The sequence below is a fragment of the Limanda limanda genome, chromosome 4 (genome assembly GCF_963576545.1).
Source record: "Limanda limanda chromosome 4, fLimLim1.1, whole genome shotgun sequence".
Lineage (NCBI taxonomy): Eukaryota > Metazoa > Chordata > Actinopteri > Pleuronectiformes > Pleuronectidae > Limanda > Limanda limanda.
In genome coordinates, this window is record NC_083639.1 from 13,030,319 (window position 1) to 13,154,997 (window position 124,679).

A 124,679-nucleotide genomic window follows, 5' to 3' on the forward strand; every position below is an offset into this window, starting at 1 on the left:
AATATTACCACGAATGTAACAGAGCTTTTTTTCAACTAATTCAGACCTAACCAACACAGACTGATGAGAGGTCATTCACTGATGCTGTGAGAGGGGGATAACTTTTGGGTTACATAGTGTAGCTGTGACACATGAGGAAGAGGAGGAAGACGCAGGAAGAAGAGGCGAAACATGAAGTCACTAAGGAGGAAAAACATGGATGGGAGAAAGGGAAGATGAAGATCATCCGTTGGGAACCGACACCAGGAGGAAAACCACACCCTTCATACACTTTATGACACACACACACGCGCACACACACACACACACACACACTCACACACACACACACACACACACACACACACACACACACACACACACACACAAACACAATCCTCAAGAAAAGCCAGTGCAACCCTCCCCTCTGTATTATTCCCGAAACTGACATGTCGTAGCAGGGAAATACCAGTGGTGACCTCACATGCCGAACTGCTGGGAAAATCACCTCTCATTTTTCTTGCCATGAATCAATGGGCTTTATATGATTCGGTTATATAATGTTTGTGTGTGTGTGTGCGCACACGTGCGTGTGTGTATGTGTGTGTGGTGGCAGCAAAGCTCAATTGGCATTGGGATCAGGTATTCTCCTGCTGATTGATGCCCCACTAGGAATTCACAAGGACAACCGCTGATAAGAGGGGGATGAGGAAAAATACAGTCCTGCTTGGAAAAATAAATAAATATCCCTTTACACAGCAGAACACTGTCTGGGATTTCACCTCATGTTTTGTTTTTGGTTTTATGGTTTCTTCAGCATAGGTGAATCAGAGCATTTGAACGAGAAACAACCCTGCCTATGATATGGTGGTGAAATCCACTTTGGTTGCAGCTAAATCGTGATTGCTGATGACGTCAATCTTTCGGGCAAGTTCGTTCTCTGATATCAATCCAGCTTTTCACTCATCTCCAAAAAACCCTAATCCCGCCCAAAGTCTGCCACTGTGGACACTGTCCTCATGTCCTGGTCTCGTCTGAAAAAGGATAAGAGACTGCAGGTTTAACAGATGGGAGTGTCAGGACGGCAGAGTGTTAAATACACAGCCATAAAGACAGAGATGGGAGGACCACTCCGCATTGACATTAAACAACCTCACTCGCTTACTGTTATTTCTTCTTTTCAAGGAAAGTGAGGAGCAAGGAGGAAAGAGGAAGGGCGGCAGATTGGAAGAAGAGTGGGAGAGCGGCATGAGAGGGGAGATGGAGAGCCAGGAGAGAAGGAGGAAAAGAGAGGGATAAACTAAAGTGAGAGTAGAGGAAGAGAGAGGAAGAGAGACGGAGAGGCTCAATATGATGAAATGAATGCCAGGGAAAAACAGTTCAGACCCACCAGATGGTTGCTATAGCAACCACATCCCTAGTCTCCCTCTCTGTCTCTCCGTCTCTCGCTCTCTACCTCGTTTCTTTCTAGCTGCTTTAAGTCTGTGGAGGGAAACCAGCGGCTGGGAGAGGCAGCTTTTTGCATTTTGGTGCAGTGTCATCATTGATCCTCATAACCAACTTTACATACTGTTGTTCCTTGTGTACATTCACTGTGCTTTTATTGTGTCTATTTGACAGCTGACTTCTTTTGAATGCGATACGCCAACTATGCCCTGTTTTCATCCCACAGAACAAATCCCGAACAAAATCTTGTGCTACTGGTTTGGAATAATAAGCGAGGCATTACAGTGCAGTGCACCAGTCATGAACAGGTCTGGTGACTCTAATAAATGCCTAGTTTTACCGTTGACCCTGTCCTCACACACAGGCTGAACATCTACTGAACACATACAAATGTTTGTATTGTGAAGCGTGCATTGCTGTAAACTCCGCATACAGATTGAGATGCTAGGAGCGTTCTCCTCAAGCTCAGCAGCAGTGCTCCACACTTTCAGACACAGGATGGGCATCAGACGTCTTCATCGCGTTGGTTTGTCGTCACTGCAACGAGCGAAAACATCCGACTGAAAACACACACAAGGATATGCACACTCACAAATGCTGCCTGGCACCATGCATGCCCTGCACATGCACATACACACAGACACCAGCCGGGGGGAAAAAAATCCCAAACTGGGATGTACCACGAAGGGAAGAGCTCGTAGGCCCCCCAGCAAATCTCATGCATGGAGATCATTTTCAAAACAGTACAAAATGGTGGGCCATCTCTCAGTGGCAGAGTGGGTCTCTGCACGGCCCCCGGGGCGGGATGGCATGTAATTGTGTACGCGTGCCTCCTGAATAAAAGATGCTGACCTAGATGGAAATCCGCCATTGGTCACTCAATTTGTGCGACATGTGTGATTGGCTCGCGCCCAAACACACATAATAGCTGTCCAATGGAATAGAGAGCAAAGACAGTCGTGCTTTTGAGGGAAATGTTAGAAACTTTTGTTCACAGGTTTGTAAAAGAGATTTTAAATGAACATTTTGAAGGTGTTTGGAAATATATAATCAATGTGTCATTCAGTTTTTCACATCAGTGTCTTTGCAGCGTATGATTTTTCTAAAGGCCCCTCCCCCTTATAAAAGCCTTATTCTGGGCTTTATCCTGCATCACAATCACAAAAGAAAACATGAGAAGGATTTTTAGACTCTCCATCATCAACAAGCATTACACAGTTCACTGATGCAGATTGGATTCGTGCAATGTGCCAGCTCTGCACCACGTGGGACTGAACATAGTACATATGTCTGCAGGTCTGTGAGCATCAATGAACCCGACTGAAAGGGTGTTTTGTATCAACACTGTACTGAGCCCTTCTACATTATTGATATGCAATTTGACTGCTTGCCATCAATAAATTATTAAGGAATTGAAAATTGTTGAGCCGCGGCCCGACAGCCTCGCATCTCGTTGGCCGCTGCAGACGGCGGCCGCCCGAGCGTCAATGACTGTTGAGCTCCAAACTGCGCAAGTGGAGAAAAAGTCATCTTTTTTCTTCAGGTTTCTCAAAGAACTTGAGGCTATGTCGCTCCCACCACGTGTTATGCAATGTTCCAGCTGTTTACACAGTGGATTGGTTGGGTTTAGTGATAGCTGGGTCTCCCCTGGAGAAAGGAGGGAGGCTGGATCCAGATGTTTGGAGTTGTCTTGCCAACCTTGGGACTGACGCTGCGTGAGATCCTGCAGGCTCAGCCCAAACACTCTGACTCATCCATCTCGCATTTCGCACATCTTAGCGATAAATCCAACCACATAAACTGAGCTGTGGTGTCACTTGAAACATTTCAAGGGACTCACTGGGGGAATATTCAAATGTGTCTTATTGTTAAGATTCGGGATTCCATGTTGCATGAACCAAGAAGTGGAGACAGGGAGGAGTTTTAAGAGAATTAAAAAAATGATTTGAGGAGAGGATATAATGTGAACACCAGCACGGCAGATTGTCAGTTTTGAGTTTTAGAGGTGAGGTGTGTCTTCTGAGATCCAGAGTCCATAGAGACGCACAAATGTAGAGAGAGAGAGAAAGAAGGGTGAATATGGTGGGTTTATGATCCTGGACACAAACACAAACCTGTATTAACAAGAGATGCAGACAAAATGGGCAGTACAAAAAGAGCAACACTGAAAAGTGACCATCACATGTTTGGCCACAAGGGTTGCATGAAGAGTGTTCTTGGTAAAACCGGTGCTTGTATACAGCTTGGAGGCGTGGTATTTATCATTGACAGAAGTTCAAGTGTAAAGGTGATTTTGGAGGGAATCAGAAACAGGAAACTGTGTCCCTGCCATCGAAACAGGCAGTGACGAGGACGAGAGGGGGACAAACAACACACAAGAGCAGAGGGACAGGGTGGAGGAAACACAAGAAGGAACAGAGCAACAAGTCCAATCCTGACACACATTTCTTAGGAGTAAAGATCTATTGTCGTTGTCAAATATTCTGCATCACATCTGACACTCTGAGACAGAGTTAAGGGTCAAAAACTGCAGATTACAACCTAACATAGGAATCTAGATCTAAATCTATATCTATTCTTTTTCATGATTCATGGTTTTATCTCTCTAGTCCGACTTATTGAACGTAGCGTATTTCTGTGAACGGTTATTTCCTCAAGGGAGATGGTATAAGCTGATTTTGATTAGGTTTGAAGCATTCCTCCTAAAGTTCACATTTCTTAACATTGATGTTATTGACAACATTTTAGTCTTTTTTAATGTTCTCTTTTCTGCTTTTAATATACTATTAAGGTAAAGTAGAAGTAATCACCAGATTTAGTAAATAGAGTAAGTTCAATCTTCCATTAATCCTATAACATCAAGTTTACCCCTGTTAAGTTCCTCTTACGTAACTTTAAGGTGTGTTAAATCATCACAATCCACTTTATCTGACAGTATCCTGCATTGCATGTCATCATTTCCCAGCTCTTTATTGAAGATACATAATGTCTGTACATATTCAGACTACGTGTATTTTTATCACTGCACCATTCCATCAAGTGGAAATATCTGCCATATAGATTATGCATCTGCAAAACTTATACTATATTCACAATAGTTACAATTTCAGTTTGTCATTTTAGATCATAACAAAGACCCATTGTCTTATAAAACGTTTATTAAACTGAAAAACTTTAAAAATACAGATAACATTGGCTTGATTAAACACAGTGTAGTTAGTAAAATAGTCAGGCCTGTAATATAAAGGTTAGCGTCCTCACTCTGACAGCAAGTCGCTCTATCCACATTGAAATTCCTCGGTGATGTCCACTCTGCACCATCAGCCTCTCTGGCTAAGCCTCAGGAATACCAACCAGCTGTCAGCCCCTTACTCTCTCCCTCTCTCTGTCTCTCTTTCCCTCGGCCCTCTCTCATTTTCTCTCTCTCCATATGCTCTCTCTTGTTGACAGCATCACCATTTTAATTCTGGGTGTGCAGGTTCTGTTTCCCCCCCCCCTCCTTTGCTAGAGATGCATGGAGCAAGCAGCGAGGAGCCAGCACAGAGCAAAGGATCAGGGCTATGAATCTTAATGAAGAAGAAAGTACAGGGGGAGAGAGAGGTGAGGTCTGAGGAGAATCCACCCTATCTACCTCTTTCACCCCTTCGCCTGTCCTCTCTCTCTCTCTCTCTCTCTCTCTCTCTCTCTCTCTCTCTCTCTCTCTCTCTCTCTCTCTCTCTCTCTCTCTCTCTCTCTCTCTCTCTCGCTCTCTCACCCTCTCTCTGTGTTAACAGGATTTGTCTCCCTTTGATTCTGATTAATTAGCTGACGATGGACGACAAAGACCCTGAATGCTGCCGAGTTAAAGACAGGAAGAACAAGACGGAGTAGACAGACTCCTATTGCTGCACTTTTATACACACAGGATTTCCATCACTACATAGTAGCAGTAGCACCACCACACTACTCCGATCCACGGAGCCAGGCAAAACTATGGTGCTCCCAATTTAGTGTCGAAGAAGTGAACTGTCTTACACAGAACCTTGCATGGCCTCAACCCCATCCAACACGTTAGAGATGAGCTTGTACGTCATGTAGGAGCCAGGCCTCTTCCCCAAACATCAGGCCGACATGACATCTTCAGATGTATTTTCACTTTACGAAATGTGAAAATGGAATGTTTGGATTGATGTACAGACTTGAAATAAACTTTTATGTGTTTTCTTTTTTGGTGTTGTGCTTTGTATCTTTTAATCCGGCTGCTCAATTAGTGTTTGTCTCCAAACCAAAAGCACAACTGACAAATGGTGAAACGCCCTTTTCAGCCTTTTCCCAATTTAAAACCACCTTGCGACGATGTGTGAAAGATTGAATAAGTTGGATTAATATTTTATATTTGTGTCATGGGGACCATCCAACATGAGATTTACATTACACATGAACATATACTAAAGGGGTAAAGACTTCCAGCAGATAACCTCTATCTTCCAAGTAAATCAAATCATCGCTGCATGCCACACACAACACACACACACACACACACACACACACACACACACACACACACACACACACACACACACACACACACACACACACACACACACGCACACACACACACACACACACAAACACACACACGCACACGCACACACACGCACACGCACACACACAAACACACACAAACACACACACACACACACACACACACACACGCACACACACACACACACACAAACACACACACGCACACGCACACACACGCACACGCACACACACAAACACACACAAACACACACACACACACACACACAAACACACACACACACACACACACACACACGCACGCACACACACACACACAAACACACACACGCACACACACACGCACACACACACACACACACAAACACACACACACACACACACACACACACACACACACACACACAAACACACACACACAAACACACACACACACCTCAATTGACACAAAATAGACAAAAGGGAACTCAAGGTTTAATATTTGGTGTTTTACCTTTTCTGCGTCTTATCCTTTTTTTTTACATTCTGGCTTAACAGTGTTAATTTATTTATTTCTACCCAGGGACAGATCATCTGTTCAAGATGCAGATTCAAGCTCCGTGTGTTCGCAGCTTGATGAAGTGTTACTCTCTGAATATATGGAGAGCACAGGAGAGTGGTTGTATTGGCGGTATAAATGGTGACATACAGTATATGTATGAGTATGGAGTAGTGTTTGAGCGCTCTTACATTTGTGTTTGTGGGCTGAGTGCTTATCTTTGTTCGGTTTGTTCCCACAGAAAACCACGGCCACTCCACTTTGATATCCTCTCTGTCATGTTGAAATGAGTCCTTATGTGGCAACACAAAGTCCTTCTCTCTGTTTCTTCCAAATTCTCTGGAGACCTCAAACCTTACTTTTACTCCTTCAGTTGCCATGGATACCTCCAGCAAGGCAGCTGATTGGAGGCAACAATAAACTCAACTCTTCTTCCAGAGTTTGACAAATTTGTCTCCAAATTGACGACCTGAACAGACTCCCTGTACCCTCTCTCACATACTGACACACATCTGGTGATGCGAGCACGTACACACACACACACACACACGCACACACGCACACACACACACACGTGGATAAACTCTGAGGACTGACGCGCGCACACAGCGGCAGTGAACGTTGACAGCGGAACGGAGATCAATGTAATCTCCTTCAGCACAATCCAAAGCCACTGTCATCATCTATCTATCTATCCCAGTGGAACAGTCGAAATGTGTGAAATCAATTCTGCATTCAATTAAGGAGCAGCCAGCCACAGCAGTCTGGCTCTAGAGGTGACCCCGGGTGCTCCTGCTTGCTCCTTGATGAAGGCCTGCTCCGGTTAATAGCCTGGTCTCCACCACAGCACCATGGAGGGCTTGTTGCACCACTGCACCGACATGGGCCGACACAGGAGGGAACACGTGAGTGAAGACCTTGGTTTCATCAACTGTTTCAGATGAAGAATCTTTGTGCTGCACACTTAAAGACATAGGTTGTCATTCTGGGCAATGCAAATATTCATAATGTAGATGGGAGCATCTCATGTGTGAAGAGTTAAAGTCCATACGGCGTCCTAAATTAAGAAAATCTAGAAACCAGCATCTCTACAATTCCCTCATAAACATGATGTGTCTCATTAGTTTAATCCTTACAGAAGCCAGAGTGTGAGAACAACAAGCTGTGGTCTTAAACAAGGTTTTTCTGTGGGTGATTTCTTGGCCATGGAGCAGTGATTCAAAGGAAGAAATAGTACCAACTCATTATACAATAATTGTGGTTTGTCGTTTTAGGATGACTCTTTAAATGTCTAATCTCAGTATCTCAAAGTCCTCTGAAAGATTTTTAGAAACAATCAGGTTTATTTGATTTTTACATCAGTATGTTTTAGGGAGACCCGGTTTCGTAACTTTTATTAACTTGTATGTAGTTTAGTAATGTGCTAATTTTTTTGGTCAAAGATATACATGCGGCTTGAAAAACTGCAATAATTTATAGTTTCAAATGCATTGTTTAAAGTATGGGATCAAACTTATCTCACTCTGTACTTTTTTTAAACTTTATTAACTAAAAATGTCAGGAACAGACCAGCAATGATAACAACAACTGGAATTCTGAATATGAAAAAATAAATACATAAAGTGTACAAATATTGAAATGTACCAAGAAAAATAAATATATACAAAATATGTTTAAGGAAAACAATAGCACAAACTTAAATCTAAACAATTTGATTTCAATGGGTTCTCTCACTCATTACTGGTTGTAACTGTTTAAACACGAGTATCGTCACAGAAGTTCATTCATGATTCTGTGTTTCATTCATTTTCGTTCAAGGCTAAACAAAAGATTTCACTTAATGTTTACAAAAAATTAAGCATGGTTTATCAGAGAAAAAGTTGGATATGACTCTGTTTGATGCAATGAGGTGAAATAATGAGACATTTCTTAAACCAGGTCATTTATACTGGCAGAGGTCTGGTGCAATTTCTTTTTCCTACTCTGATGTTTTACTAAATCGTGTGTTTTTTAACACAAGGCCATATTGTTGTCACTGAGTGTTGCTCAAAACAGCACTGTATCTGCAAAAACCATTCAGGTGCAGCGTGACGAGTAAAAGAACTTAATCAATACAAACCATCTGTACAAAGCCTGAGGGCTGCCATGAAAACGCCTACTACTCCTACTACAAGATGTTAGCCACCTCATTTGAATGCATCTAATCCAGTACTGTTTCATTTCACCTGCACAAGGGATTCTTCTTTTAAGAAAGAATATTCTTAATGCTGACTTACACGCAGAGTCCTCCGAGAAGGACAGCTTGAAATGGACCTGCCTTCACTGCTAAACTAAAGAGCCGACAAGTGATGCACAGTCGGATCTACAGCTTTTTTGCCTGGTCTGATGCCAATGAAGTAAGCCATCACTGACCCTCTCCTGGACCCCCTGCAGTTTGCCTACAGAGCCAACAGGTCTGTAGACGATGCAGTAAACATGGCCCTTCACTTCATCCTCCAGCACCTGGACTCCTCAGGAACCTACTCCAGGATCCTGTTTGTGGACTGCAGCTCTGCCTTCAACACCATCATTCCGGGTCTGCTACAGTACAAGCTCTCCCAGCTGACTTCCTGTCTGTCAGCAGGCAACACGTGAGGCTGGGGAAGCATGTCTCTGATTCCAGGACCATAAGCACCGGTTCCCCTCGAGGCTGGGTTCTATCCCCTCTACTATTCTCCCTGTATACCAACAGCTGCACCTCCATTCACCATTCCGTCAAACTCCTTAAGTTTGCGGACGACACCACCCTCATTGGGCTCATCTCTGGTGGGGATGAGTCCGCCTACAGGTGGGAGATTGACCATCTTGTGACCTGGTGTGGTCAGAACAAACTGGAGCTCAATGCTCTGAAAACATTTGTGATGGTTGTAGACTTTAGAAAGAACCCAGCTCCACCCACCCCCATCACCCTGAGAGACTCCCCAGTCGTCACTGCGGAGTCCTTCCGCTTCCTGGGCACCATCATCTCCAAGGACCTCAAGTGGGAGCTGAACATCAGCTCCCTCACCAAAAGAGCTCAACAGGGGATGTACTTCCTGCGGCAGCTGTAGAAGTTCAACCTGCCATAGACAATGATGGTGCACTTCTACACCTGCATCACCTCCTCCATCTCCATCTGGTTCGCTGCTGCCACTGCCAACGACAAAGGCAGCCTGCAGCGTATCATCCGTTCTGCTGAGAAGGTGATTGGCTGCAATCTGCCATCTCTACAGGACCTGTTTGCCTCTAGGACCCTGAGGCATGCAGGTAAGATTGTGTCTGATCCTTCTCACCTGGGTCACAAACTCTTCTAGGTTCTTCCCTCCGGCAGGAGGCTGCGGGCCATCAGGACCAAAACCTCAAGCCACAAGACCAGCTTCTTCCCGGCTGCAGTTGGCCTTATCAACAAGGGCCGGGACCCCCACGCCTCAAAGTCTGTGTTACATTAACACCCATTACATTGCACTCCTGTTTTGCATTTTGCATTTTCCCTTTTACTTTACTTTTTATCTTTTATATCTTTTTATATGATTTATTGTTTTTTTTTCTTCTTTGTAGTACTTATTGTGTTTTTATGTTTTATGTTCATTGTATGCACCTATAGATCAAAGCAAATTCCTAAATACATCTTAAATACCTACCTAAATACATCTTGATACTGATTCTGATTCTGATTCTGATTCTGATTTGAAGGAATTCCGATTCCTTAATTTTCAGGAACTCATCATGCTTGAGCACCTTCACATGGTAGGTAATGGCCTGATTCTTGCAGTCTGGAGTAAGATGACGACGTAGTCTCTCGGGGTGAAGATAACCGTAACTATTATGCGTTCAAAAGTACTATGCATGTTGTCACACTCCATTTGTGTGTGCCCTGCAACAAGGTACTTCTGTATAGTACCCCATATTTCCTTGCAAGCTGAGAGAATGCATTCGGCACACATGCATTGCGGTTCTGATAATCGCAACCGTCGCTCCACACTTTGATCTCCCAGAGTTCTAAATGGTCTTTGATTTCACCTTCAAAGGACTCATGGGGTATAGTCTGGATCGCTTCTGGCATCATCATCATCAGATAGGTCCTCTCCATGGTGAGGATGTGTCTGCTTGGCGCCTTAAACCACATCAACGGGAGTTTTTAAGGTAAGGTCCGCTCCATCTGAAACAGAGTCTTGGCCTGGTACTTGTGGTCACTTGTATTAAGCTGCATCTGGGATTCCAGAGGAAACTTTGATTTTTTGATGTAACATCAAAGGAATACTTCGATGTTACTTTGGTGTTACTTTGATGTTATGATTACTATTGTAAAATAGCCTAAGTCACATTGTCTTTTGACTTAGGCCATTATTCCAGAGGGGTAGAATCGCTTGATCTGTTCAACTGACGAGGACCGTGATTTTACCAAAGGTGGCCAGCATCATAACACTAATATGTTAGAGCATATTACCAACAGATTTGGTTATTCTAGAGAGAGAGAGAGAGAGAGAGAGAGAGAGAGAGAGAGAGAGAGAGAGAGAGAGAGAGAGAGAGAGAGAGAGAGAGAGAGAGAGAGAGAGAGAGAGAGAGAGTGTGTGTGTGTGTTTGTGCGCGCGCGCTACTGACAGGTATATGTGTACTGTATTTAACTTTAACAGGGGGGATCCTTTGCTAAACGTTGTGACGCCACCTAGAGGTCCAGCCGAGAATTGTTTCTTAATATTCAACCTTCAATCTGCCGGGTTCTACTAAAATAATTGGAATAAAATGTATGTGTTTAAATTAATTATTAAATGTAACCAATTTGTTCAAATTTGAAATGAAAGACCCTGTTGTACTTTTTGTTCCAGGTGGGAACTTTCACGGCACTGGGAACTATTATCACTTGGCCTTTCCTCCCCGGACAAGTGAGTGGTTGCAAAAGTACCTAGAATCGGTGTCGGCACGCCATTGTGGACCACAGTTACTTTCACATTACTGACTCCGCAGTCCGTGCTCGCTTTTATCGTTGAATTATCCCGAGTGCAGTAGGAAGAAGAAGAAACTGACCCACGATGGCGACGGACTCCTGGGCCCAGGCGGTGGATGAACAAGAAGCCGCGGCGGAATCGGTAAATCCCAACTTACGCAACACAAGCTAACGTGTTGTTAGCTGCTCGGAGGATGCACTGGCCTGGTCTCACACAATGTTGACCAAACCCTATCGCTTCACTTTACATTTCACGTTTGAAAACGTGTTACTCAAACACTCCCAGTGAATAGACGGGGCCCCGCGGCAGCTCGTATCGTATTTTTGTTTATGTGATTAAAATCGAAACTACCGGTTGGTCCCGGTTCGGCTACAAAGCTACAACAAGTTAGCTAGATCCGATATGCTGCGTGCTGCCGTGTTACTAGCGTTAGCACGTATTTAGCTAACAAGTATCTGACGCAAGAGGCTCTTTAATGGCTCAGCTGAACGTGTTGGTGTCTCAATGTTTATCACCAGAGACACAGACTTAACCAAACTTTCTGATGTTCCTCCTTTCAGATCGGTAACCTCCATATTACAAAAAAAACAGAAGAGAATGGTGAGTGCATAAAGCTGCAATACGTGTGAGACTCAATGGTGAGATACGTGCTTGTCCAGTACATCCATTCAAGTCTAAATACAAGTTTGTAAACATTGCAGGCACCGCAGCACACTTAACAGAGTCGACCCCCGCAGCTGCGAAGTCAGAAGGTGAAGGCGAAGGCGAGGTCAAGTCAAATGAGGACGATGTCGATGGCAAAGGTAACTTATTACGATCACATGTATTCCCCTGTCTGACCCCCCCCCCCCCCCTCCAGTGTCTTAAACGAAGACACTCTCTAGAGTCGTGACAGCTATTGTAACTTTTCCTCTTTCAGATGACAAAGCGGCACAATCGTTGCTCAACAAGCTGATCAGGAGTAATCTAGTCAACAATACGAACACAGTGGAAGTTCTTCAGAAAGATCCAAACTCTCCACTCTACTCTGTCAAGTCTTTTGAGGAGTTGCGACTGTAAGTATATCTTCTTTTTTTCGAATGAATATAATTGAGTGTCGCTGTGGTTTTCACTTGTCACCAATAATTCCAGAAGTCTGTCTGACTGCCGCTTGCAAATCTAAAGATGAATTCATCTTAACAGCTCCACTTTTGACATGTGTATTGTTAAAGGCCCAAGGAAATGCAGTGTCAAATTTGGTGCAATTTAGACAAGTGATTCGTCAACATTAATAAACTTTGATTAAACAGACGACCAGAGCTCTGTAGCAGCGGTGGCTGGGGCTTATCAACACAAGTGAAGTAGTTGATCACGACAACTGAGCGTTGGCCACTTCAGGTTTCTGAGTCATGCAGGAGGTGTTTATTGGCAGCAGGTGAATCACTGCAGGTCACTTTTACAATTTCAAAAAGAAAGCTGCAACAAGAGCACTGGCAGGTTTAGAACGGTCACTGCACTCGTCATTATTAGTTTGTCAGCTATTGTGCTTTGTATTTGACAGCTGTGTGTAGTTATTGAGGGTTGTGTAGTGTTTACACCCTCCCTTAAATGTGTGTACACAAACTCTGCTGATTATGTGTATGTTTTTCTTTCGTGTGTAGCAAACCTCAGCTGCTTGAGGGCGTGTACAGCATGGGCTTCAATCGGCCATCTAAAATCCAGGAAACTGCCTTACCTATGATGCTGGCTGAACCGTGAGTATTTTGGGTATAACTTGAAAAATAATTTAAATATCATTGTTTTTATGTCAAGAAAGGTGATAAGCCCAAAATCATTTTTTTACCATTAGTGTCTGTGAGCTAATTCCCTTATTTCCTCCAGTCCACAGAATCTCATTGCCCAGTCGCAGTCGGGAACAGGGAAGACAGCTGCCTTTGTCCTGGCCATGCTCAGCCACGTCGACCCCAACAACAGATATCCCCAGGTCAGTTCTCACTTCTCTCACTGTTTTAGAAAGACTTGATTTGTTAATATGACTGAGCATTTCGATGTATATGCTTTTCACGCCCCATTTCTATTGATTTAATTCTTTCTTCCTCCCAAATTAGTTAAAGCCAATGACATGTTGATCAATCGAAATAAACTAGCATTAATTCTTAAAATTTCCCCCCATCAGTGCCTGTGTGTGTCACCCACCTATGAACTGGCACTTCAGACTGGTAAGGTGATCGAGCAGATGGGCAAACACTATCCTGAAGTCAAACTGGTCTACGCCATCAGAGGAAATAAATGTAAGGAGTCCTTTCTTTTAACAGTGCCTGTGTGCAATGACCTAACGGTTCCTTTTGATGAAAACATGCATTCCTGCCCCTGAGAGATATCTTTGTGTGTTAGTAATTCTCTTGTTTCTTGTGAATTTTGCAGTGCAACGTGGCCACAAGTTGCAGGAACAGGTAGTTATTGGCACACCTGGTACGATGCTGGACTGGTGCAGTAAGTTCAAGTTCATAGACCCCAAGAAGATCATGGTGTTTGTGCTGGACGAGGCTGACGTCATGATCGCCACCCAGGGTCACCAGGACCAGAGTATCCGCATACAGAGGTTAGTTGAAATAAACCAAATTTAAATTAAAATACTCAACTGTTTAGGGCTGCAACTAACGACTATTCTGATAGTCGATTATTGAAACGATTAATCGACTAATCGGATTATGAATGACTAAAATTCTCAATAGCTATTATTTAGCAAGCAGCTTTTAAATTTAGCTTGAGGTTGTTCAAGGCATGTGATGACTGAAAATAAAGACAATAAAGATAGATACTTCATTATAAAAAATGTCTTTTAATAAACTTTGCTGCATATAAGGGTACTGTTGACACAAAAGCAAAGAAAAATCAAGTTTTTGTCCATTTAAAACCAAGGACAGGCAAAGTGCTAATAAAAAAAATTAATTTAAATTTAAGTTTCCCTTTTTACTGTGAACCAAGAACAGGCCAAGTGCTGGTACTAAAAATAAATTAAAAATCAAGAATCCATTTTTCGTGTTAACAAAAAAGGACAGGGAAAATAACATTAATAAAAACATCAACAAAAGAAACTACAGTCTTCTTCGGACTAAATCATTTTGATTAAAACAAGACGTTTGTCAGGCAATAGGATAACATAAAGCTTTTAAACTCGTTAATTAAAAGTTTAAACCATATTTTTGTAATGGATGCTAGAATCCTGCGCGCAGGTATAAACGTGTATATATAACATCTGACAGAGGCGAGTCCGCATCGTCTCCGTTACGAAGTCACACGTGACTCCTCCTCCTCACATGCGCGTGTCCTGCTGCCCTGGAGAGCAGGTCCTCTGTACAGATACTGCATGTAGTTTTTCTCGGGCTGTTAAGAGTGAAGTTCTCCCGAACTTTTTACTTCCTGGTGCGCGACTGCGCGCGGCAGCGGACGCCGACATTGGTCCATGTTTCGTCGCTATTGCACATGCGCGACTTTCAGAGATAGGAAGGGAGCGAGATGGCTCACTCCTCAGCTGCTTTCATCAGCACCTCCGGTAAAACAACGTTTAGTTCCGCTGCGTGGCACGAGAAACACGCGCTATGACGTCACCAACGAATCATCGACGGGTAAATTCGTCGGCGACTATTTTGGTCATCGATTTGTCGACGACGTCGACTAATCATTGCACCCCTACAACTGTTAAAAGCTTGAAAAAGCACACAAGCCTATGAACAATGTCATGAAACCATGATGGATGTGTTCCTGATCTATCAACAGTTATATTTATCTTGTAAAGTAACCTTTTTCAAGCTTCCCGATCTACAACTGCTGATTGGTTGTCTCCTCTCTGCCCTGCCACACAGGATGCTGCCTAAAAACTGCCAAATGTTGCTGTTTTCGGCCACATTTGAAGAAACCGTGTGGAATTTCGCCCAGCGCATTGTGCCTGACCCCAACGTCATCAAACTGAAGCGAGAGGAGGAGACGCTGGACACCATCAAACAGTACTATGTGTTGTGCAACTGCAAAGAGGAGAAGTTCCAGGCCCTCTGTAACATCTACGGAACCATCACTATCGCCCAGGCCATGATCTTCTGCCATGTGAGTTCACAGAAGTTTGACCCTGGTGTTTTACTCCAGTCGACCACGAAGACAGGTTGCTTTTTCTCTAGTGGTATTAGAAGTGGAGTGTTGTTATACCTCCATGCCTGTAAGAGCTGAGACCCCAGGCATCGTGTTTTCCGGTTAATCTATCCGTCCCTTCCATTCTCTTGAACACGATATCGTTTTTGGCAGCAAACCTTCCCTTGGACCCAATGATGAACAAAGTGTATCGTGATTGTCCAAGCGGATATCACTGTGATATCATAAAAAACATTTTGTTATTATTGCACCCTTGCTTTCTTTCTCTTTCTTTAAATCAACTGCTACTGCCAAGTTATTTTTTTACATTTTGTCCTTTGCTACACATGCACCTCGTTGGCTGTTTAATAACCAACAAACTCTACTCTGTGTGATTCAGACTAGGAAGACTGCAGGCTGGCTGGCAGGTGAGCTGTCTAGAGAAGGACACCAGGTGGCGCTGCTCAGTGGGGAAATGCAGGTTGAGCAGAGGGCTGCTGTCATTGATCGCTTCAGGGAGGGCAAGGAGAAGGTCTTGGTTACGACAAACGTTTGTGCTCGAGGTAAGGACCATGTGGGAATGGGAAGAAGAAACATGGCATCATCATGACCTTTATTTGACTGTTACTTGAATATTTTCTGTGGCCAACTGTTGGAGAGTTGGTACAGTAAAAACCACGGAACTGTGTGTGTTCCTATGGTTAGCTCTCATAGGGTTTCTTTTGCAAAGCTTTAGCATAACCATAATGCACTGTTTCCACCTGGTTGTGGACTTTATGTACTTTAATCAAAGATGAAGAGTGGAGCCACGTCTGTTTTTCTGTTAGTGGAAAATCCCTCTATTGAAACTAACTGAACTGTTATTGACAGTATTGATTAAAAATCGTTGAACTTGCTTCTCTTATTTTCAGGCATTGATGTGGAGCAGGTTTCTGTGGTGATCAACTTTGACTTACCAGTGGACAAGGACGGGAACCCAGACAACGAGACCTACCTGCACCGGATCGGCCGCACAGGTCGATTTGGCAAACGGGGCCTGGCGATCAACATGGTGGACAGCAAGCAGAGCATGAACATCCTCCAACAGATCCAGGAGCATTTCAGTAAGTTGGACAGCAGCTACACACACCTGTCTTTCTCCTAACAATAGGTCAATGATGCAGTGAAGTTGTGGTGGAGTGTTCATGCGCTTGTAGAAATGATATAATAACATTAGTACTTTGAGTATTATGCTTCGTCTTAAATGTATTTTTTCATTATTTTGGCGAGATGGTTATTGTCAGGCTGCTGATCATCCATGATCCGAACCGTCATCCGTGTCTTTCCTCCACAGATAAGAAAATTGAGAAACTAGACACAGACGATCTGGATGAAATTGAGAGAATCTCCGGCTAAAGAAAACGTGTGCGCTCCCATGAAGGACTTCAAACCAACCCAACCCACCCCTGCTCTCTTAAAGACTGTACACTCCTACAGTGTTTTATGCTTTTAATTTTTAGCTGTCAGAGGGATGACCAGAACCACAAACACAGCATAAGTTTACTCGTGGATATGTCTCCTCTCAGACAAGTGTTTTGTACGTCTCTGGAACATACCCCATTTCACTCTTTTTACTGCTGTGAATAAAGTCTATGAGTTTATCGCTGTGTTTATAATGATGCTGCAGGAGTAGTCTACTGTTTGGCTGAACACAAGTGGATTTAAAAACACTTATTGGCTGTAGTGGTGGCATGATACAAGCTTTTCTATTAAAAAGATTCACAAAAAAAACATAATGGCGATTTGCCATTTCCATGTGCCACAAAGTTATCTTTGATTTTTAAAGAACAAAAATAAAATTGAATGTAAAAATATCATGTTCAACTCCTACAGCTTCTATTGTGCTTTGTTATATCAACTAAAATCAGTACAAAGGGTGAAGTTGGGTATGTTGCTCCAAGTGGTAGATATATATCAGTAAGATTATGTTATTGAGATGGTGATGGTTGAGTTTCAAAGGGTCTATGCAAACTTATCAACCTGTGATAGTTATCAAATACTATCAACCTGTATTTACATGACACAGATTATTCATGAATTAACCTCAGCTTTAGCATCAGGGTTTGTAGTCGAATGCCAAAAAAAGGCTTCATAGCGAACATACACAACTAACTCCAAGTCATGCACATAAAGATGTTTCTGTGTTTTCACCAGTAATCGATCATCAGCCAACCACAAAGGTCACGTGTTATTTTGTCATTTTAAAAACCTATCACGGCCATTATCAAAGAACCAGCTCGGCTCTATCGCTGAGCATTGATAATAAGTCGTCTTTTTCCCCTCATATGTCTCATAAAAAAAACTGAATTTAATTCCAGACGTGGCCGTTAAGGCCGGATTTGTTCAGTTTCTGTTTGTCATTCACTGTCCCTCAATCTTTTTAATCAGGGTCTCTCATGTTTGACTTGAGCTCAGCTACATTCTTCATCCAGGCTGTGCTGTTTAGGATAGTGAGTTAAAAGAATACACAATGCCTTCCTCAAGTGCATTATATATACATATGATTTTGTTACTGACATTCTAAGACATTGGGCTTAATATTCTGACTAACACTTGAAATTTTGATGATATTGAATTATGAGCGTCTTCAGGATGTGTGAATTATCTTTTTTGAAACCAAATGCTGAATTGACTTGAGGATCAGAGGACCTATGCCAATCAGATTCACCGTGTTGTTCCAACATGGTCGCAGGAGTATCAAACATGTACTTGTGTACATATTTAAAATTTAAGACAGTGTGTCACTTCTAAGAAGTGCGACAACATTCCTCATGAGGTTCACTTTTAACAGACTCAGCACTTAGAAATGCAGTGAGCTTAAAGTCAGTTAACCTTGAAAGAAATTAAGGAGAACAGTGTGGTGTCTGGTGTGTTTGATGGATGCGCTGGATCATTAAGGGCAGTGATTGGTCAGTCTGAACCTTCTGCAAACCTCATCTGGCTCCCACCGGCGACTTGCCGGTGGTGGTCCGGTTTTTAATGGACTGTTTACGGACAACTTGCTGAAAACCCCTCGACTCAGTGAGCAGATTCTGCCAAAAGTAAAAGCAAGCGAGTGTGCTGAAAATCCACCAGAACGCTCTGTCTAGACTTCCTGGGTAAAGAAGCAGTGTATGCAGTTTTATTTGGACATTTGGATGTATACATTATCAGTGAGTGTGTGCGTGCACTTTGTCGATGTGTAATGTAATGCCACTGTATAAGAGCCATGGACACACAAAGCAGTTTTGAACTTAACACTCTTCTCCACATGTTGTATACTTTGATTGTGAGAACCTACAAAACCCAGTTCATACATGCGCATATACACACTTACACGCACACACACACAGGAGTAATACTGCCTAGCCAGGCTTGAAACAAGTCGTCTGTTTAAACCTGAAGGCCGTGTGTAGACAATGATAGGTTCAAGGTGTGTGGTATTCTGTAACAGCTGCATTCATGGACACAGTTATGTCTTCTTAATATGTTGAATTAAAAGAGCATAAAGATGTCTATCTGTTTTTAGTCTAATGATTGTGTGGAAATCAATTTGTTAAATCCCCGGTTAGAGGTCACTGACAAGAAGTTAAGCTGATGTGTTTTATGGGTACAGACAAAACTATACATAGAAACATAAAATCTTTATTTTGCATGAATTATTATAGAAATACATCAACATGAATGAATTGTTCAAGTAGAATTAATCCGCTGAGTTTCAAGTGGAGGGAAGATGTTCCTCTGAAGTCTGTTGGGAAAACTGCAGGTCTAGAGTGGTGAAGAGAAAACGAACAGAATGTCACTAACTGAAATTCATCAAGCTACGCCAAATTCCAGTTCACTAAACATGCCTGATTTTATCATCAAAATCCTTGAAATTCTCCCTGGGAAATTGGTGACGAGTCAAAAAATGCTCTCTCATAACAGAGAGGCACCAAGAAACATGAACAGTAAAATTTACCAAATAGCAAAATCAAGAGCTAAACTAAAAGCATTAGGAATAAATACAGTACATGAAATCATATGTTAAGCAAATAAATAAACAAACGCAGAAAAGATAACTGGGTAAATAAGGTACAATAAAACTGAGGGGAGCTTTAGATTGTTCTCTGTGTTATTCCATGTAGAAATTAACGGGCTCCTGCAATGTCACCCTGACGTTTGAGTGTGTTTGACATAACACTGGAATCTTACAATGAAAGGATGAAAAATAATGAATTTGAATTAACAATCACATCGGTTATATTTCAATTTCCTCTTGTTTGTACCAAATCACACCCACTGTGTAAGAGTCCCATTGAGCTGAAAAACAGGTAGCTGTTAGTGTGACATTTAAATGATACAGATTGATGTTTGACATGTAGGCGTTTTGCCAATTTAAATTCATCCTGACTCCTTTTCTGGAGGATTTGTTTTCCAGCCTCCTCACCTTCGTCTCTGTAGTTCACTCTGGTGAGGAAGAGGCCGTGAGCTGGGGCAGTCACACCCTGTGGAAAGGCTAAAGAGTCCTGAGCCTCCAATACGTCCTTCAGCTGGGGCACTGACAGCGCCCCCTGGCCCACAGCCACCAGGGCCCCCGTCATCCTCCGCACCTGGAGCACAGAGCCAGAGCAACCACTCGAACGTGTACTGGGAATAACAGTCTCAGTAGGACTCTCTGAGACTTCAATAATAAGAACTCCTTAATTATGATCCATCTTTTTCAAGCACCCCCAGCAGATGGCAACACAATCACACACATTGTTAACAGAAATATAGAAGAGATTTTAAAGACAGTTAAAGTGAACAAACCTGTCTATAGAGAAAAGATCTGCTTGTGAAAGTCAGCTCCCAGAGTGGGATGTTCCTGAGGGAGAGAACAAACAGTGTCAAATGTCACAGAGTGGGCAATGATATGTAAACAGCATACACTGTACAATAGATAGAGCTGGACAACGTGACAGTGACCCACAAGTGAAGCCAACGTGTCTCGATCACCACCTGGAATCCTCTGTGTTAGTGGACAGGACCAAATACACTAGAATGACCCATACCACATCCTTCCACCAAGTATTGTGGTAATCTGTCCTGTAGTTTTGTGTGATCCAGCAAACTAACAAACAAACAACAGACAGGGGTGAGGACCGTGGTAATAATCCAATGTTGCTACAGGAGGAGCATGGGTCAGAATGACACCCGACTTTGGAGAAAAAAGTGACAAAATGAAATTTAAATATTAAAAAGATCTATTCTAGTGGACCTGGTAGGTAGAATAAAAAAATAAAAAAAACAATACAAAATAAAGGATAGAGTCCGGGACCCTCCTGGTGCAAAGATTCCCTTAAACGTCACTTACTACATACGCCACTGCAGCTTAGGCCCAAAAGGATTATGTGTAATGCCATAGAAAATATGAATTGCTTTTCTCTTGCAAAAAATCTGACTGAGTTGATATTTTGGGGGAGAAAAGAGTGAAGTGAGCAAACGGGCTCGCAGGAGGAATTGGGTCAAATGCAAATTTGACTCAGCGCTTGCCGTTTGATTACAGTTGACATGTAAGGAGTGCGCAGACAGATTTATACAGCAGGGACTGTTAGCTCATGGACTCTTGTTAGGGACAATCTGTTTAGCTGAGGCTGCGTCACATGTTGCACAGTCACACACGTGTGCAGCTGTATTTGTGTGTCTCCTCTAACATTTCTTCCCATGGTAATAACAGGGCAGGAATATGTATCACTAAAAAACAAATTAAAAATATTAACATGTTAGTGGATCTACGACAGCATGTAATTGTCATCCTGTATCACCATATACACACAGTGCACTGGGACCATTTCCACCAAATCTCTGACCCACCTTTTGTTTGTCTGCAGCCCGACATCCCTGCAATGCGATTTTAATATACACACAGGACTGAAACCTTTTTCTGTGCATATTGTAAACAAGATTTGTACAAAGCTCAACCTTATTCAATTATGTTTAAGTACTGTACTTTTTAAAAATCTTTTACGAGCATGTGATAATGTCATCCAGTATGTACAATATGTCTTTATACCACACTATATATTATCTCTGCTTATGCATGCTATTTCTGCTTGTGTAACTGCCAAGATGACATCAGAGCCACCAATCTGAGACTGTGCTGGTCTCCCCCCCAACAAGACCTTGAAGAGGCCTTCAGCCTGTGTCTAGTCTTATCTCCTGGGATTGTACTACTAACTTAGTTCACACACACACACACACACACACACACACACACACACACACACACACACACACACACACACACACACACACACACACACACACACACACACACACACACACACACACACGCACGCACGCACACACGCACACACACACACACACACACACACACACACACACACACACACACACACACACACACTTCATTAAGAATCTGCACTCAACCGTTCTTCAGCAACCTCTAGGACATAAAGTCTTTTAATCTCTGTATTGGTACCTCTCGTGTCTACATATACATCATTCATGATTAAGTCATTATTGCATCATTTTGTCTACACAAAATACATTTTTAAAACATCCGATATTTGACTGTTTAAATCATTTATCAAATAACAACAGCAACACTAAGTGTCTTCAGTCATGCAAGCTGCTCTAAGACTAGAGGTCAACACTGTAGGCTGAAATAAATCTACAACAACTGTACTTGTACTGCCCTGAGATTCTGTAAAATGGTCCGATATAATAAAACTGATTTAGCGTGAATGCACAGTATGAATCCCACAGATCTCTGACAATGAGATCAAGTATTTCTGCAGGTTTGAAATATTTTTTTTTCTCCCTGTGTCGAGTAGAGACCGGAGAAGTCCCCCAGCTCCCTGTTTTGGGATCAAAAATTTAGTTCAACCTTTGGCTTCTCAATAATTCACTGCTCCGTTTCTTCCTGTTTTATCCCTTTTACTTAGAATAGTGAACCTCATGAAAAAGTAAACGTGCAGCTCAACTCGCTCGCCTCCTCTGAATCTGACTAACGTTTGCCCACATCTGGACATGCATGGGAGTTCTGCAGAGAAATGGTGAGAATGCGAGCACGGACACTAAAGTGCAGAACTCTACAGAACACATTATGGATCTGTAAGGCTGAAGCTCAGATTGTTAATGCACCACATCGTCATGTCGGGGGTTAAGGGACTGTGTGACATTTAGTTTCAAAGCTGCGGCTCATGTCCATCTCGTGAAGCGTATTTTCAGGAAAATGGATAATGAGCATGAAAATGGTATTGGGCATCCCGAGGGACGCCCTGGGGTGAGTCATCTAACAAACTAAGCCCACATGGTCCCCGTCTTAATCCCACCCCCTTCCCCCATCTCTGCTATGGATATGATATTGGATGTTATTTTAAGTATAACACCCTACAACCACACAGAATATTAATTATCAAAGAGCTTCTACCTGTGGGCTCTAACATGCGTCAGGTTTACGTCTCCTATGATGCGTCTCTCGCTGCTCTAATAGTAAAAACACGTATTTTGCAGTCTTGCGTGTAATATCAGTCAATGAGGAACAAGCTGTTCTGAACAGAATGAGATTAGATGAGAATCTTTCTGACCTGTGATTCACCGCAGAACATCAAACACATCAGTGCGTCTGACGGAAGCTTGAAAGGGAGATGTATTCTGGGCCGAACATGCAGAGCTGGCAGAGTGAAGTGACTGTAAATGATTCAAAAGTTCGACCAACTTCTTGTACAGAAGTTGACGCAAGATTGAGAAACACAAGACTCAGAGTGGAAAATGTATTATGTATGTAATGTATTATGTACATTAATATTTCTTAATTATTTTGTCCCTGATTTGAATTATCAGTTATCTGGTCACTGAGGCTGCAGAAGGTCATGTTCTAACTCATGTTTCACGCTATCCCCTGGACTGCACTCTGTAGTTGCATGGCAATCGAACCACCAGCACGAGACACAAGAAACATACAGTTAAACTGAAGGTACAGCAGGTCGCTCTTAAGCCGATGTGTCATGCACCTCTACATAAAGTCTTTTAATGGAATAGTTTGAAACCATCTTCTGCACCGTATTTACGAGCTAATACCATTTGAGAAGAAAGCTAAGCAAAAAGACTGGAAGTGGAAACAGCTAGACAACGTGTAATTTGAGCTACAGAGGATTTTGTCTGCGGATCTAGTTTGTATTGGACAGAACTGGTCCGGGCTGTTTACCAGTTTTCTCCTGGTACCTGTATTTATTGTAATGTAACCTGACTGCAGCTGATTGTAGCTCAGCAGGAAAGCAAATTAAAGTATTACAACAAATACAATTTTTAATCTGTAAAGCTTTCTACATCTATTTATTTTAAAGCTCCAGCAAAATTAACAATAGATATATTGACAGTGCGTAATGTAAAAGGGATTGTTCATAGAGACTGAAACACAGAAAATCTCCACCTATCTCAGCAGTTCCTCTCAGCTGACTAGGCGCAGCAGTTTAGTATCTTCAGGTCATTGTTTTGGTTTTTGGACTGCAGCGTTCACTCTCACTGCCAAAGGTGGAGGAGGTATGTAGATCTTTTACTCAAATAAAGTTAACAATACAGCTAAAAAACAACATTTATAATATAGTCTTACTATATATGAAATTATCATTTTAATTAAAGGTAAAAGTTCTACATGGAAAAGTTCCACTTAGATACAAGTACAGAAACATTTATTTCAAGTATTAAAGTATACAAGTCAATTTTGTCTGTTTGACAGATTATTCCTATACAGAGATTTTACAGTACTAAGAGCATGTATACTGACTTCAGATCTCATGAGCATCCTTGCTAAAGGAGACAACTGCTTTGAGTGACCATCGCAAAGTGGCAACAAATCTTAATGCAGCTTCAAAGTTGGCGAATATGCAGACTGCTATTAATCCATGTGATCAGTTGTCCTTGAGTATGTTACCTACCTGTGGAAGTGTGTGTGTGAGAAAGAGCTTCCTGGCTGAACGTCGGCCACATCCAGCGTCTTGACGGGGCTTTTAAACGGCATGTCCGAGCTGACCGCCCTGAAGCTGTTGAAGTTGTGAGTCCCAACCAGCAGGGCGGCAGCGGTGCGCATGGCTCCCACATCCAGCTCCCTGGCAGCAGACAGAATGAGGAGATTCTTTACTTTAATAAGTGCTCGTGAAAAATTATGTAGATTCTTTGAGCGTTGAGAACAAACAACAGAGGACAACAGAGTTGTGATAATTCAACTTGGCCTGAAAGTGACCTGCCTCCGAATATAATTCATCATCTATTTGTGAGGCACAGCGCCACATGAGGGAGAAGAGGGTGTCTTGCGAGAGAGAGAGAGAGAGCGAGAGACAGAGACAGAGAGAGAGAGATGAGTGTGCTGAGTAACTCATCAATTAACATCACCAATTGTAAATCTTGAAGCGACAGTACGCCATGAATGAAGATGTGAGCGCTGTAAGAAATGAAGGACTGAACAGCTACACCATGGCCAGAGTCTCCAGTTAACCTAACTCCAATCTGCATGTCTTTGGGAGGAACTACCTGGAGAAAATCCACATTCCAGGGACAACATGCATACTATAAACAGAGAACCCCGGCCGAGCTAGGATTCAAACAGGGAACCTTCTGGCTGTGCTAACACCTGTCAACCAGGCCCCTTCTACTTAGTCGCTTAATTGATCATGGGTGAGTTTTGGGCGTAACATCCTGAATCAATCACAATGCCATCTCCTAAAAGCCAGGTGTGCTTCCACCACTTACAATTGCACAACTGCTTTCACTACATGGAGATGGCACCGCTCACCACACATCATATTCAAACCAACACTCCCACTGGGCAGTGAGAGTGGGACATGAGCAATGGATGGGAAAAGTCCACCTGAAACTAGCAAAGACATTTACCTTGTGCTGAGTGTAAGATAGGGCAGATTGTCTTTAAAGTCCCAGTGAACTTCTCTCTGTATTTAACCAGAACAAGATCTTTCCCTCACCAGCCATGGGCCCCAGGTGGACGAGCTGGGTACAGCTAAAAGAGAACCACGACTGTGCCGGTTTCAGAGTCAGAATAATGCACTTCTAAAAAAAAGGGTTTCTGTACTAAATTCAGCTTTAAAATAAACAGTGGGGATGAATATTCTTTGCAGTGTGAAGGATAAGGAGGGAGCGCTAGATCAAAGAGAGCAGAGAGAACAGAGAGAAGCTGCTGAGGCAGAGACGCTCAGGGCTGGAGGGATGAGATGGATGCTGGAAACGAGAGAGAGAGAGAGAGAGCGAGAGCGAGAGCAAGAGAGAGAGAGAGAGAGAGAGAGAGAGAGAGAGAGAGAGAGAGAGAGAGAGAGAGAGAGAGACTGAGAGAGAGAGAGGGAGAGAGAGAGATAACGAAGTAGAGACAGCAGAGAGAGAAACGAGGAAGGAAAGGAAAAGGCTGGGAGAGGGAAAGAGAGAGTGGAAAAGAAAACCACACAGTCAGGGTAATGTGCGGGGGTGCTGTTCTGCATGTGTATGAGCCCGCAGCTTATCTTGCCCTACTTTCCCCCCCCAAAAAAGTGAAGAGAAGACAAACGCTCAGACGGTCGCTCTCTGATATGTCTCTAAACGCTCCCTCTCGTCCAACCACAGCTAAGAGCACCGTCCGGGCTGTGACACCCCGGCTCTTCCCCTCATTTTATATTCTGTCCATCCTCATCTAGTTCGCCCTCCTTTTCTCTTTGTATGTTTTTAGGGTTGTTGCATCGCATAAAACACCCTGTTTGACTTGCCCTAATTTGCAGCTCTGGCACAGCACGTGTGGATTATTCATGTGTTTAAACGTGCCATTGTTTCTGCAAGGCTTGGCATGAGTTTATTGAGGGTAAGTCTGCTGGTGTGTTTGTGTTTGTGTTTGTTTGTTTCGACTGCGGACGAAGAGAGAGGCGGATAACTCACGTGTTGCGGAGGGACCAGCACAGATCGTGATCTGTGAGGGGAAGCAGGGAGCGGTGGGAGACTCCCAGGGCGATCCGGTAGACGTAGGTCCGAGAGTCGGCACGGAAACGGGCATGGAAGTTGTCCGACACGCGGTGGGCATGGGTGATCCTAGAGGAGCAAGAAAAAAAGAGCAGTTAGGGTGAAAGCTACAATCCATTCAGGCACGATAAAACTTTAAACTCTGAAACTGTAATGAGCAGTGATTTCTAATTTATAGTATTCATTAATACAACATGCAGCTGATGCTCGGGCATAAGAGTGTGCTGCTTTAGTATTGTGGTATAAAAAGCCACTGAAAAAACAGAGACACTGATGTAAACGATTTGAAATGTGGTGGATATTCACACAAAAACCCCAAAAACAAACTGTGTTTCAGACAGACTATTTTCTCCAGACACAGATGGTCTTAATACGAACATCTTGTCCTGCCAGCAAGAAACACTGTGCAGAAGTCATTGTCCAAAATGCCACTGTTGCATCTTCTTACACAAAAGCACGGCCGCTGTCAAAGTGCTGCCAAGAGCCCTGAAGAGCCAAAGGGCTTATGTCCACTCAGTTAGCATCACAGCCTACTGAGAGGCCCAGGCTGTTTGAAGTGATTCCAGCAGGAGTGTGGACACTTCCAGTGGATCCACACACACACACACACACACACACACACACACACACACACACACACACACACACACACACACACACACACACACACACACACACACACACACACACACACACACACACACACACACACACACACACACAGATCATAAAATAACTGTGATACACTCTGATGATTTCCTTCTCGTGATTAAATCAATGTGTGTCCTGATAAATGAGTCTGTGTGATTTCCAGACAGAGGAATGTCACTCTGACACATGGACTTGAATCACTCCTTATGATCTACTTTGTGCAAACACATTTTTCACAAATGGTTTTGACAGAAATGGTTTGACAAATTTATTTTGGTCGCGTTGTAATAGTGAGAAGATTCCAGTGCTGCTCACTGCTTCTGGTCCAAACAATGCAAAGTTAGTAAAAATGTGAAAATGGAACCAGTTCTTAGTATCAGTACTTTGGGATTCAACAACCAAAAAAAACGACTCTTGGCCAGAAAAACTGGCCAAAACTCTGGCACCAACACTTTGCTGGTCTTAGAAAGAACGGCCTACATCATGAAGACCAACCAAAAAAGCCTGTGTCCTGTGTAGGCTCCAAAGAAGATTGAATAATACTAACCGTAATATTAACAGTAGTCCAAAGAGGAAACTTGACCCCATTCAGACATTTTATTAACATGCATCCTGAGAGATCTAATCACAAGTGTTCAGCTCTAAGTTGAACATACCCAAATGCGTTGTGAGATACGATCCCTCTGACCACATTCGGAGTGTGGCCACAATCTTTTTCACTGTGTGAACCCAGATGCATCCTGGGCCAAATACGACGGACCGCCTACTCAGCTGACATCCTCTGACGTGCAGAAACAAACAAACACTCCCATTCACACCTATAAGCAATTTATTATTTCTTTTATTATTTTAATTATTATTTTTAGGAATGTGAGAGGAAGCCCAGAGAAAACCAATCTTAAATGTATAAGAAAAAATCAAAGATTAGATATACACATCATATGTATGTGCACATGCAAGGGCAGTCTGTGAATGTGTGTGGTGTACACAGTGAGAGAAACTGGGTTACGTTTCCAGAGGAGGAGATTGGGTGTGACACGTGGCAGGGGAAACCCTTGCGTCTGCCACCAGCGCTGGCTCCAATGCGAAGTGACAGCCTTTGCCTGGCCCCCAAACAACCCACCCAACCACACACCCACACACTCACACACACACACATAAAATTGTCATAAGCAGTATACAAAGCATGGCCTCCCACAATGAGGAACGGGGCCTTTGTTTGGCGTGGCTCCATTTTACTACTCAGCAGTTTCCCCTTATGGGAAACAGGCTTTTCATTTTAGGCTAATTGAGGTTCATGTTCACTTTATTTTTATTAATTGTCCATGTTGTTATCTGGCTTTGTGTCTCTGTCTCGGGAGGCGGCAGTTCAAAGCTACGAGCCGTGGTACTGATTGATGCCGACACAAAAACTCCCTCATGTTGCATTCAAATTTCACCATAGGTTTCACATAATGATGTCCATTTTTCCAGATGTGTGTGTGTGTTGGTGTGTGTGTGTGTGTGTGTATGAACGGATGCTACAGACCAAAAAACAGAGCAGGGATCATCCTTTCCAACCTTCTCTCTGCAGGTTTAGGGATTAGCGGGATGCTGGGAGCTTCCCTTACCTCCCTCCTCTATTTCCTCTCTCTCACCGACTCTGATTCTCTCTATCCCTCAATCTCTGTCCTTGATCCTCTCTCATGCAGAAAAGCCTCCATCTAACTTTCACAAATTTAGCAGTCTCAGCCAAAGTCGTAAGGAAGTGACTGTGGCTATGAATAAGCAAAGGTGTCTGGTTTTAAATAATAGGAGGCTAAAACAAACACTATGACCCAGGATTTGTAATATTCAAATATGTCCCTATTTCAAAAGACTCAACAAGTGACCTTATAGCATTTTGCTTGAGTTATGTGCTGTTAACTGCTGGAGCAGATGTTGGGCTGAGACACACAGATCTACTGTTGTTCCTGATTCATGACAGGAGGCATGTCCTCATGACGTACATCCAGTGTTGAATAAACATGAGAATACATGTGCAAATTCATGTTTTACTTTATGTAAATGGTCTGTATTTAAATAGCACTTCTAATATTGATGACCAATACTTTATTTCCTCCTGGTATCACAGTTTGACTAATTCAGAACAGCCTCCTCCTGGTTTGATTACTCAGGTTGAATAGTTTAATGTGAAAACATGACAACACTTCAGCTGCTTTCAGAAATAAAAACAGTTATAGAACCATGACAACCAGATAACTAGGGACATCTATCCCTTTTCAAATACGATGAGAGCAAATAATGCAGACTTTTCTAGTGAGTGTCTGAACTTATGGCTTTACTTCAATAAAATATTCAGAAATGTGTTGTTGTATGGTATAAGTGGGTCAGTAGCTGTGATGAAGGACTTGTTCATTATATTAGTTTAGTAGTCACTTGTTTGGGTGGCAGAGAGCAGCCAATCAGAGCCTCGCTATTGGTTCACCTACCATCATGCTTGTAATGTTGGTGAAGTTGTAGATGCCGAGAAAAGTGAATATATCATATAATCTGATAAAGAGTTGACCTACCGTACGCTATCTATGGATACGTGTGTTCAGAAACAGAACCAAACACATAAACACCTGTTGTCATGAGTAAATCTGTTCTTACCTGATTTGTTCGGTTCCGAGGTGAAAATTCAGGGCCTCAACAAGAACGTCCTCAGTGAACGGAGCCTTGTTGTCTCTGCGCTGGAGGTCAAAGTGGGCGGAGTTACAGAGGGCGTGGACGCCTGTGTCTGTCCTGCTGGAGATCGACAGAGACACCGGGTTGATGGGCCTCAGCCTCCTTATGGCATCCTGCTCCATAAAACAGCGAATTCTTATAAATAAGTGTATTATCATAAATGGCCTGTCTCCAAGCACTTAAGACTATAACAGAATACATGCACATGTACCTGTTATGTATAATGATCATGGTCTCACATGATAACATGGTATAAAAATACCTGCTCAGGTTACTGAAGCCACTTTAAAGCAAAGCTCTATTAGATAATACACACATAATGATTTTATAAGCTTGTATAATCTTTACAGGACAAGTAACACGGTGTATTTCAGGTTATGGCAGTATCATCCTTTCATCCACCCTCACCTCTAAATGGTCCTGGATGCCTTTCTTCCACAGCTGATGCGGAGGCACCTTCGCTGCACCACTGCAGAAACAATAACTAGAGTCAAATATGTTCCCAAGGAGGCACGTTAACGTGTAATAACTGAGCAGGCAGGGTATCATACCTGTATCTGGATCCAATGTATTGAAAGAAGATGAGGTAACGTGGGCAGCAGTGCATGTTCTCTCCTGGTGTCTGTCACACCTCTCCGTCATGCTGTTCTTGAACGCAGCAGTGAAACGTTACATTTCAAAATAAAAGCCATGTTTCATTGTCCAACTGTAAAGCTGTGTAGTTACGGTGTGTGTGTGGAGGTCGACCTTTAAATAACTTTCACAACACAGCGTGGACACGAGAAACACTTCCGGCCCGGCTCGTGGTTGGATATGTAGTCCGGAAGTAGAGTCGAGACTCCACTTGTAGGCTCAGCGCGGTAGAAAGGAATGATGAGGTTAGTAAATGATCACTTCAGTCGCTACTTCAATGTTAAAGGTTCGTGTACATACATCAGTGTTTACCATTATCCTACAAGAAAACACAGAATGTGTGGGTTTCGGCGAGATGACTTCTATTCGTTCGTCCCCTTTTATTTGCGTCATACTCTACCTAGGGCGCGTAACCAGTTGTGAAACAGTCTGCATTGAAAACCATTGGGGCTCGTAGTGCAGATGGATCAGAGGTGAGAGGGCGACAGACTCAACACAAGCAGCTCGGACATTCATCCTGTTATTCTTTCATTTCTGCCTGATACTTACACTGATGTCATATAATATACAGGAGTCTGATTTCCTACATTAAAGTCAATATTCAGAGATTCATCTTTGACTATAGTTCTGAAAGCCAACACATTTAAAGTTATCATTCAAAAATGCATTCATAAACCTTTGCTGAAACTATGACTTAAGGTCAAATGTAGACAAAATGATTCAGAACGTTTTCCCTCACTGGGACGTGACACAATTCATCCCCTAAGATTTTATTTTATTAGGCAAGGCAAGATAATTTTTTATGCCTTATGCACATTTCATCAGCAAGGTCAATCAAAGTGGCACGTATAAGGTGTTAAAAGGCATCATGACAAATTGGAACCACAACATAAGGCAATAAAAATAAGAAGCATTTTGAGGTAAATTAAAAAGTTAACAATAAATCATTTTAAAGTTGGATTGCACCTCTTTTGCATACCATATTTTCAAATGTTTCAAAAAATCATGATATTTTTTGTCTTACTGTAAAGTTTGTACAGATAACTGATTATACATGTATGTCCTTTATGGTGATATAGCTCTATTCTAGTTCCGGTCAACTGTTATATATTTCAGGTTTAAAGTTATAAAATATCTGATTATTAAGAAATGTTATAGTAGTCTATTGTTGTGAATGTTCTTCTTCTTCTTCTTCTTCTTCTTCTTCTTCATATTTATATTATTATTATTATTATAATATTATTATTATGATTATTACCACTGTTATTATTATTGCTACTTGTATGGAGTATTGCTGATATGGTTGAGCCTATTCTAGGGCACATTCTTTAAATAAACTGAATAAGATAAATGATTTATACATCATTACATATTTCCCTCCTCCCCTGATTCCTCACATTTGTCCGGAGTTGTGACAGCAGGCTGTAACTAGTGGGCGCTCTCCTCTCTCTTATCAGTTCCCAGGCTGCAGGTTCGCCTCTCGCCTGTCTCGGCAGCGGAGGCAGTAGTGGAGGATCTTGTGTTGTAGTAATCCGCCTCCTCGCATTTAGTGTCACGGTGCCACCGGGAGAGAGGTGACAGACTGCTGCTGCTGCTGCTGCTGCTGCGAACCGGGTTCCACTCCACCTCACCATCCTCAACCAGCCTCACGCCTCATCCCCGCTGCGGGCAATGACATTGGTGGACTGAAGTGGGAAATACACGAGAACACGCAAACATGACGGTGGACTTTGAAGAATGTATAAAAGATTCCCCCAGATTCAGGTAAGGCGGCTTCTCTCCTCACAGCGGTGCGCAAAAATGGCACACCTTCTTTTACGCACGTTTTTTTTTTTTTTTTTTTTTTTTTGAGACGGGGGGGCTCAATGCGTCCTCTCATGCAGAATTTGTGAAGACATCAACAGGGTGAATGAGACAAGATGTGTGTGAATTCATCCATGTGCTCAACGACCGGACTGCGTTCTTTATCGTTTGTCTATTTTTTGCTATATTTGCTCAAATTTGAAGTGTTATTCCTCAGAATTTGTACATGTCGTGATTTGGTTGTTTTTGTGTTATTTTGTGATACGCCTGCATTGGCTGGTAGTCATACGTGTGTCGGTGGTTCCATATGTGACTGTCTGATTTTCTTGGATGAGGCTTGTAGCTCAGTGCATGTGAGAGGAGGGACACTCCATGCCTCCTCGCACAGTGAGGATCCATTTTCTTCAGCGTTAATAACGTGTTTTTTAGGATGTCACGTCTTAATTAACGATTTAATAAAGATCTATATTGTTGTGCGCAGCCACATCTATACGACCCAGTCCATACAACAGGAACAAGTGTTTAGGGATCACTCTGTGTGTGAGGGTGTTGCAGCAGCATGGCACACAGGTTGGGTGCAGTATTCTCATTCGTTCATAGACGAGGCACACTGTGTCTCTGTGGTAGCAGCCAGGAGAGGAGATGTCCTTGCAGCAGCAGCAGCAGCAGCAGCAGCAGCAGCAGCACTAGCAGCAGTAGTAGTATAGTACTGATGGTGGTGGTGGTCTTGCTGACAGGCAGCAGGCAGCAGGGAGAGGAGTACGCTCTCTCTCTAGGGATGGAGCTGGTATCCTGGGCACAAATCCAGCTGCTCGGCCCCTCGCCTGCTGCCCACTGGAGGGTTGTAGTTACACTCAGTCCACGTGCCAGTCTGGCTGCACTCCTGTGCAGGCCGATGGGGAAACCACCAGTGGAGATTCTACCAGCAGCCAGGCCAGGGATCCCCTGTTAATTATGTCAGATAGCTGGGTGGCAGATATGTGCTCAGTGTGTCGCATAGAAGGAGCAGAGTGATGATACATAAGAGACAGTGTTTGTGTTTGCTTGTTTGATTCTTCTGTTTCCATGTGTGCCATTTTGTTGCAACCCTCTTCCTCTGTCTGTCACACGACTTCTCTTGCTTGTTGAGCATTATGCCCGACCGCAGACAAACACACAGCCAGTGATTTGAGTAAGCAAGCAGACAGTGGCAAACAAGGAAGAGACTGAGTGAGTCAGACATTCAGTTTGTTCCTTAAATCCCTTCTCACTCCTCAGCGTTGATGAATGGCTGAGACGGAAGGTCACAGGAAGAGACAGAGTCAGAGCACAGTCATACACTTCCCTCTTTTTATGGCCAGGATCCCTTTCCCATGATCTTTAGAGCAATGCTATTTGGAAAATTCCACCACTGATAAAATGAATTGGACGTCTCATTTGATTGGTTTTTACGAGCTGGAGGGGAAATAAAATGTTGCATAATAGTGTGATCCTTCCACCAAGTTTCATGGAAATCTGTTCAGTAGTTTTTGTTCAATACAAAAATACTCAACCCACTTGGCAGAGGTAGTTATTTTGAAGACATTGTGATCACCTGACTGGAAGAAGTTTCTGAAACAAGACAACACACTGTGTGTCCAAAAGAGAGTTTGTCCTCAAGGTTTACACAGGCAGCCTCAAGAATGGCGTGTTTTTACATGATCATTTATTTCAAAAACTGGAGCCGGTCTGCTGTCAGTGTGCTGTACAGTATAATTAAATGCAGTCATGGCCAGTCCTGCCTGTCTTCCCACACATGGTGCTCACACACACCCTCTCACTGCAGGTCCAAACTTGTGCCCGTGCTCTAAGTGTGTGTGTGCATGACTGGGTGAACATGAAAGAATGTTTAAGGTATGCCTGAGTATCTCTTACAAACACTTTTTTCATTCTCTTCCACACTTTTCTTCTGTTCACTAAACACCTTTGTTTTCCTCACCACTCTGTCTTTTATTCAGCACTCACCTGCTTCTCTCATTCATCCTATAACAAAAGATGAGATGACGCGTGTGCACCTGCCCGTAGTTGTTGTTGGTAAATGGTTGCAATCTGATTCCCTTGAGACACACAGATTTTTTACCACCACCTGTTTAGTTTTCTGCTTGTCCACACTGGTAGTTCATAGATATTATCATTATTATGGTTTCATTGTGATGACGGAGCAGAGCTGTGGTTGCACAAGTTCTCAACAAGGTCCTTATTGTAAAGTGAAACCCATTGACCTGAACTGATTTTGATAAGCAGTGCTGGACATAGCACATGACTCATTGTTTTACTCATCCAATATAAACCCAGTGTAGCTTTTTAATTGAATAATCTTATAGTTACTGGTCTAGTGATCCTAAAGCAACATATTGCATAATCCTAATTATATTTATCTTTTCATTCACTGTGCTGTTAAGTATTGATATGCATATGTGGGTGTGAGCCGTTGCCTAGCAACTGCTCCTATAAGCGAGACCAATGAGCACAGGCAGAGAAGAGAAGAAAAAATGTAAGAATGGGAGAGAAGATGGGTGATTTGCAAAGACAGCTGCATTATATTTGAATTTACCATAAAGGGAATAATTTCATTGTGATGACTAAGTGTTGTCTATAAGAATTTGTCGACTTCCTTCAGCTCAACACTTATTAATATGAGAAGGTTGTTTTAAGGTCTGTCCTCATATTTTCTGTAATGTTTTGTTACATTTGTAAAAGTGAAGTGATCAGCAGTGTAAATAGATAAATCAGACTAAAGTGTAGTTATGTATTACCTGCATGTTGAACTCCTCACTGCCTGATCATTTTTTATATTTCATTGTGATATGCATCAAACAGAATGAAAACACAAATATTGCCTCCAGTTGTCTGAGGTCAATGAGTGTAGGTGTGAACTGATGTGGAGAACCAGCTGCACCTGTCTGCCTATCTCTGTTGTCCCCCCCCACACACACACACACACACTGTGTACATGCAGCATCCGGCGACACAGACAGGTTGTGTAAGTGACTCAACGAGATCCAGAAAAGGACAGGAAGGATCAGACAGGCAAGGCATGGAGTTGTTATTGCGCGGTCCTCAGGGTCAATACTGAAACACAATACGGTTGATTCACAACAACACTAACATGTTCAGATAAACCAAAACCAGTGTCCACGTAGATTGTAATCAGTAATCGTTAGTAGTTAGTCATTTCCAATAGGATAGTGTTACAAGCACTAACCTGTAGATCTGCACTTGAAAGCTGCCAAACCCGCATGCTGGCTTCTTATGATGACAAAATAATCTCTTAGTATTTGTTTTTCATTTCATACGCAGATAATGCATAACTCCTACGAGGCTGAATGAATATAATGGGTTCACCCTTGGGTCGAGCCCAGAGACTGTATGTAAAGATAGACGATATGACAGCTTCCCAAAGTCAAGCCAAACCTTAACCAGCACCTGGTGGCCGGCTGCAGTTTGGGTCATAAGGCCGGCCTCCTCCATGTTAGTAGATGGGTCATGGACCAAACTAAAAAGTTAGATACACTTTGAATACATTAAGTTAGGGTTTGGGTTAGGGTTAGGGTTGGTTGATGCTGGAAAGACGGGGTGAAATATCCTGAATGACAGCTGAGACTGACTGGTCATGTACATGTGTATGATACTGTGGCTCCATCCCCGATCACTGGGCAGACTCCAAATGCACGAGATGGCAGTGTTTGTATTCAGGATATTTTAGTTTAATTTCTGTATAATGGAAGTGACTTGCATCCATCTTTATATGCAGTCTATGGTCATGCCCCTTTCCCGTCATAATATGTCATATAAATCGTTTTATTCGTTTTTTGAGTAGTCCTGCTGAGAGACAGATGGACAAGTGGGAATTAAAAACATAACCTCCCTGGTTGAGGTAATAATAAATGTTGGCGGATGTCTAAATATTGTATTTATCGAATCTTATCTCAGCAGCATGGTTTCCAACCCAGAAGTAATGTTCTGTTTGTTTTCTTTTGCAGCGTGTGAGATCAGCTTTACTCAGGCGTTTTCCTCCTCTGTGGGTGCTATGGTGACCTTCAGGGGAAAAAACTGATGAGAGGTCACAACCTGTCAGCGTTCTTTAATAGAGGTGGCTCTCTAACCCCATATTCTGTGGGAAACGTAAACAAACTAGAGCTTATTATGTTGACTGAACCAAATTGGTCTTTTTTTCCCTTCCCTTCCTCTTCACTTAGATAACAAACAAGGTGTGAATCCTCACGCTGTTTCCCCGGCTCCATTAAGTTGTGCTGTGCTCCATATTAAGTTAACATAAACCCTCTTACTATGAAATTAATTTTAATGAAGTCTGAAGAGAGAGTGAAGAATGTCTGGAGCTTGAATAGGTCTTCAGTAATGGATAAAAGATTTGAAAGCGCTTCATAACAAGAGGCTCAGTCCTCTTATTCCTGGTTCCCTGCATTATTTTTAAAGCACGTCTCTGTTTATTGACGGATTAAAGAGCCATTTGATGCTCCGGATATCCGGCTGGTGCCCTGGTTTCTTTTAACTGTCTGGGTTTTAATTCCCTTACCTGCATCATCATCACCTACAATCCTTTTTTTTTTACACACGTCAAAACCTCGGTTGTCAGAGATAATGGATTCTGTTTCGGTGAAGTTGCCTGGGAAATATGTAAATATCCAGCACCACGCTGCTGTTTCTAGTCATGGGAGGGGAAGTGGAATTGTCGTTGCCATGGGTGATCAGTTGCTCTCATGGGCATGGCGACTGCACATCCTCCTGCCTCGCTCCAGGATGCAGGGGGAGACTAATATCTGTCCACTTCATCGCAGGACCACACACAGCTGTTGGCGGTGTGTGCCAGCGGGCAGGTGTGTGTGCCAGCAGAGAGGGTGAAGGTGTATCTACTCACAGCGAAACATAGAACGGCACACGATGACCTTCAGAGAGTGTCAAGGGTTTTACGGTAGATAATAAATTGTATTAAAGTGATGAACAAAATTAGCTGTTGCCAGAGAAGGTTGACGCTGACGTCCTGTGTGTTTTACTGATGCGATGATGCTTGGAAAGCTTCCCGGGCTGGAGACATTGAAGGATGAAGTGCCAGCTTTCAACTATACACACCCGGTGTCCTTATCAGTTTGTCTTTCACTCATTTTGGAGAAAACCTCTTTCAGAGCCACCGTGACCCACTGAACTTCACCAAAAATAGATCCTAGTCTACAACATCCTCTGCGAAACGTTTAGAAAGATTCCAGACCACTCACATTAAGTTGCTAATGTCAAGACACTCATTCCCAACCACTCTCCCTAATGCACCCATGTACACAGGAGATGTGCTCTCTCTCGGCAAGAGAACGACCCCACGGGCCTGGAATCCCGATCCTCTTACCCTCCATATATGGAGGTTGTCTCCATCCGTTTCAAGGCTTTTTTTAGTTATTGTAAAGATGAAATTGCTCTGCTTGAGGATTCGTTCTTTTCTTTAAACCGCTCTGACCCAGACTCTACATCAGTGTTGGAAAATGCATCATAAAGTGCAAACAAATCTCTGACATTTGGCCCTAATCTTGAGGGATTTGCCCCCTAAGCAATAGATTTTTTTTCTTCAAAGGTATAGAGAGGTCAAACTATTTATTTACGCCCCCACACATGGGGTTTAATATCTCTACGGTGGCTCTAATGGATGAGCAGAAGTATTAACTATATTAAATCTGGACATTGGCGCTGACAGAAAATAATGTAAAGAATTGCTAGATTAATTTTGTAGCATTATTTTTGCACTTTTGACATGTATTTACAGTCAATATAATGTAAATTACAGTTTATAAATCTACACAAGGGCAATGTTGTCTAGACTACTGAATTTGAGCAGATTGAATATAGATATTAAATACTGGACACTTAATTTCTCTATATGAATCTGTAATCCCTGGAAATTATATGGTTCACACAATTTATTTGAGATTCAGACCAAACAAATATAAGGAAAATACTGCTAGCATAACATTTTTAGGGATGTTTAACATGAACATACATGTTTAAATCTATATAGCTATTATTTGTGTCTGTATATGTACAGTATAATAAAACAACTTTCTAGCACAGTAAGTAACCCTATAACATTTTTATAAATTAACACTGCTTAATATTTATGTTAAACTGTTGAAAGGCTTTGTCCCTCCTTGTGCTTAATCTATTTGTTACAGTATGATGCAGTTGTTTTAGATTACTTCAAGTCTTATAGTTGCACACTCTTGCATTAAGGGAAAAAAGCTTTCAAAGCTGGATCTACAGTAGAGGGAGGATCAGGTTGACAGATATACGCTGCTTCGTTTTTGCTAAACTCCGAATGATGCTAGTGGTGAATCCAGTAAATGTCCTTCTCCACAGGAAAGCATCACTTTAACCACAACGTTACCCTTTTAAACTCTATTGACCTACAAATGTCACAATAAGACAATGTAGAACATCAGGGCTTTAAAAATATCTTGACATTTCCCATCAGTTTGCATGAATATTTCAGTTCCCAGTGTGTGTGTGAGAGAGGCCTTGCTGGAAACACGTCTGTCACGTGTAAAGTGTGTAACATTGTGGTGACTGGATATGGTCGTAGTGGTGCTGCAGCATCTGTGCTGCATATTTACAGATTTGTGTCGTTGTCTTTCTCCTGAACAAAGACTATCCATTGTTGAAAGTGGATGGAGCAGGTGAACAGAGGGCAGCCCCTCCCTTGTTTTTCCTGGATGGGTGCATTGAGTTGATGCCCCTAGATAATAAAATGATGTCAGACTACATGAGCGCACCACTTCAGTGAATTAGAGCCAAACTAAGTGGCTAAAAAACGAGGCCTGCGTCCCTGCTCACATGCATCTCACATGAGCTTGGGTTCTTACCAATAAACAGGATCTGAATGCTTAATCCAGTGGCATCACTCAAACAGGAGTCTGACACAGATGTCAAAAGAATAATGACTATACCCAACATGCAGTGTTGGGAAGGATACTTTCAAAACGTATTCCGTTACAGAATACAGAATACATGCCCAAAAATGTAATCTGTAACGTATTCCATTACATTAACTAATCTGAGTAACGTATTCTGAATACTTGGAATACTTCCGGTTTGTATTGCATTTTTTAAGTGTATGATTGCGGCGTTGTTATAGTCAGTGGAGCAGCAGTTTAAACTCTCTCTCCGCAAGATGCGGCGGGCCCGCTGGATGTCCGGCTCCCATCCACTCCCACCTCTGTGCCGGTCCCACCGGAGGCTGAAGTGCAGCGCCAGAGCAAGGCTGCCTCGCGGCGTGCAGCGATCGTTTTGGCGTCGAGTCTATTTTTTGCGCTTGACGCGAGCATATCGCTCCAGGAAACACACTGAAAAATGATTTTAAACGATATTGATGACATATTATATGATATAAATGATAAAGTATGCATCCCATAGTTTGTATTCCCCTTCTGTTGTCCTGGAGTTTTAATTTTACCAATTTTACCGATCACATTATTAAATGCCCCCCTCTGCCCATCCACTACAGACACACAAGCAGTCATAAAGATAAAAAGAGAGGGGGGGGGGGGGGGGGGCGGAGAATACGTAATTTACCCTCGACACCCGACATTGAACGAGCAAACAGCGGAGAAGCTCTTGAAGATGGATGAAATTAAATTGGGACGCTGTTGCAGTTAATGTTGGAGCAACAAGTGACCATATGCTTTTATACTACTGGGTCAACGGGTGATATTATTAGCGCTGCCCGGCGCTTCAGCGTCCGGTGTGAACCCGGCGTGCCTCGCTGGTCTCCTGCAGAGCCATGACAGCGGAGCTCTGGAAGCGCAGGTCGGTCTTCTCTCACCAGGTGCTGGAAGGGCAGCTTGCGGATCAGCAGCTCCGTAGATTTCTGGTAGCGACGGAACTCTCTCAGAGCCTCGGTCCCGGGCCTGTAACGGTCCCGGGCCAGTAGCGGTGAGGCTCCTTCACGCCGCCGGGGTCCGGGCGCTCTTACTGCAGCCCTGGTCTCCAGCTGCTTCCTGGGGGCTTTGCCGCCGGTGAATAAACTCGAGAAGTACCGTCATGTAATCCACTGATTTCAACAATGTAACTGTATTCTGAATACCATCTATTTAATTTGTAACTGTAACGGAATACAGTTACTCATAATTTGTATTCTAAATACGTAACGCCGTTACATGTATTACGTTACTCCCCAACACTGCCAACATGAAGACTTAAGAAGGAATCGTCATTCTCTACCTGAATATAAAACATCATGTAAGAAGAGGTGTTTCACTGGCAGTCAGTGGTGATTGATTGAATTAGCATTACACATTTCTAATACCTGCACATAGATCAAGAAGAGTTTTGTCATGAGCCAAGTTGTTGAGTTGTTTTTGGACGCCGAAGCTGATACAGCCAGTTGATCAGAATACTCATGGAACAATTAAATGGAGAAACTACTGCACGGTGTGTCAGACTGTGCCCTATAATTTAGAGCAGGACTGCTAGTGTGTTTACTAGTTGAGCCTGAATATGACATCATTTAGCATAATATCAGAATTAATTTACCAGATCTTATCTGGGAAACATAATAGAATCAGAAATGGCGTGACCTGTTCTGGGGTTAAATAAAAAATCATCAAGAGATATGATTTACTTTCTGTTATCTGAATTTTAATGGGACCATCCACATGCTCTTACTAAATCTTTTTCCTGGGGATAGTGGATATGAGCACAGAAATGAAGCCTGCATGTGCTTTCTATCAGCTCTCATTGTCCTTATCTGGCTGTGCCACACATGCATGATGTGTGTGTCTGCTGGCTAGCATGTAGGCTAATCATATTCCTGTCGCTGCTGGCATGTGAGGCGTGTGCAGGAGCTTGATGTGCTCATGAGAGAACATCAGTCCAGCACGTGGACACCGAGTCCACGGCGCAGCAGATTTTCTGCCGCTGTGCTGCACGTGTTGCCGGGGGACTTAGTGTGGGACCCATTTATGAAATAGGATTATCAGTAACCACACTCTCTGATTAAATCAACTGGATAGCCTACACACCCTATTACAGCTCACACACTATCAGCCTCTTACCCTGAGAACCTCGATACAATTTCCCATCCTGTTCAGCGCTGGTGCGCAGGATAATGTAGAACTGCAGATATCGGTCCAACACAAATAAGTCTAAGTGCAGTTCAAACGACATGTGCTGCTTCAGTGGGCTGCACAGGCTGGATTTCTGCCCATATTTGTTCAAGATCAGGTTCCACGTAATATATATGTTTTTATCTTTGATATCAATCTGACCTTTATACTGTGAAGCTTGGGCTATTTTAAGACCTGATGGTATAAGCTGATGTCACACATCACATGAAGATACTGAAGCCACAGTGCAGTAGTCTGGTGATTTTTCAAGCAAAAACAGTGTTTGTAATAGATTAGACATTTACAGGTAGTTTATATTTGTACCTTCAAAACGAACTATGTTAGACTGTGTATAAAGCTGAGTGTGTTTCCACTTCATCTCACTGTTCAGGAATGGAGCCGAAATATCTGAATGATGTCATCTTACGCCCATATATTTTGCCTTTTTCTTTAGGTCATCCACCAACCTGGAGGAGGCTTGGTTAATGACATATAGGCAATTGCCATCCTACGAAGTTGTACTCCCACTAAAGCACCAATCACACTGCTTCCACATGACAAAGACCTGCCACGCCCAGTTACAGTTACTAAGCTTTAATTGGACAATCAATTTTTCAAGGGAGGGAGCAACAGACACTTTATTATAACAACTGTAATTCATCTGCGTCTCCATTAAGTTTTCTGTTAATAGCGCAGTGATTGATGTCTCGGTAGACTAAAGGGTAATGGGCAGTTTCTCCTCATTGAAGTAATGACTTTGTCAATAAAGACAAGATCATCAAGAGCACCGTGCACTCTGAAAGGAGCCTGTATACCTTAACATTACTCACCAGTCGATGCAGTTCCAATTCAAGGACACGAGACTGTGTGGAGAGGAGGCTCAGTTTGAAATGACCTCATTGGAAAACAGAACAAGGTGAGCTGTGGATTGTGGCAGATGTAGAAGTCCGACCTCTGACAACGTGATGCTCGGATCAAATTTGATTCTTATCACGAACATCGAGATGAAAAATATGGGACAGTTTGAACCGTTTCACCTCTCTCCTGCTGTCTCACAGTTCATTGTATACAACCTCTCTCTCTGCTGTTACTCAGATCAGGATTTGATAGTTTGTTTTGTCTTCTTTTCTTCTTCCAAGACGCGTTATAGTCAAATCAGAACAATTAAGTAAATTGCCTGCATCTTGTTCCTTGGCTGCTCTCTTCATCTTCGTTTGTCTATCCTTGAGAGTTATGACGATTTTAAACACTTTTCAGACTTTCCCCGGTTTCAAACTCCTCTGTGCCGGTGTGCCGTGCAGTGGCAGTTATATGTTTTGTCATAACCACTGACACAAAAACAAAGAGGGTTTACTTTTGGTTAAGACGTGAAGAGGTTAAGCGCTCATAATGGAAGCCATGTCTGAACTATGAACCCCTAAAATTCACTGTTGAGAGTTCACTCCACAGGAAGTCATTAAATCTCACAGGGGGAAAGAAACAGGACTAGGTGGTATGTAATATGTGGAATGCATCTGTGGTGGCCAGACCTCAGAGCTCACTGCCACACTTTTAGGCATGCATGCATGAATGCACACATAAAAAGCTGTTAAAACATGCAGCAGCATGTGTGTTCGCACGTATGTTACAAAACAGTAAATTGCTGGTATGTATGCAGCATGGGCTGCTTTAGCGTGACCTGACCATTTATACGGTTGTGTTCTGCAGTAGGGAAAGGAACAATCAACTAATAGTTTCCTCAAACTGCAAACCAGCATGGCGCTCAGAAGAGTGCATCCCCCCTATGAACCTACATTTAAATTCACTAGATCAGGATTTCTATTTGGATCTGCACCAAATAGCATGAATATCCATCCCCTAAACAAGCCAAAAATATTTCCACCAAAATCCATGAATTATTCTCCCAGATGTTGAGTTATTTCCTGACTCATATTACATCCAGGTTTCGTGGTAATCTGTCCAGTAGTTTTTTGTGTAATCCTGCTAACTATCCGACAAACTAACGCAGATGAAACCAGATGGGCGCTGTGAGGCCACATACAGCTGCCAAGGCTAACGCCCTTTCTTGCCATATCGCAGCAGTGTTTCCCATTAGACTGTGCCACTCCGCTAAATTCTAGTTGTCCTGCCACAGGTTTGAGTTTTTGCTCCTTTGCGGCATTGTACAGCCGTGTGCAGCACTGTTTGCCACGTGCGTACCTGCAAGCTGTATTCAATCCATTTCTCTCTCTCTTTCTAATACGAGAACTTTCCTTTCACTCTCTAATCTGTGCATCGGTCACTCTGAATCTGCCTCTGCAGAGAAAGGAAAACCAAATTCCTCGATCTGCCCATTTATTCGGATCTTTACCCAAATTGAATGGACTGACCCATGCTCCATAGTTCCACCAAATTTAGAGGTAATGTGTCAGGCAGTTTTTGTGTAATCCTGCAAATGAACACACAAACGAACGCAGATGAAAACTAAAACTAGCTACAGATGGTTTTCAGTAGAACACGGTGTCTGCAAAGACCATGACTTTCAAGTGGCTTTTTGTTTGTTTTGGATTTTTCAAATGCAACTTTGCATTTTTTTATATGGTAGAGTTGAAAGATCAGGAAACAGTTCCTCATCCTGAAGCGTTTCTTGGTCAGAGTAAACCATTCCATGAAATACCAACTGCAGTGCTCATTGCTTACACCCAGCTCACGGCTGGGAAAAGCCTGTTCCACGAGATCATGTCTCCATCACAAACACACTCATACACGCATTCTTCTGTCTTTAATGTGTCTAGTTTTCCAGATTAGGGAGCGTCATAGAAATCCCTGCGTCTGATGCTGGTATGACAAACCATTGTGTTCCAGTAAAAAAGGAGACATTGGGCAAGGAGTGGATATTTGTCACCTACACACTGTGGGAATTACTCTACAGGATGTTGCTAAGCCGTGCTCGCCTTCAAATATCATCCAACGGGTTTAACCAAGTGGTAAAGAAAAGACAGGAAGAGAAAAGGAGTGAATGGTCTTTTGTCAACATTTGTCATCCATCTTTACTCTCAGTGAATCTCTCTCTCACTGCAGCACTTTGTCATCTACCTTAATTTTCTTTTGACATTTATCCAACCAGTTTTTACCTCTCTACCTCTCATCCTCCTCTTCCCACGCATTTTCTTTTCTCTTCTGGTTCATTGTTGCAGATGTGGGATGGATATGAATCAGTGTCAGGGCTGCAGCAGCGAGGCGGATTGGGTTTCTGTAGATTACCTGTGTCTGTCTGTTTTTCTAACTGAATGTGGAGTGGAGGGCTGATGGATGACTGGCATGGTAGCGGAAATAATTGTCGGACAGACGTTCGTAGGAGAAATGGAGCGCAATGACACAACAGTGGGTGGACTGGATGGATTAACAGACTCAGAGGTGTGGACTTAAAGACAGAGGAACGGAAGATGGAAAGTAGAAAGTGGAGAAAGACTAATGGTCTCCATCGTTACTGCGGTGCGGTCTTGTCTTGATATTTCACAGATTTATCCAGTGAATGCGTCACGATGTGTCACGAGTTACATTATCTTCCAGGCACCTTTTAAGCATGAACTTAAACACCACATGAAAAGATTTCCCAGCAAAAGGGAAGTGTGAGAGGACGGAGCTGGAGCCGAGCAGAGGAAGTGGACAGCTGTCTTGTCAAATGGCAGCCGCTGCTCGGACACAGTTTCCCTGAGGTGACAAATTAAATAGTCATGGGGTTTACTCTGGCTCGCAGACGACAAGGAGAGATGGTGTGTGTGTCAGTGTGTGTGTGTGTGTGCGTGCATGCTGACTCTCACTCTCTCACATCTGGGATCCAGTCGAGCAGCTGGTTCCGATTTGGCCCAACTTTCTCTGCCTTTGTCTTAGTTCTGCTCTCTCTCTCTCAGTATTGTGCATTCCGGTTTTTCTTTACATCCTATTATTATTTTCAGCTCCTATATGTTGTTTCTCCCCTCCTCCCACCCTCCTCCCTGTTTACTGTTGTGCCTCTTCCAACTCTCTCAGTCTGTCTCTCGTCCTCCACCCACGTTCCTGTCGCTCCGGGGCACCATGCGATGCAGTGTGGAGGAGGATGGACCAGATTGCATCAGAATTTTGGACCACCGACTGTCACTTCCGGTGTCTTGAGCACCACCACCACTCACCCACTTGATTTGTTGTCACCTCCTCTGCTATTCCCATGTCCTCTCAGCGACAGTGTGTTGAGACATTTCTCATTTATCGCTTCCTCGCAGCTTGTTCACACAGGCTCGCTGGGTGCTTGGCAGTGCACCTTCCCTGACTCACGGAATCCAAACACCCCCCTGCGTGATTGACATGCCAATCTTCTATAGAGACCAGAGGAGAAACTGGAACCCTGATTGCACTCTGCAGAAACCCACGGATTCCCTTTCCCGGTTCTCCATCCTTACATTATTCAGCCTGGATCCCTGCCTCTGATCTCGGTGGAATTCCTTGTAACCAAATGAAAACATTCCCATCTGCCGTGTCAGCAGTCCCGCACTTTCTTGGATCCATCACTCCCACCACCCCCACAAAATCACATATACACATGCGCTCTTTGACTCAGGGAGTGCTCTCTTCCATTTGTCGGATGGATTGCCCATCGCATACAAGCTGACAAAATCTGAACAGCTGAAACATGGTCACCGGTCGATAATGCACGTAATACGTCTTGGGGCAGGAAGGAAGGATGAGCATGCTTGATATACTATTGCTTTGGAATGTGGGCGTAGAGTCATGATGGGAATTACAGAGGGTGTGTGTGTGCGCATACTTTACTGTGGAGTTGACAGATGTAGCTGGCTGAACAGGGAAGTTCTGTAAAATAGATTTTGGCCGGAGAGAAGGGAGATTAAGTCTCAACAGTATGTGAAACAAGCATAACTAAATGTTTCATGGTGACTGCAACTGGCGGTTTACTTTGGACGAATAAAGCAGATCAGAGAGCGGGCTGTCAAGGCTCTACTTTCACTGCAGCCAAACACATTTTCCCAGAACTGTCTTTTTATATACGTGTATGTGAAATTGTATAAGTTGCATAGTAAACTTTATACCTCCTTCAGAATCGGACAAGACTGTAGCACATGTTTTTAACCTTTTGGCGAGATACCACTTGGGTATATTGGTATATTCTGCCCAAAGCGCCAAAGTCAATACTAAGTTTGATAGTTTAGAGTTTAATATGTCTCTAAAATCTGATATCTGTGAAATGTGTTTTGCCCTGAGGCCAACAACAGTTCTTGTAAGTTTCTTATGTCTTGCAGTTGAAAAACCAACAGTTTGATTGTTGTCAGACAAAACCTGCTGATAGTACAACACTCATGTAGGTTTCTAATTCCATTTTAAATTGCTTCTATAAGAAAAACATTGGCAAAAACTTCAGTTTCTTAACAACTTCCTAGAAAGAAACTGATTTGTAGCTTCACATTCAAATAAATGTTCCTGGAAAGGATGATGTAATGTGGGACTGACTATAGAGAAACTAGAGCGAGGGGTCAATTCACCTTGATTAAATCTTGAGTGATCCTCGAGTTTATCACTGAAGCAGGTCGACAAAAGATGTGTACAGGCAGGCAAAAAAAAGAATCGCAACTCCAGTAATAAATCAAGATTTACTTTGGTTTTAGTTGATTTATCAGTTTTCCAGTCTTTAAGATCTTAGCAGCTTCTTTGTAGAAATCCCTCTAAAGATTACAACTGCTTATGAAGTCAATTCAGCTAAATCTAAACTCATCAAATAGAATATTCCCTCGTCATTCATTATTCGCACCACACTTTGTTAATTTGGAAAAATTTGGAAGTTATTGGAAAATGATGAGACCTAGAAGAGAAGGCGTTACTGAATGATTTAAAAAAAAAAAAAGAATGGCACTAGGATTCATCCATTAATCCATCCATCCATTGTCATTACCACTCATCCTTGGAGGTTTGCTCGGGGGAGCTCTAGTCAATCTCAGCTGATAATGGGTTTCACCGTGGACAGGTGGCCAACATACACACCTATGGACAATTTAGAGTCTCCAATTAATCCAACTCCATTCTGCAAGTGGACTGCGCCACACAGGGATAAAATGCAAACTCTACACAGAAACACACCAAAAGGCCCCAAAAAGGATTTCTATTTGTCTCATATATTTTTGTACAGATGTCCACACATTCACATACACCAACTTTGACTGTAACGTCCTACATGTTCCAGGCCGCGGCTCTGAGTCCAGCATGATTTGTTTCTCTAGCTGTCTCTGTGCGCGGGGGTCTTGCGCAAGACCACCCCTCGAGTTAGTGTAAACCTGTCTCTTCATTCTTTCTCCAACCCTGAACCTTCTCTCCGTTTTCCATCTACTCCACTACATGTTGTGACACGTGTGCTGAGAGCCATTACTGTCTGGCTGTGGAAAAGCTGGAGGAGGGGGGGGGGATGTGTCCATTGTCCTCAACTGTGAAATAATCCTCTGGTGTTGGCGGTCACTTCATCCTTAATCCCAACATTCAGTGATAAAGACTCTGGAGTGGATGAAAAGACAAATCCTGGGCCAACAGAAACTGTGCTTTCACAATGATAAATACTAATGGAAATCACAGTATATTCTTTATTTTATATTTGCCGCATGACCGGTCCAAACTAAAGATTGGTAATCGCTCCGTGAGTAAATTCCATTTCCTTTCTTTTATTACTCACATTCACACTAAGATAAGGGAACCATTTGTTTCCACATTATATATTTTAACAGTCATTCATTGGAAAGGTTTGGGTCCGTGTAACGGGTCATTTAGGATTTGGAGATAACAGCCACAGTTTATTTTTGCTGACGAAATCAGAGCATGAGATTCTGTGTTTGTAACAGTTGGGTCGTATTCTCAGTTTTTGGACATTTGAAAGTGTCGTCTGTGCTAAAATGATGACTGACTCCAGACGTGAAAACTCTAACAACCAGTGTTTCAGGAAGTGAGACATTAATAACTGTCAGAGGTCTGATCATGGGTTTTATTTGGATCAAGCTTAAATTCAATGATTAAATATTGTTACAGCCAAACAGAGATGTACATTTACAAGCATCTGACTTGGTGCATCTGGTCACAATCCAGTAAAGACATGATTCGTCTGATTATATACACTTTTAATATGAACTCACCTTTGCTGTTGAAAAACTGTCCATCCATCTATTCTCTAAAGCACAACATCCCATGATAATAACAAGGGGTAACCGCCTGTCCCAGCATGCTTTAGTGAAAACTTACACCCTGGACCGGTGTGTCATTATGAAATCCTCCAACTGACGTGAGAACATTCAATAAGTAAATAAAAAACGTTAGGTTACGTCAGGGTCAGATGGCGACAGTACAAAGTTAAAGAGGATTGAGTTTATATACAGCTGTATAGGGATTTCAGTTCCTGTCCTTTAGATTCACACAGAGTGTATCAGTTTACCAAAGCTGAACCCAGAAAAACAAAACCAGACCTGCAGGTTGATCTGTGGCCAAGATCTGATTGTTCAGATTGCGTGAGTGTGAAGCACGTGTACATGATCAGATAATTACTTAATGCCAACCAGAAAGCCAGAGCGTGTCCCCTCACTGAGTCTTTGGCACCAACACACTGTTCTTAGATGGATAAAAGTATTAAAAGGTGGTAGTTTCCTCTCACATCTGACTCGGGTGTCAACAGGAGACCTATTCGGCTAATGTTGGATCAGTGCTGCCAAAGATAACAGGAGGGAAGCAGGCTGTTGTGCCAAGCTCATATATTTCCTCTGGGTCTCATGGTTCAAAGTAGTATCTATACTATCACATGTCTGCATTAAAACGCACACTCACAAAGACAGACACACACACACACACAGCCATAAATACACACCTAAGCATACATCTTTAGTTTTGATTCTGTAGGTTTTTGTGGGAAGAGGAACAATTAAATATTTAAATAATCTGACTCACTGCTTCACCTGGTTTCAGACCTACACAGTGTCATAAGGAATTTACATAAAGTAATCAATAAATGTATATATTTTTTATCCTTTGGAATTGAATGTACCCCGAAGAGAATGCAAAAGAAACATTTAATTTCTGTCCTGTTTTTCCCAAATATTGTATTTCTCTTCTCTTTTCAGACTCATACACACAGTGGGCTTAATACAAATGTAGAAATTGCTGTATGTCTTTAATTTGTAGGTAATAAGAAACACAGTGTCTCAATACTAGATTTTTATCTCTGCCAAGGAGGTTGTGTTTTCTGTTTGTTTGCCTGTTTGATGAATCGTTGTTTATCAGCAGGATTACGCAAAAACAACACAACAGATTTCCATTAAATTTGGAGGTAGGATGGGACATGAGGCCCAAAAAAAGTGATATCTGTGTAGCTGTCTTTGAAGCCGGTCAGGCCAGTGTAAACACCAGCTGGGGACAAGTTGGGATTTGTGAATTGTGATTTTCATTTGGCAGGATGTTTTAAGCAGAGTTTGTGTTTCCTGTAAATTTAGTAAAACAAGTTTTAACAGCTGTTTTGCGCAGGTGGCTTGAATCCAAATTCTTGTAAATTTGAATCATCACTAGTCATGTTTGCTACTTGACTTGGCTACTGTTGTTATTTTTTCCATCTTGCTGCCATCTCAGTGGAAAGTGTATTTCCTGAAAAGCCAGTTTTGGTGGAAAGGAAAGGGTATTTCAGTATCCTTAAGGACAATGTGCACTTTCATTCTGATTTGAGTTTCTCTTACTGGCTTCCAGCTCCAGGCGAATGGGGTTGTTAGTCCCTGGCGTCACAGTATCAGAATATCTGTTGAGCCCGTAGAATATAGAGGGATCATTGTATGTTAAGAATGTAAAGTATAACGAACTGTAAAAAACTTTGATTATTGAAAATACTTTCAAACTTAAGCAACAAAAGAGTTCATAACAACAGTGACTCTGTGTTTTTCCATTTGTTTGCACATGTTCCTCTGCTCATAAATGAGAGAATGGATTCCTCCAGTGTGAAAATGCTGCAGGATATATATTCAATAGATCAATTCATGGCTCAGCAACAATCGTTTACTTGAGCGTGTGTCAACTGCAGTGTTTACTGATACTGATTCTTTAATGGATCATCAGCCCAAGGGAACTGGATGCTCTCTTTCTATATGTACAATTGACTAATGGAAAGCAAATGTATAGCTACGTACAGTTTTTGTGTGAATATGACAAAAAAGCTTGTTTCTGTATATAATGACAGTAGAAGAGACTGACATATTGTGAGAGGTGGGCTTATTGTGTAATGGTTGCTTCATTCATTTGGATTCTAGAGGGATCATGAAGTGCTGCCTTCATAAATGCAAACAAAAAAACTGATTTTCTGGACTTGGACTGGATATTCTTTTTATTTATATATATATATATGTAGAGAGAGAGAGCGACATCCTGGTGGACCGCCACATCTGTAACCCCCCATGGGTTTCGCTAATTATGTGAAGATGGGTTGGGATGGGAGTCCTTTTACATTGCTTGGGGGTCCATTGTCTTACAATCCGTCCGTGGCTTTGGGACACAGCGATTGACTTCCAGTGTGACTCCATCACTGTCATCCTCCAGCATCACAAGTGGTCACACGAGACGCATTTGGAGTCGCGGTCTAATTCCCGTTGTGCACATGTGATTGGGCCATTGGAGACGGGTTGTTATTGCCAGGATCTGAGTGGGGCCTCTGTTGGCTGTGGGTGGGATGGATGTAAAGAGGACAGAGGCAGAAGAGTCCTGGGAACAAAGTGCTTTCACACCACAGGGGTTCTTCTTCCTCCCCTGCATTTCTCATGCAGCCCGCGTCTGTGTGCGTGTTGGCTGCTGCTTCTACGCCACTCGAAAGGGGGGGTGGGGGGCTTGGGAGTCAGTGGAGGTTAAAGAGGTTGGTGTTTGGGATGAACATGCAGTCTGCCTTTAGGCTGTTGTTTTTTGGCTTCCTGCTGCTTTCAGTCTATCTTTTTATGTTTTACTGAGCCAGTACAGGTTCTCAGCTCAAATCATTGTCTCCATGGCTTGAGTCAGACCTTACGCTGTAATACCCTTTACCTGCTAAGATTAATGTAGCATAGTGTCCAAATCTAGACCACCTTTAGGCAACATCGTTGTAAGCAGGTTGCAGCACACACGCTGCTCAGACGTGTTCACAGCAACACAGACATCTCCAGAGCGTTAAGGTGAGGGCTGGTGCAGCATGTAAGAAATTAGTTCTGCTGCAGAAGTCACGTGTTTCTATTTACGTCACAATGACGCTGGTGTCGGCCCTTGTTGGTAAAAGCTCTTTTACCATCTCTGTCAGTGTATTCTACGTTTCTATGACCCTGCTTTTCATCTTAAGATATCTGTTCAGGGTTCTTTTGTTTGTTTTTTTCATTGTGAAGGAGACAGTGCCTTAGTGTCTTTACATAGGAAGTGTTTAGTGGAGCATATTGAGGGTCATCTATATGACATTTTATGTATGTCTCACACAGGCGTGAGACTTTCTGGCAACAGACTCATTTTTGTCACTTGATGATGATGTAACCAGCAGCGTGACTTCCTGTGGAAAACAGTTCCTCTCAGTCATTTTTTCCCTGTTTAGATCCATGTTCCCTCATGTCCTTACAAAAAGGAGAGAAAATCTTCTGTGCTGTTCCACCTGGCTCCAGTTGCCGTTACAATACATTAGAGGGAAATTATTTCTGTCTGCTTTGCACTCTGAGGCTTCCAACTCACTTCCTGTGGCCTTCTGCTGGAATGTACTCTTGAATGATAAAGTGACGTTAGCACATCCCAGACAATTCCACTACACCAGAAATATTTAGAGCTGTATTGTGTTTATAGAAAGCAGCGTACAGAACCACGGCTTGTGAGTTATGATAACAAGGAGCCATCACACTCTTCTTCTTCAGTGAGGCCAGTGAGCAGGTGGTCTGACAGCTGCTGGGAAGCAGAGACTCGGTATCTTCTCTTTTAGGTTGTGGCAAATGTGCAGATCTTGGACTCTATAAACATATATACTTATAGAGCACATACCTCTGCCAAGTCCCAACAGAGCCCTTAGATTCTCCTCTAAATCTGTCATTTTGATTTTGACATTGAAGATATATACAAACTGTTGTTTCCTTCTGAATCCACAATATGTCACCTACACATTCCAACCCTATTTTTTTTTACCATACAGCAATTAAAAAGAAAAAACACCCAATGTAAAACCACATTTAACTCCAGTAGACCTGGATTTTTATTTGGATTTGCATCAAAATGAGAAAACACTCATAGACATCAGTCCCGCCTGACCTTGGGCTTTTGGAAATTGTAGTGGATGTTTTTTTTACAATTTTATTTATTCAACTTTTTTTCATATATTTTAACATTTTATGAACATGTAACGGCATCTTATAGTCAACACTTTAAAGACTAAACCAACAATCTCTAAATTGAAAACATGCTAAATAATATAATAATCGTCACCTGTATATGTTAAAATGTAAATAAGGATTTGTTTCCAATAACAGTTCAACAAAATACGCCATGGTGGCTGCTTACTTTGTATTTTGTAGCCCAGCTCTGGATCAGCACATTACTTTGTCTCCAGTCAGCTAAGTTGTGTGTATCACCACGAAGCAGAGGCTCCGGGATACAAGCGAGGGGTTGTCCTTTTTGTCCGCGTCATGTTTGGTCTCTTTGTCTCATCAGCCATCGGCGCAGTCAAATGTTTTTTCAGGTGATGAGTGTGGTGTTTGTTGTGTGTTGGGATGGGGGGGCGCAGTGAAGGCAGCTTTGTTAGACGCACATAAGATACTAGTGTTTGGCTCGGCTTGTTATTGGTGTGAAAAGGCGGCCTGTTTAGGCTAATGTGTGTGTGTTTGTGTGTGTGTGTTGGTGTGTGTGTGTGTGTTTGTGAGGATCATTTACTCTTTTAATTGAGTCGGAGCATGAGCGTGTGTATATAGTGGTATGGAGCAAGTGGAGCAGACATCAAATGACAGAGTTAAATTTGACATGTGACTTTTATTTGTGAAAACTGAGATTGTTTTCACAGCTTTAATCTTTTGTCCTGGGTTACATTATTTTCTCTGCCTGAAATGGTTTCAACGGATGCCCCCTCCTGCACTCAGGGTCATTATGCCAACTCTGTGTACAAGGATATAACCTTATCAAATTTTAATGTCCTCCCCATGACTCGAATGAAATTCTGCCTATTACAGACCAATACACAGCGACCACTGTCCAATGATTCGGTTAAATCTGCAGCCGTAGGTGCGGGTAGTGCAAGAAGTCCTGGACAACAGAGCAGCCTGTCGTCATGGTTTCCAGATTAAGCTGCCAGTTATTGTCAACCTGGCAACTGTACACAAATCAATATTTCCCTCCACACCTATAGGGAATCAAGGAGCACTCTGACATACACTCCACAGGGTCTGTAATTACCGAACAGTTAAGTAGACAATACAATAAACTGTTGCCTAAGTAAATGTTCATCAGTTTCTAGTTCATCTTTTGTTCATTCTGGTGTGCTGGCACAGCCTGTCCTCTCTCTCCTCTCTCACTTATACACACACACAAACTGCATACACTCACACACACACACACATATACTGTCCATGCCAATAGCTAATAAAGGACCGTTACAGACAGACAGAGGGAGCAGAAGGAGACGGGCAGAAATGAAACAAAGAAAGAAAGGAGGTGGAGAATGTCTGTGTGTGTAGAGAGATGACGTGGAGAAAAATTGGAGCTAAGCACGGAGACTGTTTGAGAATATGACCACCAAGTCGTAGACAACCCTTTGAAGATGTAGACAGTTTGAATATAAAAGCAGTAAATGTTTGTTTGAGTTGACTAAAACTGGTTTTCATACAGGGATTGTTGGGGATTGGGGGAGAAGAACAAAGAAACGAGGGATGGGCTGCAGTTACTGTCCTCTCCCCAAAACCACCTGCGTCTGCTCACTGTCAGACAAAGCTAATTATCCATACCAGCAAATGACTTCATCTAATGTAATCTGTAAATTTACAATCAGCGACCAGATTTGATAATTTCAGTTTTGTGGTTAATTTCTTGCTGAAGAGGTTTCACAGGAGAATAAGGCAAATTACATTATTAGTTTATGAGAAACATGATTATATTCAATTAACACTTTTAAATCAATATTAAACAATATTTACAGCAGAATTTTCAGGTGTTTTCAAGGAAAATGTTTGCAGCTTGCAGGAGTGACCACAGAGCCTTCTGTAGCTGTTAGGGATCAGCAGGCTCCTCCTGGGCGCTTTGCCTGTGTGGCAGCGGGCACTGCAGCTGCACCGCTGTATCACACTGACCCGACTGTGACACAGACTGTATCAGTAGCTGTCTGTGTTTTGGTTAATGGAGCTGCACGAACACACATCAGTGGAGAACGAGCATTTCATAAAAAAAGAATAATGAATTGGAGATGCACAGGGACAGGCACATCAGACTCGGAGGACAAAATTGGTCAGTAAAAAAAGCGTGAGTAATGCTGATGCCTGTTGCCATGGTGATTGGGGTCAATGAATGGTTGCCATGGAGATCGCTACTTGGAAATCTGGAAAGGGGATATTTTTTTGTGTCTGTGTGTGTGTACAGTCTGAACTTGGTGGGTGGAGCACAGATGAAAATGTATATACATTATAAATGAGTGTACAGTTTGAGTCTGTGTGTACATACAGATCGAGTGGCTTAATGTAATCAACAAGATATCTCTACTGTTTTTGCTTTTATTTTTTATATCTACAATATTATAGATCATGTAATACAACGATGCCAACGACGGTCTGATAGAAACATTAATGAGACAGATCCCACAGTATAAATAGCATGACAAAATCTGACAGTTGACAAATTTGCATATATCTTCATATCATCCACTGCTGTCTGTTCTCAGTGCTTTCACGGTAATTAGTGTCTTATTCACCCACGAGGGCTGAGCGTAATCAGACAAGCATGCGTATAGGAAAACATTAAGTTGTTATGACTAAAGTGAAACACGCCTGATGATGCTCTTAAGTCCACAGTTCTCCACTCACTGCTGTTCACCTTAGAGATGGTCTGAAAATACTCACTTTTGACTTTTTGTTTTTAGACGGTGTTTGTCTGTGTGTGTGTGTGTGTGTACTTGTACCAATATATTTGAGAGGAACATTTTGAGGATAGACCTTATGGAGTGAGGATATGTTTGGAAGTCCTCACTTTTTGAAAGGCTTGTTTGACGGTGAAGACTTGATTTTACGGTTAGGGTTAGAATTGGGGGTTAGTTGTGATGGTTAAGGTTGGGGTAAGGTGCTGGCAAATGCATTATGTCAATGAGTGTCCGCACTAAGATAGAAGAGAGAGAGAGAGAGAGAGAAGAGAGAGAGAGAGAGAGAGTGAGAGAGAGAGAGCGCGAGAGAGAGAGAGAAAAAAGAGAGAGAGAGAGAGAGGGCGTGTGTGTCACAACACTCATCCAACCTGAACTCCTTAGTAAATCTGACACTGTTGATTTTAATCTGTAATTAGTCCAAAATGTCTGTCACACTATACTTTACGTGTATTTTAGGTCAGTGGATCAGATTAGGAAGCAACAGGACAGGAAGTCCTATTAAATCTAATCCAATACACTCTCACACACGTGTTGCACTGATGCTCCTACATCATCATCATCAAAACTGATGAGATGCGGCTATTTTGGTTAAAAGATGAGAATCTTAGCTTGTTCTCTGCTGCTCCACTTCCCTTGTTTCAGGGTCTACAGGTCTACAGGTCAACAGGTCTGATTTTGATTCTCTTTAGTCACGTCTGTTTTACTGAAGGCGCATTGTGTGTAACAGTATCATGTCAATTCCAGTGAATATCTGTGCTAATGTCTCACATGATGTGAGTGTTTCAGCCATTGGGTCGGGGCCTGTCTGGTATCAGAGGACTGTTCCCTGTGCCGCTGTCGTTCTGATCCAACTGATGCTGATGTGAATGTGATGTTGTGCGACACATCGAGTCTGGAAGACATGGGGGCCCGGATATGGCTCTGGGCTCCAAGCATTACTTTGAGCATGTGTGTGTGTGTGTGTGTTGTGTGCATGTGTGAGTGCACATTGCTCTCGTGTGAGGAGATTGGAGAGGATAGCCACGCGAGCTTCATGCTAGAGTACACTAAAATGCGTGGAGGACAGGAATAGACTCTGAGCACTAGTGTAGATGCTTGTTGGGGCTGATGGGAGTACACGTGGAGCAAGTGCACGTGAGGATCCCCTCCCCCCCTCACTGATGACGTCAGACCCTGTAAAGTATGTTGCCAGTGGCAGCAAGTATGAGCCCATCCCCCGCTCCTACATCATCATCATCATCATTCCAGCTTTGGGGATTTTTTTCCAGTGTTTGAGACACACACACACTCACACTCACACTCACACTCACACGCACAAACACACACACACACACACACACACACACACTGACCGCACCAAGGAAGTGGGCATCACTGAGACACAGTTTGAAACACACACTCACAAACACACATGCGCATACAGGTGTAAAACGTCTATCATCTTCATCCTCAATACTGTGGCATCCTCATGCAGCGGTTGTGTCTTGCAGCATTACTCATAATCCTCCTTGGGACTCAATCTTACTCCATTTCACTTTAATCCCATAACTCTCTGGTGCATTCAGTTGGAGGAAATGAATAGCCAAGATAATGTACACCACTGAAGGGAGCAAATAAGGACAAACATGCATTGTCAAGCTCACACATGCTCTCAGAGACACACACCTTTATCTATGCAGTTCTGCTTTTTGTTTTTTTTAACGTCGACATACTTGGCAACCACATAATGTTTTGATTCTCCCAAAGCACAAACAACCTGCGACACAAATCACCAGAACCTCAGTCAGTTTACCTCTGTAAGTCTGTGTTGAACTTGGAGACTTTGATCAGTAGAGTATCAGCCGACCTCAGTGTCGTCCTTATAATCAAATGTCAGTGAGTGCTTGTTGGCAGCACGTGCCGCCAGAGACACGACACGCTTGTAATGAGCTTATCCACTGCATTGAACAGCTGTTTGACATTGAATGTGTTTGGTTCAGAGTGAGTGAATGGAGAACATGATGCTGCATTGGGTGTGGAGCTTGTTAGTGTGCGTGTTGTATTTCTAATTTAAACACAGCCGAAGAGCAGGAACTACTTAAGCCAGCTGATGGATTGGACTGCACGCCACAGATTGGACAGTAACAACACACACACAAGGGCGGCTGTGGTAGAGTGGTCGTCCTCCAACGTGAAGGTCGGCGGTTCGATCCCCAGTCTGAACCATCTGCATGCCGAAGTGTCCTTGGGCAAGATGCTGAACCCTCAATAGCCCCCCATAGAATAACAAAGTGCTGCAAGTAGATGCACTGTATGAATGGGTGAATGTGAAACTGTACTGTAAAGCGCTTTGAGTGGTCTTCATCAGACTAGAAAAGCGCTATATAAATACAAATCCATTTACCATTTACAAAGTGCCACAAATGCTCCATCACCTCTGTTCCCCAGCGCAGACCACACACATGTTGTAGTTAAGACAAAATGCCATCTTTGTAAACAGTGTTTTGGACGAGGGGAGAAGATGACGAGTGCAAGAAGGACACAAGTCAAGAATAGGCAGGAGCAGAAAGGAATTCTGGGAATGTTGTTCCTCAGAGCAGGTGATGAAGCTCCTGACCCCATCGTGTTCTTCCCTCGCAAAAGCACAAACAGTCCCAACCTTTAGAAAACAACATGGAAAGACTTGTGCCCTCACTTGATTGTTCACATGTTCTGACTCCAGTTTTCTGCTGTGATTTATTAGATCAGCTGTCTGTGTTTTTACAAGCAGACGAGTCAGAGAGGAGGGCGGAGCTGAGGTTTACGTGATGAGCTCATCGGCTCCCACGGTTTCTTCCTGGGTTATGTTCGACATGTTCCAGCACATGCAGGGTGTGACGGTGACTCTTGGCTCATGAGGAATTAGTTTGGATTTATTGACCTGAGGAGACAGTCTGCATTCTTTTGCATTGCGAATTGACTCTTTACAGTATGTAGCAGTTCTCCAGTCTTATCGATTGGTCAAAGCACTTAACAGTACAAGTCAAATTCAGTCATTCAGGCACATATTCCTACAGCGCTTCTATATAAACACACTACTCACACACAGTCATCCGAGACTTGACTTTGGGGGAAATAAAGAAGGAAGAATGATATAGTAGACTAGTGTACAGTATTATTACAGTATGTGCCCATTTAATTAAACACGTCCGTCACACAAATACACATATACTCTATACTTTATGTGTTTTTTAGGTCAGTCGCTCAGATTCGGAAGCAACAGATGAGATGCAACTATTTTGGTTAAAAGCTGAATCCTCAGTTGTAGCTTGTTCGCTGCTGCTCCCCTCCCCTTGTTTAACAGGTCAACATCTCAGATTTCAACTCTAGTTAGATCAAATGTTTGTTTTACTGACAGCCCATTGTGTGTAGCAGACATGTATCAAGTCATTTCCAGTGAATATCTGTGCTAATGCGAGTATTGTAGGCATTGGGTCTGGTATCAGAGGACTGTTCTCTGTGCCGCTGTCCTTCTGGTCCTACCAAGTGTTGCTGATGTGAATGTGATGTTGTGTGACACATAGACCAGACGTCTCATTTTCAGTTTGGCCCAGGAAGGAGGCGAAGGGGTTGCCATAACAACTGACCCTGTAAATGTGGTCATGGGATTCTGTGTGTGCATTTACGTGTGTGTGTGTGTGTGTGTGTGTGTGTGTGTGTGTGTGTGTGTGTGTGTGTGTGTGTGTGTGTGTGTGTGTGTGTGTATGTGTGTGTGTGTGTGTGTGTGTGTGTGTACGTGTGTGTGCTTGCATGCTAATCGAAGACCACCCCCAGGGGAAGCAAGGTAAAAGCTTTTCGCCCACCCAAGAGCCTTCAAGTCCTATTACCTTCATATTTATCTTACATGAAACTTAAAATAGAAATAACACCTCATTTTGGAGACCTTTACTTCGTTTTTTCATTATGATTCAATGCTCAGCAGCTGATATCTTCTCATAAACCCGTCTCTGTTGCTGCTGCTTCTTTCAACAGCTCCCCTTACTGATACTTAAGTAACAGAGTGTGTCTCTGCATGATGTCATTCATTGATTTTGCAGCCCGGCAGTGTGGCCACTAATCTTCCAGAGTGATGCCTTTGTCGATCCAGTCATCAGGACTGATGTTCAACTCGCTCTGATGTGTGGTGACTGATAGCTGTGTGATTTGCAGTATGTTGGGGGGGGGTGAATGATGGTGGATGGTGCGGCATTTGTTTGAATACAGAGAATATTATTCCTCCCTCCTCTCCCCTTTATTCCCATTGTTCTTCTTTACATTTCACAGACGATCATTTCAAATGTAAATCATGTAATTTAGTTATCTGGTATTAGTTACTGTGATATTATGGCTTACCGCTAACATGATAAACATGGATTTGAATCTTTCTGACTGCGACCACAATGGGTTTCGTCTTCATATGTGGCTCCTCTCTTCAGAAATGGTTTTGAACAGAGTCTGGAAAGGCCTGAGGAGCAGATGATTAACTGCGTGGCTTTGTGTTCTCTCTACAGGGCTGGCGTTGACGATGTGGAGACAGATGTGGTGGAGATCGAGGCGAAGCTCGACAAGGTATGAACCATGCAGGCTGCTCATTCAAAATGTCAAACCTGCATATGCTGCATGCGTCCCTATAGAACACTGTACCTCTGTGTTTTAGCGAACATTTTACAAATACCTGGGAGGTGCTCAGACATGGCAATGCTTGTGAGAACAACCGAAAGACTTGCATGTGGCTTTGATTCACACTGTCAAAATGAAAAATGCAGACGGTACTATATTTAGTACCCTGTGAACCTGATCAAATGGCTCACTGTGTCTCTACCTGTCTGCCTCTCTCTATCTGTGTGTGTCTGTGTGTAATTGTGTTTCTCTTTTCATTTGTGTATCTGTTTTTCATCCTCTCACTCTGGGTTATCTAAATGTCAAGGTTATTTAAGCAGGGAAACACTGCAGACATGAGTTATAATATTTAATAGGTTCATGCGCTGCTAGAAACACACACACACACATACACAGAGACACACACAGACACACACACACACATGCTGGTATGGAGCAGCTCCACTGAACAAACCCTGATTAGCTTTTAGAATCTGTCATATGTGATTATCACACAGAGCAGTCTTGCTTCACCACACCCTGCTTACTCCATGCAACATAATAACAAATGATCATTATCATCCTTTTGTGTGACGTTGATTTGGAATAAAGTAACATTCAGCCACCTTGAAATACAAGGTTTCAGTTTCTCTGCAGTGAAATGTGGCTGCACCTTTTTTACAAAAGTGTTGAAGGTTACTGAAAATACAAGAGTCTACTTTATTGATTCAGATATACTATGTTCATATGTAACTATTGTATTGAACTAGCAGTCTGACACAGTTGTAAATGTATTTGTTGATGACAAGTGGGGGAACAGGTTATATAAACAATGTGGGTCAGCTGCTATTATCCCCTTTAAAAACATGACGAAAACTAGAATGGCACTCAGGAGAGCACATACCTCCACCAAGGCCCACCTGTCACCTCGTGAAACCCCATTTAAAGTCACTTGATCCAGACATATATTTGGATCTGCACCAAATTGCACACAATAATAGATAAATATCACTCCGAATTTCTTCAATTAAAATCCACAAATTATTCTCTGTGAAATCAAGGAAATGTAAAAAAAACCTTTGCAATAGAAACAAATTATTGTATCGGCCCCTAATCCAGATTCTCACCAAAATTGAATGAGTTCATCCATCAAGTTTCGTGGTAATCCTTCATGTAAAAATATTGAAACTGGTTAAAGGCAAACAACTGAATGTGGAGAAATGTCTTGGTTGACCACTGTCAGATCTTATTTCTCATTATTATAAGAGATGGATCCAAATTGTGGAGGGCCAGTGGGAATGAATGGAGAACTGTCTCTGGGGAGTCTATGAGATGACATCATGCCTCTGCAGATAAACTAATAGACTTGTGAGTCAGGCAGCATTTAAAGGATGAAATGGTGTTAATGTAGTAAAGCAGTGACCGCACCCTTTTTGGTCTCCTGTCCCCTAGGAATGGACGATATGGCCAAAAATGATATCATCATCGATTGCATTTTTTTACATCAGTTGATGATAATAATCAGAATAAATGTCACCTTTTTTATTTGTTTGAAATTTAAAAACACTTGATAAACAGCAACATTTAACAAATCTGAGGTCAATCTATTATGTATTTTACCTACTCACTGCTCTAACACAATGTATAACATCCATATAAATATTTAACTTTTATTATACTGCTATTGATGAAATTTATATTGCAATAATAATAGATATTGTGTCATTGCTATCTCCTCTCACCTGTTTTTTAAACGCATACATAAGCTAAGACATCCTATTGGACAACTGGCCTCTCTCTCTTGTGTATGTATATCTGTGATGAACAAGCTGTTTAGATAATTGTGACATTTCCTCATTGTTGCAGTCTCTCTCAGGTTTATCAATAGATCCACATAGTCCCAGCCCCCCACTCTAAAAATATTGAACCTTTGACATCCCAAACAAATGTGAATGCCCCCACCCTACCCTAACATCACACACCAAAATACACACATATACACACACACACACAGATTATTTCTGCCCCCGAAAGGTCAGGACTCTCTATTGAACCCTGAGCTCAATTTGAGCGCCACTGAAAGATCACCGTGGCGGGTTCAGAAAGAGAGAGCAAGGGGTTTCAATCAGGGTGATTTGTTCTGTTCAGCAGGGGTCCTCAGGCTGCTCTGTTAGGAGGCTCTGAAGCTGCCTGAGGGATGGACTCAGGGCGTTGAGGGTTCTTAGAGGAGAACAGGCTTGAGATTAATGACGGTTGAACCTGCCTGCAGCGTCCAAATGACTGTTAGAACCAGTGTGTAAACATGCAGTGCTGGGTATACTGATGGTTTCTATTTATTAGATACAAAAATATAAACACAGTTATATTACAATATTATTTATATAATGGGTATATGGATGATTATTTTATTTTTTTTGCAAGAATGTTGCTGCTATTGACCAATTTGCCAAAATCTTAAAACGCCCATCCTTCACCTCAGTGAGCTCCCGGCGTTACCCTCTTACTGGCTCAGTCCGTCTTGTGCTGCCAGATGTGGCGTTTGAAACCGAGTGGACCCCCATGGTTCTTCCAGTCCATTAATCAACACATCCTGACACATACACTGTCCCTCTAATGGCCCTGCTCAGACCCTGAGGGCTCAGTACAGCACACGATGAGATCAGGTTCCGTGCATCAGCCAGTTTGTTGACAGATATGTTGTCCGACCAGCCCGAGAGCAGCAGCAGGCCAGGCATCGCGCTGCCTCGGGTTTTGCATTGGATCCGTACCCGTGTCAGTTGTGTGTACATGAAGGGAAAACATGTACGTTGGGTAATGTGCATCAGATCGATGCAGAGTGTGCACACACTGTACCCAGACGTTTGAAGCCAGCACCTCGTTCCAGCGATGTTCACATACACATTACAGCTGTCACAGATTGTGCAGTTATCAGTCCTCACTGTCTGGTCTCTCATCTGCGGCCTGTGGAGAATAAAGGTATCTCTGTCAGCCACACACACAGACACACACAGACACACAGACACACACAGACACACAGACACACACACACACACACACACACACACACACACACACACACACACACACACACACACACACACACACACACACACCACACTCACACACCATCAACCTTGGGAACCTCTGCACTAAATGAAATAATTAAAGGTTACAGTACTCTCCCTTCTGCACCCCCCCACTCCCACTCCAACCCTGCATACTCCACCCCTCAGCAACCCACACACTCGCATATGTTCTGGTTCGGCAGTATACACAGCTGCGTCAGGACAGTGGTAATGACAGTGTACCACCCTGAAGCTTATCATATTTCCCATAGAGTGGGAAAGTGGAGCGGTTGCCAGTTCATGTGGTCGCCGTGTGTTTAAATGATTAAAAGAGCGCATACCAGTGCTGTGAACTTTCCTGGTGATATAAAGGTTTACAATTAGGTTTCTGCTTTCTGTGTCTGAAATCACTCCCCGTGTGAAGACTTCTAATCTTCAGTTACTCCATCCAATTATTATTAATATTTAACAAATATCTAATGAAACTAATCATTTTTTCTGCGAAACTTACGTGACATGATGCAGTGATTCTTCATTTGCAAGCTCTCTTAGTTGCTTTATTAAAAGACTGGTTTGGTTCTGGAGCTTTTGAAATACACCTATTTACATAATGAATGTTTGTTAAATGTAAGACTACAACTAGTCATTTAGCTTAACTTAACATTAGGTCAGGAAACATGGCTCTGTCTAAGGGGAACCAAATCCAAAATAGTTCAGCTCCTAACCCCTCATAAAGAAGGGGGTCATGTGCCTTTTATACAGTTAAGTCAGAATGTACATGTGTGTGTTTTCCACTGGAAACATGAATAAACATAAGCAAACTCACGTGACAAAATGCACAAATCCTGGACGAAATCATGAGAAATATAAACAATCTTTACCTGACACTGTAGGAACTATGCTTAAAATGGTCCTCATAAAGATATAAGTACAGGAACACACACACACAGTCTATATTTTGTTCTTACGAAACATTTCAGGACCAACTTTCTTGTATCCCAGTTGCATATTTTTAATTTCCCTTCTATTGAACTCTTTATTGATCACACAGAACTCTTTTGGTCCCACCAGCATCAGTCCTGACCGCCCCCGGCCTCGATGCTTCTAAATCTGAGTGTCCTTGTAGATTGTGCATGTGACAATTCTTTTTAGTTTGATTTATGTAATCACTGGATCTATTAATATCCTGCATCACACTGTGTGAACCTAAAATAGCCAGTCTTATTTAAAGGGATGCTTTCTATGTTTGTGTCCCAGCTGGTGAAGCTGTGCAGTGGGATGATCGAGGCGGGCAGGGCCTACGTCAGCGCCAACAAACTCTTTGTTAACGGCATCAAGGACCTGTCCCAGCAGTGCAAGAAGGAGGAGGCCATATCAGTGAGTGGCGGTGACAAAACCTCAGCTGTGCTGGAATCTGTACATCCATAGAGGAATGTCTCGTGGCCAACTTATCAACATCTTTTCTCATCTATCTCTTCCAGTACATTCCAGTGATTCCCCATTGGAATAACAACAGTAACTCAGTATAAACACTATTGTCCAGACACAGAGTCCTTCAGCTTTTTTAAACACCAGAGATGTGACCACATGCAGACAGGAGATGTTTACACTGCTAGTTTACATGGCTGGGAGCAGTGAGATCGGAAACCTGCCTCATGGTTTTCTTTTAGGAAAACATTTCCTGTCAGTGCCAGCGTCACCCTGGAAGCTCAACGATTTAGCAGATGAGACATTAGTGTTTCGACTACAATTACAAGTGAATGTGTCAATAATGTGTTTTAATATGTTTTAATATAGACATATTTTTTAACATATGTGTGTGTATGTGTGCGTCAACATTGCAGGAATGCCTTGAAAAGTGTGGGGAAAGCCTCCAAGAGATCGTCAACTACCACATGGTGAGTTTAACACACACACACACACACACACACACACACACACACAAACATGCGACTGTCAGCCAAAGGCAAGAGGTCGAGGCGGAGCATTGTTCGGACACGCCCTGGTCCTCCTGGCATGTTAACATCTTTCAGACATCCAGTCTCTCCTGGGCCTGACGTTACCAAACACACACACCCTGACTCTAACTGTGACCACACTTTGTAACGGTAAATCTGTGCTTGCTGGACAGTTTGTGTGTGTGTCTGATTCAAGCCACATGCTTCACCAGATGTGTGTATTGCACAAACATTCCCACACACATACATGAACACACACTCACAGGTTTTATTCACATGAGTGAATTTTCCTTATGACTAAGTGTTATTATGACATTTTCCTCTCCATGAATCATGCTGAGACGCTGCTACAGGTTTCAAAGGCAAATCTGCAATTAAAGAGATGAATATGTGGTAGTCATCAATATTTACAGTTACATCTGTGAGACACTTAAACTTCACTGTTTTATGATGACAAGACAATATGCATGTCCACTTTTTACCTTGATTGTGTGTGTAAACAAACACATCTGCCAACAAAGAGGTGAAGTCAGGATTTGTAACAGTTAAAGAAAGAGAGTATGAGGAAAGAGAGGAAAGAGAAAATAGGAGAGGGAAGGGGAAGGGGAAGTGAGCAGGAGAAAAGATGTCCTCTGGAGGGGGGGGAAATGGATACATTTTAAGATTCAGTTGCAGGACACAGGAGACAATAAGCTGTGGCTTTAAAATAAAAACATTGAAGTTATTTTCTCATGTCCATTGTCCATCTGTCCCATTCTTGTGAAAACGATATCTCCTTGATGGAATTTCTTCAAATTTGGTACAAACATCCCCTTTGACTTGAGGATGAACTGATTCGATTTGGGGGGTCAAAGGTCAAAGTGGCCCCACCAAACATTTTTTGGTACTCAGGAAGACCATATCTCAAGTCTGCCTTCAGGGATACAAACCCATTTCTAACAAAAAGTTCATCAGTTTAACTGTTTTGGTGTCATCTGATCTCAACAACACTTGTCTGTTTGCAATGAAGAGAGACCCTCTGATATTAGAGAAGGGATACGTCGACCCCTCCTGAATTAATTCAACAGTGGCTAAAAAAAACAAGTTTTATGAAACTGCCTCTTCTTTCTGTTGGAATGCTGGTGTTGGTGTCATGCAGACTCCTGTGTTGTACTGTGACCTCATCAGAGACCTTTTCCCTTTTTGCTTTTATCATTGCATCATTTTGATTTTTTCATTTCATTATACCCGGAGCTTTTTAAATCAAATCATAACAGTAGATATGATCCATCAGCTGCATCATTCCAATACAATCTTCTCCTCTATCTCTCTTTTTCTATAATGGCTCTCTGTTGTCTCTCTACCTCTATCCAAAACGTGTCCTGACAATTGTCTCCTGTGTTTGGTTTCTGCCTTATCACACAGGCCATGTGATTTGATAGGCCATTTTCCACTGTGATTTTTGTCACCACCTGTTTCTTTTCCTCTTCTTCTCAATCTCCCCTCCATCTACCCTCCGTATCCCCCACTCCTCCTGCCTCCCTCCTGTCTCACCCTTTACCGCAGGCGTCCCACTCCTCCACTCTAACACCCAGGACTTACTCTAATAGCTTGTCTGGCAGACAGTAGGAATGGCGCGACATGGGGAGGAGAGGGGAGGGAGAGACACAGGGAAAGGAAATCTGTATTTGTTCGACCACCCACTGATCCCTATTTTCTGCACTTTCTCTGCTCTCGTCAGGAACAAAATATGGAATTCAAACAGGAGAGAGAATCCTCCCTAGTATCACATGATAGTTAAACGTGTTTACATACAGACATAATCCTTCCATGAATCTGAGCAGGCTGATTTTTGTGACGTTGTAGCTTCTTCATTTATTTATGGTGCAACTCGTCTTGTAAAATCAACATGCTGTTTTGCTCTTTTATTGTTCTCATGTACTATATGTAGGACATTGTAACATCAAAGCGTCACGATCCTAAGAGTATAGGGCGTGTAAACATGAAGAAGTGTTTGTTGGGTCATGCCCAGGACACTGTAATCCAGAGCAGGTTTGGGTGGAACATTTGGATTAGTGCACATGTGCAAGTCTGTCTGGTGGAAATGATTTGGATTTTTTTAAAGGGATTTACTTCTGTTCTGTTGAACTGGCAGATATGTTACACCACTCTGGAAAGTACCAAACCTTCTTTTTTTCTTAAATGAGCCCCAGTCCTGTGACTCATTTGTCATATTTACGTGCTGTATAAACAACTCAATTACAGAAACAAACTCTATGATTGGAGAGATATGTGTCCACCGTATTTACAAATACCTTAAACGCCTTCTGTTTTTCATCTCATCTTAATTTGTCAAATATTATATATATATATTGTATTCCTCATAAGGATTTTGAAATGCACATAGAGATATTTTCAATTTTTAAGGCTGGAAAGAGCCTTAAAACGATAAGAGAACCATTTCTCTGTGACCTATATTAGAGTAGCCCCCCCAAATAGTTCAAACTTGATTAGCCGACAGTATATCTCCCTTAATGGGGATCCGAGACAAATGTAATTTCCGTTCTGTTGGTTTCTCATGTGACCAAATCGGAATGACAAATTTCATTAAAATCTTGTGACGGTGCCAAACAAAGGTTTGATGATTTGACACAGAATGACCCTGAAGGTTCTGACACCAAACTGACCACTTGATGTCCACCATTTAAAATGCTCTTCAGTCAGTGGGGAGCACGACACAGTGTTCTGTTTTCCCACAATGAGCACATTAGACTGGATCTGAGAAAACGAATGAAAACCCACCAAGTTCCAGCCTGTGACGTCATCAGGCTCAGCAGGGACATCATATGGGCGGAGGCATACACACACGCATATATATATATATATATATATAAATATACACAAAGCCTGTAGGCTAATCCTCAATGTGTATGTTTATTAACAAGGGATTGCTATAGAAAGTTTAATCCACAGGCTGATTGTTGTTTGTGCGGTTATGTGGTTGTGTGTGCGCGTCGGTGTGTGTGTCTGTGTGTCCATGAACATTTCCTTCCAAAAGACGGATGCTCTGTTCACCAGCAGCCATTTTATTTCGTATGATCAGAATCGAGAAATGGAAGAAAACTCAAATGTCTAGATGGAGACAAAAGCTGCTGTTCTTACTATGCTCAAGAACCGGATGGAAAATACACAGAGAAGAGGAGGAGGACAATGAAGAGGAGTAGTACTGTAGTAAAGGAGAGTGAGAGGAAGAAGGAGGCAGAGTTAGAAACCCACAGCTAACAGGAAAAGACGTCTGTGAGGCTGAAAATGTGTTGAGGCAGCAGCTCAGTGTGTGCACGTGTGTCTGTCCTCATCCCTCTTCCTCTTCCCCTCCTCTGCCTCTGGCCTCATCTGTTGCTCTGAGTGTAAGGCCTCATGTTGCCATCTTGTGGTGAGATGTGGCCACCTCAGATTTGAAGATTAAATCAATTGATCTCAGCTCCCACCGTTTTTTTGAACTGCTCTGCTCTTGTAATAATGTGTTCATGTTCCCAACTCTCTCGCCGTCTGTGTCCACAGATTCTGTTTGACCAGGCCCAGAGGTCCATCAAACAGCAGCTTCACACCTTCATCAAAGAGTGAGTACTTCATCACATTTAATGGTGATAGTGAATGGTCGCTTCTTCCTGCTGTGATGCATCAATTGTGCGCACATTTTTAAGAGGTGCATAACAGCTCTCATGAGGACTAGCTGGTTGGTTACCTCAAGCCAACAAGGCTATGTTTTTAGCCCTGTCCATTTGTGTGTAACCAATATTACCCACGGACAATATTTCCACAGGACTTGGTGGAAGGATGGAATATCAATGTCTTTTTTACATCTGTGTTTTTTTCTCAGATAATAATTCATGGATCTTAATTGGGGGGGAAAACTAACATCTTTAGGCGAGTAATAAAACTCACAATTTGGTGCGGATTAAAAAAAAATTCTAGTCAATTTAAATGTGTTTTATGAGGGGACTGTTGGGCCTTGTCCGAGGTATACGCTCATCTGAGTGCCCCTCTAGTTGTTGCTTTAATACTGAGGCGGCCCTTCAAGATACTCTTGAGCATGATATTAAACCAATATATATAATCTCTGAGATAAATGTCTTATAGAGAAACATCCATCATTGTTGAATACAGACAGCTGTCCACCTCACTCATATCATTGCCAACCCCCACGTTTAACCCCGATGCTCTTTGCCGTTTTGTGATCATTGGCAGTAAATATGTATGTGATATTCCGACTCTGCTCATGCAATGTCCGTGGTCATGAATGTGCATGAATTGTCAATTGTCTCTTTTCTCTTTTATCAGGGATGTGCGTAAATTCAAGGACACCAAGAAGCAGTTTGACCGGGTGCGTGAGGACATGGAGCTGGCCCAGGTGAAGAACGCCCAGGCACCCAGGAACAAGGTCCACGAGGCCGAGGAGGCAGCACAGGCCCTGGTCCTCAGCCGCAAAGCTTTCAGGCACCTTGCGCTGGACTACGTGCTGCAGGTGAAAACCCATCCGTACTAAGCATAGGCTCGAAATCCAGCTGTGTTACCAGTGTTGTCCAGTAGATGACACTAAAGCCAAATACTTGAGATTGTAGATTAAAAAAGAGACTAACCATATATAATCCTCCTGCTGATCTGAGAAATACAACCTTAATGCAATCCACATTCTGATTTTCCTTCTTTTTTTTTTTTTTTTTTTTTTACAGATTAATGTCCTTCAGGCCAAGAAGAAGTTTGAAATCCTGGATGCAGTGAGTGACCCAGATTTGTCCCTTTAATGACACAATAGCAACTGTTCATTATTATATATGTTCTGTGTGTTAAACATATGTATCCCTGTGCTGTGTGATGTGGAGTAGGGTTATGCACACAGCTGTATTACAGCGTTTCCTCCCTGTGTCTGCTGCAGATGTTGTCCTTCATGAGAGCCCAGTACACCCTGTTCCAACAAGGCTTCAACATCTTAGATGAGATCGACCCTTATATGAAAAAGCTGGCTGCGCAGGTAAAACTAAACAAACCCAAAACAAACAAAGTGCCATGCAGGCTCCGAACAAGGAAGTAAAGCATTTGGCCACTATATTACTGTATTTGCTCAGATTCCTGTGTTTGGGCTCTATGCTTGTTTTCGTCTATTATTACTACATCCGATTTTGTAATCTTTTCTGGAATTGTAGGTTGTTTTACTTTAAGTGCAACTTAAGTACAATAACACAAACACATTAAAAAAATTCAATATAAGTGCAAAGTAGAAGAGACAGATCATACTCAGCAATGCAATAAAACAAAAAACTGAGAAAAGAATATTACAATTCTAAATGAAAACTTTTTAATTAAAATGTTTATCCAGTAAGTTAATGATAAGTGAATAGAAAAGACAATGTTGGGGTTTCGGTTGAAAATGTTTAAACAGTCTAATGTTAAAGCAAGACTATGTAAAAATTGCTCTCGGGTTTTATGTTTGCATTATGTTATGAGTTTATGATAATGAGCAGATGTATGTGTGTGCGTGTGCTGTCTCAGTGACTCTCTCGTTTTCTGCTCTGTGCAGCTGGATCAGCTGGTCATCGACTCGGCCGTGGAGAAGCGAGAGCTGGAGCACAAACACGCCATCATACAGCAGAGAGTGAGACCACAACACAACTTCTTCTCCTACTCTTCTATTCTTCTTTTCTTCCTCTATGCAGAGGAAACTAGTTCAGCTTCTACGTTTCATCTCTTGTCTCCTAGATACACTGGAACTTTTCCTTTCCTTCACAATTAAATAAAAATTACGCTTCTATTGAAGATAAGCAGCAGAATACAGAGAGATATCCCCTCAGCACTGACATGTTCAGTTTATATCATTTCAAAACTTTACTAACATACCAAAACTCATGGAGACACTTCAGGTGATTATCTTCACAAACTAAAGCTGCAGTTATTAGCGTATAAAACCTTTAGACAAGTTTTAAACAAAGATTCAATGAATCTGGCATGTGTCCCAAGTCTAATTTGTCTCAACATCATATCAACACGTTTCACTCTCATTCAGCCTGACAGATTCCTCCTAGCTCACTTGAAGAATGTCAGTGACATTATGTCATCATCAAACACTTCATCTGAAAAACGCCTCGCACGGCAGCTTTGAATTAATTTGATATTTCCTAGTTCCCGACTCTTTCTCTCTCTTTATTTGATTTTAGAATCAATTAGCAAACAAAAAGAAGCCCCTTAAATAATTATAACAAGTGTATGAATGCTGAATAATTTATTTTTTCCTTGATGCTTAAATTTAGATTTTAAAACTAGGAAATCATTTCTCACAAACACGGTTCGATATGTAATGAGTCACTCGGCTGAATAAAGCACTATATGCAAATCCTCATGAACAGATGCACATAAATCATCCATCTGTTAGCTCAGGAGACGCCGGAGGCCACAGGCTGTTATGTGCATGACTGTGCCCATCCCTCTGATGGGTCGAGATGCCAAGTGGAGGCATCCTGACAAACACGTCGCTCTGCTTTTCATCCAACCTAATGACCTTTCAGCAACACATCCTCCCCCTTTTAGTGACATGAGGGAGACTGTTTTCTGGAGGTGTGCCGTTGGTGCTTCAGGAGTCGTCTGAACTAAGATTTTCTGGACACTCACATCGATTATGACACGATATCTCCCAGTAGATCAAACTTTGTTGAACTCTCTGCGGAGTCTACAATCAGGCCGCCATTGATCAAACCACGTGATGTGGCCTGTGTGGTACAATATGTCAAAGTGAAAAATGTATTGTTTGGTCAAGTGGCATCTACAGACAAAATCAAAAGCATTCAAAGTGGCCAAAGTAACTCGAGTCTTCAGGGTTGATGAATCTACGTGTTCACATGTTTTTTTTTCAAATGAATAACTTTTCTCTCTCTCTCTTTACATTGCGTCCTGGCCCAACCACTTTCTTTCACCTCCAGACTCTGATGCAGGTGAGTTTATGTTTATGTTTAGTTTTTTTTATCTGCACCATTAAATTGTATCCTCAGCTTCCATTTTACTTAGGAAACAGTATAATCCTCCTGGCTCAAGAGGAACTGTTGCAAAATGTTATATTACAGTGTTTTTATAATGGTTCAGGAGCAATATGGCAGAGGGCTTAACAACTCCAATAATTCTGCCTGGGTTCCTGTGTGTGTGCGTGTGTGCGTGTGGTAGTTATCTTAGCAGACTCAGTGATTGATGTACAGAGAACAGTTTTATGACCTTCACATGCTGGTTTCTATGGCAGGATGCTCTACCCTCTTCGAAGCAATAGAGCAGAGGGTGATTGTGTTTCTGCAGAAATCACAATCCTTTCATACTTTAACATGTGTGTGTGTGTGTGTGTGAGTGGGTGTGTGTGTTTGTGTTTGGGTGACAGTCTGGAAACATTCCAGGAACATAAGAAGAATGCACTGTCAGTCAAATGAATTTCTTATCTGGTAGCTTGGCTTCCAAGGAACCCTGGCATGTGTTTGTGTGGATTAGACCACATGAACTTGTTTTTCCATAGTTAAGTCCTTTTTCTCAGGTATTTATCCTTTTGTGTGACCTCACCTCCACACCTTTGCTCCACTGAACTTTGGGCTTCATGACTTAGTGTCCATGAAGTGTTGAATTGTTCCACTATCCCCCTGATATCTGTTACAACATCTCGACTGATCTACTTACATCGCACAAACCTTATGAGGTAATATTTGTCTCGCATTCGATGTCGACTTTGTTCTCTTCTTTTAGATCTCTCCTTTTTATTTCTTCTTTTCCTGTTTCTCTCTCACTTACATAGAGGCTGCCGCACACACATTTTTCTTCACCATGCACCTAAACAAACACATGCACACACATCTCACTCTCACTCTCTCTCTCTCTCTCTCTCTCTCTCTCTCTCTCTCTCTCTCTCTCTCTCTCTCTCCCTTCCTGTTTGTTTGTTTCATCTCAGAATGTAACCCTTAAGCACCAGTAAGCCTGTTACAAATAAATGAATGTCTGAGTAGATGCTTAAAAATAGTAGTCATGATGTTTTTCTGTATTGAGACAGTGTTTTCCATCATTACTAAGTTGTAGTTTTAGTAAATTTGAGCCATTGATTTCCTAAGTTCAGACACCGATGCTGCAGCATCAACCCATTTCCTTCTCCGACCCCCGCCAGCTTCAGCCCCAGTCAACAGACGGCATAACTGAGAACAGTGGGGGGGTTAAACATGAAGTTATAGAGCATGCAGACAAAGAGCAGAGGACTAATACAGAGAGGAGACAAGTTTAAGACCCAGGCAGGGACCATGAAGAATAATAGAATTAAAGAGTCACTTCTCAGCTTAACCTCAGTCGTCATAGAATAAATGCTGATTTAAAGAATTAAATCAGTTTATCCCTGCTCACTTGATTATATGTAAGTTTTCTAAATGTAACAGTGTGGCTACCGAATGTAGAAATGAGCTCCATGTGATGGTGCTCTTTATAGTTATGAATCAAAAACTATACTTCCTATAAAATCACTTTAGTTTCATTTACTCTATCTATTATCTATACCGCTTGTCCTTTTGAGGGTCCTGGGGGGGCTGGAGCAAATCCCAGCTTTCATTGGATGAGAGGAGGGGCACAACCTGGACAGGTCACCAATCTTCAATTACCCTAACCCAAATCAGCATGTTTTAGGACTGTGGGAGGCAGCTGGTGTTCCCAGAGAAAACTCGCACAGACACAGGGAGAACCTTTAAAATTCCACACAGAGAGACACCGGCCGAACAGGGGACTATCTTGCTGTGAGGCGACAGTGTTAATCACTGCACCACAATGCTGCTGATGCAACAACATCACAGTTTAAAATGTTGGCCTCTTTTGTGAAACCTGACACACCAGTCAGATGGTTGGATGAAGCCAAGTGGCGATGACACACAGGACAACATGCAAGCTGCTTCGAGTCGAGTGTCTCTTATTCCGATTTTCTTTGTCTTTGCATCTGTGAAAAGAAATTTCTCCAGAAAAAAGGTCTGAAGACAGAAAAAGCCACAGAACATCGAGACACCCAGGAGATGCTGCCCTGAGCCGTTTCTGATATTCTCTTGCGATCAAAGACTTCTTTTTTTAGACTCCCTCCGTATGCAAATGTGTTGCTGCAGGAAGTGAAGACATGAGACTGAGAAGAGTTTGTGAATTATTAATACAATACATTCTTTATTAATATAACATTAAGTAACTGCAGGAGTCATGCTCATAAGAGAATAAAATGTCTTCATCATAAAAGTATAGTTTAGGATACATTTGATGTGGATTGGGTTATTTTTCAGTTTGGAGGAGATGGATACCAGAACAGAATCAGTATAAGATACTGTATGGTAAAAAACAAATTCAAGAAGAAATGTATTAATCTTATAATGGATAAAAAATTATGTGAAATGCATTAGTACAGAAAAGAACAGACAGGTTGAAATGCCTAAAATGTTTATCTTGATGTCCATAGTCGTGATGAAACCAAAGAAATAAACTCTTTATCAGTGAGAGATTGTTTTACACAGATGATAGCTGTACGTTCACCATCTCTCCCTCCTCTTCCCCCTCTCCTGTTTGTGTTGCTCCTGACCTCACCCCTACACTTTCACTGTCCCCCCCCACAACCCATGCATCTCTATACGGCCCTGTCGCACACCACAGATCACACCACAGATCACACACTCCCCCTGTCTCCACTCCACACTCTTTCACAGCGGTGTTTGTGTGCAGGACTTCATTGTGGCTCCCTGGGGGATTGTCGCCTCCAGTCGGCTCCTCCTCCAACTATTGCAGCTTTTTGCTGCAAACAGAGACAGAAAGAGGACGGAAACATGGGGAAAAGTTGGAAAGTATCATGAGGAGAATGTGGTCAATAGGAGAGTAAACATTTAAAATAGGGAGTTTAGTTTATTAGGATCCCCAAAGCTAGAGCATGAGATTATTCAACAACCAAGTATATATGAAAAACCATTACTCAAAACTCACCACTGACATTAATATTTGTTGAAAATCCACCTGTCATAAGATGCTCCGTTTAAACTGAATTATAAATTATTTTACAAATTCTCAACATAATCTCTACAAAAGTAACTTATTTTGGATGATGTTACAATACATACAATTTAGCTCTATTTTATAATTTTTTTTAATTGATTTTATTTAAATGTGTTTTTTCTCCACCTTTTTTAAATTTATGTTATACTCTTTTATTTAACTCGGCAGACCTGTCTTCTTGTCCAAACACTTTTCTTTGTACTGTTGACCATGTGTTAACTTACGTTTGACAATATAACCTGAAACTAAGATTTTAGTCAGTTTCACAGGAATAATATCAGTGCAAATCACTGGGTGTAGACCATAGTCTAGACTGACCATGTCAATAAAATCAACATATTTTGACATGGTATAGCTAAGGATAGTAAAATTTTGAACTTTTTTAAGTCCCTTTAATAAAGGCTGTTGTTGTGCAGCCTCCTGCGCCATTTTGACTCTTGCCGCGCTGCATTCTTCCACTGTGGCGTCTGATTTAAGGTGGGAAGCGGGAGCTCTGAGCTGGTGTTTGGGGAGCAATAACGTCAGCTTGATTAAGCAGGAATAGTGTTGAGAGCCGCAGACAGATGGAGAGCTGACTCCTCCAAAAGTGTGCACTAAACCCGGGGTTGGAGAATAGCGGCGGGGGTTAGAGGAGAGCCTTAATTCCCGGTGTGGGACGGAGGATGGAGGGAAGGAGGGGGTGTCAAGTGAAAGTGTTTGATCTCCGGCAGCCGTGGGGGGGTCAGAGGGTCACGAGCACGCTCTGTGACAGCTGTATGGTAATGAGGGCTCACGGCACATGCATGCGGCCCTGGAGCCGGAGCAGTGTGCAGGCAGGTGGCGTGGAGTGAAGCAGCGGCACGAGCCTGCTGACAGTCTCTCATCTGCACTGGTGTGAGATGTGTCTGTGTGTGTGTGTGTGTGTGTGTGATGTAATTTATCAGTTTATTTAATAACATTAAGTTATTTATTCTTTTACTGTTGAATTGGAGATGTTGTTGGATCTCAGTGTGGTGAGGATGACGATACTTGGCAGACTGGACCACACATTGGTGAGAAACATGTTTCTTCTGTTAATGGCTGTTTTCTCTTGTCAGGAGTCAGTTGTCTCGATACTTTTGTTTGTTTTTTGCTATTGGTATGTAATAGGGCCAGTGTAACTTTAACCAGAAAGTAAGGGGTCATTTGACCACAGTACCACTGTGATGCAGTAAACACCCCAGACCTATTTCCCTCTTATAACTACTCACAGTGTGTTGTGTGGATAGATCACATTGATAGGAAACTTAAATAATAACTTGTGTTTGCCTTAGTGCGATATGCAATACAAATTATACTAAGATCAGAAAAGATTCACGTCAGTCGATATTGAAAAATACCATGATAAATGGAACATTATTATTTCATGTGTCCAGACTTTAATTTGGTCCGGTGAAGGTTGTGGTTTGATAAACAGCAAAACATTTTACACATCTGAGGTAGATCAATAATGTGTTATGGCTCCTCATCTCTGCATAAGGAATGATATTGAACCTTTGATGAAAATTATTTTGAGATTATTACTGATATTGTTTTATCGCCGACTTCTAGTGGGTAGTTCACATTCACTACAAATCGAATACAATAGTTACGTCGGAAAAAAGCCGCTTGACACCATTGTGTGCGTACTCTGATGAAGTCTTCTCTTTTTGTACTTCTCTCTTCTTCTCCACAAAGTTGGTATAAAGTAGCTCTTTCCCTCTAGTGGCCTGTTGCAGAATGTAAGAACGAGGCAGTGTTGGTGTTTACAGGCGTCTCTGTTGTTTCCTGCTGGAAACACCTCACGCTATGAATGTCTCAGAGCCAGGAGACGGACAGTTCTGTTACATCCCACCATGTTAACGTATCACATAGCCTCAATGTTTTCACACAAACCAGCAAAAATCCAACACAAATGGGGCTGAGCAATATGTCAATTTACATTTCATATAGCCCAATACCACAGGTTGCTCTGAATGAAATTTCCACTCTGATCTGCATTAAGCTGCCAAAACGATCAATTTGATTTAAAAGCTTTAGTTAGATTTAATAAGGCTGCTGAATATACTTGATGACGTTTGTGTGACAATAATTTTGGGAAAAACACAGAATTCTTCAGGCTAGGGTAAGTGTCTAGGGAATGTATTATGTCAATGAGTGTCCTCACAATAGAGAGACAAGTGTGTGTGTGTGTGTGTGTGTGTGTGTGTGTGTGTGTGTGTGTGTGTGTGTGTGTGTGTGTGTGTGTGTGTGTGTGCGTGTGTGGTCGCGTGTTAATGCCAGCAGCTTGCCATATGCCTAGTATTCCCTTACACCAAACCAAAGGCCTCCTTAACAATACTGAAACCCAACCTCCCCGTTGACTCTCATGTGAATCAGTATGCTGGTTTTGTTCACCTCGCTGGGCAGGTGGCATGTATCTCAGGAATTTCAGCTCTGATTGGACAAAGCCGGTGAGGTTTCAGCTGACAGGTAGAGAGGTTAGAGAGGCTCCGATTTGATGTCATCTTTGAAGGTAAACTAAAGAACAGATGGTCAGTGAAGAGAGGGCACAGACTTATGTTTGTGGAGGAACACAGACACTTTTTACAAATTTAGAGAAAATGTGTCACAACAGAGGAGGATGTCAGGAGCTTCTGTTTGTGTTTCTGATAAGAGGCTATTTCAGGCTCCTTTTGATATGTTTCCGTGGACTTTAATCACTCCTCAGCATCTCCAGACCTGATCTGTACACAGATGACTGATTAAAGCTGTTCATGTCTGAGCCATCATTCATTTCTGTTATTACTGAATTGTTATCAACAACAAGGTAAAATCCAGTATCTACAGGAACTAGACCATGAAGATGTGGCCTTTTCATTACGTTGATCATAGATAATACATCACTCCCTGACAATAAGAGCAGACAGTGGAGAGGAAGTCAGATCTTAATATTTATGTGTGTTGGTGTTTTCCCTGCAGGACTTTTCCTATGATGACCCCAAGTTGGAATTTAATGTGGACGCTCCCAATGGCGTGGTCATGGAGGGCTACCTCTTCAAGAGGGCCAGCAATGCCTTCAAGACCTGGAACAGGTAAAAAGTGAACTTAAAAAAATAACATATATTAGTATTACTTGTTTTCTTTACTTTGAACACACTTAATGAATTTGCGCATTGCCTATTAAAGTATTATTTCTAATTGGTAAACAAATTTCTATGGGGAAAAGGGGGTTAAATATGTTTCTTTGAGCCCAAAGAACAAGGGCCTGTGCAAAGTTTGGTCTTTAGTTCACATACAGATGTATCTGTATGAACAGTGATGAACAGTGTTTTTAATTGGTAGACATTTGATTATTTATGTCATTATATTAATGTCATACCCTCTCCTCCCTGCAGGCGATGGTTTTCTATACAAAACAGTCAGCTGGTCTATCAGAAGAAACTCAAGGTACAGTTTGATACGTTATTTCCTTACTAAAATCAATGTCAATGACATATTGACAGAGAAGGAAGGAGCCGTGCACTGACTCATCCTTTCCTGCCGGATATGAGGACGTTAACCTGTTCCAGTGTAACTTGCAGAAATAAATCAACCTTGTTGTGAGTGATGTTCCTCTCTGCCAATGACAGGACTCTCTGACAGTGGTGGTTGAGGACCTGAGGTTGTGCTCAGTCAAACCCTGTGAGGATAACGAGAGGAGGTTCTGCTTTGAGGTGGTTTCACCCACCAAGTAAGTCTGTGTGTGTGTGTGTGTGTGTTTGTGTGTGTGTGTGTGTGTGTGTGTGTGTGTGTGTGTGTGTGTGTGTGTGTGTGTGTGTGTGTGTGTGTGTGTGTTACATTACAGTCCATATAATATAGTCTATATCTACTATCATTAATGAACTGAGCGGCTCACTTATAGAATTAACATATAGAATTCTAATATTAGACCATTATGATATTTCTATAACCAGACTTTTATTTTGTAGGAGCTGCATGCTACAAGCTGAGTCTGAGAAGCTGCGACAGGCCTGGATTCAGGCCGTCCAGGCGAGCATCGCCTCTGCTTACAAAGACATCGCTGACAATTACTATATTGAGGTATGAACAAATGCAGGAAAATCCACATTTATTTTAATTACTGAGATTTCCTTGAAATGAGACTTTCTGCCGCTGACCTGTCTGCCCCTTGTCTCTGCAGCGTTTGGACCGGACAGCCTCGCCCTCCACCAGCAGCATCGACTCTGCCAGCGAACCCAGAGAAAGGGGTGATAGAGGGGTGAGGGTGGGGGGGGAGAGTCTCCTCCAGAGGCTGCAGAGCCTGCCAGGCAACGATCTGTGCTGCGACTGTAGCCAGACGGCTCCGTGCTGGGCCTCCATCAACCTGGGAGTGCTGCTGTGCATCGAGTGCTCAGGGATCCACAGGTAGAACTGCACAACACTGAGACTGGGTTTGTTTGTAGAGGGCGGCAACAATATTTGGGATTATTTTAGAACTTATCAATTGGCTTCGTCAGTTTGAAATAAGAATTCACAGCAATTCCAGATAATAAACTCATCCTTTTAGAAAATGCTATTAAAGAAATGATATGTATCAACTCTTCATTTAAATGTCTAAAAATGAAGAGAGACCCCTAGTGGCTGAAGCTTCCTCCTCACACCGTCACTCTCTGCAGAAGTGACATTCATCCTGTTGCTGATGTTTTATTTATGTAACTGTTGCATGGTAAATAATAGAGCTACTAGTTTAACTCAACTTTCATTCAGAAAGTAGAGAAACACAAAAGTGGCACCATATTCTGATCTGTCCCTTCTGGCAGTTTTATTAAAAGTGGCAAGAGTAAAAGATTTTGTAGTAAGATGTAACACTTTATAAAATCTCTTCTCTCCTCTTCTCCATGTGTCTTTCAGGAGTTTAGGCGTCCATTGCTCCAAAGTGCGTTCACTGACGTTAGACTCATGGGAGCCAGAGTTACTCAAGGTGCGTCTCTCCAGCCTGTTCATCACACAAACAGCTTTTTCTCTCTGTGCTGAGCTTTTTTCCCCTATTACACTTGGCTCTCTGGTATTACATTGCAAAAATAACTCTTTTAAATGACTTTCCTGTGTCTTCTTTCCTTCCTATATCACCTTTAGCTGATGTGTGAACTGGGGAACACTGTAATAAACCAGATTTACGAGGGACGCTGTGAGGAAGTGGGGGCTAAGAAGCCTGGACCCTCTAGTTCAAGGTCAGTTTTTTTACTCCATGACAAACATTTGGAGAGAAAAGAAAATCCACTGTTTGTTAATACCGTTGGCTGAAGGTTTTCACCCTGACGACAGTTAAGTTAAAAGAGGTGTGATGTAAAAAGTGATGAGGTTGTGATAATCTCCCTCCAGGCAGGAGAAGGAAGCCTGGATCAAGTCCAAATACGTGGAGAAACGTTTCCTGAAGAAGATGAGCGGCAGTGAGGCTTTGGTGGTGGGCGCGAGGAAGTCCCGCCCCTGGACGGTGAAGAAGTGCCAGCGACACAACAGCTCTGTGCGAGCGCCACACAAGGTCCGCAGGAAATACCACCGCTACGAGCCAGGCAGCGCCTCTGCTGCAAATCTGTCAGCAGGTCAGTTCAGCTAATCACCATCACTTTCTCAATATATACAGTACTGTGCAAAAGTTTTAGGCAGGTGTGAAAAAATGCTGTAAACTAAGAATGGTTTCAAAAATGGAAATGTTAACAGTTTATTTTCATCAATTAACAAAATGCAAAGTTAGCAAACAAAAGAAAAATCAAAATCAAATCAATATTTGGTGTAAGTACCCTTTGCCTTCAAACCAGCATCAACTTGTCTAGGTGGAATGGCACATAAACTTAACACTTCCATTTTTTAAAGCATTCTTAGTTTACAGCATTTTCTCACACCTGCCCTCAAACTTTTGCACAGTACTGTATATATATATATTCCGGAGTCATGCTTACCTGAGATCTGTTAAATGCAAGTTCCTTTTAAAGGTTCAGTGTGTAGAATCTACTGACATCTACCATCATCACAACCCCAACAACAGTCTTGATGTTGTGATGGTAGACTACCAAAGTATTTGTGAAGTGGGTGTGAGTCGACCCTGTGGATGTTAAAGCCATCGGCTCTGGAGATACTCCAGAAGTTATCCAGACTTAGCTGATCTTCTCAGCTCCTCCTGCAGGGCGGCAGTATCACTGTTAATGCAGGTTGAATAAGTGGTGATGCTCTCACAACTTTTCCTCTCTGGAAGGTTGTGAGAATGTGTTGCTTCAGTTTCCTATGAAAGTGCGATCTCTGCTGGGCCTGGTGGTGTTCTTGAGTCTTTCCGAGATCTGCGCCTCAACAAACCAGAGATGCTCTCAGAGATTAGATTACTCTGGTGGTTTAGAAGCTCTTGGGATCAAGGGCTTTACTCAGAGAGAAGTTAAAGAGAAAGTGAAAGAGAGATAATAAGGTGTCTAAGATATATTGTTTAATCTGAAATCCTTTGTCCCTTGGCAGCGGCGGCAGCAAAGTTTCGCAGAGACTCCCTGTTCTGCCCAGATGAGCTGGATTCACTATTCTCCTACTTCGACACCGGCTCTGGTCCTCGCAGTAAGTTCACCACACATCCCTTGCAGAGTTATTGTAGATTTTTATTCAGCCATTTCGGACATATCTTCTATTAGTTGTACAGTCGTACCTGTGATGACGTGTGTATTAGCGGCGCAGTTTGTGCTGTGTAATGATTAACGTGTCCGTGGCTTGGCGATGCTTGGCCCCGCAGGTCTCAGCAGCGACAGCGGCCTCGGAGGAAGCACTGACGGCAGCACTGACATCCTGGTTTTTGGCTCAGTGGTGGACAGTGTCACGGAAGAAGGTGTGTGTGTTTTCACAGGAAAATGATTGTGCATGTCGAATACAAAGAGTTATTCATGGTAACGGCTGGACACTTGCGTCAATAAGAGTTTCACAATAACCCAGTGTTTACTTTGTCAAGAGTTTGATGTTGTAAAGAAACATCACACTAAAGATCACAGAAAAAGTATGTCGGACAGAATTCCTGTGAAGACCTTGACGAGCCCAGTCACGCTGCATAATGTCATAATGTCATAATCCCTCAAAAGGAACCGCGGCACGTTCACTCACTAGCATTTGGTCTCCTTACCTGTTTCCTTACCTACCCTCAGACGAGGAGTCGGAGGAGTCGTCCAGTGGCGAGGTGGAGATCGAGCAGGAAATGTCATCGGACCCGGAAGATCCAAGGGAGCTCCATCCCGGGGCGCTCCTCTACCGATCCTCGCGTCTGCACAACCTGCCGCTCATGGCCGAGGCGTTTGCACACGGTGCTGACGTCCACGCCGCGAGTGAGGACGAGGAGGGGAAAACGCCGCTCATACAGGCCGTGACCGGGGTGAGACACTAAGTTTGTTCGACCCTCAAAAGCATCTGAATTTTATAAATCAGCAATTCACTCTCATTTATTTGACTGATTTTGCGATATCAAATAATTGCGGAATCTGTGTGGGTTAAATAGTGAGTAAATAAGTCAGTAATGTTCAACTATCACTTGAAAGAAATAAAACATTTTTTAAAAACAACTCTCTGTCCGTCTGTCTCTCTGCCAGGGCTCTCTGATAGCTTGTGAGTTCCTGCTGCAGAACGGAGCTGATGTGAACCAGAGGGACATGAGGGGCAGAGGCCCGCTGCACCACGCCACCTACCTGGGGCACACTGGGTAAGTGACGCCTGCAAAGGGAAAAGAACAGCGTCTTCCTCGTGACCTAGTTCATGTGCCAGCCTGCATCAAAATACTCTGATGTCACGAGGATTGCTCCACTTCCCAGACATGGTATAGACTGTATGAGTCATTAAGTATTTTCGTCAGAAACTGACAACAGCCACACTTGTGGCAGGTTGTTGTTGGACATAAATTCTTTTGGAGTTTAGTCATACGGTCTCAGATCATTGCTTGGAAAAATCAACAAATGTCACATCTATGAGTTTATCAGCCCATAAACATTTGTTCTCATCCTTCTGCTTTTTTGTTAATAATGATACTTGTAATTTTTATGGAATAAAAAGTGATTTCTGATGTTAACAACTGACATCATTCTCTGTCTTTTCTCTCCCTGTAACTTTTGCTTCCCAGTCAGGTGTGTCTCTTCCTGAAGAGGGGAGCGTCGCAGACGGAGGTGGACGAGCAGGGTCATGACCCGCTGAGTATCGCCGTGCAGGCTGCCAACGCAGACATCGTCACACTGTAAATCATCTGAATTCTTCTCAAAAATCAACTGTCTTCTAAATGTTGTTCAATAGGTTTTTAATTATTCTTCTGCAATGGAAGCTCACGGTGATAATGACCTTCACTCTTTTCTTCCCTCCTTTCCTCCCTCCTTCTATCATCTGTCTTCTGTCACTGCTGTTTACCAACACATTTCCAATGATGTCCTGGCGCCTGACCATCTCCATCCTTTCCCTTCCTTTGTATTTCTCTCTTTCCTCACCTGCTGCCTTCCCATTTCTCATTTCTGCTTTTTTCTTTGCCTTTCTCACTTTCTCTCAATCTCATCCTCTCTCCCGCTCTCCCTTCTCTTCAACAGATTACGTTTAGCCCGGATGAACGAGGAGATGCGGGAGGCCGAGGCTCCGCTGGGTCAACCAGGTCAATACCCGGGCAGCAGCCCCACTGAGCAGCAGTATAGGAAGTGCATCCAGGAGTTCATCTGCCTCACGATAGAGGAGTGCTAGTTACTCCTGTATCCAGGAGTGTAGCTTGTGTTATATACATGTATACATTATATATACATACTCTAGTATATACATACCACATATTCCCCCTCATTGGAAACTGAAAATAACCGTGTAGACGAAGGCTTACAGGCGTCTAAGAAGAGAGGAGCGTACCACTTGCTCATTATGGGGGAGCGTCGTGTCATAGGGAGACCCCTGATGGACCTTTTTAACTCTACTGACAATACAGCCACCACTTCCATTTTCTCTGCATCACCGTGTCTCTGCTTGCCATTACCCAGCACCGCCATCACACACATACACAGTAAAAGTACATTTTGGTGTTTTATTAACGGGGTTATCCTCTAACTTATACCTGTCGTGTGCGGGGGGGTTTACTGTGGCCTAACAGCTCTGACCTCTGAACAACTGCATTAACCCCCTCCATGCTTTCTATCTATTCAAACCATCTGTGTTGACATCCAGCGTACCCATCTCTTCTCAATCAGAGATGTAAATATACATATTAAGAAGTTAAAATGGCTAATCTCTATATGTGCTGTGGCATGAGGTGAAAAAAAAAAGTTCCATAACTTCAAGAAAAAAAAAAGCAGCTGCATCAGAGGTGAGCAGGGCAGTTTCCTGTGTGTATTGAGGAGAAGGTCTGGAAGGGAAGTTATTGTAAAACTGTGACAAAAATACTGAAAGGCTTGTGAGGGAGGAGACGCTCGCTTGCTTTCTGAGACCCTTTGTGACATGAAGAGTGAATGAGTGCGTGCATGAGAGAATACTGAGAGACAGAGTTAAATAATATGATATTATGATACAATATGTAAAGGAAAAAAAGAACATGTGCACTTTTCCCATCTCCAGTATTTTTTTTTATTTTCATTTAGTAAGTGTGACTTTTTTTATTATTATTATTATTATTTATGTGTATCTCCAGAGGACCAGTGCAATGCATTCTTGGTGCAGTTTATCGTCTGCATTTCTCTAATTGATTGTCATTTTGATCTGATAGCGTTTCTTGGAATTGATGACGCAAGTTGTCAGACAACATTACTCATGCGACTTTTTGCTTTCTGTTTGCTTTATAAAGGCCTCATGCTTCTGCATGAACAATTATTTGTTACTCAAACAAACCACTGAAAGAGATTTGACAGGGGATTTTTTATTACAGTGAACCTGTTCCTAAGTATTTTGAGTTTTTGAGGGTGGGAACTCGCTGAGTTGTTGACTCATGTGTGTAAACCCACGGCTCAGTTTTGTTGGAAATACACAAACATGAGACAGAACCTGTGGTGAGATCATGGAGCTCATCACTTAAGAACGGTTTACACCCTTGGTGGTGCTCAAAGGTTGTTCGTTTCTGGCTTCCCTCACTGGTAAATGCTGAGAGTATTCCCTGCATGCCAAGCCAGAATCTTCTTTTTTTGGCAACTTTGACATCGTTTTGCATTATGATGAGCATGATGAAATAGTTTTCTACGGTTTGATCATGTCGTGCAGTGCAGTCCAGTGGAATAAGCATGAACCACCTCGACCGGTTGAGTGTCAGAAGTTCCTCTTTGCACCTCTGTGCCGCTCTTCCATCCACCAGTCCAACCTGTGGTGACCTCCTCCGTCCTGTCCTTTTTGATTTGATTATTTCCACATGTGGTTTTATTTTCCTCTGCCAAAGATTTTTTAAAGGGAAAGTGTCTGACATTGTTGTATGATATCACAGTTTTTTTCTTTTCTGAAACTGTTCAGAGTAGATGCAGCATAGTCTTACCTTGCTTTGTGAGGTGACAGAGTGGTAAAAACACTGATCGTGTACTCATGTATTCAAAAAAAGAGGTGACAGAAATGTGACTCGCCTGAGAGACTTTGTAACAACAGGTGATATTCTGCAATAGTTTGATGTGCTGCAAGTAGAACCAGTCTAGGAGGTGATGTGAAGCTACTGTGACCAAACTGTTAGTGGACCCATACGGGCCCTATAGCAGGAAGTATTAAATGTCGTGTCCATTGTGTGTATTGACATAAGAGTGGTTAAAGGTGCTGTTCAGACAAACATGCTGTAAATAGTACACCTGTGTATTTTAACTCGAAGCCAACTGCCTGCCTCTCAGCATTCAATCAAGGATCCTGACTGTCTGATCGGTTTTATGTTTGTCTTTTTACTCTCTTCATAAAAAAAACTAAAACATCCTGTCAGGCAGAACTGTGACAGAGTCCTGCTCTACTTGTTTCTCTGTTCACTGACATTTGGCTATCTTTTGAATACTTTCTTTCCTGTCTTTACAAGCACTGAGGGGGAAAAGAAGAAAACAAAATGCATACAATAAAACTGAGAAACTCATGATGAACTAACCCTGCTTCCTGCTTGTTGCGCTCATTTCTGTTTCCTGTCTCATCTCTTATCTGTGACATTCTCTCAACATCAAAGCAATGTATTTGAAATGGTTTGCAGAGAGTCGCTGCTCTAAATTTGTAATAATTTCATTTTGATGTTGGGAGAATAGTATTTTTCACAATATGGTCTGGTGTGTCTTTTGGTCTATAACAAACTGGGCAGCATTTGGCCTATTCAAAGCAATACAATAGTATAATTATATATAATTGAGGTGTGCACACAGACACCTCCAGCACACATGATATTTAAATACCACTTTAGTGTTTAGCACGTTATGGCTGTTAAATAGTGCTTCTGTTTGCAGCTTGCAACAGCTGCAACACTGTGCCTTGAATAATGAAGTGTCTCCAGTGTGTTAAAACATCTCATATGATCTCACAAGCGCTCGTACATCATCGCTGAAAACCTGTTCTCGTGTGCTAGAATTGCCTAATTCCTCACCTGACACTAAACACGTGAGCAAGTAAAACAATGTCTGACATTCCATTGCTTCTGTTGCCACAGGGGTTGCCACAGGCAGCAGGAGAGTTAAAGCCAAGGATGGTCGGGAGAGAGTGAGTGAAGCCTCCTGGGCCGTCTCATAGGGGCACTGTGTTCTCTCTGCTTCTGTGGCTGTCGGGGAACTTCAGGGTGTCTTTCTGTCATAGACTCATTTTACCCCTCTCTCTGGGAATATATTTGGAGCCGTCTTGATGATATGAACCTTATTTGTCTCACAGGAAGAAATTATATATCTGGGACTTCTCACAGATGTGCTGTAGAGGAGAGTTAAGTCAGAAGAAAGTGCTGTAAGATTCAGTATTCACATGCATTTGAAAATATGTAGGTAATACCTTAATAAAATGATCAATATAAAAAATATTTGAAAAATCATACATCCAATGGTAAGTTGAACCAGTAGCCTCGACCAAGGAGGCTTGTTTGTTAGTTATTTAGCAGGATTAAATAAAAAAATATTCTCGACTGATTCCATGAAGTTGTGTGGAGGGACGATGACCTAAGGAAGAACCCATTAAATGTTGGTGCAGTGGAATAAGTGTTGGATCTAGAAATGTTTATTTATTATTATTCACTTAACATCTAACATCTTGATTGTGTGTTTGTCAACATTTTCTTGATTTGTCAGAAAATGATTCATGGATAATTTTTGCCTTTATCAGGGTACAACAGTGTATTAAGTGTGAAAGAGGGAGATATAGAGGGAGGGAGGGGTGACATGCATCAAGGGTCGGACTCGAACCCAAGCTGCTGCATTTCATGGATCTTAAAAATTTAAAACACACATGAGACAGATAATTATGAGTTTGTAAAAATTTGGTGCAGATCCAAATAAAAATCTGGATCTAGTGAATTTTAATGTGGTCTCATAAGGGGACTCATAAGAGGAATGCACACTAAAGAGTGCAGTAGTATTAATATGATAAAATGTGACTTTGAATATTAAGCACATGAGACCAGATATAATTTCCTAGTGATTTAAAAATGTACAAGAGGAAATTGGATCCAAGGGATTATTTCCCTTTTCTAATTTCCCTTTTTGTAAAAAAAAACATCTTGGAGAGGAACCTTAAGCACGTGGTTTCCACAGAGCATTTAGGTAAACAAACAAAGGAGGTTTGGAGAGGAGTGAGTCATTTAATCATACTGAAGCAATAGGTGTATACCAGGCTAGACAGAGGCGCCTCAGTCTTGGGATCTTGAGGCGCAATTCAGGGGACTTTACTCTGTCATGGGTGCATGTAGGTGGATCTGTTTTTCTTGCCTCCTGAAGATAATGATATGTGGGTGACTGGAGATTTGTGTATTTTCTGACTCATTTCCTTGATTTTACGTTTTAAATAAGGTTTGATTTGTTGCAAAAGTAAAGCAAAACCCAGCAGACAATTCCCTGCTGTCTCCACAGTGCTCACAGTCAGGGCAAGCCCCCTTGATTTATGTCAAGTGTCCCATTCCGCAGGTCACGCCTCCTGTGTTGACGTCTTTCGCCAGTTTTCTCTCCTCGCGTCTCTCCAGCCCGAGAAGTTGAGAAGAAGGAGCGTTCAGTTCGGCCGCTGCAGGACACCAGAGTGACCACAGCTGACCACCAACTCATCTCACCACTCTTCAGATACAGAAGCAGTCCCTGCTGTTAGAAAATACATGTGGTGCCTGGGATTGAGTGATGCAGATAAAGACAAATGTGTCAAAACCCTGCAGAATCTGAAGCTATTTTATTACTGAATATCATTGTTCTCTATTTCTATGCTCAGTTTGTACAAGGGAGGTCATGTCATGTTCAAACAGTTCCTTTGCACAGTTATTTGAGTTCACCTGACACCAGACTGTTTTTTTCGTATAGGGGCACTTCAACAACATAGTATTGCACTTCCTTAAGACACAAAAGACATATACAAAAGGAGCCTTTATACTCTCAGGTATGGCTCAATATGCCCGAATGTCTGGATTTTTAATATCCCATAATTGAGCATGAGAGCATATTTAACTGCCTGTTAAATGTGCATGACTCCATGCCTCCTTAAAATGGGCCATCTCCAGGTCAAAGCCAAAATAACACCAGGAATTATAAATATACTGTGCAACTGTTCCCACAGCTTAAAACTACTCTCTGTGATGAGTATATTATACTAGAGGTTTAAAATCAGTGAAGTGTCTCATTTTGTGTTGTGAATAATTACATTTTATCTACTGCACCTCTCCGATTCTTGCACCTCATTGCAGAAATAAAATATTTGAAATAAAAGGCTGTCATGGATTTTTCTGTGCATTTAAATTTGTCTTCTTTAAAATGTTGTTTAACAAAGAAGGAAAAGGAAAGACGTGGTCATCTTGGCAGTGTCGGTAGCCTTACGGTAACCAGACTTGTCAGATCTTAAGTTAATACTATATAAACAAACCGCTGTTTTGGTTGACATATTTAAGGGAGTATAGTGCCGTTTGTAAGCAGGCACGATACAACACGTCACAATAGAAGTATTTAAAATGTATAATTAGGACATATTCACTACAAATGTTAGTTGGTTTACTGAGGTCAAACATATAATTATATTTACGTGTGAATTTGGCTTTCATTCATTCTTTTCCAAATTCCACATAAGCTCGTAGCGGAGGTTCACTTCCTCTGTCGTTTTCTCAGCCACTTTTCCACAAGCGAAGAAGAAGAAGAACCGGAAGCGTCACTCCTGCTGTAGGCGCTAGCTAAAGCTACGTCGCTGCCATCGTCTCACCGGATTGGGGGTTTGACGACAGGAGACAGCCGCCTCATCCCGGGTCCAGTCGCGAACACCCGTCCTCACCGGGGTCTCTGGAGAGGTACGTGTGTCCTAAACTGTCACAGACCCGGGGGCTCGGATCTGGTTCGTAACAGCGGTCCCTACCGAAGGGATGCTAACGCCAACTAGCTAAACATAGCTCTGGCCTAGGCTAGCCACCGTTAGCCGGCGGGTGGCTAACACGGGGATCACAGTGTACCTGAGGGATTGGTTTAAAACCCAGCTAGCCTTCCTGAGCGGGCAGCGCGGACCGCTCCGTGTTTACTGCGCCACTCGTCCTGGGCTAGGTGTCATGTCGGCGTGCAAGTGGTGCAAGCTGGTCTGGCTCTGTTTGTTTACAGCCAGCGAGCAAGGGGGGGGGGGGTCACCTGCTCACCCGACTGGTTCAGGTGGGGGTGTATCATTAGCGTAGCTCGCCGGGGATTAGTCCCAGCGGAAACACGACCTGCGTCAGCTCGCTCGGCCTGTATGAGGAAGCGACGCTGACTTCACTTCCCTTCACTTCCTCCCGCAGCCCGTCGTCAGCTGCTCGCCGCCTGACAGCAGCTCAGACACTGAAGGGATCTGGAGTTCACCGGGGCCGAGCTGGAGTTAAATATATGTCGTGTCCTGGCGCATAGGGCGTGTGACGTGGAGTGCACTTTCAAAACACCACCCCAGTCCCCGCACAGAGGCTCCAGCCAGCATAGGATCTCCAATATGACACCTAATGTGTGAGAGGCGGTGGACTAGTGGCAGAAACTTGGTATCTGGTTCGACTCCACGGAGAAACAACAAAAAGACGAACTTGGATTGATCTGTCCAAAAAATCTCCCTACCCTGTCTAGTGCCCCTGAGCAAGGCACCTTACTCCCCCAACATCTGCTCCCCGGGGTTTCCCTCTGCTCTGTGTGGGTAAAAAGCGGAGGTTAAATTTCCCCTTGCATGTGTGTGGGATAAATAAATGTATCTTAATTAATGGGACTGGTTTTATGGAGGACTGGGTGATATAACTGTCACCTGGAGAGACACAGCAGAACACAGAGCGTCCCCAAGGCCCAACAGTTCCCTTTTAATTCAATTCAGTGCCAAGAAAATCCACACACGCATAGATATGAGTTCCGTAAACATGTGGTTTCATTAACATCCATTAATCGTTCCCTGGGAAATAAGTGAAAATGTAAGAAAGAAGAAGCAATTTCTTGTTATGTTAAAGGAAGTGATATTTAATTCCTGAAGACAAACCTGACCTGAATCTGCATATACATTTAATTGGTGATACGTCCAGTCGTTTTTTGCATAAGCTTGCTCACTAATAAAAGTCTGTCAGTCTGCATTTTAATCCAGAGGTATTGATGGAGAATACATTATCCATTACTCAACACACAGGGGATCTTACATATATTTATTTAAAAATAACCTTCATGGGGACATGTAATATTCTTGAATTTAACAACTCTTAAGGTGTACCCTGTTGCAGATGTTTGCCCTGTGAGTCAATCAGGCTAAATTAAGTTAAAGCTAAATTTCTGACTACATTGTACTGCTTTTTTACAAACCAAGGAACAGACAGGTGTGAAACATAACTGTGAAGGAGTTTTTTTTAAACACTTCCTTTCACCAGCTTCCTAAAAAACTTCCATCACTATAACCTCCTTGGTGGAGTTAATAATTACAACTAGAGTTGCAAAATTCCGGGAATATTCAAAGTTGGAAACTTTCCATGGGAATTAACAGGAATTAACGGGAATTAAGGGGAATAAACTGGAAATGTTGTGGGTAATTTATACTAACTGTATTAACCTTGTCATATACAGACATAAATATACAAATTTAGTTGTGTCAGGCTGATTTGAGCCCTGAGGAAACTTTGGGCACTTCACTATATGCTTCTGCATTGTTGTGTCATTCTTAACATAGGTCTTTGTGCAGTATTTGCAAATGTACACAGCCTTTCCTTCTACATTGGATGGGGTGAAATGTCTCCACACATGAGACGTGGCAATGTTCTGTAGAATAAGATGAGAAAAAAGTTTGTAAAAAAAACACTAATGCAATGCTAGAGATATAAATAGTTAATTGGAATAGTCTGCAAAAATATTTTACAATTGATGGATAAATTAATGGAAATAGGCTATATGAACAGATGAACAATCCTCAATCAGCATGCTAATATATTTTCCCCAGTAATATCATCGAATCTTACCTGACTCGTCCTGCACAATACAGCAGGCCTCAATATCCCTGCTGTAGTGTGAAGGATTCTGGGAGTTATCTGTGAATGTGATGGAAGAATGCACAGTGGAGGGTTGAAATTGAACGTGCAGTGTGTGCTGCATTCCATACATCTTTAAGATAGTGTTTTGAATGATGTTTTTATTGCTCAGCGTTTAATTTGCATAGTTTTTTTTTTTTTTTTAATTCCCCAAATTCCCGTGCTTAATATTCCCGTGGAAAGTTTCCGGAAATTTACCGGAAACTTTCCACCCCTTTGCAACCCTAATTACAACAAATGTCCGATATATACCAATATAATGATTATATTTTTTATCTGATCTACTTCATAAGTGTTTGTCATTCTCTGCTCATGAAGAAGGTTTAAAAACCACAACATTCACTTGGGAGCAAAACAACAATGTGACATTTATCCTGATAAGTATAAACATTGATGATGAAAGACACTATTCATTTTTCCAGTGCAGCATCAACGTGATCTAAATCAGGGGTTCCCAAAGTGGGGGTCGCGAGATGCCGTCCAAAAAATGTGTTATTGTATAAATATTAGGGCTGTCACTAACGACTATTTTTCTATCGATTAATCGGACGACTATTTTATCGATTAGTCGATTAATCTAAACGACTAATTTTCCTCCAAAAAAATCAAATTGACCATTTCATTTCAGTTAATTTTATTTTGACAACAACAAACTGTATGTCATCGTATAATGCAGCACAAAACAAAATGTAAACAAAGGCTCAAATATTAAAGTGCAAAACTGTAGGTTTAAACTAGCAACTCCAACGTGATAAAAATAAATAAAAAAGAGGGCTTATAAGTTGAATCAGCAGTGCAACTCAAAAAGATATCAAAGTTTCTATTTAACCCCTTATCAAAATAAAAAAGTTATGTCTGCATATTAAACAAAGTGCAACAAGTTTAAAGTATAAGAAACAATGGTGTCCAGCTCAAAATCAAACTCAAACGTTAGTTAGACATGCGTGTTGTAATGTAAGAATGTCAGCATGTCCACATGTTCTGGACTCAGTCTAGCGGCCCCCCCTCCCCCCACGCGGGCGCCGTAGCTGAGGTGACGCGAGAAGGACCCGACTCGCGTCCAGGGCCGCCGTCCGCACCTGCGACGGACACCGCCCCGCGGTCCAAGAGAAAGGAAGCCCCCGCACCAGCGACGCCGTGAAGCGCCGTGGACGAGGACCCCCCCCCCCCAAAAAAAACAACTTGAGGCGGGCCGCACACCGAGCCTCCGGCTGCGTGGAGGGGAGTGCGCCGGGGCGACTGCTGCCCCAACCGCGGCATGCATAGTCTATCGCGGCTGGTGCCCAGCGGTTTAAAAAAAAAAATGCGTCGACGCATTTTCAGCGTCGACGTAATCGATGACGTCGACGAATCGCGGCAGCCCTAATAAATATATACATAAATATGAGTTGTGTAGCCAAGCGTTTTGTTGTCGTATTATATCAGGCCTCAGCCGGAAAAGGACACACGAGACATCGCACCCGTTTATTATCCGTTTCCTTCCATAACAACTCTTCTCACAGAACCCCCTTCCGTTAAAAACCCCCTTTCAAAATAAGAGTCCCCACAAACGACCCGCTTACCACAGGAACTACACATTAACCTTCAACAATAAAGTCACTAAATAAAATAGCTTACAGTTGAAATTAGAATAAAACCATGCAATAAAAACATTTCCATCAGTTTTTTCTTTTTTCTTTGTTGACCCATGAGGTTATTACGACACGGATTAGCGGAACAAGCGACCTTCATATGAGGTGGCATATTTCATTGCACAGGCAAAAGAGCCAGACAAAATTGGCGAAACGTTAATTAAACCCGCTGCTTTAGCTATAAATCTGGCCATGCATGGGGATAAATTATAAGCCCGTGATCTGGAATAAGTGCCGCTGTCTAACGGGACTATTGTCCGGTGCATCACCGACATGGCCCAGGACATGACGTGCCAGCTGGTGGATAGAGTTAAGAAAGGGAAGTATGTTTTACAGTTAGATGAATCCACAGATATATTAAACTCTGCCCAGCTGCTTGTTTTCATCAGATAGAGTTTTGACAGAAAAAGGTAATGCTGTTTTGCTCCGCACTCCGGAGTGGACGTGCACAGGTGAGGACATTTTTACGAAACTAAAAGAAGAGCGAAAAACTGTATTGGTGTGTGTAGGGACAGGGCTGGAGTGATGCTGGGGGGAAAGGCAGGACTGATAATGAGATCTTACAAGTGGCGCCGCACGTAAATTCCACACACTGTATTATTCACACGGACTGACAAGTTTAAGATGATTCAAACAACTCACTGTCAGCAGGGAAACCGGTCTGAGATGTTTTACTGCATAAAAGTGGTTTTGTGGTAAAAATTAAGCTATAATTACCTTCTTCGGGTTTCGCCTTGAAGTTCAATCTGTGCTTCAATGGCAATTTCCAATATATGCAAATATTAGTTGAAATAAAAACAATTCTGATTCTGTCAGTCAAACCCGTTTCCTTGTGAGCCTGACTCACAGCTGCAGTTACAGTTTGCAAACGCAACATGTTTGTTGCTGCTTCACAATTTAGTCTTTTATCAGCTAATATGATACAATCACACTATGTTCTACACAGTTCTGAGTGGCAGTTCAACCAATTTGACACATTTAAATATCTGTGTCACTACAATCCAAGACATGCACGATAGCATGATGTGTCAAATTCACAATAGTCATACGCTGGTAACAGACGGATTTACCAGACACTAGAACAGCTCCAGATTTGAAAGAGTACATCCTGATTCTAAATCCTGATAACAAGTGTAAAGACCAAAGGAACCGAGACCAATTTTAGTATGTTCATTTTTGCATGTCTTCTTAATTTGCAGATGAACAACAACGGGAATAAGAGAGCTCCAACCACAGCGACTCAGCGACTTAAGCAGGATTACCTCAGGATAAAGAAAGACCCCGTGCCTTACATCTGTGCAGAACCTCTCCCCTCCAACATCCTAGAATGGTAAGTTGCTCATCCACCAGCTTCAACCCTTTTTTCCAGATATATAAATTTGAATTTTCAGTCTCTCTAATTTAAATACTTACAAAAACATAAAATTATTTTTAAAAATCTACTAAATATAGTTTCTAAAAAAATATAACGCAAACCTTTGGTAAGTTGACAACAACTTTTATTTAAGTTAGAGTCTCACTCAAATAGAGAGGGAGACAGTTGAGTTGTGGTTTGGCATCAGTGCAAGGATTCTACTTTGCATATTACCCACATGCGGTGGGTCTGTAATTACGCCGCACCCTCGTCTGTTGTTCCACTGCCCTGAGCAGAAAATCCAGTTTCTGTCCTCTGCCGTAGTGACTTACAGTTACAGCATATGTTTTCCGGGAATGCTGTGTAGCCCTGCAAGTAGTTGATGATTGATTACAAGCGTATGTATTTGTTAAAAGAAAAATACCAAAATGTGATGGCCCTCAAATTTCTATAACAAGATCTTTATGGTTTCATTTGTCAAAGTGATCTTATACCTCTTATACCTTTCTTATGCATTGGAGACAATGTTAGTCATCAATATATAATTACTAGCTGATGAATCGCAGGTGAAAATAATTGATAGTTGCAGTTTGAGTTGTGTGATGTGCATCCCAGCGATTAGACCACCAAGATTCACCAAATAAAGTTAAAGACAAGAAAAAAGAAAGGCAGATCAAAGGAGAAACTGAGGTCAAACATTAGGTACTGTAGACGTCTTGTAGAAGTGTTGTGACTAGGGTTGCAAAATTCTGGGAATATTCAAACTTGGAAACTTTCCATGGGAATTAACGGGAATATACGGGAATTAACGGGAAATTTTGTGGATAATTTATACTAACTGTATTTAGCTTGTCATATACAGACATAAATATAAACATTTTGTTTTGTCATAGGCTGATTTGAGCCCTGAGGAAAACTTTGGGCACTTGACTTAATATGCTTCTGCATCTTTGTGTCATTCTTAACATAGGTCTTTGTACAGTATTTGCTAATGTACACAGCCTTTCCTTCTACATTGGATGGGGTGAAATGAAATGCAATGCCAGAGATATAAATAGTTAGCCAAACAATTGAAATTGTCTGTAAAAATATTGAACAATTGATGGATAAATGAATGGAAATAGGCTAGATGAACAGATGAACAATCCTCAATCAGCATGCTAATATATTTTCCCCAGTAATATCATCAAAACTTACCTGACTAGTCCTGCACACTACAGCAGGGCCTGCTGTAGTGTGAAGGATGCTGGGAGTTATCTGTGCATGTGATGGAAGAAGGCACAGTGGAGGGTTGAAATTCAACATGCAGCGTGTGCTGTATTCCATGTATCTTTAAAATAGAGTTTTGAATGATGTTTTTATTGCTCAGCGTTTAATTTGCTCATTTTTTTTTTTTTTTCAAAATTCCCGAGCTTAACTTCCCATGGAAATTTTCCGGAAACCCTAGTTGTGACTAACACCTTGTTCCTGTCTTTTCCAGGCACTATGTGGTCCGAGGTCCTGAGAAAACTCCATACGAAGGTAAAGATATGCCGATGAGTTAACCTGCACGTAGTCTTCAGCTAGTTTCTGTCAAAGAGGCTTTTCTTAGAACATGCAGATTTCTGTGGTTTGTGAACGATGTGTCATAAATTCCCACCTTTTCTCTCACGGCATTGTGTAATCCGTCCTGTGATGTATTCTTCTTTTGTGTAGGAGGATATTACCACGGAAAACTCATTTTTCCCAGAGAGTTTCCTTTCAAACCACCAAGTATCTATATGATTACACCGAATGGGAGATTTAAGTGTAATACAAGGTAAGACTTTAGTTTCTTATTGATGAATTGTGTGAGAATTCAGGATTTTAAAAAAGTTCCAAAAACTATTTGTTGGTTGGTCTGTTTTCCGTAACATGGCCTGTTTCCTTCCACAGGTTATGTTTGTCCATTACAGACTTCCATCCAGACACGTGGAACCCTGCATGGTCTGTTTCCACCATCCTCACGGGTCTGCTCAGCTTCATGGTGGAGAAAGGCCCCACCCTCGGGAGCATTGAGACCTCGGACTACACGGTGAGGTCAAACAAAGGATCATTTACCCATAAAGACGCGAGGCCAAAATAAAGCACCCCCCCCAAGAACTTAGCATTATTTGAAACCTTAGGCTTTTCTGAAGACTGGTAGGAATTGCCATCTTTTACAAAAACAAACATTTTCCTCATCATGAAATATTACAAACATTTCACGGCTCTAATTGTCAATCATTGCTGTTTCCCTAAACTTCATGACATTTTTTTTTTAAACCCACAAAGCCTGCAAAATGTATTCTCCCTTTCTTCTTTCTCCTCCTGAACAAATGTGTCTCTTACCGACTGAGCCTTGGTCGATGGGTCAGCAGGAACATTGTCTGGGCCTAAATCCTCTTCATTGTTGTTTGAATTCTTCTCCTCAACTAAACATTGCCTCGCTTAGATCATCAGCCAGTGACATCTCAGGTGTTAAATTCTTTTTTCATTTTTTTCTTTCAGAAAAGGCAGCTGTCGGCCCAAAGCCTGGCCTTCAACCTCAAGGATAAAGTGTTCCTCGAGCTGTTTCCCGATGCCGTTGATGTAAGAATGACGTGATCTCCAACTTGCCATCTTCATCTCCTGCTTGTGTTTTTTTATTGGCCTAATATTCCCCCATGTCTTTGCCTCCACCCGTCACAGGAGATAAAACAGAAACAGAAGGCCCAGGAGGAGTTAAACGCCCGCACACAGCCCCTCCCCTTACCCGACGTGGTGCCCGACGGAGACCCCCAACACGCCCACTACGGCATCCCTCCCCTGAACGGAGGTCCCGTCCCGCTCGCAGGTGCCAACCCGGCCCCTGGTCTGCAGCAGGCCAATCGTAACCACGGACTTCTAGGGGGGGCTCTGGCCAACTTGTTTGTGATTGTAGGCTTTGCTGCGTTCGCCTACACAGTCAAATACGTGCTGAGGAGCATAGCTCAGGAGTGAGAGGAGCTGGCTTTGTAGGGTGACCGCCCCCCCCCCCCCCACCCACCCCCCACCCTGCAGGCGAGCCAGTTACTTCTACAAACACACTACGTGGGGGGAGGGATGTTCAGTCCAGGGTAAAAACCCCTCCACAGCCACCACCACCACGGACTATTGGAGACGGAAACTCAAAGCCGACCCACCCAGGAAGGATCGAGAGGAGGAGGGGCTTGGGGAGTGGACCATAGGGCAGGGGTTGTAAGGGGCTTATTAATAAGGTTGTGATCCACTCTGGGCTTCGGAGGTTTAGGTCAGCAATAGGAACAGACTTGGCTCATGGGTTGTGGTAGAACGTTAAAGTGAGGTCTTGCAAACAGGCCACAGGTTGTCGCGGCGTGCACGAAGACACAGACACCGGCGTGCTCCACTGAGGTGGAACCGAGCGCAGGGTTCTCCTCCTGAAAAGTCTCCAACAGCACTGATAAGAGCTAACCCTAATCCTTAAATTAGATCTCTCATGCCGGTCTCTGCTACAGAAAGCCTTTTCCTCTGCATATTTTCCATTTGACAGTTGCCTCAGGGTGCGATGACGTTGCAGTTTTGAAATTCAAGAGAAGAGAGTCAGGAAATGTTTGCGTGATCTTTCGGATATGTACGTGTTTATATTTCAGCATCAGATTTCTTCACCTGCAGAGTTCAGACTTTCAGTTTCACATTCTCACAGGTGACTCTGTTATTAAGTAATGTCTGGTTCAAGGAAGAATTATTTTTTTCTCAGGTTTTAAAAAAAGAGCAGTCAATCAAAGGGAGAATAGACACTGGTCTGGAATTTAAGCACATTACCTGAAAGCTCACTTCATCAGATTGTAGCATTATCCCGGCCGCCCTGTCAGACACTCGCAGGTTTCATATACACGTGTGTGTTTGCATTACAAACTGAACATCTGAGCTAAAAGGCATGTGGCCTTTGTCAACAAGAGAAAGTAGATCATGAAGATTTATGACCTGCAAGCATCAACATGCTCATTGGTTATCAGTGACTAATATCAGACCGCAAACTGCATGTGCACACAAATAAGCGTCACAACGAAATCAAAAGACTATCTACGTGTAATCAGTAGATTATATTTCTGATGATGCAACGCTGTCAAAACATCGAGTGGAAAAAGCCGTTTTGCTGCAACAGGGTATTGACGAGTGTTAGCAAATAGATAAACGACGTAGAAAAACCAACTTGGGCCCGTCGGCCTGTTGAAGAGAGACTGACGCACGGTCAAGGTTTGAGGGGAGTTCAGTTGTTTCCAGTCAACCCATGAGCCAAGCACTGAACCAGTGTCTGCGCAGGATGTCAGACCAGGACCTCTTCTTTTCCTTTTTCAATTGGCTTAGCTGACCAGTATAGTATAGCTCTATATAGGTCCAAGGAAGGAGACACATGAAAAGAACCAACAGTTTTGTGTCTTTATGTTATTTTTTTTTTTTCTTTGTTTTTGTTCTCTTTATTTATAGAGAAAATCTGGGCCTGTCTGTCGCAACTCTGAGGAAACGTCTAGTGTTGACTAAACGAGGAGTTACAATGGACAAACACGTGCAGACAGGTCACGGCCCAGACTCCCATAATTGCTGATAATTTACTGTTGTGCATTGCATTTAGTAAAGATGGTTCTATTGTGTATCTACTGTTTCAACAGAAACCTGATCTGACGGCAGAAGATTGGCCTTTGTATTGCTCTTTTCTCTGCACCATCTTTAAAAAAAAAAAAGAAAAAAAATACAAACTGATGATGGTGGGAGTGCGTTTGTGTGATTATCCAGCAAATGCCCACATTTCCATGCTTCAGTTAATCTTGTGTAACATATGTTTTCATAGTAAATGCAAATAAATAACTCTGCTTTGCAGGGCCTTTTAGAAAACCTTCCTCTGAAGTACGTATTCATTAACTCTTCCAACGAATTAAATTGTTTGTGTGCGAAAGTGCCCGCCCTCTGAGCTTCCAAAGAACTGGAATGGAAAACATTTTTCAGTCAAGACAGGCTCAGTCACGTCCGGGTTACCTCCTTTAAGAGCGCCTGAGCTGAGCGTGCACTCATCAGTCACTTCACCTTTAGCAGTAAGAGCAGAGCTCTCCGTCCATCCTGCAGGTAAGACTTTTCCTAGAACACATCTGTGTGTCATTGTAAAATAGGTGCTTATTATTATTATTAAGTTTAATATCAGCCTTACTTTTCTCTGAAATGTCCCTGTGTTGGATAGAATGTGATGCAATAACTCTGTCTTTCTGTGTTTGCAGCAGGTTGTCTCTCAGTCTGGCGACAGAACACTCGTCTTCCACTTCACCCTCCACATCTCCACACAGATTCCACCATGTTCAACAGCGCCGAGCGGGAATGTGTGGTGTGCTGCCACCAGTTCTCCCGCAGCAACCGGATCCCACGAGTCCTCCACTGCCATCACACCTTCTGCATCCAGTGTCTGGAGCAAATGTGCAGGCACGCGATCACCATGCAGACCATCCCCTGCCCTCTGTGCCGCTGGATCACCTGCACCCCCCCCGACCTGACCCTGTCCGACGCCCTGTACATCGACACCGAGATCTGGAGCCAAATATCAGAGCACGAGCAGGAGGAGAATGAGGATCTACCGGTGGTTTTGCACGACGCAAAACCCCAACTCAAGTCGAAGCTGTAAGTACCCAGGTGCCCCGGTGGTCCACGTCTTTGAGGGCTAACGGCAGTTTAATCTCAGCTCCGATTATAATTCATCCAAAACTAACACCAACACATCTCTCTTGTTATCCTCAGACCTGATTCGAGGCATTCCGGATCTTTGTCTGCGCTCAAAAAGCTGATCACCTTTTTGAAGGGCTACTGACCCGAGGAGCACCCTCTTCTCTCATTGTGTTGGACTTGAAGAAGCTGAAGATGAGCCTCAGGGAGTCTCGCACTCAGTGAACCCAACAGATACGTCTGTGTGTCTTGTGAGGAGCCGAGACCTGAACTTCACCTGTGATCAACCTGGAACAAGAAGCACTACTGTGAATAAGTCGTAAAAATACTGCTGAAGAGCAATTTTCAGCAGCCATTTTTATTTGTATGTATTTGATCTAATGTATATATGTATATAATAATAATATTCTGTAAAATATCAGTTAATTAATTCTTACTAGATGCTGATTTGTTTTCAGCGCATATTTCATATAAGGTTCCGACTCAGTGTTGGGGCCATATTGAAGGAAAAGTCATTAACAGAATAAAGTTGTAATTTAATTCCTGTTTTGTTTTTGTGGTTTTCATATAAACCTTTAATTTATGTTCATTCTCAAATTCTGATACATGACATTAATATTACAACTTATTTACCTGTGTTTAGTATTTAATCAAATGTTCTTGTTTTCCCATTGTGTGGCGTTGAAGTGTCTATGCGCCGTGACATGTCAGATGCTAAATTAAACTGTTATAGTACTATAACCTTTGATAAGGTTTATGACCTTGATGTTTAAAGTTACACTGAGTTGTAGCAGTTGCTTTTTTTTAGAGTCATGTGGGAAAGTAAATCATTGAGTTGTGCTAAAATAAAAATCAACACATTTGTGAATTTATGGTTATTTTATTGAAAACAGTGAAGGTGGATTATTTGAGCTGAAACCTTTTTCCCTGAATTAGTTCTACCAAAGAGCCTCTGAACTATACTATGTTCAGATGAAACAGTTAAATACTCAGACAACACAAAACTGATGCAAACGACAGGAAAGGTTACTTAAAATAAAGGAAAAACATTTCAGGACCCACAGAGACCATCTGAACGCTCTCGTCCTCGAGCTCAACATGGTGGCAGGAGATCGGCTCTGAATTCAAACGGGCCGTGTGGAAAACCCTTTTTCTGGTGGAGGAAGACACTCCACCTGTGATTGAACGGCGGCCAGAGACTTAACGGCTTCTCCTCCAACCCCAACTGACATATCAGCCAGCGGTTTATCAACTTTATCATCTGTCAGTCATCGTACAGCAGTGTGGGTGGTTTGTTAAAACTATAGCGAGCATTTCTAAAGTGTCAAGGGGAGAAAACAGGACAAATATTCAGCCCCACCCAAATAATATACATAATATATATATATTCAAAAGCTGTTAAAACTGGCCATATATCAATTTTAATAATGAGCAGGTCCTACACAGATTCACAGATAATAGATTTTTTTTTTTCAGTCCAGGTGTAACTTGATTTTTCATATTTCAAGGAAAGGAGGGAAAAAGGGTACATTTTCTCTCTTTTTGAACTGTCTAAAACAAAAAGCTTTTCACGTCATTCCTCAGGATGGTGTTTCCACTCCTCTGTACTTCATAAATACATTCAGCACTCAGTTGATGCAGTTTGAAAAGAAACAAAACAGACATGATTAATCCTGTCTAAACAAAGTCACTACATTAACAGACTATCACATGTGCACTTAAATTAACATGTATCCATCACAGTTTTTTACCATTTTTCTCTTATTCCACATCATGGACGTTCCTCTTCCTACCTCTCACCGACAAAACATAATTTAATAAACATAGTGAAAGACATATGTGAGTAAAGGGTACAGTCATGATTATATTTGCTAAAAACATAGGGCCTCGCTGATTAGTGGGACAACTTCGTGACGAGGGATCGTGATGGTCGTCGTGGGACAGACGTCTAAAAGCTAAAAGTGTCGTTGCAGCTTGTGACAGGAGGAAAATCTCTCTTCACACACACACACAACCTCAAGATTTACAGGTGTATAACACATTGACCAATGCTAGACGAGTACATCGGGATAAGATTGGGATAAAATATGGGCTATAAACTATATCCTTGAGGGGAAGACTAACTGATACGATATCAAATAATACCAAAGAACATTTCAAAAACACTCAAACAGTCCACAGCTGGAGGGGAAATTCTGCCTAGTGGACAAAAGCAGCTAACAAAAAAGTGATTGACAGTTACTCTATTAGAAACACAGTTTAAATGTCCCTTTGTGGTAGCATGAAGGGAAGCAGACTTTTTTTTTTTCTTCCTTTGTTTAAAGTGAAGTGTGTGTGTCTCCCTATAGGAACGGGTACTGGGTGAGCCGCCTGGGACTCAGCTGGTAGGCAGTGTAAGCCTCGGCCCGGGGCGTCACGCTGACGTAAGGGGAACCAGTGGCGAACTGATGCTGGTAGGCTGTGGGGAGGCCGTGCAGCAGGCTACTGACGGAATCCCTGCGGCCGGCCGAGTCTCTCCTGGAGGAAGAGGATGAGGTGTATGTTGCTGCATAGGTGGAGGGGGAGTGTCCGTGGCTGCTGTGACCACGGCCAAGCAGCTGCTCCATGGCCTGAGAAGCTGAGGAGAGGGCGGTGGAGGCCGGGTACGTGTACAGACTCGGGCCGGGGCAGGAGACGGACGTCAGGGCGGACACTTCGGGGAAGTTGAAGTGGGAGGCCGAGAGGGCGGGGGGGAACGTCTGCTGGCGACGCAGAGACGAGTCACAGTGGGACAACCCAGAGCGCTCCTGAGATGAAGAAACCACCGGCTGAACCTGAGCAGAGAAATAAACATCAGACGGCAGAACACGTTAAGAGATTTTTCCAACACCAGCATCGGCAATATAGTACACAAATCAATGTAGCAATCCAATACCACGCCATTCAAGTATTTTAGTTTTATCCACAGAAAACTGCAGTATTCTTTTTCCATAAATAACTCCTACTCACAATAAGTCATTATTTTCTACCCTAAACCACCCGTCCCTCTAGAAGTTGAAAAGAAGGTAAGGGGTTTGCTTTATGAAAAATCAAGCACAAAAAAAATCTTCATGACTGCAAATAAATGATTGAATAAAAAAAAAATAGGGACAGGTTTGTAATTAATGCACACAACTGTGAGAAGATATTTCAGAGAAGTGCCGGTTTTTGGTGAGCCAGTGTTATCAGCAGGAGGCGACTCAGCACAGATGAATGGTGCTGGCACAATTTGGCAGAAACAACCATTTCATCAATACTCAAGTTTGTTTCAGATCATTTACACTCTCCTGCCGTTACAAGGTTTGTCCAGCAGAGGGCAATATACTCTTTTTCTAGGACATGCCCATAACTTTAGTTTTCTGCCACAATAAAAATCTTTGACACTTTCCAGATTTTTTTTGGGTTGTTTTTTGTTCATGAACTTTAGAGAAAAACAGCAATGATTTTGTTGAAAGCCAATTGTTATCAAATGTTTTGCATTTCCATTTCTCTATCTCTACCTTAGATGATAAGATTTTTGTAAAAGCTGGCAACACTGTCGGCTTGTCAAAGCCCTCCGGCTGTGGGTAGTTGTGTTAATACAATGCTTAGGTTTTAGAGTGTGTCTTTAAAAGGAAAAACAAATAATAAGTTATTATCAACAACACAACAGAAGCCTCACCTGGCTGAGGTTGAGGGGGTGCTCCATGGTCTCCCCTGAACTGCACGGCTGTCTGTTGGATCTCTTGGGCTTCATGTAGTTCCCTGAGGATTCGAAGTTGTAGGTTATATGGTTTTTTGCTTTTTCATCCAAAAGATACATTTTATTGATAGCTCACAAATGACACTCACCGGTCTCCAAGCGTCCACGTGAGGCCGCTCCTCTCTCGGAGCCCTGGGCTTTGACAGAAGGTGCCACCACTGCCAGAGACTTGACTTGGCGTGAGGACATGGTGCTTGTGCGGGGTAGAGGAGTCAGGGGGCTGGCTGTGGACGAGTCAGAGTCGTGCACCGTCACACAGCTGATGACATTAGTACGCTGGCTCAGACCAACGCTGTGTAAGAAAAAGAACACTGTTATACACAGATCAAATACAGAAATTTAGAAAACAGCAGAAAAAATGTCATCATAGTGGGACAGAGCGGGTGGATATTCAATAGTTTTTAAACTACAAATATAGGATGAGCACAGCCGGCACATGTCCGAGTAGAAGTGAAACAGTTACTGTTTTTGCAATTAACCACAGTCAAATTCTAGAGAGTTTTATCAGGTAAACTTAAATGATCTTTATAATCAATGTTGATTACGAAGGTGCAAAGCTCACAGTAAAAACAAAAAGTTGTTATTGTGACAGCCAGGCCTAGTTTAATATTTATATGAAAGCACCAAGTTAGAGGAAGAGGCAGTGTGTCGTCCACATGGGGGAGGAAGAGGCCGGGGACTCTGCATCCAAACCATGTTAGGCTGGCGCCTAGCAGCAGCTGACTTAGAACTGGTGCGGACCATTCGCCCCACTCCACTGTTTCACTCATAACATGCGATTACAACATAAGATTAGGCCAAAGTTACAAATGTAGAAATGCTATCAGCCTACATGTGGTGTTATACACTTGTTTTGTTTTGTAGAACCACTCCTTGCTTCTCTAATGCTGTGGACAACAGGTACAATGTTCATAAAAAATGTTGAAAATAATTTAATAGTTACATTTATAAACAATGTAGATCATAACTGGTACGTTTTGCCATTACAGTGCTAACAGTTAAATATGTCAGGTCAAGAAAGACTGTCTTTATTTTATTTTAGAAAAACAAGTATTTATGTTAAGTGAAGTCAAGAAAGACTCTTTATTTTATTTTTTATTTTTTTATAAAAAAAACAACAAGTATTTATGTTAAGTGAATTCAAGAAAGACTGTCTTTATTTTATTTTTATAAAAACATGTATTTTTTCAGGAAATAGTTCAACTTAAAATGTCAGGAGATCCATTATAAGTTGTTGTTGTGTACATTACTGTTAAAAATGCACTTCTAATAAAGTGGGTGTTGACAAAACCGGTTGTCATTTTTATGTTGAGGCGGCGGGGGTGTTGTCGGCAGCTGTTAAATGTAACTAATAAAGTAACTTGCAATCTAACTTAGTTACTTTTTAAAGGAGTAATCAGTAATCAGATTATTTTTTCAAAGTAACTGTGGCAACACTGATGATGATAATGAAATATCCCTTACTGAATGGATCCCAATTGATCTTATTGATCCCAGCCCTATAACCAATGGAAATGGGAACTGCCAAGAAAAGGTTTAATTGGTGTATTACTGCAGTGCTAAAGTCGAGTGAAACATTTTTGGTCCACCTAAATGAAAAGTTAGGTGGTCATTAAAACCATGAAAGAATATTGTCGAAGCATTTCATCTCTAGTCCAGAGGACTCCTTTTCTTACCTGGCTGGATGGAACTTGCGCTCATCTTCAGTGTCCGTGTCACTGTGAATAGTGATAATGCTGACTGCTGGGCTGGGTGTGTCAGAGATGATGATTGGTTGGGACAATGTGGCGCTTGAACTGGATGGGTTGATACCACCGAGTAACGATGCTGCGGATACACCCCTAGAAAAACCAAAATAATGCCGTTAATTAATTTTCTCAGAGAGGAAAGTGTGACTAATAAAACATAAAAACCACACGGAAAAATGAACGCACAGAAGTTCTGTTTCATTCAAAATTTTGTTAAACTCTACAGAAGGAAACTCAAAATGTTTCAAGAAAAATTAAATAAATCTGGAATCCATTACAAACTAAATGTCAATCCAGACTCATAATATATGGTAGTGAAGACTTTGAAGGACTTTGAAGGAATTCAATACAACGTTTTTACGTTGTATTGTCATAATAAGTGTATAAAATGTGAGTTATGACCAAAAACTCTGAATATCTAAATCTGTTAATCTTTGTACCCGCTTTGTAAAAATTCCCTCAAAGTGTTAATGAAAAACTTGTGTTGCTGCCACATGAGAAAATAATTTTGTTTTAACCGTTCATTATTCAATGTATGATTTTGTCTACCATTATAATCTTTTGATTAAAAACTACAGGGCTTTACCGACCTGTTTCTGTTCTCTCCACGTCTGGCTTTCACCTTCTTCCTCTCCTGCTGACTCCTGGCTTGGGTTGTGCTTCTGTTGTGTTCAAAGATCAGTCTAGTTAGTGACAGACACAACTGAAACACTAACAACATGAAACGTGAACACAAGGGAAAACTCATTATTCTGAGGGGACAATAAGTAGCCATGTTAGATAGGGTTGATGTTCCGTGAGCCTCTGTAACAAACTCTAATGACCGACCTCCAGCTCTGTCCCAGTTGTATGGAAGCATCGGAGTGAAGTGTTTTGAGGGGAGATTCTGCGATGGTCGTCTGGTGGGCGGCGCTGTGGATGGCCAAGCCTGGGACCTGCTGCCATGAGGATGGTATGAGGATTTGTTGGGTGCCAGTGGGCCAGGCCTGCTGGGAAAAAACGACAGAGACTCTCAATTCAGAACATAGAAAATCAAGGATCGGCTACTCATGAACCGATTATCTGATTTCTGGAATGGTCCGCACACAATGAGCCATGCTGAGAAACAAATTCCAAAACTGAGGAGGCAAAAACAATGGGCAATCTCTTCTATGAGCCAAAGCATGAAGCTAAGACAAGCGAGCAACCTTTCCCAAGCCATTCTCTTATTAAAGCAAAGCCCTATAACAAATTCACAGGAGGATATCATGCAAAGCACAGACAATGAAACACCGTCAACAGTCAGATCAGGTATAAAGACAAGTATTCAAAGAACCATGGTGCCTGTTAAAGAAGAAACACTTGGAGATTAGTTTAGTTCACTGATGCAAAAACTGTCTGTTGGTAAGCTGTCTTGGGGGAAAAGGCATGCCACATGTTCTGGGGCTGAAACAAAAAGATGTGTGTCAGAGTCGGGGCTGTGGAGTCTGGCTTCAGTGAGCTCTGTGGCCGCAGCCTCCTCTGCTGAAATCAAGGATGGACAGGACAAGAGAAGCTGCAAGCAAAGCGCAGAACAACTCAGCAGCACATGCGCTCCATGCCCTCAGCACACCTATGGGGAGAGACTGTGGGGGGTGGAATGACAGTGTGTGAAGGGCGAGAGGGGGGGGGGGCGGTGGCATCAGGACTGGAGTGACTGTAAATCTAAATTCTGATTGTCACAGAGGCAAATTTTAAAACATGAACACCATGCAAACAATGGTGATCAATATAGACCCAAAAATGCTATTGATTACTAGTAAACACTGATCAGCCATGATTCTGACAAATGCTTGTGAGGAGGGAGAATGTAGAAGTATGATGCATCAAATAAAGACAACCCACATACGACGTGTGGCACAGAGGGAGAGGAAGAATTGTGAACAAATGAAAAGAAAATGGAAAGTGAGGGCAGGAGAGAGAGATGGCATTGTTAGTGGGAGAGCGAGTGTGCATATGCGTGTCTTCCTCCAGGGAGGTCATCATTGCTTTACCAGCACTGTGGCTGTGTGCTCCAGGAGGGTGGGCCGACCCACCCCGGTGCCCAGCCCAAGGGGCAGAGCATACTGGGGGGCTATGCCTGCTGAGGGTGGGTGGAGGGTGGCCACCATCAGGGGTGTGCAGGAACCCTGGAGGAGGGAGGGAGGGGAGGATAGGGGAGGGCAGGGTTAGGGTTGGACGAAACGTGATGCCCTTCAAGGCTGAATCTCATTACGATGAAGGGACGGAGCCGATGAAAGCAGCTGCACACTCGCACCACCGGCCATCTGGACACCTAACCTCTGTCGGTTCCAGCAACCAGTTCTAAATTTAGCAAACAAATTGAAATGAACTAGCTTTTTGTGCCAGATGAGTCTCTCCGACACTGCACATCTGGCCTCCATCCCAGAGAGGAGACTGGGAATAAGAGAGGCCTGGCAGTCAAGCTTTGGAAGCAAATCCAAGGCAAGATGCAGTCACCAGGAACAGAAACAACAAAAGCAGCTTCATTTAAGCCACAGCCCTCCATCATTTCAAAAATCAGCTGTGTAAATGCATTAAAATAGCCAACATCTCCACTGAAATGAAACCTCTCTCTGGATGAAATCATTGCATCCACGAATAAGCAAACCTGGACCCCACCGCTTTCAGCTCGGTGCTCGAGACATGTCATCATTCACAGATGTCAGATTTTTACCACAGCATCGAGTTTAGGTTACTGATTGATGGAAGACGTGTTCGTGTGCATTGTGTCAAGAGCGAGGAATTGCTGGAATGAAAGGAAAGTGACTGCAACTGAATGACAGTTGTACAATACTGAAAATAGATCAACCTAATGTGACAAATCTACAGACACCTTTATCACATCTCAACAACTTTCACTCTCTGCAAATGATGCAGGTTTACTCACGTGGGTAATATTCATATGGATTTAATTAATTAGCCTTACCTCCAGTCTCAAGTTTAGCCCCATTCATTACATAAAAAGTGTTAAAGTATAATGGTGAAAATGACCCAATAATAGTTTTGTGTTAGCTGCAGTCTGTCTCCATTTGTCAACATACACTCTCTCTTTCATAAACCATGCGCCTACTCTTGGTTTATCTTTCTTCATCCTATCCCTTTTTCTCCCTCTTGTCCTTTCTCCTAGTATGACATTTAAATGTCAGTATCCATTATAATCATTTCTCTCTCTGAGAATTATGCTACTTCACTGAGCCAAATCCAGAGGTCAAACACATGCTGACTCCATCAGATAGTCTGTCGATGTGACAATGTCGCTGCTTCAGTCTGAAGTGGGAACATGAGCTTGTTAGGTCTGAAGTTGGTGTTCATCAGAACAGTTTACAGACTATGGACAAGGTAAGGCTCATGGAACTCTCAGATCAAAGCACTGCTGTAAACAAAAAGGTGCAATACTTCTTCAAATTTTGCCAACAAGCCGATCATATTGCCATTGTAATGACAGGTCACCTGCAATGAACATGACGGAAAAAAAATACAAGTCTTTTTGAAACAAGAACCCCAAGACAACATATGAAATTTGACAAAACTCATTTTTTACAAACTCTTACCTGGGTGAGCAAACTTGGCTGGATCTGCAGCGCCTGAGCAGATTGGTTCTGAGGTACAATAGGTAGAGAGTTCTCCATCCTCACAGGGAAAGTGGAACCCTTATTGGATGGCTGTAGCCCTGGAAATGGACATTTCCACACAAACAATGTCAGTAAAATATGACACAGAGTAGGTTTGTATGCACAGCAGGTATCCCCTAATAATAGGTGTGCAAGTATTGGTTATAGAATCCAGGATATGTTCATTGCAGTCCAGTAGCCATTGTGAATCACATGCACAGGATCGAGCACTGTGTGCATGTTCAATAGGAAACACCCCACTCCGTTGATGATAAAGGCTACATTTTATATAACTTTTTTCAAATCACAGCCATGTTCTGCCTTCAAACATGCCCATAATGAAGACCCCTTGTGTTGTTCTACATGGTTCCAGTGTGGATGCAACTGTTTAGGTTACCTTGGAGAGTGGAGGGTGGGCAGACGATGAGGGTCTGCTGGAAGGGTTCTGCCTGGCTACACAGCCCCGCAGGACGCGTTGGAATCGGCACACTCTGTTGAGCCAGCCCGGGAATGTTGATGGTGGCCTGCTGGTACAGAGCTGGCTGGTAGTTCAGCAAAGGCAACGCTCCCCCCGCTGAAGGCACCTGTTAGAGAAACACCACTGCTTAACACTGGAGGAGAAACAGGTGCCAAAACTAAGGTAAGAGTTTATGGTGAGGAGATGAGTCGTACCTGGTTATGCTGGTTGAGTTGGCTACTGAAGGTGACAGTGAGGTTGCCCGCGGCAGCACTGGGGACGGCACTGGTGGAGTACAAGGATTTGCCGCTGTCGTAGGCACTCCGGCGCTTGCAGATCTCCATGTTCTGGAAGCAGGACTTCACACTGAAAAGGAAAGAGGGATGGTGTCTCAGTGATTGCATTTCAATTAACACTAACCTATATAAATAAATATAAGTACATCTCAGTACAAACACTTACTGGGAGCTGTGGGGATAATCCATGAGGTGGCTCATTGTGACAAAGGGATGACCCAGAGTTTTTGTAGGTGTGATTCTTTTGTCTGCATCCAGTCGGAGCATCCGCTTTAAGAGGTCTATAAACTCTCGTCTATCAGCTTTCTCAGCCAACATGTCCGTCCCCTCCAAATGGGACGACAGGTTCACCTGGAATTCACAGAATTACCCACAAATAGGTCAAACTAACAATATCAGGTATTTCCTGATATGTGCATTTAAGAACCCCCACAAAAAAACCGGTGTGTGAAGTGCAATGCTTTAAGTATAATGTGAAAATTTGCCATTTATACCTGCATCATGTCATCCAGACAGTTGAAGATATACTTCCTGGCCTCCTTGGACTTGATGCCCATCTCCATTTCATGCTCCGATGGGGTCTGGAAAAATGCATAATATATAATGAAAATCGGTCTTACTAGGCCCAAATTTTGGCATAATTAACTTTTTCCAGATGGCAGGAAAAAAACATGTTAAGTGTTAAACCTTTTAAACATGATTAACACCATTTTATATGTCGCTTTATTCACCTTCAGCCTCCAGAGTGGGTAGCTGGAGTCAGGGCCTCGGTTGAAGAAGCGGCTAGTCTTAGTGCCAGCGCTCAGTAAATACTCTGCTGGAAGGCCTTGAGTCTGGGAGATGTATCGAATCTGTAAAAAGACAGCAAACAGCAAATTCTATCAATAAGACCACAAAAACCTTATTAAATGATTAACTTTAATACCCCTGAAGTGTGTGGTCTAGCTTGTTCTTCCGGAGCACAAAACGATATGAGTTTTTGTACAGTAGTACCATGGCCTGTTACAGACTAAAATCTTATGGTTAAATTGTTTTTTTTGTAACAGTTTTTAGTGGCTCTGTCTGTAATGTACCGCTCTTCTCAATGTCTATCATTGGCACTGCACTTAGCAAGCAGGAGAAAAAAAAGAAAAAGATAGAGAGAGAAAGAGAGGTTGAGATAAGCAAAATCAGTGTTGTGTGTTCGTGCGATTACGTTTCCCACATGCTTTGGGATTATAATAGATAAGCTACGCAATTCTTTATGTATTCAACCACAGGACGAACGTGAACACTAGACGTCTCTACAGCAGGGCTCCATCTGATTGGTCCAATACAATGGCATGCAGAGTGTGAATGCATGGCACATGACATAATTTTTCGCAGTCTTTTGCGATAGATAGATCGCGAAAATTGATACCCCGATGATAATAAATTTTGTATACATCATGCAGCCCTAGGGTTAAGACTTCACCAGTCCTGGATCCTGATATTCACTTTTGAAAGTCAGTAGGAGAGATTGGGATCCTGCAGTGAGATGCTAAAGCTTCAGCTGAGGAAGTTGTATAGCTTTAATATAATAAAGTCCCATGATTGGCTGATGCCTTTATTCGCCATGAACTATTTACCTATGTTTAAGTACTCATGACAAAATGACAAGTCAAATATATATTTGTATATACATCGATGCACTGACCTGGTCATACTCAGAAGCTCCAGGGTAGAGAGGCCAACCCAGAAACAGTTCAGCTATCACACAGCCTAAAGACCACATGTCAATGGCCTCACAGAACGGCAAACCCAAAATGATCTCTGGAGCCCTAGAAAGCAAACAACAGAAGATAAAAGGACTAGAACCAAAGAATTACAGCTGAGGTCAAAAGTCATAAAAACATGACTTACTATCAGCACTCATGCTAATACGATTACAAGATGTATTTAGGCTAACAAAGCACAGTTGGATGCCACCGACCTGTAGTAGCGGGACTGCAAGTAGGTGGAGCAAACAGCCTTGGACACATGACTTGCTGAGCCAAAGTCAATGACCTTCACCTTGTAGGGCTGTCGGAGGGGGTCGACCAGCATGATGTTCTCAGGCTTTAGGTCGGCATGAATCAGACCCAGGCTCTTTAACTTCATTAGGGCTGTAGCCACCTAAAGATACAAACACAGAGATATTTACAACTAGAATAACAACTGGGGATCCACAACAAAGTTGAAGTAAGAAAATGCCAGGTAATTACATGATTCCCAAAAATATGTAGAAAATGTGCATCATAGCATTTTGCCAACCTGCTGTAGGATGGGTCTGATGTGGCGAAGGGGGAGCGGGCTGAACTTGCTGTGCTTGAGAAAATCATACAGGTTCTGCTCCAGCATCTCAAACACCAGGCAGGTGTGGCCCTTGTGTTGGAAGCATTCATACGAACGCACAAAGTTATACTCATCTGCGTTCTCTGCACTCAGTCGGTTCAGGATGCCCACCTATTAAAGAGAGAGAAACAACATGTGACTTACTAAATGCTGGCACACACATGATTAACACCATTACATGTAAGAACAATGAAGGAAGCAAGTTTTGGAAATTTTGCAACAAAACTATTACGGCGTGAAATAACAGTTGCTGAAGTGGAGGCACATTCAATTTAGATGTATTTCAATCTGAGGGTTATTTCAGTCTAACGGCCCCAACCACCACCACCAACATATCTGTGAGGCATCTGCATTGACCCATGTAAACACCATTCTACTAACTCATTCCTTTAATGTAAGGATTATTTTCCAACACAAATTGAGCCTGTTGTTCAGGGGAACACATCGTTGAAAAGCTGCTTTTAGATGTTGTGAAAAGTAACGGCCTATTTGGGGATATTTTTCAATTTAAATAAATCTACACTCTAGTCAACCACAATTAATTTGTCCAGTGCCATCACTATCATTTTGGGGTTAAAAGATTAGAAATTAATAATTCCTAACTATTTCTCATTCAGAGGCGCTTAACCTATGGATCCAAAATGCTGCAGCACAAGAGCTGCTCTGGTGAAGCAGTCACCGCTGCACAGAGAGGTTACAGGGAACACATTTTGTCAACAAAAGGATCCAGTTACCTCAATTTGGCCCTGACGAGCATAAGACGGATGGTTTTTGAGGATCTTGATTGCCACAATCTCATTGGTGCCCCTCTTCCAACATTTGGCTACTTGTCCAAACGTGCCTCTTCCTAGGAACTCCAGCACTTCATAGCTACAGGTCACTGAGCAGAGAATCTCATGTTGCACCAGCTGATAATCTCCTTCCCCATTGGAGCTGCTGCTTTTGGTGGTTGTAGCCGAGTGGGGTATCGACTGGCCAGTGCCCCCTCCTCCACCGCCGCCTGTACGGTTGGAGTAGGTTGCAGCAGGAGCTGAGAGCTCCTCTAATATTTGGACACTGCCACACCCACTCCCGCTGCCTTCGTTGGCCTCCTCCATTTTTCTCTTGTGCCCGTGCCGGTGCCCCCTGGTCTCCGAGGAGGTCTCGGCATGAGTGAAGGAGGAGGACGTTGCCTGCTCAGCGACACGTCGACTGGAACCACGGGGAAGACTGCCAGTGCTGTCGGCTGCCCGCACCACCACCTGACCCCTGGAGCCAGGAGCTGAAGGGGGGAAGACCAGGGATGGTGCGAAGGGCGCCACAGCCATTGCCGGTGCGAAGGTGTATGCTGACTGGCCTGCTATGGCGCTGTAGGCTTCAGTGGTGGACACATCCCAAACGTTGCTCTCCACCTTCAGCTTCTTCACACGGCAAAAGGCACTGGAGGAGATCGAGGGGGGGGAGAAGACCTGCAGCTGAGAGCTCATCGCTGAAACGACAGAGATGAAAGTTAGGGAAACAGCCTGAACTTCCAAAACACATTTCATTCTAAAAATCATGAACAAAGATAATACAATTATAAAAAAACTTAAAATCAATGTAAGTATATCACATTGTAGTAAACATTCATCTTAAACACAATAGCCTGTCCCATTTACATCAGTGAATGTGGAATAAACTAGCCTGGGTGCCAGACGAACTTAGCCCCGCCCACAACATTTGTTGTTCGGGAAGTTCAGTCTGGCATCGCTCCGTTGGGGAGAAACTATGCTCGTACAGAAGCTGTACGGACCAATCAGATCGTCAGGGCGGGCTTTATACGATGATTGACAGATGATCTACAGTGACGTAGTCAACCACGTCAGCAAAGAGCGCTGACTGCCGCTGGAGAGCTGAGACAGACATATATAGTGTTTATATCTATGAGCTGAGATGTGTCGATGCTGCCATCGAGTCTGTTTCAGAGACATCGACAGCGCATTCATTTTGAAAGAGGAACAGAGGAACGTGATCAAGGCATTTGTAGATCGAGAAGATGTTTTTGCCGTCCTCCTACGGGATTCATAAAAAGTTTAATGTATCAGCTGGCCCCGATGCTGCAGCCACACAAGCAGTCATATAAATAAAAAGAGAGTGTGGGGGGGGGGGCGCTACGCTCCTCAGCACATATGAGACAAAAGACGCATGTTGGGACGCTGTTAATGTTGGAGCAACAAGGAAGTGAATGCTTGAAAAAAACGATTAGCCCCCGTTTCTCCTCCTCGCTGTCCTCCTGCAGAGCCATGACAGCGGAGCTATGCAGCGCAGCGTGCGGATCAGCAGCTCCGTGGATTCCTGGTAGCGACGGATCTCTCTCAGAGCCTCGGGACCGGCGGGTCGCGGTCCCGGGCCGGTAACGGTACCGGGCCGGTCGCGAGTCGCGAGGCTCTGAGAGAGATCCATCGCGAGCTTCTTCACGCCGCCGGCGGCCGGGGCTCTCACAAGAAGCCCTGGTCTCCAGCTGCTTCCTGGGGGCTTTGCCTCCGGTGGAGATACGAGCGGCATTAGCAGCATTTCCATTGATTTATTTAGAGAGTGAATAAACTCCTGAAACAGACAACTGACAACAACTATGCGTCGCTTGACATACGTCACATACTACGTTGCTCTGATTGGTTGTAGGTCTATCCAATTGAGCGAAGAGGCACTTGGTTTCCTGGTTCGGTTGAAACACGCCCCATAATCACAGCCCAATGGAGCGGTCTCAGACTCATATTCTGACTAGAATAATGAGTCTGACAACGTCAGGCTAGGAATAAACAGGATACCACTAAGAGTAGGCCCAAAGTTCAACCCTTTGTTCTCCCACTTGACAGACACACCCACTATGAGACACACATTTTACGTTTTGAGAAACGTTCAAAAGTTAAGTGCAAAGTAAAAATCGTCCTTGGAGCCATAGCAGCTGCGGGCTAACAGTAAGTGTAATATGGTAATAGTATTCATGTTGGTGGTAAAACCCCAGTGATACCAATCTGTGGTCAAAAATTTAACATTGACTTGGTGTTTGTTTATATGCATAGACAATACCAGACTCTGCAGTTTTCTCTGGGCTCCTTTGTAGGATTCTGGCAGGATTTGAAGATAATTAGGGGACTTTCTGGGCAAGGCGTGGTCTCATGAAGAAAAACTGCATTTCTTCTCTGCTTGATGGAGTAGCTCAAGTAAATAAAGATCTGACCGATTTTATCAGGGGACCACAACCATGACACCCCAGAGTTGAGACCAGGAGGCCAACACAGAACAATAAATAATGAATGAAATATAATTTATCAGAAGCAACATTCCAGATGTACAATACATAGATAAAAAATCTTTATATTTCCATGCATTTATATTGCACGTTTACCTATTCATTACTTTCCCTGATGTCAGCTCTTTTATCGTATCTTATAATACTTATGCTTGTGCACAGTAAAGCCGGATCCAAGGGCCCATATTTTACACCTTTCTGGGATTGAATTTTAGGTATTGGTACCCTTAAGATGATATATCAGTGGTTTAAAGTAGTAAAACTGCTGCAATATGTATTTCCATATCCCCTCTCTCCAGCTGCAGACAAAACAGGCTGTTTTTGCCTGCCTCTGATTGGCTGACTGCACTTTGAGTGACACACGACCAGGCCTATGACCGGTGTTATTCTGGCACATTCACTCTCTCTGGTAAACACAGCTGAAAGTCATGTTGTTATGTTTGCAGCTATAGAAGACCAGCCACATATTTACAGTCGGTTACAACAGGAGGTTTCTGAACGGCAAGTTAGACCGTCCTCGTGTTTATTCGTGTTTTAGCAGGACAGTCGGCCAATGTAGGGGTGACGTCTCGAGTTACAGTAAGGGGTTTCAAAACAGAGTTTCAATAGAGATTAACGTAGACTGTACTCCGTACTGAGCACACCAACACAGCACGTCACAGGAAGTAAAGCGTTACTGCTGGTCTCGAACAGTAACGTTCTTAGGAGGCATGTGAACGGACACATTCTCTTCATTGCATCCCTCCATGCTGCAGTGTTTCTTCAGTGTTGTTTGTAAGCAACATGTCTGCTAAAGGTCGATGCATGCTTCTGCGTTTTCAGGGACACGCAAGAGCCCCTTGTGTGTGTGCGTCGCCCAATTTTTGTTACAATACGACAAAGCTACGCAAGCCTCACGCAGCCCGCAAGGCTGTGATTGGTCTGCTAACTACATCCTTTCCGGAGTCACATTTCCGATTTCATGCCCCATAATACCGGCAGAAACCACGGAAGATTTAGAAGAACGAATATGGACCAAATAGAAGAGCGTTTGGCAGAAGAGATCCAAAAGTATGACCACTTGTATAACGGAAGATATGGGACAAATTTGTCTGCCAGAAAAAGGCTATGAGGAGCAGCAGTGGCAAACCTTACTCCGCCTGGTGGTCTGGCGGTGAATCGCTTTGCAACACCTGCAACCCTTGGAGAACCGTAAATTAAAAGCGAGTCCGTCGACACAACTGCGTGAAAAGCCGAAGTTGCAGAAGCGTGTGCCGGCCTTCAGTGTCGAGTTTGGTGCGGAGGGGTGGTGATGGGGAGTGAGGATGGACTGGTACCGCCTTGGTGGGGCTGAGAGAAGTGTGATCCAGAATGACATCATAGGGTAAGGAAGTAGGAAACGCAACGTTTCTATAACATTTCTTCAAGTGACTTTTTTCATATTTTGAGGGTCCCCACTGACCCCCATCAAGTAGTTACGGATAGTAAAAGACCAGAAAATGTATTTTACACAATAAGGCGCCTTTAACCCATAGTTGATCTACCTCAGAGTTGTAAAAATGTTTTGCAGCATATCAAGTATTTGTCATTATTTGATTATAATTATGATTATATGATGTCTATTGTGATAATGATTGATGTCGGCTGATATGAACTTTATTATTCTGATATAAATGACCATATCATTCAGAACTAATACAACTTTCATCAAAGAGTCTAAGAACAGTGTAAATAAATACGGACTACTAATTACATATTAGTCTACATTCATCGAAATCTATATTGATCAATGATATTATACCTGATCATCACGTTGGTTAATTCTGTGTGTCTGTGTGGTATAGACAAATAATAAAATATGTTACCGGTTATACATATATTGCATTTAAGCTAGAAGAATGATTAATTGATTATCGAGATTATCCTTAATTTTATGGAGAAATTAGTACAACTCTGACCGGTATTATAATAAGAACGAGAAATGACAGGTATGTATCAGAAAGCACAATGTTGACATGGATTACAGAACGAGATATGCGTCTGTGCGATGTCTAAGTGGATTTCATGGCTGCTTCTTTCCAAGAAGGACCCTTTGTACGTGGCTCGACCCTCGTATTGTTCTGTTTGGGTGGGGTGCAAAGGGGAATGTGGGGAAGTTACGCGTCTGGAAACAGCCTGTGTTGTTCCTGATTGGCAGTACCGACACTCCCGTTTCTAAGAAAAGCCACACAAACTCAAACTTAACACAATCGTATCGGATGGGTGTGATTCAACACAATTTCCAGTGGGGAGAAAATGAAGTGTAGAAGCAGACAGTGGTGCGTCCACTGACAGTGGGGGGACTGGGATGGACCACGGTGAGAGGTAAGCTGCGTTGGCCGCTGTGAGTCAATGTGATCGCATCGCTGCCAGAGAATAGCTTCCATCAATCGTGTGGATGTCAGTGTGATGACCACAGACATGTTCACTCCACTGACACACTCAGCCTTCCAGGACCAGATCGACAAGGCGATGCTACATAGCTCGCTAATGCTAAAAAGCCGACGCTTCAACTTTCTGAAAAATAGGTCGTTGGGTATTTTACCACTATCCTCACAAAAATACGCTTAAAAGACACAGATCGTGTGACAAATGAACAGAAAACACGTTTGTGGTGGTAACATACCGGATTGTGGGAAATTACAGTGTCGAAAATCGGCTTCCTCCTAGATTTAAATCCCACTGCAGTCTGCTGCTGGACCAGCGTTATCCGATTAGCTCCCGCTAGCTAGCTACCGTTAGCTGCTCGCTAGGCCTGCATTGTTTCTCCAGTCGGCGAGGGGGCAGGCAGCAGGAGGAGACGTCACAAACCTTGAGGAAACCCCACAGGTAGCATCGGCCCGTGGGTGTTAATCCACGCCTCGTAAAAATATGTACATATGTTGATTAAAAAAACAGAGTAAAATCTGTGCTAAAAGGGTCTGTGTAGAGGCAGTAGAGCCACCGCTCACCGGAAGTTACCACGCTGTACCAGCTGCGATTCTGACGGTATTTCCGCTCTCTACCGTAATTACCATATAATCCGCAAGAGTTGCACGCTAACACGGACGTTGTTTTTAACAATGTTAAGAGAAATGTTAAATAGAATAAAGTAGTAATACAATATAAGTTACAAGTGTAACACGATCCCTCATTGGTTGAAAGAGTGTCTGAGACACATTTGGGATCGATTTAGAGACAAAGGTAAAGGAAAAGTTTTACGGTATAAAAAAAAAGAACGTGACTAGGGTAGAATACATCAGTACTTTTCCAGGAGCCCCCCCCCCCTCTCTCTCTCCCTCTCTCTCCCTCTCCCACTCTCATCATATATCGTTCCACTCATCATCATCATCAATGTTTTGAGGCCCTTCTGACAAAGTCTGACATGGTTGTAGTCAATGGCGAGGAGGAGTACATCAGGGCAATTTTTGCCTCCACTATCTTAAGTCCAGGGGCATTTAAAAAAAAATTGGGGACACTTTTGTTATAACTTGTGAAATAACATTTAACCTTTGTTCAAAATAATAAATATACTTATTTAGGCTTACAGTATATGAGCAATTGCCATCAAATGGCAATAATAAGACTATTAGGCATCAGTCTACAGATTCAAAGTGTTTTCTTCGACAGAAAACATAAATCAGACAATCATATTCATTTTATTATTATTTCTTTGTGGTTATTTATTGATATTATTTCATTTTTTAAAATAATAATCTCAACAATGATGATAATGTGAATAATAATAATAATTCTTATTATTAAGGCCTCACTATAATGTTGGGAATTAGTTTAGAGTTATTTGAAAATGTGTTCTCCTATCAAGAAAATACTGTATCTATGCAGTTGAAATTAAATACTACTGAATTATTTAAGTATTTATACGATAGTTACTTTGAGTCAAAGAGGTCGGAAACACACATTTGTCATAAATGTTAAGCAGCTGAATGCTGAAAAAGTTTATACTTGAAAAATTCAAAATTGATGTCTATGCAATCACAAATAAACTTTTCTAATGTTCCCTATAGATGTTTGTTTCCATTATCTTTATTTGAATCAGTCGTGTTTTATGTTGACTGATTATTTTCTACAAAGACACACAAACCCTACTCAAATTCCATAGAAGGACGTGAAGATTATTCCCATTTATTATGAGATTAGAAGTTTGGTGGAATTGAAGTAAAATTCCATGTTTGGTACATGAGGCATTGTCATACATGTTCAGTTTGGAGAAGATTGGACCATGTATCTTCGAGATTTGATGATACGCGTGTGTTCCGAATTTCGTGAAGATCAGTTAAATCAGACGGAATTGCTGCGTTTTAGGAGGCCCTGTTGAGCCATGTTGCCACGCCCATTTCGAATTACTCCAGAATGTTTAACTTTTCATCAGGCCTGAAGCGCCTGCGAAGTTTGGTGAGTTGGGAAGTTTAGAGTTTGGATTCTTAGAGTTAGCTTATATTGTCGTACCCTTTTTTCAACAACATATGTAACAACTTTGCTTTTATAAACCATTGGAGAAATAAATCAATCAGGCAAAAATAACTTAAAGTGCAAATTTTCTTTTTATTCTGATTTAATTTTACAGCAGAAATTATGTAAAGCATTCAGAAGACATTTTCCACATATAAGGGCAATATTCAAAACACTTTGCATGGCCTCAGCAACAAAATATTCTTTTAAAAACATCCACAATTTAGTGATGCTTCTGCATGCACATTTGTAACTTAAAAGGAAAGTAAAAACTACGCTACAAAATAAAAGAGGGATGAAAGACTGTGGTAGGCATGGAGAACACAACAGCAGGCAAGGTGGGAATATAGCAGGAGATGAGAGAGACAGAGAGGGAGAGAGAGAGGGAGAGAGAGAGAGAGAGAGAGAGAGAGAGAGGGAAGACGGGGTGAAAGAGGAGAAAGGCAAGGAGAGGTCAAGCCATAGATTATCTATAAGGATCTACCATTCTAGCATGCAATGTGGTGTTTGGCCACGCCCTCTCAAAACAAGGCCTGAAAGGTTATACCATTCATTTCTAGGCGGACTTATGAGAGCAGAAGCAATCGCTGTGCATGTTTATCAGCTGTCTACTATGGCAATATTTCTTTCTTTCTTTTTTTAAAACTTGTTTTTTAACACTACATACTCTTTTTACAGTTACCATCCTCTCCGAAAACATGAACATATTGATGGATTTTCTGCAATCTGTGTGTTTCGTATTGTATGTCTGGGTGTATGTGTGCGAGTGTGTGTTGACAGGCGCAAGCATTTGAGGTTGGTGTGTGTGTGTGTGTATGTATCTGTGCATGTAGACAATGTATAAAGCAATGTTTTTGAGTTGTGCTGATGTGACAGGAGGGGCAGTTTAAGAGGAGGTTTGAGTGATATTGTAGCGTGAGTGCTCCTGACAGCGCCGTCCTAACCATGGCTGTCCCTCAGTGCGATGAAGATTCAGAAAACATGTGAAACACACATAGTAGAGATCTTCCAATTGTAAGAGTTTGAATTTACCCTCTCTTCCAACGTCTTTCAATTTTCTAAATTAAGATAATTGAGGTGATACATGGCCATTAGTTATTCTTGCATTACTTAAGAATCCTTTGTATGAAGAATTGTGTGCGTTTAAGACAAGAGCATGTGTATAAATAGAAACATCACATTACCTACTCTGAATTTAGTTTATATCCAAGCAAAATCCTATAAAATAAGGGATTTGGAGATTTGTATTTCCTTGTAGAAAAAGTGTTGCAATCTACAGCTAGAATACAGGAAACAGATCGTTTGCTGTTTCAAAACGGGGCTGGTAAATCCGGAGAGGCTTTTTTTTTAATCAAGAGCTTGATTTGAAAGTTTGTGGATACTAAATAGTGAATGAACAACTGGAGAATCCCTAATAATGTCAAGTTTGCTCACATACACATGGATACACAAATGTACACTGTCATCAGTGGTACAACTCTGTGTCAGCAAACATTACACTCCACATACCATCTCCCTGTTCTTCAACCCTGAGTAAAATCTAAGGGAGAGATTTAATTGTTCCCAAAGACATAAGCACAGAGAGAAAGGGTGTGGCTTTTTTTTGTATCTGAATGTGTACATTTGTGTTTGACTGTATGTGTAACATGTGTGTGTGTGTGAAAGGGACAGACACGAAGAAAGAATGAAAGAAAGAAAGAAAGAGAAAAAGAAAGAGAGAAAGAAAGAGAGAAAGAAAGAAAGTGTGTATGACAGTTTTTTTGTTCTGGAAAACTGCTGGGTAACGCTTTCACTTAAATGCTGCAAGAACGGTTTTTGAGGAAAGACAAGACAAAGCGAGTCCATGCAAGAAACACACATCTTCTTCCCGACAGCGACACTGGGACGTTAAACAGACTCATGACAGTGCCTTTCATACATTAATTATATGGTTATCATCCTCTAATACTGCAAAATGCACACAACAAGTGGGGCATAAAGTGATACCGTAATTACCAGTTTGTCTCATTAGGCAACACGTACCACCAATCAGGCCATGGGCATTCATTCATTCCACTGACAAACCGGAGCTTCTAACGTAAGACTCGCATCCAGTTTAACACTGTCAAGTTCATTCTGAGCACACGATTTAAGAAAACAAACCTTTTTTTCCAAAACCTTTTGGAGGACATACAGTAGATATTTCCTGATATTGTCTTGCACTTTTTCTGTTATTGAGCAGGCACTTTCTAAACAGAGCTTTCCAGAAGTCCAAAGTACATGTTGAAGAGTAATGGCAGTGACAATGAGGAGAAAAGGGAAATTAATCAAATGATATGTAAGAAAGTAAGGGGGGTGGGGAGACATTCTGTTTGAAGATGAAAAGCTTTGACTGGAGGCCAGGCTGGATCCGCTGTAGGTGTGATTAATGGTCTTAATAAAAGCTAGTATGTTGCTGAAGTACGACCACATTCTAAAGAATGTAGTGCCCTCTTCCCTTTTTTTGGGACATCAGTCATTGCATTGACATTAAAACGCTCATCATCATTATCATCATCACCATTAATATAATTTTCATACTTGCATCATCACCATCATCATCATCATCATCATCATCATCATCATCATCATCATCATCATCATCATCATCATCATCATCATCATCATCATCATCATCATCATCATCATCATCATCATCATCATCATCATCATCATCATCACCATCATCATCATCCTCATCATCATCATCATCATCATCATCATCATCATCATCATCTATATGTAAGTCTGCCTCAGACAAACTTTATAACTTGAAGGGAGGTCTAAGGTTGAGCTAGTACTAGATCTCTTCTACTGTTTATTGTGTGTGTATGTCTGAGTGTGTGTGTGTTGCCTCTGTGGATCTTACTGATAGCTTTTGGGTGTTGGTTTCCCCAACATAATATATCGTTAGGCAAAAATAGCATTCATAATAATTGGCACTACTGGCAAAAAGGGTTTAATTTTTGCTAGCCAAGAAACAAAAGCACAAAATGTAAATGTTTCGTCTGAAAGATCATTGTTTCAGCTAAAAGTTGTTTTTCCCATTTATATTTCTAACATTAGATTTTTCAGTTTGCATGCTTTAACAAAATGTTCTTTTCAGTAACACTTATACTGGATACTCTTAAAGTGAAGCAGTTAAAATCCTCTCACAGTCCATAGCCACTAACATGTTCTTTTTGCTGTTTCTTTGTCTCATGCACATTACTCTGTTTTAAATATCTACATTATTTACAAGCAATACAGCCATCCTGTGTTACCCAGATCTCTGTCTTTAAGTTCTCATTATGGGAGTAAAATAATTTATAATCTTAAATACAGTCCTCTTATGAAAAAGTTTCAGGGTCCTCGTATCCCCTTACCTCGTCAGTTTATATACAGGAATATGCAATAGTCCAAAATATGGATTTGAACGCCCGTATAGGCTAATATGGGGACCAATGCCCTGTTTAGGGGCAGGTATAGGACCCATGTCCTGTACAGAGCACGCATAGAGACCTCTCAGAGTCAAGAAGAAGTCAAGGCATTGGTATGTGACTCTCTCCTCAAAACCACAGTTAGGATTTAGAGGTTCACGCAAAGAACATACTAACAGAGACATTTAACCATTGGAACATGTCATATTTTACCACACAAAGGGGGAAAACCAGTCTCAAGATAAACCACTCTTGAGCCAATTAAAGTAATAATCATATCCTTGAATAAATAAAGTAAAAAAAAGCACCCAAAATAAGTCATTTGTCCTTACACAGTTCACATTACACAGGGCAAGGATAAGTTGATGAGGACGTAAGTGAGACACAACTACACATAGAAATACAAAAGAAACAACACTAAAGCAGTTTGGCAAGCATGCAGGAGCTTGTAGCTCAAACACATGCATTGAATTGAACGAACACAGACACCACGTCAGGCGAGCAAAGTGCTGCCTCTGAGAACGACTCCATACAAAGTCCATGTAACAAATTAAGACATCGTTATTCAGACCCCCACCCTTTATCTAACAATGCCCCTCTTACATTCAAGTGCAGTTCCTCCCCTTTGGATCGGGTGACTGATTAATAGGTTTGTAAGCCTGTGAGTCTGAGTGGTTGGTGATATTGTGATATACGGAATCAGCAGAATGATTTGCCACTATAGCTCTTCAGGATGATGGAGAGGAGGAATAAGCGAAAAAATCTT

The 124,679-nt window shown here is 42.4% G+C and overlaps 6 protein-coding genes across 6 annotated transcripts; 4 read left to right on the forward strand and 2 right to left on the reverse strand.

Annotated features, from left to right (window-relative positions):
* Positions 1-11,413: 11,413 nt before the first annotated feature.
* LOC132999449 (ATP-dependent RNA helicase DDX19B-like) lies at positions 11,414-19,089 on the forward strand. Its single transcript, XM_061069132.1, has 12 exons — positions 11,414-11,592; positions 12,012-12,051; positions 12,153-12,254; positions 12,371-12,506; positions 13,092-13,184; positions 13,312-13,414; positions 13,607-13,721; positions 13,855-14,032; positions 15,297-15,534; positions 15,956-16,118; positions 16,467-16,658; positions 16,889-19,089. Exons 1-12 carry the CDS (start codon positions 11,536-11,538, stop codon positions 16,948-16,950), a joined length of 1,479 nt encoding a protein of 492 aa, XP_060925115.1. The 5' UTR covers positions 11,414-11,535; the 3' UTR covers positions 16,951-19,089.
* Positions 19,090-19,200: 111 nt separating this feature from the next.
* On the reverse strand, positions 19,201-30,719 carry pusl1 (pseudouridine synthase like 1). The gene is made up of 9 exons (XM_061070460.1): positions 30,661-30,719; positions 30,465-30,556; positions 30,322-30,382; positions 29,839-30,026; positions 26,473-26,622; positions 24,498-24,668; positions 20,365-20,419; positions 20,003-20,165; positions 19,201-19,341 (listed from the first exon to the last, which is right to left on the reverse strand). Exons 2-9 carry the CDS (start codon positions 30,518-30,520, stop codon positions 19,292-19,294), a joined length of 894 nt encoding a protein of 297 aa, XP_060926443.1. The 5' UTR covers positions 30,521-30,556; positions 30,661-30,719; the 3' UTR covers positions 19,201-19,291.
* Positions 30,720-32,140: 1,421 nt separating this feature from the next.
* On the forward strand, positions 32,141-88,982 carry acap3b (ArfGAP with coiled-coil, ankyrin repeat and PH domains 3b). Its single transcript, XM_061070654.1, has 26 exons — positions 32,141-32,310; positions 60,060-60,117; positions 64,470-64,589; positions 65,057-65,110; positions 68,711-68,769; positions 69,491-69,674; positions 69,883-69,927; positions 70,086-70,181; positions 70,728-70,802; positions 72,121-72,132; positions 78,185-78,297; positions 78,601-78,652; positions 78,835-78,935; positions 79,174-79,285; positions 79,386-79,609; positions 80,096-80,165; positions 80,321-80,415; positions 80,567-80,787; positions 81,689-81,781; positions 81,954-82,046; positions 82,357-82,580; positions 82,795-82,904; positions 83,319-83,429; positions 83,770-83,831; positions 86,802-86,851; positions 88,255-88,982. Exons 1-26 carry the CDS (start codon positions 32,264-32,266, stop codon positions 88,321-88,323), a joined length of 2,550 nt encoding a protein of 849 aa, XP_060926637.1. The 5' UTR covers positions 32,141-32,263; the 3' UTR covers positions 88,324-88,982.
* Positions 88,983-89,456: 474 nt separating this feature from the next.
* Positions 89,457-97,807, forward strand: ube2j2 (ubiquitin-conjugating enzyme E2, J2 (UBC6 homolog, yeast)). The gene is made up of 7 exons (XM_061069311.1): positions 89,457-89,606; positions 94,651-94,781; positions 96,286-96,326; positions 96,501-96,603; positions 96,720-96,858; positions 97,314-97,394; positions 97,494-97,807. The coding sequence occupies exons 2-7, from the start codon at positions 94,651-94,653 to the stop codon at positions 97,782-97,784; spliced, it is 786 nt and encodes a 261-aa protein (XP_060925294.1). The 5' UTR covers positions 89,457-89,606; the 3' UTR covers positions 97,785-97,807.
* A 2,039-nt stretch (positions 97,808-99,846) lies between these two features.
* LOC132999830 (E3 ubiquitin-protein ligase rnf152-like) lies at positions 99,847-100,905 on the forward strand. Its single transcript, XM_061069607.1, has 3 exons — positions 99,847-99,905; positions 100,055-100,448; positions 100,566-100,905. Exons 2-3 carry the CDS (start codon positions 100,129-100,131, stop codon positions 100,633-100,635), a joined length of 390 nt encoding a protein of 129 aa, XP_060925590.1. The 5' UTR covers positions 99,847-99,905; positions 100,055-100,128; the 3' UTR covers positions 100,636-100,905.
* Positions 100,906-101,350: 445 nt separating this feature from the next.
* Positions 101,351-118,971, reverse strand: hipk1b (homeodomain interacting protein kinase 1b). The gene is made up of 18 exons (XM_061069608.1): positions 118,651-118,971; positions 113,470-114,203; positions 112,655-112,846; positions 112,335-112,516; positions 112,059-112,182; positions 111,115-111,234; positions 110,878-110,964; positions 110,550-110,734; positions 110,303-110,453; positions 110,028-110,214; positions 109,571-109,689; positions 108,011-108,145; positions 106,827-106,987; positions 106,589-106,660; positions 105,927-106,091; positions 104,340-104,542; positions 104,170-104,252; positions 101,351-103,303 (listed from the first exon to the last, which is right to left on the reverse strand). Exons 2-18 carry the CDS (start codon positions 114,199-114,201, stop codon positions 102,833-102,835), a joined length of 3,369 nt encoding a protein of 1,122 aa, XP_060925591.1. The 5' UTR covers positions 114,202-114,203; positions 118,651-118,971; the 3' UTR covers positions 101,351-102,832.
* Between the last annotated feature and the right edge of the window lie 5,708 nt (positions 118,972-124,679).

Excerpts from the sequence above, each read along its gene's own strand:
- LOC132999449 (XM_061069132.1), top strand. The coding sequence starts at position 11,536 with ATGGCGACGGACTCCTGGGCCCAGGCGGTGGATGAACAAGAAGCCGCG. Across the intron at positions 12,507-13,091 it reads TCTTTTGAGGAGTTGCGACT|CAAACCTCAGCTGCTTGAGG; the intron begins GTAAGTATATCT and ends TTTCGTGTGTAG. Across the intron at positions 14,033-15,296 it reads CAGAGTATCCGCATACAGAG|GATGCTGCCTAAAAACTGCC; the intron begins GTTAGTTGAAAT and ends CCTGCCACACAG.
- pusl1 (XM_061070460.1), bottom strand. The coding sequence starts at position 30,520 with ATGCACTGCTGCCCACGTTACCTCATCTTCTTTCAATACATTGGATCC. Across the intron at positions 30,027-30,321 it reads GCATCCAGGACCATTTAGAG|GATGCCATAAGGAGGCTGAG; the intron begins GTGAGGGTGGAT and ends TTTATGGAGCAG. Across the intron at positions 20,420-24,497 it reads TCACACACACACTTCCACAG|GAACATCCCACTCTGGGAGC; the intron begins GTAGGTAACATA and ends TCTCTCCCTCAG.
- acap3b (XM_061070654.1), top strand. The coding sequence starts at position 32,264 with ATGACGGTGGACTTTGAAGAATGTATAAAAGATTCCCCCAGATTCAG. Across the intron at positions 69,675-69,882 it reads CGCTGGACTACGTGCTGCAG|ATTAATGTCCTTCAGGCCAA; the intron begins GTGAAAACCCAT and ends TTTTTTTTACAG. Across the intron at positions 78,653-78,834 it reads TCTATCAGAAGAAACTCAAG|GACTCTCTGACAGTGGTGGT; the intron begins GTACAGTTTGAT and ends TGCCAATGACAG.
- ube2j2 (XM_061069311.1), top strand. The coding sequence starts at position 94,651 with ATGAACAACAACGGGAATAAGAGAGCTCCAACCACAGCGACTCAGCGA. Across the intron at positions 94,782-96,285 it reads CCCTCCAACATCCTAGAATG|GCACTATGTGGTCCGAGGTC; the intron begins GTAAGTTGCTCA and ends TGTCTTTTCCAG. Across the intron at positions 97,395-97,493 it reads TGTTTCCCGATGCCGTTGAT|GAGATAAAACAGAAACAGAA; the intron begins GTAAGAATGACG and ends CACCCGTCACAG.
- LOC132999830 (XM_061069607.1), top strand. The coding sequence starts at position 100,129 with ATGTTCAACAGCGCCGAGCGGGAATGTGTGGTGTGCTGCCACCAGTTC. Across the intron at positions 100,449-100,565 it reads CCCCAACTCAAGTCGAAGCT|ACCTGATTCGAGGCATTCCG; the intron begins GTAAGTACCCAG and ends TGTTATCCTCAG.
- hipk1b (XM_061069608.1), bottom strand. The coding sequence starts at position 114,201 with ATGAGCTCTCAGCTGCAGGTCTTCTCCCCCCCCTCGATCTCCTCCAGT. Across the intron at positions 110,965-111,114 it reads ACCCACTCTGGAGGCTGAAG|ACCCCATCGGAGCATGAAAT; the intron begins GTGAATAAAGCG and ends GCATTTTTCCAG. Across the intron at positions 110,454-110,549 it reads GATTATCCCCACAGCTCCCA|TGTGAAGTCCTGCTTCCAGA; the intron begins GTAAGTGTTTGT and ends TTTCCTTTTCAG.